At 46.4% G+C, this 143,992-nt stretch overlaps 1 protein-coding gene across 3 annotated transcripts; it reads right to left on the bottom strand.

The window, feature by feature from the left end:
- Window positions 1-60,424: 60,424 nt before the first annotated feature.
- Window positions 60,425-121,508, bottom strand: LOC146810129 (proton channel OTOP2-like). 3 transcript variants are annotated; one of them, XM_085617077.1, is made up of 7 exons: window positions 121,340-121,508; window positions 96,578-96,963; window positions 94,169-94,305; window positions 75,351-75,409; window positions 70,642-70,832; window positions 63,711-64,594; window positions 60,425-62,313 (listed from the first exon to the last, which is right to left on the bottom strand). In XM_085617077.1, exons 2-7 carry the CDS (start codon window positions 96,924-96,926, stop codon window positions 62,143-62,145), a joined length of 1,791 nt encoding a protein of 596 aa, XP_085473203.1. In that variant the 5' UTR covers window positions 96,927-96,963; window positions 121,340-121,508; the 3' UTR covers window positions 60,425-62,142. The 3 variants fall into 3 exon arrangements, with proteins under 3 accessions (XP_085473203.1, XP_085473205.1, XP_085473204.1); XM_085617079.1 differs by lacking the exon at window positions 121,340-121,508 and adding an exon at window positions 113,784-113,920; XM_085617078.1 differs by lacking the exon at window positions 121,340-121,508 and adding an exon at window positions 110,278-110,400.
- Between the last annotated feature and the right edge of the window lie 22,484 nt (window positions 121,509-143,992).

Here is a 143,992-nt window from a genome sequence, read left to right on the forward strand (position 1 = left end):
TGGTATGTTATAAGGCTGTCAACAATTCAATGCAAGATTGGAGTGCCATATAGTATAGTGAAAGAAACGTGCTCAGTGACAAGTTCTAAATTAACAAGCAACTGTGCAAACTTCCAGAGATATTGGTTTCTTCGTTGTTCTGACCATTTTTAACCTACTCTTTCATGAAAATTTGTACATAAGTTTGATTCACCCATGTATATATGACACTCACTACACCATTTTCACTGAGCTCGACATCGATGGTTCCCGGTGTCATGGGGAAGTCGCCTGACTCTGTCTGGGTGGCGCGTCTACGTGCCATGTCAGGCTGTTCAGCCCCTGTTTGCCTTTATGGTACCGCCCCTCTTTTGCACTCAAGACGGCAAATGCAAGGTGGTTTAAAAACTATAAAGAACAGAAATACTTTGTATGGGTCAAGCGACGGTGTGCAATCTGTGCTCAAACTTGCAGGCACTCCCCAAATAGACTGTACATGGGTGCCATCGAATCACACATTTAAGCAAATAATTATGAAAGCCTGAGGGTTGGATTTTATGTGAAAGGCGTTGTGAACTTTCGCACATCATGGTAATCTGTGATGTAAGAACAGATTCATAGTAATTGCTTAGTGCGGGTGTGGAGGAGTATGAGCAGAATGAGGTGGAAAGGTCAAAGGACCTGTAGTGTTCATGATCCTTCACGATTATTAACTATTTTTAAAGGTGCTAATAATGGTTTGGGTAAAGGATGGAAAGGGCGTGGCTATTTCTTTAATATAGTGCTGCCCACACTGGACGCAGACAGGCAGACTATTGTCTGTGCGCCAAGGTCTACAGCAAAATTATTCTCATTGAGGTTGTATTAATTTCCAATCTGGAGCCATGGTATCTCATCATTCAGTCCTGTATCCCATGTACATAGGCGATAGACCCACCGTTGTTCTCTCATGTGAGAATCCTCTGGATATCAGGCCCTGCTCTTTGTATGACCTCAAGTACCACCCACTTCAGATCTGTGTCCTTGTGACTGTGTTCCAAGCAATGCCTTGTCAACTTTGTATCAGTGTTTTTGCATATAATGGTGCTCATGTGTTCGTTGATGTGGACCTTGATTTTTCAGGTTGTCATTCCCACATACATAAGATTGCAGGGGCATGTGAGAAAATAAATAACATTCTCACTGTTACAATCGCTAAAGTTTTTTAATAACCATGGATTGTTTGTTTTTATATCCACCATTTTGGTTGTGCTGATAAATGGGCATGCCACACATCCTCTGCATGGGTAGTGTCCAACTGGTCTTTGGTTGCCTCATAGTGTGGTTTGGTTCAGGTTCTTTGGAGGTGTGCCTTAGCGTGAACAAGTTCATCACAGATTCTCCTGTTACGTCTGAAAGCAAATAGTTGAGGGGGGGCACTGTTTTCTTGCCCCATTATGGATATGCCAATGTTTATATACAATATTTTGTACTTTATTCGAAATTGGGGCGTATGTGGTGACGCAGACTGCTCTTTCATTCACCTTCTTTTCTTGTTGTTCAAGTAGAGCATCTTGGTGATTGTTTTTAGCTCTTTTCCTTCCACTTCAGGACCATCTTTCTAGGGTAGTGTCGTTCAATTAACTTCTTTTTTAGAGTCTCGGCCTGTTCCTCACAGGTTTCCATACTAGAGCAATTCCTCTGGATCCTGAGTAATTGACCTACTGGCAAATTTTGTCTCAGTGATTTGGGGGGAAGCTCTCAAAAAGCAGTAAGCTGTTTTTATCTGTGCCCTTGTTGTGAACTTTAGTCTGGATCCATTCCGCTGTCATGCTTATAGCTAGGTCCAGAAAAATGTCTCCCTCCTTGCTGACTGCATATATGAATTTCAGATGTTCATCTCTAGTAGTGATCCATCTCACAAAATCCTCTGTTTCATATTGGTTGCCGCGCCAAATGACAATATATCGTCTCCATACTTTCATTTGTGCTGCAAACGGGTTGTCTTGATGGAAGATGTGGTCCACTTCGACTTGGTGTTCATAAAGGCAAGCCATGCTCGGAGCAAAAGAGCTTTCCATGGAAGATCCTCTGATCTGATGGTTTATTGTGTCTTCATATTCGAAGAATTTTTCTATGAGAGCCAATTCTGATCACTCCATGATGAAATGTCTGGGTGTCATGTACCCCCAGTCTCTTTTCAGGAGAATGTGTTCTACCACGCTCATATCCGTCTCTGAGATATGCTGGTGTATAATGCCTCGATGTCCATGGTAATGAAAAGATCTTCAGCTGGGTTGATCTCAAGGTCTCTAAGTAGGCACAGGACATCTTTAGTGTCTTAGGCAAGATGTATACGACTGTTCAATAGGTTTCAAAAACAAATCGCAGAATTGTGAAAGAGGTTCAAGAACTGAACCTATTCCCGACACTATAGGTCTTCCTGGTGGGGGCATCCTGTTTTTTGTGGATTTTGGGGAGAGTATAGAATCTGAGGGTGCAGGGATCATCGCCCACCAGAAACCCAGCCTCATGTTTGGTTATCCAATCATTCATCAGGCCCTCATTCACCAAGGTACTGATTCTGTTCACAAGTCTTGCAGTAGGGTCAATCCGGTGGATTTCATAGCTGTTTTCATCTGATAGCAATCTGATGCATTCTTCGTTCATTCTTCAGCTGGTTTAATGACAAGTGTAGTATTCTCTTTTAGGTCCATGAGTGCCTTCCTCTCACCTTTCTTCAAGTTCTGATAGCCTTTGATGTTCTGGGAGTTGACTGTTTGAATTTCCTTCAGTACTGCCTGTTCGAATGCCAGGACATGGCAAGGGATGGACTGTCAGTGTTGTTGCACTTACAGTGTCAGTTATATGTTTTGAAAACAGTTTTGAAAATTATTCATTGTATATATTCTGAAATGTTTTATTTCTCCACTTTCCTCTCCTGCTTTTTCCCATTACCTTTTTTCTATCCCTCACACTTTAATATTCCTCCCATATTGATGTGTTTTACCCTTTTAGGTTTTTTAATCTCTGCTATTGTTTCCCTCAGCTCTGTCAAGTACCACACATCAGATGTTAGACTAGCACATTTCAGTTAGGCCTGGGCGTAAATTCCGTTCCGTTCCGCTCACGGAATTTGCAGAATTTGGGTAATTTTGCGTTCCGTGGAGAAGGCGGAATTGCCAAAAATTAGGCGATCCGCGGCTTCGCAGAATCTTTTGATTCTTTGTGCTTTCAAAATGCATGTTTGCAAGATATTTCCCCCCGAGCACGCAAACAGCGTTCGCGAACAGGAAAAAAGCATCGCGAACGGGCGGAACAAGCAATTCCGCGTGTTCGCGGAACTCTGCGTGCTCGTGGAGATTTTTTACCATTTCGCGGAGCTTTGCGGAGCGCGACTACGCAAATTCCGCCCACCCCTAATTTCAGTGTGGTGGTCCGCATCACCGCACTGAAATGGAAAGTCATGCATTTGTAGCACCTCAGTATCAAGCCAGAGTGCTATTAGTTCACTGATAGAAACTGAAATCCAGGTTGCAACGCGTGGTCCGTGCTGCTTGTGCCGGCTTTGGGCGGCTGGCTCAGCTCGTGACTAGGCTGGCTTAGGCAGGCGAGAGCAGAGGCTACAATGTAACAAAGTTTATACACTTCCCCTCGACTCCGGCAATCCATTCAGGTTAACCGTGTGACTCACTGTGAGACTCGTCACGTGATGGCACCTCACAGTCAGTGTTAAAATTATGGCCAACAGCTTCTATCAAGAGACTTGCTCTCTTTATACATTGGCGGACTGGCTTGGTGCGAGGGGGCTATGCGGCAGTCACTAATTAATGTTACAGGCTTGTGACCCATGGCCTGTCCTGTCCCAGTCTAGACAGCCACGGGTTGGTGGTCTCTTACAGGCAGCACTTAGCTGCAGCCAGGCAGCCTCACCTCAGAAAGCATTCCGTGGCGCAGCAGGCAAGCAGTCGTCAACTCAACTCCTGGAGGAGCACGGCTGCAGCCGACTCTGAAGACAGCAGCACCCAGGAGGGAGAGGCTGAGCCTACACCAGCAGCAGGTAAGGGAACCCGTGCCCCCACCTTGAAACTTAATCTCACACCACGTGGGCCAGTACTAGCTTCCCCGGCCGGTTTGGTCTTGAATTCTCACAGAGCTGGCCAGGAGAACGAGTGCTCATGCACTCAGCAGGTAATGGGAGCCAAAGGGTTGAAAGGGTCTGCACTTAGCACCTAACCCCGCAAATGGCATGATGCCCCGCCGGCGCTTCACAGCAGATAAACGGCAGTGATCAGCAGCGCCCTCGGAAGTAAAGTCCCCTGCATGAGACTTCTTCCTGAAACTGGAATCTTTCCCCCACACCCTCCAAAAACACCAGAGAAACCCATACACTCACCACCCCCTCCACCCAGCGTCCCTGCTTCCATACTTCCCTTCCACAAAAGACTGCCCAGGTACACCCCCTGACACTAGGCTGCCGCAGGTGAGTGTGGCCTACACATAAACAAGCTGGAAGGTGAGCCCTAGGAAGCAGTCACCAGGATGGATGCGGGCTCCCCAGGGCCTCAGTCTGTTGGCGCCTGCCTAGCGAAGTGAGTCCGGCCCCTAGCATTGACAAATTGATACCTGGTTATTGTAATCAAGGGCAGCGGTAATGATGCTGGTCCAACTTTCAGCATGGCCAGCAGCTTTGTCACTTACAAGCCTAATGTTTTTAGTAGCTTTGTGACAGCTGCAGCCTGCTGGTGTGATCTGGTGCTGCGGGGTGGGGCAGGTAGTGGCGTGCCAACCTGGGCTGACACCACACAGCTGAACTCCTCAGTTATCATTATTATTCAGATTGATTAAATCGTACTGTCTTTGAAATAAACAGCTTCTTGGCTGGCTTTAAAGGGTGCGCCTCACTTTCCTGAGCCTTGCCAATGCCCTTGTCTTTCTGGGGCGGTTCGCGAGTTCTAGGTTAGATCCCTTCCATAACTGGTGCTTTGCAATAATTTTAAGATCTTCTTAGAGTTTCTCTTTGGTGAAATGGGTGTAATTTCAGATATTTATATGCTTCCATCATCTTTATTACTTGACTTTGCTTGCCAGAAAGTGTAATTCATAGTTGTTGATTATATCACGCATAATTACGCTGAAATTATATGAATGTCACACATAGTAATCTAAAACCTTGCAAGCTATGTTTCCTTCTCTGTCATTCTCTCTCCCCATGTTTTAATTGACGTCATTCCATCTCTTTGAAAATGAAAATTACATTCTTTCACTCAGACTTCGTGCATATGTTTAATTTTCATTTATTTCACGTTTCCTTCTTTGTACTACTTGCTATTTGCTTAAAAAATAAAAAAAAATCCATTCTTTCACTCCCACTCCGTGCGTGCATTTATTTAATTTTCATTAATTTCACCTTTCCTTCTTTGTACTAGTTGCGATGGTCTTAAAAAATAAAAAAGAACATTCTTTCACTCCGACTCAGTGCGTGCATTTATTTCACCTTTCCTTCTTCGTACTAGTTACCATTTGGTTGGAAAATAACCATTCCATTCTTTCACTCCGTCTCTGCATTTATTTTTCATTTATTTGAGCGTTCGTTCTTTGAACTACTTTAGATTTGCTTCCTGTCGCTTGTGCAGCTATGGCGGCCGTATTAGAGAAACAAAACGTTAAGTCATTTATAGCGTGTGCTCAGTCTGATGGCCCATGATATCGTGTATCCCCGCACTCAGCCCGAGCAGAGATCGACTGCTTCTGTCTGATCCTGCCCGGGCTGAGTTTACTCTCCGAAGACAGCCGAAGACCAGGGAATACCGGATCCCAATGGGATACCAGATATTACACAACAACGTAAACAAGCTAGTGATGAATCTGTTGAAGAGTATGTTGCAGCTTTATGAGTTTTCGCCTCAAATTGTGATTTCGAGAATTCAGTTGATATATATATACATCAGGGGCCAGATCGTTGTGAACTGCTTTCTAAAATAAATGTAGGAAAGACTACTTACTTGTAGAAATCCTGTTCTTTCATAGGTCATTGATATCGACAAATGCTTTGAAATATCGATCATCTCCACTCAAGCAATAACCACTGAAGAAGGATATTCTCCTGTGCCTTTCATTTCTGAGAATACTATAGCCACTATCAGGGCTGGAAAGAACAGTGGGCCCCAGATCAGTTGCTATCAGTGTGGTTCCAGAAACCATTTAGGCAACAACTCATCTTGTCCTGACATTAGTAAAAGATGTGTGAAATGCAGGAACGTGGGACACTTTCAATCTGTCTGTAGATCTCAATATATTGATGCTAATGTTACAACACGTAATCTAGATGCTGAGGGATGTTCGGGGAGTGGTAACATGGTTGACACTGAAGTTCAGGATTACAAAAGCAAATTCCACAATGTTGTTCTCACTGTGAACTGTAACCAGAAGGATGTTACTCTGGAAGGTCCTGTTTGTCAAGCTGTGATTGGTGGTAATCCGCTTCATGGCAGACTCCGGTGCACCTGTCTCTATCTTGTCAGATCATACCTTCTACTCTTTGTGGCCTGTTGTTTTCAAACTAAAAGATCCTGATATTTATCCAAAGTTTTTTGGGGACGAATAAATCGAGTTGCTAGGGTTTTTCCACTCTACTGTGGAGATTTTAGGAAGGATTATTCATACAAAAGTATCGTGGCTATCAATGGTGGGGATTTAGTTGGTTGGATGGATCAAGCCAGGTTGGGGATTCATTTAAAACGTGGACACAAAAGTCCTGTTGTTCTTGAACATTTGCCATATGCTCCATTGTTTCTGATGTGTCTTACAAACATTCCAATATTTGTAGAAATAGCATTATGTACAACCCTCTATTTGATTTTCACAAGGTAAGAACTGTACTCTCACTCACGCTCCTGTGTCTTGTGAGCCTTGGCGCACTATTGCTCTGCATTTTGCCAGCCCATTCGAAGTGCTACCTTTTTGCACCAAGTTTTTGTTGCCATTGATCGATTGCCACTCTAAGTGGATTTATGCTTCTCCTCTTGAATCTATTTCCTATCTATTTGGGTAGAGAGGGCGAACCATTGTCTCAACGAAGGGATTCAGCATGCTCTTTCTGCTGGTGTTGATATTATGATATTTTTGAAATACAGGGTCCCAGCTTATCACTACTCCTGTATTCTAAGTCAGGATTCACTCCTTTTGAGTTGTTAAGAGGAAGGAGAAGTAAATCTAGCGTCTTTCTATAGGGCGCGTGCAGGTGAAACAGAATAAACAACAACTACAATTTGGTGGTTCAAGAAATTCCACAGAAGGACATTTTGCTACAGGAAACTGGGTTCACATTAAGAAGCCTTTTGGTGTTAAGAAATAGGAATCTATTTTCAGAATTGAGCGTGTGAGTAGGAATGCTGTTTTGTTACATGGAAGGGGTTGGTGGAATCATTTCTGATGCACAGATACAACTTAACAATAAAACACAAACTGCACTTGATGGACAACCTAACAGAAATAGGATGCATCTTGTACTCTATGATAACCCTAATGCTCATGAGTCCCACTTTCGCAAAGGCTGTGATGTAGCTAACACTGGTGTGTTCTCTCATGTTTCCAGGGCACAGGAACCTGAATGCACTCCGGAGGTACTATGTTTTTCTAACGATGCTTGGTCCTCTGATGTTTTGTTGGTACAAGATACTGAATGCACTCGTATGGTTTAGCAAACTTCTGAGAGTGAGATTGTCAATTCTAATGCTGATTTTTCCATCAACATTCCCAAAGTACAGAATACTGAATCTTTTCAGGGATTCCAACAGGGTTTTGTTGAAAGCATTACTGATTCTAACTTTCCTGCATGTTCATCTGGTGAATATGTTGTACATGTTACTGAAGTGCTCAAGTAGTGCAGCCTGTTTTGGTTCTTTCTTTTCTCCTTTTTAGAGTAGGTTGAATAGGTTTCTAAAAATATGTATTCACATTTTCTGTTCTGTTTAGATATTATTTTTTAACATGTTTTGTTTTCCTTTATGGGGGAAGATGATGTAGTATGTGGTTCTTTTTTTTATCTCTCTGTGTTTCCTTAAGCAATTATTAGAATCTATATCTGTCTTTGAAAGTTCTGGCTCCCTTGGAACTTTCCTTCGGTTGCCAGGTGAGGGTCAGTTGTAGTGGTCCTTCACCTGAGCGGCCGGTTCCTAGCCGTGGGTCCTAACATCTGGACTATAACTAATAAATTCTACATATTTCTACTCTACCGTTCCATCCTCTGGTCATTTCAGCTACACCACGATACTACACTGCCGCAGTTTCCAGGTGCCACCCATTGCCCTCTGCAGCCTTCCAGCTATCTGCCCCAGTTCGCCGGCTCTGTCTCGACAGGGCACAGCAGGCCCAGTGGCCTGGGGAGAGCCCCACCCCCAGGAAATTCACTCAATTCCGCAGCATCCCCATGCCTCTCAGTAGCTAGGGGGGCTGTCTTCTCCCCGTGGGGGCTAGCTCCAACGGCAGGATTTTGGGAAAGCCCCGCTGGGCGAGGAGCAGCAGGGTGAGGCTGGTTACTCCATGGCGATCAGCTCTGCCCCCGTGAGCCAGCTGTTTTTGTGTAGGGTGGTGTTGAACATAGTATTCCCGGACCAATCTGGGTCCATCCCACTAGGCTCAATGGAGGCTCTACAGATATCTGGCTTATTCATAAAAGTTTTCAGAACCAACATTGTTTTACTCCATAGATACGCCCTAGCCCTTCATCTCAGTTAATTGGCTGTATTTATTCCCCAAGCTGGGAAAAATGGCCTTTAGCCCTCTTTCTTTTTCCTGGGTCAAACTGCTCTATACTACACCCCTGGCCTGTAGCAAGGTAAACAGGCCTCTTTCTGAACCCTTTACATTACAGATGGGTATGAGACAACCATTTCCTTTTTCCCTGATGTGAGATGTCCTGGACCAGCCGCCACTGGTTTCCTGGGCCAGAGGGATGCTTTTATTGGGTAACTTCAATGGGACGCCTCATGGAATCAGAGAATTTTCCTGTGTGTGGGTGATGTCCTTTTATATGTCACTGACCCGAATACTTCCATTGAGAGACTCCTATATTATATGTCCAGGGCATTCCGTAAATATATTAGATTGACCTAAACTGGGGCAATTACGATTAAATATGAGAGTTTTAAATATTTGGATATGTGTGTGATGTGGACTAGAGAATCATCCTTTCACTTTAATTTGTATGCAGTATTACCTAAATTCAAGGGTGATATGTACGATTAGAGAATACTGGTGTTTTGAAATATGGGAAGTGCTACACTAAAACAAAATTGTGCCCTCCCTTCCCCCAAGTTTCTTTATTTATGACAGATTTTTTTCGAAATTATTAGCACAGTACTGCAGTTCTCTAGAATTATTTTAGAAATGTAATGCCGTATTTTATAACACCCAAAAATAAATTAATAGATTTGAACTGACTAAAATATGTAGGGAGCTTTATGATGGGAGTATTGCACAACCCAATCTATCAATTATTAATGAGCACCACACTTCGCAGTGTTCAATGACTTGGCCTTTCTATCTCGAATGAATCCTCTAGCAGGGCATATAGACATGCCTTAGGTATCCCTAACTACCCACATGCATTACATGGCATGGAAAACTCTCTGAACACACCACTATGGTGATAAGAGTTTGCCACACTGCACTACAGAAAAAGGGCTGGAGAGACATCCCAACATGCTTACGCCTTTATGGTCTAGCGATATGCTGAAGGACGTCCTACAACCAAGAAGCTGTTTGGGAACAGAATGGGCTGAAATCCTTTGATCAATTACAATGCGATTATGAACTAGCTTGTGTGAACTCATTTAAATACTTAAAGCTTAAGCATTATTTGGTCACCTGTGTCCCTCAAAATATGCTGATACGTGATGGCTCCCCAGTGGAACGCTGTGTCATGGAAGAAGCATTTATGAGGAGGTGGTCTCCTCATAAAGGGAGGAGTTAGGTGGCCAATGGGAAAAAGCCCTCTTGGCCAATTAGATCGCTCTAGTATTTGACTCTCACAAGTCTCCCAGGAGCCTCTCACGAACCCAGCCATCCAGATATACAAGTATTTGAAACTTAAATTCTCACAAACGACTGCGCAGCTTTACACCAAATCACAAAAATTGACACTTTCTGGACCAATATCTAGTTTTTTGCCAAATTTGGTGTAACTCCATTCAGCCATTTTAACGGTATCGCTGTTCAATTTTCCTATGAAAATTTGCATGGGGAAATTGAGTTTTGGGACCCACCACCCCTTTCTTCTTGGCCACTGCATGACGGGACTGTATGCCTCATCGCCCCTTCAATGGAATTCGGCCCTGGGAAGCAATGTTGCCTGATATATCGGTCCAAAAGAATGTCTTTTAAGAAAAAAAATCTCTTTGACAAAGTGTATAATAGATGGTGATAGAAGTTTTTGGGGACGGTGTGTTGAAGAATGCTCTATTTTGCCACTATCTTCTCAAATAGTTCTTGGTGATGGTGAACCTGTGAACATGTAAGATCAGAATAATACTGGAATTTTATGAGATTGCTGTATAGCTTTTTAGCAAATGTATGTGAAAAATATATTGTAATGCACTATTTGTATTGATTCTCATATTTTTCTCAAGGGGAAGACCACCTCTTATTCCGAAACTTCCCAGAGGAAGTCAGGTTTGATTGTTTCACTCATTGAGAGCTGTTTGGGTGGGTATTTCACTGCACCACTTTTAAAGGTCACCCGCTGTGACTGTCTTCTGACAAGAATACATTAATATGTATTGTATAAATCTGCTTTTGGCCAATGTTAACCTACTTTTGTAATGTGTTGTTGTTACTGTATTGCTGATATGTTATTCTAGAGAGAGTACTTTAAATGTGTGTGTGGAGTTATATGCCAAAATTTAGAATACAAACATATTGACCTGCAACAATACAGACAGCAAGATATCAACTTGCACAACAGCATCGAGATAAGTATACATGAGCAAGCATAGATTAACTATGCGACCTTCACAGCTTCTTACCTTTGGGACATTGTGAAAGTTGACACCTTGCAGCTGATGCTATAGGTCGATATTTACAAGTCAATATTTTAGTGTCACACTATGTGTGTTTATGTCTGTATGTGTGTGCACGCACTTGTGAGTGTGTGTATGTGTGTGAATGAGGAGACATGGAGGACCGTGGGAGTGCTCACCTCCTACATCCTGTGACTAACAGTCTTATTTAGAGCTTGTCGGTTGGGATACTCCATCAGAAATGTGGCAGATGTCCCATCTGCCATATTACAAGTGCATTATAGCCAATGGCACTAGTAATGCATCTGAAATGATGTCCTCCATGTTTTGACAGAGAATCCTGTCCACCAAATTCTAAATAAAGCCTTATGTCTCCCAAGTCTCTCCTCATATCAAGTTATCCTCCATCTCTCTCCAGTTTAACCTGCTCTGGGATGAGGAGGCACACACGCTGCCCTGAAGTAAGTCATGTGATTGATTCTCTTTTATCTATTGATTTTCACCTGCATGTCTTGTCTCCATCTGTCTCTTGCGAGGAACTGTCCGCCTCCTTATTAGTCCCAGAAACCTGACATTGGGATTTGTTTTTGTTCTGCTTTGACTCAAAATCAATGTAGGTGGTTGAGCCAGGATCTGAGGTGGCACGGGACCCGGGGGAAGATTTTCATTTAAAACCATGGTATATGTCCAACACCTTCCCAGAGCGCTATATAAGTGCAATTGAACCTCTTGACAAACGTGAGGTCTCTATTTGATACGGAAGATATAACCGAACTTGGGCAATAGCTTGGAACGGTGTTGGAAGAAATGACTTAATTCTGTACAATATTGTAACCCTGCCACTTGTTCAAAAGTTACTATTTTGGAAGGTCCTGAGGAAGTTGGTCATCATAAGGCTTATTCCACTGAAACACGCGTCGACCCAGTTGTACGCGCCCAGCCCACATCACGGTTATGGAGACCCAGAACATCTTTGTCCTTTTCTGCCCAGGATGGGTATGTGTCTTAGGGTTGGTTGCTAGTATGAATGGTTCTGAGGGAGCACGAATGAGGAGTGGATAGAGTGGACTGAAAATGTGGCATATATAAAGGGGTTTAGTAAAGACTATTATATTTCATGTGCAAAGAAATATGGAAATGCTTGTCTATTAATGAAATGTACAAAAAAGGAAAAATATTGAAACGGGATTTTTTATTGATATGTCGGTTTAAAAAAAGCTGTTTTTGATATTACAAAAGGGAAAAAAAGTTTAAATCTGTATATATAAAAAAGTTTTAATAAAAATGTTGGTGACTAAAAAGATGGTTATATATATACAATATCTCACAATATAGAAAGCCCACTGGAGCAGATGTAGCCCATGTGTTAAAGAAATAGAGGTCAAGCGGGAGATTTGTATAATATAATGTTTGATGTGCTCGTCCCCCTTTTCTCCCGGACCTAGTTGTTATAGAGTGGGCTCCCTTTTCTAGGGGTGGTTGAGCCAAGCTCAGCAAAGCCTGGCTTGGCCACAATGTCTGCCTCTGACGTGGCCCTTTTCACAAGCGACTGGTGAGTTAGTTTAGAACCAGGCCAAAAGCCCAGGCACTCCCTCCTTCACTTCCTAATGTTGCTTTTCAAAGAAAGAAACATAAGCTTCCTGGTAGGGGTGTAGCTAGCAGCAGTGCAGCTGGTGCAGTGACACCAGACCGAGAAGGATAAATGCCTCCCCCATCCCAATTAATGGTTGTTTTCTGCCACAAAACCAGGTCAAATGCGATGCAGCCCGCGCAACGAAATTCGTTTTATTTATTTATATGTTTACTTACCTCTAATCGGCCGTAATCCGTAGTTTACTACCCCCGCCCCACGTCAGCGCCTGGCAGCATTCCCACCACGGGCCACTACTGATATATATATGTGTGTGTTTTCATTGTTTTTTGCTGAATCACAGTTTTACAATGATAACATGCAATTGGACAGCTACTGCCGTGATCTCCTTCTCATGCCTTATGCCTTGACTCTGTATTGCCTTATAATTTCTTAGTTTTTGTACCAATTGCAATAAAAACATTTTCTGTTTTTTTTTACATTTGGATTTTAAGTCATAATTCTGAAAATGCCACTTTTAGAAAGTTGTCATTTTCTTGTCCTAACCAACGCAGCCAGTGTCCTAGGTCAATGACTATGAATAGCTTAGCTGTTGTGCTGCCTTCATCAATCACACAAGGAACCTGACACTAGCCTTTTGTCACCCCAGACTTCTTAGAGCCTTGTCAGGGGAAGTATGGAACTTGCCAGAGTTGGATGTGGGGGTAGGCCAGAGTGTTCTGCCATTGCAAAGGCTTGCACCAAGTATATAAATATTGGATCCTCTGAACACATTTCCAGTACACTCTTGGACCTGTGTGGTAGACTTCAAAAGAACTTCCTTGTATTTTAGAGGACTGCCCTACTGCTTGAGACTTATCTTGTTCCCCAGAGGACTGCCCTGATGGTTTAGGCCTGCCTTGATCCCCAGAGAACTGCCCTGATGCTTGAGGCCTGCCTGACTGCTTGAACCCAGGACTACCAGAGTGACTGTAGAGGCTAGTTCGCTGGCCTCCGGTATGAGCTAGAGAGACATAGCAAGCTCCAAAGACCTTGAGCCCTGCACCTGACCTATGCTGGAATGCGTCCTAACTCTAAAGGTTGGATGCAGAGAAACGTTCCTCAAAAAGTGCCAGAAGAACTGACAGAAGACTAGGACCTACCTGCCAGCCGATCCACCGAAGATGCAATGCTGGTCAGCATGGTAGTTCCAGCTACCTTCCTTCACTGCAGTCGCAAATCCTGTTCAGCGCTCAGCAACGATATCTGGCCTAGTGTGGCCCTCTTTAGCATCAGCCTGCAGCTTCTTCCCGCTGCCGGTTTTCAACTTCCAAAAAGTTGTCTAAGTCCAAAGGTCAAAATCTTCACCAGGCTCGTCTGCGTCCGGCTTCACAATGACGACACCAATTTCCTCAGCTGGGGGTGGGGGTAAGGGGGTGGAGTAGGGGTGGTTCACCGTGCAGCAAGATGGCAGCACACTAAGAGGGCTCTACCAGCTGAGAACAAAATCCTGCATCAATCTGCCGTAAAGAGATTGATTGATTGATTGATTGATTGATTGATGTACTTATAGAGCGCAGCTATCACCCTACGGGCATCTTGGCGCTTGCATTGGGAACCCGTCCTGGTTTTTCCCTGTAAGATAACCCGTACTGGGCATCCCCAAGGTGAAAGCCAGGCATCCCGCCGCGGGGGGCCGTTGTGGAGATTAAGCAGGCTTGTGCCCAGAGCTGCATAGTGTGAACTCGTGCTTAGAGTGGGCACCGAAGCGAGAATTATCGAGTCCGTGGACGATTGGGCTCTGGACCCTGCCGCGTCGGGAATCGAACCCAGGTCCCGGGTCTGATCTCTGCTTCAGGGTATGCCTCCTCTAACCAGTGAGCTACACTAAAGAGGGCACACACACACTGTAGAAAATAACAGTGTACCTGCATTAAGCCTGCGGGTGTTAGCTGGTCCTGATCTGGTGCCTGCAATGCTTACCAGACCCTCGGCATGTGGCGAGGGTGGACCGGGCCTACATCGGCCATGTAAAGGCAGAGAAAGATGCTCTGCTGGGCATCAGGCTGACTGGGCTGGCACTACTGAATTGAGCAGCTGGGCCTAGAGAGACATACCTTGCTCCTGCGGAGGCTTCCGTCTGGGAGGAATAGAGGTGAGGCCTGCATGGGGGCAGCTGAGGGCCGGGTCGACATCCCCCCTGTGGAGCCCCCGCAGGAGGTCTGCACGCTGTGAGCCCGGGTGCGCTCCTGAAGTTGTGGCCCCCTGTTTGAGAGTGAAGGTGATGGGCTGGCTCACCCTCCCACTTGCGTAGCCTCGGGGTGTCTGACGAAGAGGCTAAATTACTGAACCTCGGTGCAGGTGGCTGCAAATCGTTGGTGGTGAACGTTTCACATCTTCTTTATATATGCGAGGATCAGCCCTACACAACAAGGAGAGTAGCTGGAGAGGGGGGGGCTGGCGATGCCTGCAAGGGGGGGGCAGGGCTGACTGCCCAAGATAGACCACCTCAAGAACACACTTGCCTGCTGATGAGGGTACTGGGTGACTGTCGAGTCCTCCATCTGCGCAGACCAGGGGGGAGCAGTTGAAGGCCTGCGCAAGCTACACAGTGGCTTGCACTTGATCCCGCTCTCCGCTACTACACTAACCTCACCCGGAGGTTATCGTACTCCAGCTGGAGTGGGACTCCCTTCTGTCTGACCCAGCTGAGCCTGCCCTTCCCTTCCTATGTGGTGAGGCGCTTGAACCCATACCAGTGGACCACTACTCCGGTCCTAGGCGACACCTCAAACACACAAGAATTGGAAACCACGATGCAAAACAAGCAAAGCTAACCTTTGAAAAAAGTCTCACTCGTAGACTTGATAACAGCTCTGCGGCTGATATTTGCGCAACAGGACATTCGCACCATACTAATAGATGTCAAAGCCAGCCTACTAACTATACACTCTAAACTGGATCTTCTCACCTCCCTCTTGGACCATGTAAAACAACGCGTGGACAAACATGAAACCCGGTTAGACTTACTCGAAAATAGAGTCTCTGACACGGACGACCTCCAAGCAGAATCTAAGGAACAGTTACATCAGATGAACAAAGTACTTAATATTATTAAGACTAAATATGAGGATTTGTAAGCCCGATCACTACGCAAAAATCTCTGGATCACAGGAATACCTGAAACCACTGCCATATCTAAAAAGTAGGACTTTGTCGCAACACTATTACGTGACCTCTTTTGTAAAGATCTATCAGCTGTATTCCTTGTGGAGCACGCTCATCGTTCGCTGGAACCCAAGCCTCCGGTGGGTGCCGCCCTGCGTCTGATCATGGCTCGCCTGCTGAATTACCGAAATCACAATTCGGTTCTAAAACTGTCTCGAGAATGAGGCACAATACAGCACTAAGGGAACAGCATCTCCTTCTACCCGGATTTCACCCCGTAGGTCCAGGTGACACAAAGAGAATTTGTCCCGGCAAAGAGTATACTGCAGCAGTCTGGCGTGTCATATGCTCTCCTATGCCAAACTTTGAGTCTCCCTTGATGGAAAAATGCACAGATCCCCAGTGGCTGCTGGGCACTCCCTTGCCGAGGCCGGTCTGAGTGACAATGACTAACTGTGGTGCCAAGGGGACACGATATAGATGCTGAGGCCAGATGGACTCCTAGATTATAGACCCTTAGATCTCTTGTTGTTGATGTTAAATCTGCTAATTAAGGTAACTGACTATATGGGCGCAAACCTCACTACAATGTTGATCAAATTATGTAGGGCTGAATTGTGTTCTTTCCCTGGAAGCTCCCATACTAGACTTGCTAGTGAATAATGTGCATGTGGAATTTGTTCTTTCTCACGTTTCTGTTTCAGGTGAAGAAATTCATCCTTGTTAGCTAGAATAATCTTACTTTTAGGAGTTACGTTCAGGAAGGAGAGGGTACATTCAATGGTGATACTGGTAACTGGGAATGGCCTTTCTTTCTTACTGTAGAGAGCCTGGGAATCAAGGTCATCTAGCCAAGGCCTGGGAGCATCAGTGCTGCAGGGAAAGTTACCTACAAGGAGGTGGCATGCTTAGATGGGGTGATGTCGTATTGCATTCTGGGACGATACCTGCAAGTTCTTGTGTTGAAGTTAGGGACAGAGTCTGGGCACTTCTGGCTTGCCTTGAGAGAGAGAGCCTCATACAATGATCTCTGTAGCTTTATGCTACTTGACCCATTCAGCGTGAACGTACTTGTTATGAAGCCTTCAAGTGCTGACACCTTTTCAGAACTTGCATTTGGGGAAATGCTAAGTAGGGATGTCACATTAGTGTAGGAACAGCCTAATGCTCTTTACCTACGCCTCTCCAATGAAGGGAAATTTGGGCGTAGGAACAATAATCTTTTGTGTCCTTATCCTTGAACTGGTTATTCTGTGCATGCAGCACCGTCTTACCTTCACTCACAGGTTTGGCTTTGTATTAGTTCTGATGTATTTCTACACCCTCATCTGCAGATGCTTGTATGTCCAATTGTTTCTGGCTCTGTAATAAATGAACTAACTCAATTGGGAGTCTGTGATTGTTTTGGAGTCATATGTCATTGGAACTGAATTGATCAATTGGCTAATAATTTTCCTCTCCTTCACACTTTCATGCAGAGAAAAAGAGACATCGACCGGAGGATTGCAGAGTAAATCTAGAAAGTGGAACCCGGCTCCTTCAGTTGGTAGCAGTGTAGGATGGTTCTCTCGTGAAGTGAGGGGAGAATCTAGAACATTTTAGAAGGGATCTGGATCCCTAGAGCCCAAAACAATAGAGCCAAATTACCGAGAGCGGAGAACGACAGACTTTGGCGGAGACTGACAGAGATTGATGGTGCGGCGAAAACAGCGGTGAACGGAAGAGGGAGTATCAATAGGGATGCGTTGTGTGTTCGATTGCGGTGATGGTTTGGCTAGTGTGATGTCTGGCAGAGTTTGTGTGAAAGCTGAGTGGATGTGGTTTAGGGCCGGACATGGTACAAGAGTTTTGTTATGAGTTTCAGGCTTCGAAGTAGCCTAAGATCCCGGCATATATTTGTGGTGTAGAAAACACCGGTTTATTGTGATTGTCTGACCCTTGGTTTGAAGGGATGTCGTGAGGCACCTTCTGCTACCCACATGAAACAGGGATCTTTGTGTGAGTGGGATGTGTTAGGATCGTTTCGGAAACCTCATGTACAGGGGTTTAGCATATCAATTCAGGTGGCCAGTGCAGGTCGAGGGTCGCTGTGTGTGAATGCACTTGATTGAATTCTAGCGAACTTTTAGAAAGGCAGACAATTACTTGTTTTGATGAATGTGTGAGTGAATGCGTACGTAGAAATTGTGAAGGAGGGTGGACCGCTCTGAGGAGGAAAAGGTGACGTCGGAGTGTGCCTCACTGCGAAAGGTCGGTTGGTGTAATGCCACGCTGGGATTCGTTGATGATCATCAGGAAGTTGATGTGAGGACTTCTTGTCGGTTGAAGAACAAAATGTGATTTAATCATGCGATGCTTTAAGGTATTACGAGATCTCTGCAGGGGAAACAGGGGAGTGGTAACTCGATTGGGTAAGGAAGCACCGCCCAAGGATACACCAGCACATTATATGGCAACGAATGTAGGGCTCCATACTATAGTTTAGGTTCAGAATTGGCACAAAATCACTGAAAAAGAGGGCGATATGGCTTTTCTACGTTATGGTTCATTTTGATTGTTATATCAGTTGAGGGAAGTGATGTCGTCACTACGACCTCCAGCTAGACCAACACAGTTTGAGGCATTAGATGCGTGGATGCGAGCAGCACAGGCAAAGAACAGGAAAAAATGTCAAGGGCAGATGAGGAAGGTGATGAAGGCATATCAGGATGCACAATGGGATGCACAATGAAAGAGATGGAGAGTAGACACCATTGAGGGAGAGAGATTGTATCCATTACTAGTAAAGGGGGGAAGAAACTCAGAATGGGAATGGCAGAGGAGATGGAGATGATGGGAGTGATACTGATGATAGCTTGTTAGATCGACTACTAGCAGAGCGTCCTCTACCACATAATCCACATTCAAAGGAAAGAAGGCAAGAACTGGCAAATGCAGCGAGTATCAAGAGACGGGTAACAGCACAGACAGGCCCTAGTGCAGGTGTAGTGGGGAAGATGTCAATAGGAGTGGAAGGAATAGGATACCAGTATTAGGAGGTGCAGGATTAAGTGGCGTCAATGCTGCTGTAGGGTTACCGGAAGCCCTTACGGTACCAGCCACCATCGGACCTGTAGTCTCTGTGTATGACCCGAGTTTAGTGGCAAATGCGAGTCAACAGCAACCTAGGTCGAGAGCACGGATCAGCACAGTGGGGAATGTGACAATGGATGGAAACAGTCCATATTTGGTGCCTGTAGAAGCTAGTACCTTGTTGCCAGAGAGTATGTGTCGGAACTAGTACCATACGATCTGTGTCATTGACAAATTCAGATTTGAGAATGTGGGAAGCTCCACCTAGGGGACCCATGGGAAGGATACCAGAAGTAGCTAAAGATCAGAGCACTTCTGGAAATCAGCAGAGAAGTAGAATAGTGAAAGAGAAGGACAGAGTAATATGTCGAGTCAGGGCACAATCAAGGCTGCAATAAAGGGGAAGTTGTTAGCTGTAGTGAGATTGAAAGCGGAGGTGGATGAAGTAATCAGTTGGAATTTGCCTTTGGAAAGGATAGAACTCTATAAACAGGATGAATTATTATTTGTGTCGAAGGATATCACCCATAAACCAAGGTGGGCCCATGAGAAATTGACCGAATTGGCAAAAACATATGATGTGGATTTGTCCAAAACAAAAATGTTACAGGGAAATCACAGGTTAAATCACAGTGATCAGGAATTAGAAGAAAAAAAGAGTCACCGGTTTAAAAATTCACATTCATGAGCTGGTCATAGGGATACACGCTTGGAGCATGCCTGACAAATGGGCAGAAAGATGGTCAAGAAAAAGAGTGTTAGGAAGGTGATGCGAAATAGACCTCCTCCAGGAGGGGTGTTATCAGGAGTTGAGGCTTACCCGTTGCGAGAGGTACCAAGCAGAGGGTATGTATATGTGCCTTGGAGCAGGGGTGATTTGTCAGCGTTCACAAATGATTTTCCTCAGCTAAGGGAGTAACCTGATGAATGGTATTAGCAAGTTGATCGCTTTGTAAAGATTTCAAAGGTGTTGTGGATTGATTTGAATACACTATTTGACATTGTGGTTCCCAGTAATTTATGGTCTGCTTGCGAAATTTCTATTGATTGGCCTTCTACTGAACCAGATAGGGACCTTATAACTAATGGGCCTTTACCTTTTGGTTATGAAAATGTTCGAACAGGTAATTACATGGCTACAGTCAAAAATAGCTTCACAGGAAAGCGATTGGGTTAAGATTGATCGAACAACCCAGGAACCCAAGGAATCAGGACATGCTTACTATGAACTGCTGTTACAAGCCTTCAAGCAGTACAGTGGGTTAGACACTTTAGATCCTAAAGTTATGGGACAGTTTATTTCCAAATTTGTGTTAGGATTGAGCCTGGAGATTAGCGTTATGATTCAATAGCTCTTAATCTGCTGGCAAAACAAGTCCGTGGACGAGATCCTACGGCATGCCAGATATTGTATCGATGAGGTGGATTCTAAACACAGGAGAATGAAGTGCAAACTAATGTTTGTCAAGTTGAGGAATGCGAATACAATGGATCAGGTGCAGATGAACAATAGGTCGGAATCAGGGACACAACCAAGGAGGGAATCAGAGTGGTCCGAACAATGCCGGGCACAGAAAAGGGAAGGGTGTAGATCCAAAACCAGGGGTAGACATCCAGAAGCTAAAGAAAACCACTGCATGCCATTATAGTCACAAAATTGGGCATTGGAAGTGCAAGTGTAGGGCTAACCCAGCAAATCAGTTGCAGGAAGAAGAGATGGTACTGGTGCCTGATGCTATAAACATTATGAAGAGACCTAAATCCTTAAATGGAGGGGGTCAAAATCAATTAGTGCAAGTACCCCAACCTCTGAGGGTTCCACAGAGAAATAAAGTGTATCACCTAATGCCCTTTATGGACAACCCAGACGAGTTCGATGTGGTCTTGTCACAATGACGGTGCCTGAGGGGGAAGAAGACTGTACCCCATCCTTAGAGGTAGACCAGAGCGAACCGTATGTGGAGGAAGATGTAGACAGTCATTCCATTACATTCTTGATTGATACTGGTGCTATCTGTTCTACTGTGAGATCTGCAGTAGTCCCAAGCCTACCCCTCTCAGGACAATCGATCCAAGTTGTAGGAGGTGCTAATAGGAGCATGATAAATCCATTAACAGAAGAAATACCCGTGAAAATAGGAACTTTCCAGGTTCGACACCAGTTTGTTGTGTGCAATTCGAGCCCAGTCTGTTAGGACGTGACCTCCTGTGTAAACTGAATTGTACCATCTATTGCAAGCCCAAAGGAGTAGAGGTCCAGACTAATGATGATGACATTGCATTCAAATTGGCGAACCAAAATCACTGTGCAGACATGTTTCCCATACTAACGGTGGATGACATGCCATGGGACCTGAGAGACATTGTCTTGCCTCTGGTGAGGGACTTCACAGGGGAAGGATAGGATTGATTCGAGGAGTTTAACCTGTTCGTATACAAGTCAATCCCAATGCAGAATATCCGAGAACACCCCAATAGAACCTGACCCCAGAAACGGTAACAGGGATTACACCTGTGATTGAGTCCATGATTGAGCAGGGTGTCTTGAAGGAGATAATAGGAAGACCTTGCAATTCACCTATAATGGGATTGCAGAAGCTGAACAGTACGTACCGCAGTGTCCAGGACCTGAGGAAGGTCAATTCTATTGTGATTACATGTTGGCCCGTGGTACCGAATCCTTCTATGATCCTATTTCAAATTCCTTGTGAGACTGTTCTTTTCACTCCCCTTACAGGAGGAAAGCCAATTTGTATTCACTTTACGGCTGGAGAACCGTGTGTTAAAATGGTGTTGTATTCCACAAGGGTATACTGAGAGTCCATCCATCTTTAATCAGATTTTGAAAAAGAACCTTACAAGCTTGTTGCATGTCACAGAGCTCAGTGCTTGTGCAATACATCCGTGACCTCCTGATTGCTTCAGAAACTGTACAGGCTTTTAGGGATGATACCATTGCTCTACTGAATCACTTGGCAGAAAACGGGCACAAGGTGTCCCCGATCAATCTTCAGTACTGTTTGCCTGAAGTTCAGTATTTGGGTCATCGCATTGAGAAAAGCAATAGGAAGGTGTCACCAGACCGAATTGAGGCGATCATGAAAATGAATGCACCTACCACACAAAAGGAAGTCAGGGTGTTTCCTGACATGGTTGGCTACTGCCGACAATGGATCCCAAATTTCTCACTGAAGGCAAAGCCCTTACAGAGATTGATGCACAAGAATGTGAGCGATCCGGTACCCTGGGATAACAATTGCTTTGTTGCCTTCTTGGAGCTGAGACAAAGCCTGTGTCGCGCTCCCGCTCTGGGAATGCCTGATTATAACAAAGCATTTTCGCTATTCTGCTGTGAGAGAAGGTTGTTCACTATCTGTACTCACTCAGACACATGGGGGTGTCCGTAGACCAGTGGCCTATTTCTCAGCTACATTAGATCCTGTAGGGGTCATCCATTTACTGTTTATGTTCCACACTCAGTTGAGCTCCTGATGACAAAAACCAAAACACAGCACTTGACCAACAACAGGCTCCCCAGGTATGAGCAGATTTTGTTGGCCTCTGTGAATGTCACCTTGAAGAGATTTTCTGTGTTAAATCATGCTACATTGTTGCCTGTTCCAAATGTTCAAGGAGAAGATTGTAAAGACCATGACTGTCTGGATGGGACTGAACTCTGTACCAAACCTAGACCCGACATTGTTGATGAGCCTCTACCTGAACCTGATCACGTTCTGTTTGTTGATGGTTCATGCTTAAGAGACAATGAGGGTGACTTGAGAGCAGCTTTTGCTGTGTGTACCCTTTCTGGAGTTGTGGAAGCTGCTTGTATACAGTGAGTACATGCCACGCAAGTTGCTGAAATCATTGCTTTAACCCGTGCATGTCTTGATTCTGATCAAACCCGAGTCACCATCTATACCGATAGCCAGTACAGTTTTGGTGTGGTTCATGACTTCGGACAGCTATGGTCACAGAGGAGGTTCTCAACCTCATCAGGATCTCCATTGACAATTGTTGGCAGCCTTACAGTGACCAAAGGAAGTGGCAGTTGTGAAATGCTCTGCCCATGGGAAGGTGGAGGATTTAGTGACTATTGGGGATAGGTACTCCAATGAAGTTGCTCGCTTTTGTGCAACTCATGCATGTATCTTTAATGGGGACTATTCTATAGGAAGAACCGATCTCAGCATGATGTTAGCCATGGTAGATACCTATAATTAGGTCAGGCGTCTGCAGGAAGAAGTGTCGGATCAAGAACAAGCTGGTTGTATTATAGCAGGTTTTAAAAAGAGAGACAATGGCATTTGGATTTCAATTGATGGTAGAGCAGCATTGCTAGATTGTTTGTGGAATCCTATGGCCAGACATACTTATGGAGCAGTTCACATTGGGAGAGACGCAATGGTGCGAGAGTTCAGACAAACATGGTTTAACCCTATGTTCCGTGTGTTTGCTGATGCAGTGTGTCATCGATGTGTTACATGTCAACAGATGAATGCTGGAAAGAAAACTGTGGTTGCCTTGAGTCACATTGGAAGGTTGGGGGGTCCTTTAAGCCAAATTCAATTGGATTTCATCGAGATGCCTAGGTGCAATTGGCTGAGGTATTTTCTAGTTGTAGTGTGTATTTTTTAACGGCGGGTGGAAGCATATCTGACCAGTGATAGCCTCACAGTAGTCAAGTTATTGCTGAGAGAGTTCATACCATGCTTCGGATTTCCATCCTCATTGAAGTCGGACAGAGGAATTTACTTTCACAGTGAGATCATAAAGCTCTTGTGCACTGCCAAAAGCATTGATCAGAGATTGCACTTTAGATACAGGCCGGAAGCGTCAGGTATTGTGGAGCTGATCGCCAGACCTTAAAGAAGAGAATAGCATAGGTGTGCTCTTTGATGTCTCTGAATTGGCCTGATGCATCGCCCTTGGTGCTGATGAGTTTGCACAGTATTCCCTTTAGGAGAACCGTACTATCTCCGCATGAGATACTCATGGGAAGGGCAAAGCGCTTGCCTGAGGTGCCATCCACAGCATCGATAAACATCACTGATGATATGGGCCTTGATTACTGCAAAGGATTGGCTGATGTAGTTCATTCTGTGTTTCCCCAGATTGAAGCTGCGACTGCACCAACCTCGAAAGACCTGGTTCTGATGGGACTGAGTCCTAGTTCAGAAACATGTGTGGAAGAACTTTCTTGATGCACGTTGGCGAGGTCCTTACCAGGTGATCTTGGTGATGCACCCTGCTGTGAAGTGTGGAGGTTTGCCGAACTGGATTCATGCCTCCCATACCCGCCAAGTTTCAGGACCCTCGAAAGAAACAGCTCCTCTCCCTGAAGTGAATCCAGCCGTGGTTACCATTACAAGGGCACCGGAGAGGGCAAGCAAAGCTGTGGGGTTCCTGAAGAGGCTGGTTACCCCCCGGTCGAGCTGAGGGCCCAGGTACAGACTCTTAAGGAGACTGTAACGTTGCGAGTGCTATAGAGTCAGACTCAGCTGAAGAGACTGTGTGGAAAGTGGTCGGGTGCTGCAGAAGAAAACTGAGATCACAAGACAATCGTGGCCTGTAAAACAGAAAAGCCAGAACCTAAGACTTGCACCAGAAAGAGATCTTGCTTCTATCTCTGAATCATCTTAATTGGATCAAAGTGACACTGAACAAGAGCAAGGGAGTTTAAGGAGATCGAGAAGAGCGAGAGTACCATGCCAGAGATGCGCTACCCCAGAGTGGACTTATCCAGTAACAGATGCCAGGAATTGTGGAAATATGGATTTTTCTGATCAGTTATGTCCCCTATCTTGGACCCCAACGGTTCCATGTATGAATCACAAGTACATGTATGTTCCCTCCAGTTCCAGTTATGAAGACGCAAACACATGTGCGTCCACCGTCAACATGTCCTCTGTCAGATCCGCCATGAATAGGCCGGATATTCCATTCCTAAGTATGAAAGGCCACCGGCTTTATATGGTTCACTTATGCCATTTCTACAGTCCAGGCAAGTAGGCCCTGATTCTGTCATCGAACTCTTCTTGCCTTCTGCCTCTGAAAGCTCCAGTCTGAGCCTGCATCTGTGACCATGAACTTTGTCTCATTCTCTGCGCGGCTCACGAAGCCTGACATCAGCCTGCTGCCTGCCAAAAACTGTATTTCACCTTCGAAGTTATCTGCTCCGTTCCCTGCCCGATGCATTCCTGTCTAGTAGTTTAAGTAAACATTCTTCCAGCTACCGAGCAAAAGCCCGGCTTTTCTGTCTTTATGAAAGTAATTCATAGCCCCATTGCTATGGAAGATTTCCGCCCTCGCATCCAGTGTAGACACTCAGACGCTTGTACACGCACTAGTGGTCAGTATAGTCAGTATAGAATAAGATTCTACTCGAAGAGACCTCTCTTTTGGATAACTTAGTTCTTTAAACATAGGATGTTAGATATGATTTGGGATTAGGTTGACTTGACCCTCCAGACTTATGTCGCCACATGTAGAGCTAAATGTCAAGTCCCCTTCACCCCCTAGTTGCACGTCAATCACACGTCATGCTGCTGCGCGCGCATCTATGCCAAGTATAATCTTATAGATCCACCTATATATGACGTCATAACCAATTATGTTCCTTTTTACTCCTCATTACGCCCATTTCCGGTTACGCATGCAAACTATTATCCTCCTTATCAATTGTTACGCCTCCCGCATTTGTTTCATTATAATGTATGTTCTATAAAAGTAATTGATTGTCAATAATGTATGTACTTCACTTCCTGAACCTTCGTGGTGATGGAACTTGGAGCAACCGATTATAATCGACCATTGGAATAAAGCCCATTCCGAACCTCTAATACCACGGATTCTGCCTCTTATTTACTGAGCTATTTTATTATGTTTCTGTATCAAATTAAGTCCCGGTAATTAAATTATTTACCACATGAATGGCGCCCGAACAGGGACACTTTCTCATCTCACGCGCCGGCGGTGAGTTGCAGGCCCGGTCTCCTGCCACAGCTGGACGGACAATAACGCGTACCAGCAGGATTTCCTGTATCTCCCTCCGGTCAAGCGGGGGCGACTGAGGCTGCGATCAACACCCAGACGAGGCGGTGAGAAGTGCGAAGTATCCCGACCAGAGCCTAGCTGAGAGAGCAAGATCCGAGGTATACAGAGGCCCACCAGTTTCCGAAGTCCCAAGTCGAGTCCAGTCTCCGCAGTGTTCGAGTCGAGTCCAGTCCGGTTCAAGTTCAGTTCAGTTTCCGAGGCCTTCCGTTTCCGAGCTACCCGGTGAGTACCATTACTGGGGAGGCTTTCTGACGTGCACATAGGTTGTGCCGGTCAAGACGGGTTTGGGTACACAAATCCGGTCTGCACTGTTTTAGCAGTGTATCTGTACTGTTTAGCAGTATATCTAGTGTATCAAGTATATAATTCAGAATGATTCAGTTAATGTCGAGTATTATGTTTAGTGATTAAGTTTTCCTTAGACCGTCATCATTATTGATTGTTCAGGTAAATGTTAAATGTTAAATGTTTTAAGTACGTTATGCATATTGTGGTGTGAATGACTGTTCATTATCGTGTTTACTGTATTAAATTTGTTCAGAATCAAGTATCAGATCAGTTCTCAATATGCCGCTCTTTTCGAAATTAAGACAGATCACAACAAGAAAAGGGGTACTCGAAGAAGCCGTTCCTATTCCTCCTAGGGACACTCCAGGGTACTTCATGTATCATAAACATGGCTTAGATGCTATATTATTTCTTGATTTATGGGTAGACTACACCAAGGAATTACCAGAAAGTCAGAGGTGGCCCACAGCGGGGACCTGGGATGCAGAGTGCATCATGAAAGTCGAGGAAGAGTTATGGAAAAGGAAAGTCAGACAGTCACAGAAAGACGCCATTGAGTTATGGCGTAAAGAATCTCATAGACGTACAGAAAAAGCACTCCGACAGGAAGAGAGAAATAGAGAGAATTCAAATAAAGTCCGAGAGAATCTATTAATTGAAGAAGGTACCCGAGTGAAATCAGAACAAGTAGACAGACAAAGAAATGCCCTTATGAATGGTATGTATCCCCTTCTGGCCGAAGGATTACCTAAGGCTACTCCAGAGATACCAAAAGACTTGCCAACCCCATTATTTCCAATAAAGGTACATCCTAAGGGGCATCCTAGAACCGCAGAAGATGTTTTTCTTTCCTCATATTTAGATGACGCAGCTCCCGAGTATGCTAATTCCGCCCCACATAGACCGCCTGCCAGGGAGGTTCAACGCCAAGACCCAGTATCTGTACCTCTACAGCAACAAATCCTGTCACGAGTTCCGGCAAGCACATCTGTTTCTACATCTGTTCCTGCAGATACTTCTATAGCTGTGTCCACACCTATAGTTGCTGTATCGCGTTCAACGAATCCCTTCACGCCCGATACCCCAGACGGGGCCACGGGAGGTGCTACCCATATTTTTTCTACGCCACCCAGAATAAATAAACTTACCTTTCAAGAGTCAGCACATTCACGTACCCCCAAACTCATAAATGCCCGTACGCTTAAAGAACTTCTTGTAGATTGTAGATATGACCCTGTGCCCGGCAAAGAGGACGAAATGATCATGGCATCATTACGTATCAGACGAGCCGCGGTGTATTTAGGGAAGTTACCAGGAATGACTGCGCATCTAGATAATATATACCATTTTGTCCAAACAGGGCGAGATTCTGAATGTATTAACAGAGCTATGGAATACCAGAAAGTGGAGATAAAGGGGGAACTCTTACGTTTCCTCATAAATTGTGTGATCAGAAATCAAGACCGACCGGGGGTAGACCCGGAAGCAATGCAAATTCTTACCAGATGGAGTCAGAATATATCAGAAGGGAGACATGATAAGCAAAATTGTATAGTAGCCATGTGTCGAAAGATCCGAAAAGAAATAGAACGCCTACACGAAGAAAGATTAGCGGTAGACCAGTCCGAGCAAAACGAGGAAGAAGGATCAGGACTGTCCATAGGACAGTCAGACACCATAGCCTATGTAGGTAGAGAAAGATCTTGTAATAGTAATAGATGTCTTATTGACCCGATACGTCCGATGTATCTAGATAAAAACAGGAATTTCCAAACACCTATAATTAATATAAGGTCTAACGAGCATTCATTCCAAGCAGCTGACAAATTACTCCGAGAACGAAGGGGTTATCATTTTCTCGATTCTATGGATGAACAGGAATTAGCCAGGTCAGCTGTCCATTGGGTTGACAGTCCCGGAAAGTATAGTGATGATACAGTAGCACGCACATTTTTGAATCTCACCCCAGATGAACAGCGTTTAGCTGGGATTTATATGATTCAACAACTCCTTATACTATATCAGAGTCAGCATTCGGACCCAGGTCCCTTACCTGACATATTGACTGAATTGCTCATGAATAGATGGAGAGGTTCAGGTACTAAATTAATTAAAGAAATTCTAGAATCAAGGAAGCAGTATATTCTTTTTGTATGTTCAGAACATGTCTCATTGCCCATCAAGGAAAGAACCACGTATTACATGGACAGACAGAATCCCTTACGAGAAGTGCACCCAATAAAAGGCGAGGACAATGAGTTTAAACGCGTATTTGTATATACGCCCATATCGAAAATAGAATTGTTAGAAATGAAGAAAGTGGTACCCAGTCATGACAAAGATCCAGCGGGTTTTCACCGAGAAATTAAAGACATGTTACTCATGGGAGAGTATACCTACCCCGACATTATGACAATATTAAAGGTATTAATGCCTGCTGGCATTTATGAGAAACTCAGAGAAAAGGAGTGGGAGGTAGGAGACCAAAAGATAGAATGGTCAGCATTAGAAGCAGAAGAAAAGGCCCGAACTGCAGGAGCAGGACTTGGGGACAAAACCAAAGCACTACCAGGTTTATTAGTACAGGTACTGCCACGTTTATTAACTACAAAAAAGGAAGATTGGGGTACAATTTCAGCCTGTAAACAGAAGCAAGATGAAGACACTAGCGATTACTATGCCCGATTTGAAAAATGTTTTGGTATAAATAGTGGCATAAAAGCAAGTAGCGAATCATACCCACATCTGTTTGTAACAAAATTAGTAGAAAATGCCCTGCCTCAAGTGAAGAACAGAGTATTAAAATTCGAGAGTACCTGGCAAGGTAACACCCCATCACAAATGTTACAAATGTTACAATACCATCACAATAGAATCAGAGAGGAACAAGAACATGAACATAGACGCATGAAAGACACAAAAATGAAAATGCTAGTTTCCCAGACAGTTCCAGCTGAAGGACATAAAAAGGGTATGACACATTCCGGTGATTCTACAGGACCTGTAAAAGGGACATGCAATTATTGTAAAAAGCCAGGTCATTACGTACACGATTGTCCAGTTTTAAAACATAATATCGCCATAGGTAATACAAAAGAAAGACCACGGCCACCTAGACAGGATCAGAATGAACAAGGAGCCCCGCAGCATGCACAGTCCATGCCAGCTCCAACACAGTCTATACAGTTTGTGCCAGCTGCACCAGCGCTGCCTGTTGCTGCCACACAAACCACGACACGACAACTGTACCAGACCGCACAGTACGACTACCCTGATTATCAACGATACGCATGAACCAGCCTAGAGAGGGAAGTTGACTTACCCCTTATCGAGATCCCTGTAGACCAAGAAGGACCTTATGTACATAGTGAATTATTAGGCCAAGACAGAAAATTTTTACTCGATACAGGGGCAAGTCGAACAACCATAAAACGTGGTGAAGTTCCAGGGGCACCCCTCTCAGGCTCTCAGAATATTTCCCTTGGTTTTTCAGGAAAACCTATTGTTAATGAAGTGTCACAGCCTCTTCCACTTACGATAGGACCTTTGACCCGAACTACAGATTTATTGCTTACTAAATCATGTCCAGAAAACCTGTTAGGAATAAAAACACTGAAAGCTCTAGGAGCTATAATATGTTGCTCTCCGGAAGGAGTAAGATTGTTTTTACGTGATTTTAAAGGTCACTATGTGTCTAGAGACATGGATCCCCGACTGCAGACCTTACCTGCACATCTATGGGCACAAGGCCCTACTGATGTTGGTTGCATGAATATTACACCATATCGAGTCACACTAAAGGCAGGAGTGGTACTACCACGAATGCGACAATACAAGTTACCACCAGATGCTGCAGTGGCTTTACTACAAATCATTGACGAGCTCATTGCCCAAGGAGTGGTTGTGGAAACAGACTCCAATGTATGTAATTCACCGATAATTCCGATTCTTAAACGAACAGATCCAAAGGCCCCGCCAGTATATCGACTGGTCATTGATCTGCGCGAATTAAACAAATGCATTGTGCCACAATTCCCTGTGGTCCCCGATATCTCGTCATTACTGACAGCTATTGATTCCGAAGCAACATTCTTTACTGTAATTGATCTCAAGAATGCCTTTTTCAGCGTCCCAATAGATCCGGAAAGCCAATATTTGTTCGGATTTAGTTTAAATGGACGTAGCTTTAAATTCTCCCGCGCACCTCAAGGATTTACAGAAAGCCCCAGCATCTATAGCCAAGCACTGAAACGAGAACTCGACAGTATCCACATGCCAGTTAACACTGCTCTGCTTCAATATGTCGATGATCTGCTGATCACCGCGAGAAGCGAACCCGAATGTGAGAAAGCATCGCTGACAGTTTTACAATTTCTAGCTGAAAAGGGGCACAAGGTGTCCCCTTCTAAGCTGCAATTCTGTGTCCAGCGAGTTGTTTATCTTGGACACTCGCTGTCCAAGGAGGGAAGGCAGCTTACACCTGACCGCATTCAGTTAATAGCTAACATGCCAATACCCAAGACACAAAAGGAGGTGCGGGCTTTCATAGGCCTCACTTCATATTGTAGGCAGTGGATCCCTCAGTATGCATTTCTAGCAAAACCACTCATTCAGTTGACAACACAGGAGGCAGCCACATCGACTGTTCTCCCTTGGACTCAGGAACATACACAAGCTTTTGAAAGCCTAAAGAAAGCCTTATGCCAAGCACCTGTTTTAGCAACGCCATGTTACAATAAACAGTTTACACTCTTTGTTACAGAACGCGAAGGTACTGCCTTGTCAGTACTCACACAGGAACAAGCAGGAGCACACAAACCATGTGCTTATTTTTCTAGTACATTAGATCCCGTAGCTCAGGCTTTGCCTGCGTGTCTGAAATCAGTGGCAGCGACAGCTTTAGCAATCCGACAAAGCGATGCCATAGTGTTAGGACATCCATTGACAGTTCAAGTACCACATGCAGTAGAGGTTCTTGTGAATAGAACACAAACACAACACTTAACTATTGCGCGACTCACTGGGTACGAACTGACATTGTTTCAGCCACATATAGAAATCAGACGTTGTAACACATTGAATCCTGCCACACTTTTACCTGTAAATGGAACAGACCCACTAGCCCATGACTGTATTGAAGTTATTACAATAACGACGAAACCCAGACAAGACTTAACCGATGTCCCATTGTCAGACCCAGACCTGACGTTGTATGTAGATGGTTCATGTATGAGAACTAGTACAGGAGAGTTAGTGGCCGCCTACGCAGTCACAACAGATACTGAAGTCATTGAAACTAATCGCATAAATACCTTGTCAGCTCAAGCCGCAGAGCTCATCGCTCTGACACAAGCCTGTATTCAAGCCACAAATAAAAAAGTCAACCTATACACTGATTCACGTTATGCATTCGGAGTTGTACATGACTTCGGCGTGCTGTGGCGAGAGAGAGGTTATTTAACTTCCCACGGTACCCACATTCAGCACGGACCCCTCATCCATGCCTTACTAGATGCGATACATCTACCCACTGCAATATCAATTATGAAATGTAAGGCTCATACGAAAGTTACTGATGCCATTTCTCAAGGCAATGATCTAGCCGACAGAACAGCTAAGCAGACCGCTCAAACTCAAAAATCCGACATGACAAAGACAATAGTTCCGACGCTGACACATTGTATGACAGTTAAAGATCCTACTCTTGACGTAATTGACATACAGACACATGCTACACCAGAAGAAATAAAGAAATGGACCGAATTAGGAGGGATCCAAACGGACCAAGGATGGATGATGAAGGAAAAATCTGTGTGGTTCCTTCCTGATTCAATGGTCCAAGTTATAATTAACACTATACATAGTCCAGCACATCTAGGAGAAAAAGCTATGCTAGACAGCATTCAACACATTTGGTTCAATAAACATTTGCGAGCAGCAGCCAAACAAAAAGTTCGTACCTGTATGATCTGTTGCCAGTTCAACCCAGGAAAAAGCGTTCCCGTAGAACAGGGTGGATTTCATCCTCCTGATCACCCTTTTGAAGTCCTCCAGATGGATTATATCCAGATGGAACGATGTCGAGGATTCAAATATGTTCTCGTAGTTGTTTGTGCTCTTTCCCGTTGGACGGAGGCATACCCGGTTTCAGATTACACTGCCCCGACTACTGCCAAACAGTTGGTTCGAGAATTCTTCCCACGATACGGTTTACCACGTGTTGTTCACTCAGATAACGGCCAGCCGTTCTCATCCGAATTAATGAAACATGTTTCACTTTTGTTAGGCTATCAGTGGAAGTTCCACTGTGTCCGACACCCCGAGGCAGCAGGTCTTGTAGAAAGACATAATCAGATACTGAAAATCAGATTGTCCAAAATATGCAGAGAGAAAGGTGTCGACTGGGTAGTAGCGTTACCAGTTGCACTCTTTTACATGAGAATGGTAGCACACTCTCGAACAGGGCTATCCCCGTATGAAGTGATCTTCGGCAGACCACCAAATATGTGGGGGACGCCTATACCACGCAAAATAACTGATGTTGACTGTAATATGCTGACAGATTACTTGGCTTCCTTGATGTCTGCACTACAATCTTGTCGTTCACAGGTAGCTGCAGCTTTTCCTGACAACACTGAGGTGAAACCCCATGACGTAGTTCCGGGAGACTTGGTCCTCGTGAGGAACTTTGATCGAAAGACTCAGCTGGAACCTAGGTGGAGGTCACCTCAACTGGTGTTGCTCACTACAAGGACAGCCGTGAAGATCGAAGGCAGAAAAGGATGGATTCATTCAAGTCATATCAAGAAATTTCATGGACTACCAGCAGATGTGAATACCCCACCTCGTGTGACTTCACCTATTGACTCAAAACTTCCTTTTGTTGAACAAAGTAATTCTGAACACTATAAACTAAAGCTTAGGCCCAACCAGTCAAGCAATTTGATTGTTTAAGTCCTCTCCAAGGTGAAGCGGTTGAATTGTCTCTGACATGTATCCCTTGGACCTGAGTAGAGAAAACACCCGGAAAATGTTGAAACGACAGGCGTACTGTAAATCACTGCGTAGTCACTGCATAGTGACATTATTAATCTTGTTTTTCTTAAGTCTTTTAATAATTACTGCAAGTATATTGCTGCACATATATTATCCTATTTCTAGACATGTTTACAATGTTACTACTGAACATTCTTTTAGTGAATTACCTCCGCTTGAGTTGTCTTATAGATTTGCGCTGCGCAATAACACGTTTATCAGTATGTTACATCATTCCCATCAGGTTAGCAATGCTACAAATTGTTGGATATGTGGCCGACTCCCTCCCTATCAGAATTATAAAGGAATTCTACCTCTCTTTCCATACCCGTTCACACACAACGGCTCCTGTGGAGCATGGTTTAGTTTAATTAATTCTCTAGATTCGAATTCTGCAGTTTATCAAGATAACTGGGTATGGGGAAATTTGAACCTAGTTTTGCTTAAAGTCTGCTACCCCAACAAGGAGGGACTTCCTCAGAGAACAGGAACGGATCTAGAAAATGAAGTGTATGGATTAGGTAATTTTACACTTAATCTTATGATCCTAAATGTCGAATCCGAAGCTACTCCAATTTTGCCCGCTATGTCAATATTTCCAGTAAAAGGTGAATTATGTATAAGAAAGAATGGTTCCATACATATGGGCCATAGTAGATGCACCACTGTAGTAGAATTTAGTGATCAAGGCAAGTCTACATTTAGAGCTTCCCGCCATTCCTATTTCATATGTGGTCAGACGGCATATGTACGTTTACCTCTAGATTGGGATGGTACTTGCTATATTGGATTCCTTTTGCCACCTGTTTTTCTAGCTCCTCCTGATTATCACAGAAACACTCATTTAGTAAATAATAGAGTAAGGAGAGATCTCCCGATAGTCGATTACACTGAAACAGCATGGGAAAAATACACAGATTTCAATAAAGGTCTCTTTCCCTATATAGGTACCGTTACTAATAGTAAACTGATACGTAGATTAACTAGAACCCTTGAAGCAGTAGTGAATGAAACTATTTCCGCCTTAGGCAATTTAACAGAAGAGCAGTCTGCTATGCGAATTGTTGTGCTTCAAAATCGTCTTGTCCTTGACGTCATCCTGGCCGATAGGGGCGGAGCTTGTAGGGTCATCGGATCAAGCTGTTGCATTTTCATACCAGAAAATTCGCCATCTGTATATAAAGCCATAACTCGCCTTCATAAGATTGTAAGCCAGATACACCAGAACCCAGGCACCTGGACTTGGTCCGGTTGGTTTTGGAGTGTATTATCTACCTTTGGATGGAAGGTCCTATCTTTCCTAGGTATTGGCCTTCTCATACTATTCAGTTGCTGTCTATGTCTACAATGTGGACCAGCGATCTGTGGTCTGTGTGCCACATCGTGTATTCCACCACCAAGATTTCATTCGTCACGGAAGAAGAAAGAAGAACAAATGATGTTGTATGAACAGATCAATGGATTGATGAAGATTGATATCTCTTAACGGGCAAGTAGGGGACAAGGAGGGAATGTGGAAATATGGATTTTTCTGATCAGTTATGTCCCCTATCTTGGACCCCAACGGTTCCATGTATGAATCACAAGTACATGTATGTTCCCTGCAGTTCCAGTTATGAAGACGCAAACACATGTGCGTCCACCGTCAACATGTCCTCTGTCAGATCCGCCATGAATAGGCCGGATATTCCATTCCTAAGTATGAAAGGCCACCGGCTTTATATGGTTCACTTATGCCATTTCTACAGTCCAGGCAAGTAGGCCCTGATTCTGTCATCGAACTCTTCTTGCCTTCTGCCTCTGAAAGCTCCAGTCTGAGCCTGCATCTGTGACCATGAACTTTGTCTCATTCTCTGCGCGGCTCACGAAGCCTGACATCAGCCTGCTGCCTGCCAAAAACTGTATTTCACCTTCGAAGTTATCTGCTCCGTTCCCTGCCCGATGCATTCCTGTCTAGTAGTTTAAGTAAACATTCTTCCAGCTACCGAGCAAAAGCCCGGCTTTTCTGTCTTTATGAAAGTAATTCATAGCCCCATTGCTATGGAAGATTTCCGCCCTCGCATCCAGTGTAGACACTCAGACGCTTGTACACGCACTAGTGGTCAGTATAGTCAGTATAGAATAAGATTCTACTCGAAGAGACCTCTCTTTTGGATAACTTAGTTCTTTAAACATAGGATGTTAGATATGATTTGGGATTAGGTTGACTTGACCCTCCAGACTTATGTCGCCACATGTAGAGCTAAATGTCAAGTCCCCTTCACCCCCTAGTTGCACGTCAATCACACGTCATGCTGCTGCGCGCGCATCTATGCCAAGTATAATCTTATAGATCCACCTATATATGACGTCATAACCAATTATGTTCCTTTTTACTCCTCATTACGCCCATTTCCGGTTACGCATGCGAACTATTATCCTCCTTATCAATTGTTACGCCTCCCGCATTTGTTTCATTATAATGTATGTTCTATAAAAGTAATTGATTGTCAATAATGTATGTACTTCACTTCCTGAACCTTCGTGGTGATGGAACTTGGAGCAACCGATTATAATCGACCATTGGAATAAAGCCCATTCCGAACCTCTAATACCACGGATTCTGCCTCTTATTTACTGAGCTATTTTATTATGTTTCTGTATCAAATTAAGTCCCGGTAATTAAATTATTTACCACAGAATGGTGAGGTCCGGGAGAGTGAGAGCCGGACGAGTGAGGAGTGGAACTTCAGTGCTGATAATTGAAATCGAACTGTTGGTCTGGTCCCTGGAGTAGAAGCTAATGGAGCTTTGGCACTAACTGTACCAGATTCTACAAGACTGAGTGGCTTACATAGCTTGATTTTAAGAGATCTCAAGTTTCCAACCTTTGGGTATCAGCCACCAGCTCAGGAGATTGCAGCATTTCGTTTGAACTTTTAGAGTGTGTCATTGAGGAAATTGGCTCTGATCACATAAGGGATATGAATTGAACTGTGAACTGTAAATAAAAATCCAATTGCTCAAAAGAAGATAACCTAGGAACGGGTGGAAGAAGAATAAAATTGGGGACTTTCTGTAGAAGAAGAAAGAGGGCTAGGGAAGTCTTCAGCTGTGTAAATAAGAGTAATGAACTGTGTGAAACTATTTCCACGACTTCAAAAAACTGAGTGTGAACTTTGTTGTGCAACAGTAAGAGGTCGAGAAAGAGACTTGCATTTATCCTCTTACGGTCACAATCCGAACTCAGTTGAAAAATGGAGTCTGGAAGTTTGAACCGTAGGCAGAAATGTATATTAGGTACACCTATAGTAGGAGTAATTGTAGTTATAGCCTTAGTCATTTTCATGTCTGTTATAGGTCCATAAGAAGCTGAAGTTAAGGGAGTGGGAGTGCATGGGAAAATCCACACCTATCACTTCTTGCGCAAAAGAGGGTACATTATGAGCTGACAGTGCTTTGATTAAACAGACAAGTCGCTTTTTGCACGTAGATCTGTCTAAGGGTGATTATATGCTGAATGCTTATGCGAAGTTATTGTATGGATGTAATGGATTGTTATGTGTGTATGAAGTTACCTGAGTCTGTTTCACAAGGAATCAGATACTACCACTTGCCTTTGACGTATGGTATTATTTGTAGCTTATTGCTTAGCACGTTCTATGGTAAGGGTCATTACGAATACTATTTCTCAAATTATGATGTAGTGCTTTCAGAGGTTCCAGCTTACAAGCACTTGAAAAAAGTATGATTATTACAAACAAGAAGAGAGAATGGGAAAGTATTTCATCCCAACTGTTACATTAGACATAGCTTATGCACATAGACATAATTTGACATGCATGCTAACTGACATAGAAAATAAATGTGTAGTTCAAGTAGAAGATAGCAAAACCAAAGGAAATGATGGACGGAGTGTTGAACATTGCAAGCACTCACCCCCAGTCAACTGATCTGGGTTTAATTCATCACCATTCTTTAGCCCACTCTGCCACCCCAGATCTGACATGGCCATATGCAAATCAGTCTGACCCTGTGCCTCATGGGAACAGTCCAGCCCGAACTGCCAAGCCATGTCTTCCCTGGACTGGAAACAAGCTTCCTAGGACCGGTTTCTGGCATTTCAGCCGTCTTCAGCCAGGCTTGCTTGAATCCAGTGGCAAAGTGAGCAAGGGACTCTTGTCTGAGCATACCCTGCCAACTTATGGCGAACAAAGCAAAACCAAAGGAAATGATGGACGGAGTGTTGAACATTGCAAGCACTCACCCCCAGTCAACTGATCTGGGTTTAATCCATCACCATTCTTTAGCCCACTCTGCCACCCCAGATCAGACATGGCCATATGCAAATCAGTCTGACCCTGTGCCTCATGGGAACAGTCCAGCCCGAACTGCCAAGCCATGTCTTCCCTGGACTGGAAACAAGCTTCCTAGGACCGGTTTCTGGCATTTCAGCCGTCTTCAGCCAGGCTTGCTTGAATCCAGTGGCAAAGTGAGCAAGGGACTCTTGTCTGAGCATACCCTGCCAACTTATGGCGAACAAAGCAAAACCAAAGGAAATGATGGACGGAGTGTTGAACATTGCAAGCACTCACCCCCAGTCAACTGATCTGGGTTTAATCCATCACCATTCTTTAGCCCACTCTGCCCCCCCAGATCAGACATGGCCATATGCAAATCAGTCTGACCCTGTGCCTCATGGGAACAGTCCAGCCCGAACTGCCAAGCCATGTCTTCCCTGGACTGGAAACAAGCTTCCTAGGACCGGTTTCTGGCATTTCAGCCGTCTTCAGCCAGGCTTGCTTGAATCCAGTGGCAAAGTGAGCAAGGGACTCTTGTCTGAGCATACCCTGGCAACTTATGGCGAACAAAGCAAAACCAAAGGAAATGATGGACGGAGTGTTGAACATTGCAAGCACTCACCCCCAGTCAACTGATCTGGGTTTAATCCATCACCATTCTTTAGCCCACTCTGCCACCCCAGATCAGACATGGCCATATGCAAATCAGTCTGACCCTGTGCCTCATGGGAACAGTCCAGCCCGAACTGCCAAGCCATGTCTTCCCTGGACTGGAAACAAGCTTCCTAGGACCGGTTTCTGGCATTTCAGCCGTCTTCAGCCAGGCTTGCTTGAATCCAGTGGCAAAATGAGCAAGGGACTCTTGTCTGAGCATACCCTGCCAACTTATGGCGAACAAAGCAAAACCAAAGGAAATGATGGACGGAGTGTTGAACATTGCAAGCACTCGCCCCCAGTCAACTGATCTGGGTTTAATCCATCACCATTCTTTAGCCCACTCTGCCACCCCAGATCAGACATGGCCATATGCAAATCAGTCTGACCCTGTGCCTCATGGGAACAGTCCAGCCCGAACTGCCAAGCCATGTCTTCCCTGGACTGGAAACAAGCTTCCTAGGACCGGTTTCTGGCATTTCAGCCGTCTTCAGCCAGGCTTGCTTGAATCCAGTGGCAAAGTGAGCAAGGGACTCTTGTCTGAGCATACCCTGCCAACTTATGGCGAACAAAGCAAAACCAAAGGAAATGATGGACGGAGTGTTGAACATTGCAAGCACTCACCCCCAGTCAACTGATCTGGGTTTAATCCATCACCATTCTTTAGCCCACTCTGCCACCCCAGATCAGACATGGCCATATGCAAATCAGTCTGACCCTGTGCCTCATGGGAACAGTCCAGCCCGAACTGCCAAGCCATGTCTTCCCTGGACTGGAAACAAGCTTCCTAGGACCGGTTTCTGGCATTTCAGCCGTCTTCAGCCAGGCTTGCTTGAATCCAGTGGCAAAGTGAGCAAGGGACTCTTGTCTGAGCATACCCTGCCAACTTATGGCGAACAAAGCAAAACCAAAGGAAATGATGGACGGAGTGTTGAACATTGCAAGCACTCGCCCCCAGTCAACTGATCTGGGTTTAATCCATCACCATTCTTTAGCCCACTCTGCCACCCCAGATCAGACATGGCCATATGCAAATCAGTCTGACCCTGTGCCTCATGGGAACAGTCCAGCCCGAACTGCCAAGCCATGTCTTCCCTGGACTGGAAACAAGCTTCCTAGGACCGGTTTCTGGCATTTCAGCCGTCTTCAGCCAGGCTTGCTTGAATCCAGTGGCAAAGTGAGCAAGGGACTCTTGTCTGAGCATACCCTGGCAACTTATGGCGAACAAAGCAAAACCAAAGGAAATGATGGACGGAGTGTTGAACATTGCAAGCACTCACCCCCAGTCAACTGATCTGGGTTTAATCCATCACCATTCTTTAGCCCACTCTGCCACCCCAGATCAGACATGGCCATATGCAAATCAGTCTGACCCTGTGCCTCATGGGAACAGTCCAGCCCGAACTGCCAAGCCATGTCTTCCCTGGACTGGAAACAAGCTTCCTAGGACCGGTTTCTGGCATTTCAGCCGTCTTCAGCCAGGCTTGCTTGAATCCAGTGGCAAAGTGAGCAAGGGACTCTTGTCTGAGCATACCCTGCCAACTTATGGCGAACAAAGCAAAACCAAAGGAAATGATGGACGGAGTGTTGAACATTGCAAGCACTCACCCCCAGTCAACTGATCTGGGTTTAATCCATCACCATTCTTTAGCCCACTCTGCCACCCCAGATCAGACATGGCCATATGCAAATCAGTCTGACCCTGTGCCTCATGGGAACAGTCCAGCCCGAACTGCCAAGCCATGTCTTCCCTGGTGTTGGAAGGCGGACCCCGAGGAGTCGGCGAGACCACCAAGGGGGGCCCTCACACTGCACGAAGTAGCCGAGCGCTGCCGAGAAGCCTCCTGAGAGATCCTTCTCCTATCACGTACTAGCACAGTAACACCACCACACAGGACTCAAGGAGGTTGTCTCAAGACGAGCAATTCTTTATCAGTATTTAAAGGTTACGAGATCAATATTTACACGAAAGGGATCGAGGGATCCACCAAAAGTCTCAGTGTCTCTTTGGAAGGGTAGGGGTAGCGGGACAGTCTTTGGCAGGAGCTCGGTACGAGGGTACCTGGGGCCCAGTTCTTATCCTCAAGCTGGAGGACCTCCGGATCTCGGAGGGGTCGAGCCGCGAGGGCGTCAGCAGGGCTCTGGCGTTCAGTTCGTGGGGAGCCGCGATAAGGTCAGCAGGGCTCTCAAGGTGGTTTCTGCTCAGCTCGAGCCGCGACGTCGTCAGCAGGGCTCCGAGGGAGGTTTCAGCGAGGTTGGGCCGCGACAGCGTCAGCAGGGCCCCGATGTTCCGGGGGGGGCTTCAAGTGTTCACAAGAAGGAGCCGCGACGCAGTCTGCAGGGCTCGTGATAGTTCCAACAAGAGTTCTTCTCCGTAGGGTCAGCCGCGATTCAATCAGCAGGGCTCTCGACTCCGGGATACAACTGCCGATCTGTGGCGGGGTCGCCCCAGATATAGGTCTGGAGCCCTTTGATGTCCGGACCCTGGCGCCCGGGGGGGGGGCAGAGAGGCCGGGTGGAGGTGGCCAGACGCCCAGCAGGAGAGGCGCCAGGCCAAAGAGAGTTGCAGGGCGATCACACCTAGGGATGGGAGGACAGTTGGGGGTCTCATCGATACTGTCCTCCGCCGGGGGCGGTGAATGGTTCCTGCGGCACCCCCTGGCCAGTTCTTGGTGCCTCGATGTCGGGGCTTCGCTGGGGCCGAGGCCGGGTTGAGCGGGGTCGCGCCGGCTGGTGCACAGAGTCACGTGGATGCCAACAAGATGGCGGAGCCACGAGGGGTATGCGACCTCGTTTGGCTCGGGATGAGGGGTCTCGGTGCAGTTCGGAAGGGTGGCCCGTGAAGGCCGGGGCGGGGAACGGGCACAATCCACGGGGGTAAGGACCACGCCACGAGGCCGGGTCCAACAGGCATCCCCCCCAGCCGAAGGCATGGAGAGTCACCCATCTCCTTGGGGATTCTCCTCGTCAAGGCGGAAGAAGCGGGACAGGCCGTCGGCGTTGGCGTGGTCATTGCCGGGCCGGTGTTCAACATCAAAGTCCATCCCTTGCAGCGAGATGGACCACCGCAGCAGCTTGGGGTTCTCGCCCCGCATTTGCATTAACCACCGCAGGGGCCGGTGGTCGGTCTGGACCCGGAAGTGGGTACCGAAGAGATAGGGCCGGAGCTTCTTAAGGGCCCACACTACAGCGAAGGCTTCACGCTCGATGGTGCTCCATCGCTGCTCCCGGGGCAGTAGCCGTCGGCTGATGAAGGCCACTGGTCGGTCGAGCCCCTTTTCATCGGCCTGGGACAGGACGGCCCCGATCCCATACTCGGAGGCGTCCGTCTGCACCACAAACTCCTTATTGTAGTCAGGGGCCTGCAGCACAGGGGCAGTACACATCGCTGTCTTGAGGGTTTCGAAGGCTGCTTGGCAGCGGGGTGTCCAGTGCACCTTCTTGGGCTGTTTCTTGGACGTGAGCTCTGTGAGGGGGCCAACAATGCTCCCATAGTCCCGGATGAACCGCCGGTAGTATCCGGTGAGCCCCAGGAAGGCCCGGACAGCTGTCTGGGTAGTGGGGGGTTCCCAGGCCTGGATGGCATCGATTTTTGGCTGGAGAGGGGCCACCTGCCCGCTTCCCACTTGATGGCCCAGGTAGGTCACGGATCCGTGGCCGATCTGGCATTTGCTGGCCTTGATCGTGAGCCCGGCCCGCTGGAGGGCGGCCAGGACGGCTTTGAGGTGAAGGAGGTGCTCCGCCCAGTGGTTGCTGTACACGGCAATGTCATCTAGGTAGGCCGCGCTGAAGGCCTCGAGCCCGGCCAAAACCTTGTTTACAAGTCTTTGGAAAGTGGCCGGGGCGTTCTTCATTCCGAAGGGCATCACCCGAAAGTGGTAATGCCCATCCGGGGTAGAAAAGGCGGATCTTTCTTGGGCGCCGGGGGTGAGCTGGATCTGCCAGTACCCGGCGGTGAGGTCCAGCGTGCTCAGGTAGCGGGCGGCCCCTAAGCGGTCGATGAGTTCGTCGGCCCGGGGTATAGGATGGGCGTCCGTCTTGGTCACCGCATTCAGGGCTCGGTAGTCTACGCAGAATCGTAACTCCGGGGGGTGGCCGGGGGCTGCAGCCTTTGGTACCAGGACGACAGGACTGGCCCACGGGCTGTCGGAGGGTTCGATGACCCCCAGGGCCAGCATCCTTGCTACTTCGGCCTGGATGCATGCCCGCACTCGGTCGGGTACCCTGGAGGCTCTGTGTCGCACGGGGGGGCTCTCCCCGGTGTCGACGTCGTGGACGCACCAGTGGGTCACCCCCGGGGTGAGGGAGAAGAGGGCTGCGTAGTCCTGCAGCAGTTGTTGACAGTCGTCACGCTGTTCCGGGGTCAGGGAAGAGGCGAGTTGGACACCTTTGATGGATCCGTCATGGACGTTGGACTGCAAGAGGTCTGGCAGGGGCTCGGAGTCGTCCTCGCCCCCCTCGTCGGTCGCCAGTAGCAGGCTCAGTTCGGTCCGGGCAAAGTGGGGTTTGAGCCTGTTAGCATGTAGAACCCGGAGGGGGTTCCGGGGGGACTCCAGGTCGACTAGGTAGGTGACAGGGCTTTTCTTCTCCACTACCTTGAAGGGCCCGGTCCACTTGTCCTGGAGGGCGCCGGGTTCAACCGGGGCCATGACCCAGACTCTCTGGCCTGGCTCGAATTCGATGGTAGAGGAGTTCCGATCGTACCACCGCTTCATGTCCTCCTGGCTGGCCTCGAGGTTGGCTTCGGCCATGGCTCGGAACTTGCGGGTCTGGTTTCGGAGGGTCAGGAGGTATCGGTAGACGTCAGGAGGGGCGCCTTGGAGCTTCGTCTCCCAGCCCTCCTTGACCAGGCTGAGCGGTCCGCGGACCGGATGTCCATACAATAGTTCAAACGGGCTGAACCCCAGGGACTTCTGCGGGACCTCCCGATAGGCAAACAGGAGGCACGGCAGCAGGACATCCCATCTCCGCCTGAGGGGCTCTTCCAGGCCCTGGATCATTCCCTTTAAGGTTCTGTTGAACCGCTCAACCAGTCCGTTCCCCTGAGGGTGATAGGGGGTTGTGAATTTGTACGTGACCCCGCACTGCTGCCACAGGGACCGCATGTATTTGGAAATAAAGTTCGTGCCCCTGTCGCTCACCACTTCTCGGGGAAATCCCACTCGGGAGAAGATCCCCATCAAGGCCCGGCCTACCACGGGGGCCGTTATAGTTCTTAGTGGGACCGCCTCCGGGTACCTGGTGGCGTGGTCCACGAGGACCAGGATGAAGCGGTGGCCCAGGGTGGTCTGGGGGTCCAGGGGCCCCACGATATCGATTCCGACCCGTTCGAACGGGGTGCTGACGGCTGGAAAAGGCTGGAGGGGGGCCTTGACCCGACCCCCCGTCTTCCCGCTGGCTTGGCAGGTCTGGCAGGACCGGCAGTGGTTGTCCACGTCTCTCCGCATCCGGGGCCAGTAGAAGTGGGTCACCAGACGGCTGTAAGTTTTGTCTTGCCCCAAGTGTCCGGCGAGGGGCACGTCATGTGCCAGGTTGAGCAGGAACTCCCGGAAGCGGAGGGGGACCACCAACACTCGGCTGGCCCCGAGTTCTGCCACTTTTTGCTCACTGTATAACAGGCCCTCGGCCCAGTAGACCCAGTGGGTGCCGGTCTGGTCCCCGTTGGTTTGTGCGGACGCTTGTTGTCGGACCCCTTCGAGAGTGGGACAGGACTGCTGCTCTTGCTGGAACTGCTCCCGGGTGGGGCCCCCTTCGTGTCGCCATTGTGCCAGTTCTGGTAGGGCGCACGGGGAAGCAATCTCCTCGGGGGAGGATTCACTAGGTCCAGTGTCGGTGTCCGCCTCCCCCTCGCCGCCGGCGGGGGGTGGTGCGAGCCCCTCGGGCTGGGCGGCACCGGGGGCCGAGGACGAGCGGGGGGCCCGGGCGGTCATGGACCGGGTGATGGCGCAGGCCCAGTTGGATAGTCCCAGCATTCGGAGGTGCTCTCGTCGCTCTACTTGAGCCCAGGGGGAACTCTCCAAGTCGTTCCCCAGGAGGCCGTCTACGGGGGCGTCATCGCGGACCGTCACCTTTAGCAGGCCGGTCACCCCTCCCCACTCGAAGGGGACCAGGGCCATCTGGCACAGGCTTTCGCTGTTGTCGGCCGTCCGGACGGGGCACAGCATATTGGGTAGGATCTGTTCGGGGGTCACCAGGTGGCAGCGGACAGCGGTGACACTGGCGCCGGTGTCACGAAGGGCTTCGGCCCGTTGTCCATTGACGGTGACCTGCTGCCTGTACTTCTGGGTGTTGCTTGGGATGGGGGTGCAGGGCACCATTTCTCGGCTACCCAGGCAGACCAGGGACATGGCTGCCGGCTCCCATTCGGTGGTCCCTCGGTCGAGGGTTTCTTCTTCCTCTTCTCCCTCTCCCAGGGCGGCGGCCGCCAGCTGTCGGGGCGGGGGCCCGCCGGCCCCGCTTCTTCGGTTCAGGGGGCAGACCGGGTCGCTGGCATAGTGTCCGGTTTGTTGGCAGCCGTAGCATGTTACTGGTGGCCGTGGTCCGGGTCTGGCCGGGGTCGCCCCCCTTCGGGCTAGGCTCGGGGAGAGTTGTTGCTGCGGTGGCCCTCGAGGGGGGCTCCTGGGGGCCCCGGCGGGGGGGTCCCGGTTCCTGTTCAGCCCTCCCCCTCCACCGCGTTGGCGGGGGGGGTCCGGTGGGGTTCCTCTGGTACTCCCCCATTGAGTTCCGGGGGACCCCGGAGTTGACCCATCGATCGGCCTCGACGGCGAGTTTTCGTGGGTCGGTCATCTTGCTGTCGAGGAGGTGTTGTCTCAGTTCCACGAAGCAATTGTTGGAGAGATGTTCCCACACGATGAGGTCGGCCAGCTGCCCGTAGGTGGTGACTTTGCTACCCTTGATCCACCCTTCTAGGGCCCGGCTGAAAAAGTCCACATATTCCACCCAGGTGGTACCCGGGATTTTTTTGCAGTCTCTGAACCGCTGGCGGTACATTTCCACGGTTAGCCCGTAGCGGGTGAGCAGGGCCTCCTTCATGTGATCGTAGGAGGTCATCACCTCCTCCGGCAGCTGGAGCAGTGTGTCTCGACCCTCACTCAGGAACCGCCCCCACAGGCCGGCGCCCCAGTCCTTTCGGGGCACCCGATGAGAGGTCATGGCCACCTCGTAGGCCTTGAACCATTGTTGGATGTCGTCATTCTTATAGTACTCCTTGACGACCTCTTTCGGGATATGTACCTTGGCCTCGGCAGGCGGTAGGGTGTCTCTAGTACTGGGGGTGTTGGTCCCCCCGTTCTTGGCCTTGATTTCGAGCTCTTTGAGACTGCGCTCGTGCTCAAGTGTCAGTTTCTTTTCCTCCAACTCTCGGTGCCGTCTCTTCTCTTCTATCTCCTCTTGAAGCCGTAGCTGCTCTAGGACCAGTTTCTTTTCCGCCAGCTGGAGTTCGCTGTCCAGCCGCAGTCGTGCGAGCTCTAGTTCGTGGTTCCGGACCTTCTCCCGCTCTCGTATTTCTTCTTCGGAGAGGCCGGTTTCTAGGCTCTTTCTTCCTCCGGTTGCCGGAGTCAGTGCGGTTGATGTGGCCTCAGTCAGGGGCAAGGGACCTTCTTCTTGGGAGTGGCCTGCCTCGGCCTCCAGCCAGGTCCTCAGAGCTTTCTGCATCTCCTCTTTGGTACCTAGGCCGGTGGTTGCAATGCCTTTGTCCTTGCAGAACTGTTTTAATTCTTTGTGCGTATATTCCTCCAACCGTTCGGGCTGGAACTCCATGGTCGCGTTGTTTTCCTGGCTGCTCATGATTACTGTTCGCCTGGATGGGTAGCTAGTGGGTACTGGCTGGTACGTACTGCGTTCGGCTCGGATCCCGTCGCTGGCCACCAAATGTTGGAAGGCGGACCCCGAGGAGTCGGCGAGACCACCAAGGGGGGCCCTCACACTGCACGAAGTAGCCGAGCGCTGCCGAGAAGCCTCCTGAGAGATCCTTCTCCTATCACGTACTAGCACAGTAACACCACCACACAGGACTCAAGGAGGTTGTCTCAAGACGAGCAATTCTTTATCAGTATTTAAAGGTTACGAGATCAATATTTACACGAAAGGGATCGAGGGATCCACCAAAAGTCTCAGTGTCTCTTTGGAAGGGTAGGGGTAGCGGGACAGTCTTTGGCAGGAGCTCGGTACGAGGGTACCTGGGGCCCAGTTCTTATCCTCAAGCTGGAGGACCTCCGGATCTCGGAGGGGTCGAGCCGCGACGGCGTCAGCAGGGCTCTGGCGTTCAGTTCGTGGGGAGCCGCGATCAGGTCAGCAGGGCTCTCAAGGTGGTTTCTGCTCAGCTCGAGCCGCGACGTCGTCAGCAGGGCTCCGAGGGAGGTTTCAGCGAGGTTGGGCCGCGACAGCGTCAGCAGGGCCCCGATGTTCCGGGGGGGGCTTCAAGTGTTCACAAGAAGGAGCCGCGACGCAGTCTGCAGGGCTCGTGATAGTTCCAACAAGAGTTCTTCTCCGTAGGGTCAGCCGCGATTCAATCAGCAGGGCTCTCGACTCCGGGATACAACTGCCGATCTGTGGCGGGGTCGCCCCAGATATAGGTCTGGAGCCCTTTGATGTCCGGACCCTGGCGCCCGGGGGGGGCGGAGAAGCCGGGTGGAGGTGGCCAGACGCCCAGCAGGAGAGGCGCCAGGCCATAGAGAGTTGCAGGGCGATCACACCTAGGGATGGGAGGACAGTTGGGGGTCTCATCGATACTGTCCTCCGCCGGGGGCGGTGAATGGTTCCTGCGGCACCCCCTGGCCAGTTCTTGGTGCCTCGATGTCGGGGCTTCGCTGGGGCCGAGGCCGAGTTGAGCGGGGTCGCGCCGGCTGGTGCACAGAGTCACGTGGATGCCAACAAGATGGCGGAGCCACGAGGGGTATGCGACCACGTGCGGCTCGGGATGAGGGGTCTCGGTGCAGTTCGGAAGGGTGGCCCGTGAAGGCCGGGGCGGGGAACGGGCACAATCCACGGGGGTAAGGACCACGCCACGAGGCCGGGTCCAACACCTGGACTGGAAACAAGCTTCCTAGGACCGGTTTCTGGCATTTCAGCCGTCTTCAGCCAGGCTTGCTTGAATCCAGTGGCAAAGTGAGCAAGGGACTCTTGTCTGAGCATACCCTGCCAACTTAGGGCGAACAAAGCAAAACCAAAGGAAATGATGGACGGAGTGTTGAACATTGCAAGCACTCACCCCCAGTCAACTGATCTGGGTTTAATCCATCACCATTCTTTAGCCCACTCTGCCACCCCAGATCAGACATGGCCATATGCAAATCAGTCTGACCCTGTGCCTCATGGGAACAGTCCAGCCCGAACTGCCAAGCCATGTCTTCCCTGGACTGGAAACAAGCTTCCTAGGACCGGTTTCTGGCATTTCAGCCGTCTTCAGCCAGGCTTGCTTGAATCCAGTGGCAAAGTGAGCAAGGGACTCTTGTCTGAGCATACCCTGCCAACTTATGGCGAACAAAGCAAAACCAAAGGAAATGATGGACGGAGTGTTGAACATTGCAAGCACTCACCCCCAGTCAACTGATCTGGGTTTAATCCATCACCATTCTTTAGCCCACTCTGCCACCCCAGATCAGACATGGCCATATGTAGAAGATAGACATAGGTCATTAGTAGTTAAGCTCAACAATAGAAAACGAAATTTCGAATGGACCAAGAAAGAGTTGGCACATGGCTAAGGGAAGGTATAGTGCAGTAGCTTTAGATTGGGAACAGTGAGTGTGGGAGCCGGCCTCGTGGCGTGGTCCTGTTTCCCCGCGCTAAGCCGCACGAGGTCCCATGCACCTCGGGGCTCCTCCATTTTGGACTATACGTCACTCCACGTGACCACCTGCGTGACCTCGCTTCACCCGGCCTCTGTCCCAGCGAGGCCCGACATCGAGGCGCCAACCCCTGGCCCGGGGGATACCACGTGAACCCTTCCCACTCCCGGCGGAGGGCAGTATCGATGGGACCCCCAACCGTCCTTTCACACCTAGGTGCCATCGCCCCACAGCTCTCTGGGGCCTGGCGCCTCTCCTGCTGGGCGTCTGGCTGCTCCCTACCCGGCCACTCCGCCCCTCCGGGCGCAAGGGTCCGGACATCAAAGGGCTCCAGTCCTATATCTGGGGCGACCCGACAACAGGACAGTAGTTGTATCCCGGAGTCAAGAGCCCTGCTGATCGGATCGCGGCTGACCCTACGGAAGAAGACTCATCCTGAACCCACACACTGAGCCCTGCTGACAACGTCGCGGCTCCACCGTGCTTAAAGACCTTCACGAACCTTTGGTGCCCTGCTGACGCTGTCGCGGCTCGACCTTGTGGAAACCTTACCATCAGAGCCCAGCTGACCTCGTCGCGGCTCGACCGAAGCGGACCTACCACCGGAGCCCTGCTGACTGTGTCGCGGCTCGACCCAAGCGGAACTAACACCCGAGCCCTGCAGACGCCGTCGCGGCTCCCCACGTCTGAGCCGCTCTGAGACCCGCACTCAAGGTCTGGCGCAGTGCCCTCCCGTACCTGGTTGGTACTAAGACTGTCCCGCTACCCTACCCCTCTAACAGACTTTGAGACTGTTACTGGATCCCTCGATCCCACTGTAAATATTGAACGTACTACTTTTTTTGATAAAGAACCAAGTCAAGCAACTGATATTGAGTCCTGTGTGGTGGTGTTACTGGGCCTAGTACGATCATAGGAGAAGGACCTCCCTGCAGGGGCTTCTCAGCGGCGCTCGGCTATACTTGTGCGGTAGGAAGGTGCCCCGGAATAGTCTCCCCGACTCCCCGGTGGTCCTCCCTCCAACATTTGGTGGCCAGCGACGGGATCCGAGCCAGACGCAATCGTACAGGCAAGTAACGCACCCACTACCTGACCAGACAGAAAAAGAAAAAGGGAACCATGGACGGCCAAGAAGCAACCGTGGCCGCAATCTTCCAGCAGGAAAAACTGGAAAAATACACCCACAAAGAACTCAAACAATTCTGCAAAGACAAAGGGATCGCAACCACAGGATTGGGCACCAAGGAAGAGATGCAGAAAGCCCTGAAAGCCTGGACAGAACACGAGACCACTCCACCCCGAGCCGAAGGGACCTCGGCCCGGGACGGAAACCTGCCGACCCCGACAGATGGGGAGCGAGCCGACCCAGAAACCAGCCTTTCCCCCGAAGAAATCCGAGAACGGGAGAGGGTCCAGACACACGAAATGGACCTCGCCCGACTCCGGCTGGACAGTGAGCTCCTACTGGCGGAGAAGAAGATAGCCTTGGAGCAACTACGGCTGCAAGAAGAAATCGAGGAAAAGAAACGGCGTCGGGAACTAGAGGAGAGACGGCTAACCCTCGAGCACGAGAGGAGCCTTAAGGAACTTGAACTCAAAGCTAAAACGGGGGAGACCAGCAACCCCGGAACCCGGGACGCTCTGCCCCTGTCCGAGCCAAAGGTTCACATCCCCAAGGATGTCGTCAAAGAGTACTATAAAAATGACGACATCCAGCAATGGATCCGAGCGTACGAAGTAGCCATGACCTCCCATCGGGTACCCCGGAAGGACTGGGGTGCCGGCCTATGGGGGAGGTTCCTCAGCGAAGGCCGGGATACCCTGCTGCAACTCCCCGACGCGGTGATGACCTCATACGACCACATGAAGGAAGCCCTACTCACACGCTACGGACTATCAGCCGAGATGTACCGGCAGCGCTTCCGGGACTGCAAGAAGCTCCCCGGTACCACATGGGTCGAATACGTGGACTTCTTCAGCCGAGCGTTGGAAGGTTGGATAAAAGGAAGCAAGGTCACCTCATACAATGAACTGTTCGACCTCATTGTCTGGGAGCACCTCGCCAACAACTGCTTTGTTGAACTAAGGCAACACCTGCTGGACAGTAAACTGACCGAGCCCCGGAAGCTCGCCGCCGAAGCAGACCGATGGGTCAACACCCGGGTCCCCCGGAACCCAGTGGGGGACTATCCACGGAGTACCACGGGACCTCCCCGCCAGCGAGGCGGAGGAGGGGGGTCCCACCGCAGTCGAGAATTCCCGGCCGGGCCGCCCAGAAGCCCGCCACGAGGTCAAGCCACCAACCACACTTCCCCGACCCAGGGCCGAAGGGGGACCCCTATCGCATGGCCTGGACCACGACCGACAGTGACCTGCTTCGGCTGTCAGCAGACCGGCCACTATGCGAGCGGCCCGGCCTGCCCCGTGAACCGACGGAACGGGACCACTGGGCCCCCTCCCCGACAAATAGCCGCCGCAGCCCTGGGGGAGGGAGAAGACGAGGAGGAAAACCACGACGACGGGTCCCCCGAGTGGGAACCAGCTGCCATGTCGCTTGTATGCCTGGGCTCCCGAGAAATGGTGCCCCGAGCCGCCATCCCAAGCAACACCCAGAAGTACCAACAGTGGGTCACCATCAATGGACGACGGGCCGAGGCCCTCCGGGACACTGGGGCCAGTGTGACCGCTGTCCGCTGCCACCTGGTGACCCCCGAACAAATCCTGCCGCATGTCCTCTGCCCTGTCCGGACCGCGGACAACACCAAGAGCATGTGCTGGATGGCCAGGATCCCCTTCGAGTGGGGAGGAGTGTCCGGCACCCTAAAAGTAACTGTCTGCGACGACGCCCCAGTGGACTGCCTCCTGGGGAATGACCTAGAGAGGTCACCCTGGGCCCAGGTAGAATGCCGAGAGCATCTGGGGATGCTAGGACTGCCCGAGTGGGCCTGCGCCACCACCCGGTCCATGACCGCCCAACCAGCCGCTGCCACGGCCCCCGACAAGCCGACGGGCCCCGAACTATCACCCTCCTCTGGCACGGAGGAACCTGACGAGGAGGCCGGGCCATCCGAACTTTCTCCCGACGAGGCCGCCTCCCTCAGCGAGATCCCCGAGCTGGCCCAGTGGCGCCACGACGGGGGCCCCACCCGCGAACAATTCCAGCAAGAGCAGAAGGCCTGCCCGTCCCTCGAGGGGGCCCGACAGCAAGCGGCCGCCCAGGCTGCGGGGGACCCCACGGGGACACACTGGGTCTATTGGGACAATGACTTATTGTATAGCGAGCAGAAAGTCGCCGAACTAGGGGCCGGCCGGGTGCTGGTGGTCCCCCTCCGATTTCGAGAGTTCCTCCTGAACCTGGCACATGACGTGCCTCTCGCCGGACACCTCGGGCGGGACAAGACTTACAGCCGCTTAGTGACCCATTTCTATTGGCCCCGAATGAGAAGGGACGTGGACCATCACTGCCGGTCCTGCCCGACCTGCCAAGCTAGCGGGAAGACCGGGGGGCGAGTGAAAGCCCCCCTCCAACCATTTCCAGCCGTCCACACCCCGTTCGAACGAGTGGGAATCGACATCGTGGGGCCCCTCGACCCCCGAACCGCCCTGGGGCACCGCTTCATCCTGGTACTGGTCGACCACGCCACCCGATACCCCGAGGCCATCCCACTCCGCACCGTGACAGCTCCAGTGGTGGGCCGGGCCCTGATGGGCATCTTCTCCAGGGTGGGGTTCCCCCGAGAAGTTGTGAGCGACAGGGGTACGAACTTTATCTCGAAGTACATGAGATCCCTCTGGCAACCAAGTGGGGTCACCTATAAATTCACTACCCCTTACCACCCCCAGGGGAACGGACTGGTCGAGCGGTTCAACAGAACCCTGAAGGGGATGATCAAGGGCCTGGAAGAGCCCCTGAGGAGGAGATGGGATGTCCTGCTGCCCTGCCTCTTGTTCGCCTATCGGGAGGTACCACAGAAATCCCTGGGCTTCAGCCCCTTCGAACTGTTGTATGGGCACCCCGTCCGAGGGCCCCTCAGCCTGGTCAAGGAGGGCTGGGAGGCGGCCGTCCAAGATGCCCCCCCGACGTCTACCGGTACCTCCTGACCCTGCGGAACCAGACTCGGAAGTTCCGGGCCCTGGCAGAAGCCAACCTCGAAGCCAGCCAAGAAGACATGAAACGCTGGTATGACGAAAATGCCTCAGCCATCGAGTTCGAGCCGGGCCAGCAAGTCTGGGTCATGTCACCCGTGGACCCCTGCGCCCTGCAGGACAAGTGGACCGGGCCCTTCAAGGTAGTTGAGAGGAAGAGCCCCGTCACATACCTGGTCGACATGGAGTCCCCGAGGAACCCCCTCCGGGTCCTGCACGCCAACCGGCTCAAGCCCCACTTTGCCCGAACTGAACTAAGCCTACTGCTGGCTACCGACGATGGGGGCGAAAGTGACTCCGAGCCCCTACCAGACCTCCTGGGGTCCTCGGGCCAAGACGGCTCCGTGGAGGGCGTCCGCCTCTCCGCCACCCTGACACCAGAACAGCGCCATGACTGCCAGAAGCTGCTGCAACCCTTCGCTGCCCTCTTCTCTCTCACGCCCGGGGTGACCCCCTGGTGCGTCCACGATGTGGACACAGGGGACAGCCCCCCTGTACGACACCGCGCTTACAGAGTACCTGACCGAGTCCGAACCTGCATACAGACCGAGGTCGCCAAGATGCTCGCCCTCGGAGTCATCGAGCCTTCCGACAGCCCATGGGCCAGCCCGGTAGTCTTGGTGCCGAAGGCCGCCGCCCCCGGCATGGCCCCCGAACTCAGATTTTGTGTCGACTACCGGGGCCTGAACGCAGTCACCAAGACCGATTCCCACCCCTTGCCACCAGCCGACGAGCTGATCAATCGCCTAGGGGCCGCCCGCTACCTAAGCACCTTTGATCTCACCGCTGGGTACTGGCAGATCAAGCTCACTCCCGGCGCCCAGGAACGATCCGCCTTTTCCACCCCCGATGGGCACTACCACTTTCGGGTAATGCCCTTCGGTATGAAGAACGCCCCAGCGACCTTTCAGAGGCTAGTAAACAAGGTCCTGGCCAGACTAGAAGCCTTCAGCGCGGCCTACCTCGACGACATTGCCGTCTTCAGCGACCACTGGGCCGCGCACTTAGGACACCTTGGGGAAGTCCTGGCCGCTCTCCAAAGAGCCGGGCTCACCATTAAGGCCAGTAAATGCCAGATCGGTCAAGGATCTGTGACCTATCTGGGCCACCAAGTGGGGAGTGGCCAGGTGGCGCCCCTCCAGTTAAAAGTCGACGCCATGCAGGCGTGGGAGCCCCCCGCAACCCAAACCGCTGTCCGGGCCTTCCTAGGCCTCACAGGCTACTACCGACGATTCATCAAGGATTATGGCAGCATTGTGGGCCCCCTTACGGAGCTCACTTCAAAGAAACAGCCCAAGGCGGTGCACTGGACGCCCCGCTGTCAGACCGCTTTTGATGCTCTCAAAGCGGCCATGTGCGCTGCCCCTGTGCTACAGGCCCCTGACTACAGCAAGGAATTTGTAGTCCAGACCGATGCCTCGGAGTACGGAATCGGGGCGGTCCTCTCCCAGGTGGACACCAAGGGCCTCGACCGACCTGTGGCCTTTATCAGCCGCCGACTGCTGCCGCGAGAACAGAGGTGGAGCACCATCGAGCGGGAGGCCTTCGCCGTGGTATGGGCTCTCAAGAAGCTCCGGCCCTACCTGTTCGGCACCCACTTCAAGGTCCATACTGACCACCGGCCCTTGCGGTGGCTCATGCAAATGCGGGGCGAGAACCCCAAGCTGTTGCGCTGGTCCATCTCGCTGCAAGGGATGGACTTCACTGTGGAACACCGGCCCGGCAACGACCACGCCAATGCTGACGGCCTGTCCCGATTCTTCCGCCTCGGCGAGGAGAACCCCCAAGGAGATGGGTGACTCTCCCTGCCTTCAGCTGGGGGGGACACATGTGGGAGCCGGCCTCGTGGCGTGGTCCTGTTTCCCCGCGCTAAGCCGCACGAGGTCCCATGCACCTCGGGGCTCCTCCATTTTGGACTATACGTCACTCCACGTGACCACCTGCGTGACCCCGCATCACCCGGCCTCTGTCCCAGCGAGGCCCGACATCGAGGCGCCAACCCCTGGCCCGGGGGATACCACGTGAACCCTTCCCACTCCCGGCGGAGGGCAGTATCGATGGGACCCCCAACCGTCCTTCCACACCTAGGTGCCATCGCCCCACAGCTCTCTGGGGCCTGGCGCCTCTCCTGCTGGGCGTCTGGCCGCTCCCTACCCGGCCTCTCCGCCCCTCCGGGCGCAAGGGTCCGGACATCAAAGGGCTCCAGTCCTATATCTGGGGCGACCCGACAACAGGACAGTAGTTGTATCCCGGAGTCAAGAGCCCTGCTGATCGGATCGCGGCTGACCCTACGGAAGAAGACTCATCCTGAACCCACACACTGAGCCCTGCTGACGACGTTGCGGCTCCACCGTGCTTAAAGACCTTCACGAACCTTTGGTGCCCTGCTGACGCTGTCGCGGCCCGACCTTGTGGAAACCTTACCATCAGAGCCCAGCTGACTTCGTCGCGGCTCGACCGAAGCGGACCTACCACCGGAGCCCTGCTGACTGTGTCGCGGCTCGACCCAAGCAGAACTAACACCCGAGCCCTGCAGACGCCGTCGCGGCTCCCCACGTCCGAGCCGCTCTGAGACCCGCACTCAAGGTCTGGCGCAGAGCCCTCCCGTACCTGGTTGGTACTAAGACTGTCCCGCTACCCTACCCCTCTAACAGACTTTGAGACTCTTACTGGATCCCTCGATCCCACTGTAAATATTGAACGTACTACTTTTTTTGATAAAGAACCAAGTCAAGCAACTGATATTGAGTCCTGTGTGGTGGTGTTACTGGGCCTAGTACGATCATAGGAGGAGGACCTCCCTGCAGGGGCTTCTCTGCGGCGCTCGGCTATACTTGTGCGGTAGGAAGGTGCCCTGAAATAGTCTCCCCGACTCCCCGGTGGTCCTCCCTCCAACAGCGAGGGAAACTTTGCATCAGACAATTACAGACATATTATGGTAAGATATTTGTGGGACAGAGTGTGTGCGATCATATCTTCATATCTTCACAATTGAATCCTCTGCAAAAATGTTCTTACAAGAAGCAGTACAAGTGGTACCAAATGCGTATTTCGTGTGTGCATTCGATTGCCACAGAATTGGTATGGCACATATTATGTGGCTGTTGTATTTCCTAACATATGTCATGTGGAGGATTTGAAGAGTTTGAAAGAGAAATCACAACATGGAGAGAGACTTGGTACCAGTGCAGGAGAGATTGTATGAGATGTGTTTAGAGCGATGATACCAAGTTTGAGATTGGTCTTAACTTATGAAAAGATTAGAAGGTTGTCAACTATAGTGGATATAGTGTATATGTTAATACAGCCCACTCAACGTTGCCCGTAGATGGGGAGATGGTTTCGATAAGACTTCTGGTAATGCAGAACGGTCTTGCTTTAGATGTGCTTTTAGCAAAAGAGGGTGGAGTCTGTAAAAGTATGAGGGTTCAACAGTGCTGTACGTATATGCCAGACCATATTAAAGATCTGAGGAAATATATAAGTGATATCACTGAGATTCATCATGAGATACATGACTTGGCAACTGAGGGAGTTTGGAGCAAAGCTGGTAAAGGATTTGGAAAGGTTGGGAGTTGGTTTGCAAGACTTGGGAAAGGAATTCCTGGTTATATCTTGAAACCAATAGTGATAGTTGTGGTTTGTGTCATCCTTTTGATAGGAACTGTGAGAGCTTACAAGTGGTATAGGTTCAGACAAGCTGAGAATTCTCTTAGACAGCAAGAGAGGAGATTGGAGAGACTGCAGCACAGTCACTATGAGAATCTCAAGAACCTGGAGAGGTTTCGACAAGGAAGACTGTCTACGACTTATGTTTAGGTTGGTTCTTTCAACAGGGAGTTGTTTAGTGGATGTGATGACACTAGTCATCAGAGGCGGGAACTGATAGAGCGCAGATTTGCTGTCGGTTGTAGGGGTGCATTAAAATTGTGACTAGTTCGCACCCGCATATAATCTTTAACTGTGTTAACATTGCGTCAGTAGAACATGCATTATAATAACATGAAAAGTGAAGTGTTAGGAACATTTCAATGTAAATGTGAAGAAGTTAATGTTGCACTCCATATGATTAGTCGAAAATACTAACATATAGAAGTAGTACATGTAGTTATCGAGCATTTATACTATGAATGCTTATGTAAGGTGCTCAATAATAATGTCCATTTTTTTAATGTGATTTCATGAGGCTAAGTGCCATTTCCTATGTCGACCAAATTCTGTAGGCCTGAATTGTGTTCTTTCCATGGAAACTCTCGTATTATACTTGCAAGTGAATAATGTGCATGTGGAATTTGGTCTTTCTCACGTTTCTGTTTCAGGTGGAGAAATTCATCCTTGTTAGCTAGAATAATCATTGTTTTAAGAGTTAGGCTTAGGGAGGAGCTTTGTTCGCCATAAGTTGGCAGGGTATGCTCAGACGTGAGTCCCTTGCTCACTTTGCCAGAAACCGGTCCTAGGAAGCTTGTTTCCGGTCCAGGCTTGGCTTGGCAGTTCGGGCTGGACTGTTCCCATGAGGCACGGGGTCAGACTGATTTGCATATGGCCATGTCTGAACTGGGGTGGCAGAGTGGGCTAAAGAACGGTGATGGATTAAACCCTGATCAGTTGGGGGTGAGTGCTTGCAATGTTCAACACTCCGTCCATCATTTCCTTTGGTTTTTGCTTTGTTCGCCATAAGTTGGCAGGGTATGCTCAGACGTGAGTCCCTTGCTCACTTTGCCACTGGATTCAAGCAAGCCTGGCTGGAGACGGATGAAATGCCAGAAACCGGTCCTAGGAAGCTTGTTTCCGGTCCAGGGAAGACATGGCTTGGCAGTTCGGGCTGGACTGTTCCCATGAGGCACGGGGTCAGACTGATTTGCACATGGCCATGTCTGAACTGGGGTGGCAGAGTGGGCTAAAGAACGGTGATGGATTAAACCCAGATCAGTTGACTGGGGGTGAGTGCCTCCAATGTTCAACACTCCGTCCATCATTTCCTTTGGTTTTTGCTTTGTTCGCCATAAGTTGGCAGGGTATGCTCAGACGTGAGTCCCTTGCTCACTTTGCCACTGGATTCAAGCAAGCCTGGCTGAAGACGGCTGAAATGCCAGAAACCGGTCCTAGGAAGCTTGTTTCCGGTCCAGGGAAGACATGGCTTGGCAGTTCGGGCTGGACTGTTTCCATGAGGCACGGGGTCAGACTGATTTGCATATGGCCATGTCTGAACTGGGGTGGCAGAGTGGGCTAAAGAACGGTGATGGATTAAACCCATATCAGTTGACTGGGGGTGAGTGCTTGCAATGTTCAACACTCCGTCCATCATTTCCTTTGGTTTTAGGGAGGAGAGGATACATTGAATGGTGATACTGATAATTGGGAACAGCTGTACTTTCTCACCGGGGAGAGCCTGAAAATAAAGGCCTAGGAGCATCGCTGCTGCATGGAAAGTTATCTACAAGGAGGTGGCTTGCTTGGATGAGGTGATGTTGTTTTGCATTCTGGGACGATACTTGCAAGTTCTTGTGTTGAAGTTAGGGGCAAAGTCGGGGGACTTCTGCCTTGCCTTGTGAGAGAGAGCATCTTAGAACGAGCTCTGTAGCTTTATGCTACTTGAACCATCCAACGTGAATGGACTTCTTATGAAGTCTTTGCGTGCTGACACCTTTTCAGAACTTGCCTTTGGGGAAATGCTAAGAAGGGATGTCACGTTAGTGTAGTGTAGGGATAGCCTAAAGCTCTTTCCCAACGAAACGCCAATGAAGGGAAATGTGGTCGTAGGAGCAATAATCGTTTGTGTCCTTATCCTGGATCTGGTTATTCAGTGCATTCTGCACCGTCTTAACTTGAGGTGCTTGTATGTCCAATTGTTTCAGGTTTTGTAATAAACTAACTAACTTAATTGGGAGTCTGTGATTAGTCTGAGTCATATTTCATTGGAACTGAATTGATTGATTGGCTAATAATTTTCCTCCCCTCCACAGTTTCATGCAGAGAAAGAGACATCGACCTGAGGGTTCCAGAGTAAATCTAGAATGTGGAACCCGGCTCCTTCAAGAGCTACTGAGAGAAAGCACTCGGTTTGCACCCTTTACCCAGGACTGAGGACCCCTTCAGTGAAGGATCTGAACAGCCTCTGAGCCTCTTCAAAAAGAACAGAATATTCAGTCTTTTTCTCGGTTTAAAAATGTAAAGAGAAAACACTCCTTCCATCCCAAGTTGCCTGTTGATTTAGATCCCTCAGAGTTGTAGGGGTAACCTTAGACTGTAGCTGTGTGAAGTAAATTCTTATCATGAGGCATTTGTTTTAAGACTGGGAAAAGGCGTAATGGGTTAACCTTGAATCATCACTGCATGATAAATCAACTTTAACATGTGCATTCTGTGGTTAGGGGGTCTTCTCATAGACGCCAAATGTGGTGGAGGTAGCAATGGCAGAGGGGTCTTCCATGCCACTCATTTATTGAATAATGTCAATGGTAAATCTAATGGGGCTGTCACTCGCAACTCGAGACCTATACTTCAAGTGTCACCAGTGAGCCAATCAGTGAGATAGATTTAGAAACTGTAACTAGCCTAAACTAGCTTTTAAACTCCCTTTCAAACCCATGAGGCCATCTTCAAAAGGATAAGAGATTCCCTTAGATGTTACCTGTGTAAATCGGTGACTAAATCTGGCTTCCCTGTGCCAGTAAATTCCACTGACAGATTCTGTATGAATGATTTCCTCAGACCAGATTCCCACTGCTTTCCTTTGACAATGACTGGAACACTCTCCTTAGTGTCAATGCATAGTCCCCCTTTCTTGAGTTGATAAATGCCCAGTCATGGTACTCTTCTTTGCACTGACTACCAAATGCAACGTGTTCCATGCTCTCCTTCGCCAATGGCCATCTGAAAAGCCAAAGGTATGTTATGTTCCATGTCACTGCTGCCCGCAAACCAACTGTTCCTACACTCTCTGGCGCTCACTTTGACTTCGAATGAATTAGGTAGACGGCCTTAAATATGCTTAGTAAGCATATGCAGTTGTACTTAGAATGATGTTATAGAGAAGTGGGAGTAACAAGATTTCCCTCAGCATCCTCCTCTTCCTGTGGTACCTATTTTTGGATGGCAACGAGGAGCACATTTCATCTTTCACTTATGGTGGAGCACACAAGCTCAGATATTAGGAGCCCCGGAGCAAATTCGGAAGAGGGAACTGAGCGAGTGTGGCTCCCAATCACTTCCAATCACCAGCAAAGAACACCCGAATTGCTCAACCTGTAATGTGCATCACCAGTGTCCACAGTAATGACAGTCTATCACTGCAGACAGGAGTGCCCGTGGCATGCCCATATGTGCAGGGCTCGCAGCATGTGTAAGGGAAGAGGCTCATCTCAATTGTGCGGCCACCTCTGACAGGGTCCTACACTTGCCGCCTACCTATGAATAGGCAACATCAGAGCTAGCGTACCTCTGAGGTTCACCTACCTTTCAATGAGGCAACTTCAGAGCATGGCGTATGTCAGAATAGGCATCTTCAGAGTGGGGAACACATGTAGCCATCCATATTGATTCACACCCAATCCCATGCCAGAGTGCATGGCTGTAGGGGGTTCACAAACCCAGAAGCCTTCTCGTCCAAGGATCTCTTCTGACCTTGTACACAGGAGCCAGGTGAAGCCGTCAAATGAACCCTGCGCTAAAGTTGAGAGAGAGCCTCCTCTCACCCCACACTGCCTCAGTAATCTGCACAGTATTCACCAGAGGAGAGGCCTGCCCTGGGAGAGCACCTCTAAGCCAATCCAAACACTGCTCCTGCTGTTACAACAGTGCCTGAATTGGCAAGGGCAGGGGACCTCCATGCTCACACTGAGACCGGGGGATGCAACTTTGAGACACTCCCGGCTCATTGAAGCACAGGTGGAGCGGCCTCTAGTGTGCATGTTGGGCTGGCAGGAGAAAGGCTGGCGTCCAACCCGACATGCGCAATTGGGGCGAGGTGCCTGCAGGCTGCAGCGTCGCGCCACTAGTGTACTAAGTAAATACTATCTGTCAATATAAACCCCACCCTCTCAGCCCCGCCTGCACTGGCTTCACCAGGACCTGCCTCAGGTGCCATTCTGCACTTAAAAACTTAATGTTAGTTACATATTATATAATTTGTTTGTAATACTCACCTTTATTTAGGAGGCCAGGGGGCCCAAATATGAGTAGGGCAACGCCCCTGTGCGCTAAGGGACACACTGCCCCTGGTGTGTGTGTGTTTGAGAGGCAAGGACATCTGCAGATATTTTTATGACGGTTAATAAGGCCTCTAGCCTGGATGCGAAATTTCAGCTCCTGAAACACTGCTTTAAGGGGTATAGATGGAAAATATGTGGGGGCGGGAAGGAAAAAACACGAAAGAGTTTACTGCCATGTAGTGTTTTCATCTTTATGTTTATTATATTATTATAAAGTGCAAACTGCTTTTCCCCTCACATGTTCATGGCTTATTAACATGCAAAATAGTTTCTGCTTACAAAGATAACATCATTCAGATCCTAATCGCTTATCTCCTTCCCAGGATAGTGCTTTCTCTAAAATCTTCCTTTGTTCTCTTACGTTCTTCTGTAAGATTCTGGATTAGTCTCTGTTCAGAAAAAGGCCATTCTTCAACCAAAACTTGCTGCATTATGGTCAATGAGCGAATGAGTCTAGTTGGTTGAATACACAGTGACTTGGAGGTGGAAAGTGCAGTCTTCTGTTGTGGATAGTAACCAATCCTCAATTTGCCCCAATTCGCTACTAATCTGATTGACAACCTAAAATTACACAACTTAAACGCCATCACCCTGTATGCTCTAGTTTTATTTCAATGACTCTATTGTATCAGTTTCCTCAAAAAACATCACCGTCCATCTGCCTTCCTCAAACTCCCTAACTATTAAAGGTCTCCAGGTAAATGTAAATTTGATACTTGTATAGCGCACTACTCACCCGCAAGGGTCTCAAGGCGCTTGTACGAATACCGCTGTGGAACCCATCCTGGCTTGCCCTGTGAGACATCCACTCCTGGGCACCCCCAAGGTGGAGGCCAGGCATCCTTAGCGTTGTGGGGGCCATTGTGGAGATTAAGCAAGCTATTGCCCAGAGTTGCAGAGTGGGACTCCATGATTGGAATAGGCACTGAGGCGAGAATTATCAGGTCCGTGGAATTTTTGAGCCCAAGACCCGCCGAGGCAGGGAATTGAACCCTGGTCCCAGGCTAGACCTCTGCATTAGGGTCTGCCACTCTAATCATTGAGCCACACTTCTCCACGAGGTACAGTACGTTTTCATTTATCTGAACTGAGACTCAACAGAGAGTGTCTACAAATGTATCCCAGTATAAAAATAAGACCATTTGCAAAACTGTTGGGTTGCTTTACTAGCCATACTTTGTAAATCAAAGAGTTGTGATGCCTTTCCAGACGCAATTTAGTAACAGTGAATTGGGGTGTCATACTAGTAACACTCTGAGAGAAAGCTATGTGTGGTGCCTTACTAGCTGCAACTTGAGATATGAGTTGGGGTGCAGATTAGTCACACTTTTGAAACAGTAAGATCTCTACCGAACCAGAGGGTCCTTCTACGGGTAATCATTGATCAGGAAATTATACTATTTCACCTTCTTGCTGGTGTGCAAAGATAAATGACACCTGTGGTCACTGATGGCCTGGACTAAAGGATAATCAATACATTTTCAAACATGTCGGTGAGTTTTAGCCCAGCTCTATATGCCTTACAGGAGACCAGCTTGATAGGTGCCTCCTAGTTTCCTTTTAGGATCGCCTTAAGAGGTTGAGAACTGCCAGAGTTGGTCAATTCTGTAGAGACACCTGAATTCAGACAATAACTGCAAGTCACATATAGAAAATCCTCAATCACATTCCGAGTAGTGATTCACACTTAGAAAGGTCCAGTGGCACTGGAACATAGTGTGAAACTGGCTCAATGTGCTGTGGTTCATGTGAGCAGCTGCAGATTGTAGTAATGTGTACCACAACCTCATAGTGAAATGAATGTTCCTGTCTCTCTGGGGTCACCTTGGCATTCAGTACTACCCCTGGCAAGTCCACGAATGTTCATAGATTGTCGTTTGCCATCTTTCAAAATCCTTATGTGTTGATGTACACTTCTAGCAGGCTGGCCACCGAGTGCAGGCGGTAGAAGATCCCAAAGGGTAGGCAGACGTTGACAATGATGTCCCACATATACCTGCCATAGAACATTTCTTCTAAATTATTTTTCAGTTGTGGTCGGGCACCAAATGCTGGAAGGATCCAGAACTGTCAGAAAAATAAAAATTAGTTAGTATCTGACAGAGACTAATCAAATGCAAAAAAATTATACTTTAACCAATTGCACCCACCCCGTTAATCCAAACAGAAGTATAATTGGGGACATCAAAGGCTAAAAATCTATTTCACCATTTGTAAAACTACTCAGTATTGAGAGTCGGCCCTGATGCTGATCGAGTGAGAGCAAATTTACATTTGAGACCTGGGAAGAATGCTGTTAGGTATCAGGACTCAGAAACCAACAATTATGCTTGAAAACATTAAGAACCAAATTACGATGGCTCCTAACCGACCCTCATTGTTTCGGAGGAGAAATGATCCAACAATGAGTTGATGGTTCTGCACTTCCTTTTAGGATACGACCGCCGTGCAGGCAGCCGTAAAATGCATTTTTCTAGTGTGGGATGTCCTGGGGCCCAGGTAAAAGGTTCAAGCACAAGCTGCACTGAAAAAATGCATTTTGAGCACATCTATGCAACGTGTGCCAGGCCCCATGTGGTGCCTGGCATAAGGTGCATGGATGTGTGGGGGGGCACTACATGTGCCCCCCGGTCCCATAGTGGAGGCCCATGAGGGACAGAGACCCTGCTTGGATCACCCAAAGTCCCTTTCCGTCTGCCTTCACATGGCAGTTGGACCGCCATATATAGGCAGCGGAAAAAGGGACATCGTAATCCCTACCGGGTGCCTCCACAGGCACCGCCCCCATTGTAGAGATTAGGCTCCGATGGGCTACTTGAGCCTGTCAGAGTCGTCAGTCAGTTCCTCCACCCACTGTGCTCTAATCAACCACATCATTATGCGGTGGTCGGACCGTCGATTTGTAAATCTAATGGGGCTGTCATTCGCAACTCAAGATCTATACTTAAAGTGTCACCAGTGAGGCAATCAGTGAGCTAGATTTGGAAACTAGTAGCCTAAACTAACTTTTAAACTCCCTTTCAAACCCATGAGGCCATCTTCAAAAGGATAAGAGATTTCCTAGCTGGGAACTGTGTAAATCGGTGACTAAATCTGACTTCCCTGTGCCAGTAAATGCTACTGACAGATTCTGTATGAATGATTTTCTCGGACCAGATTCCCGCTGCTTTCCTTTGACAATGGCTGGAACACTCTCCTAAGTGGCAATGCGTATTCCCCCTTTCTTGAGTGAATAAATGATCAGTCATGGTGCTTTTCTTTGCACTGACTACCAAACCCAACTTGGTCCATGCTATCCTTTGCCAATGACCATCTAAAAAGCCAAAGGTATGTTATGTTCCATGTCACTACTGCCCGCAAACCAACTGTTTCCACTCTCTCTGGTACTCAATTTGAGTTTATAATGAATTAAGTAGACTGTGCGGCCCCAAATATGCTTAATAAGTATATGCAGTTGTACTTACTATGATGTTACAGAGAAGCAGGAATAACAAGATTTCCCTCAGGATCCGCCTCTGCCAGTGGTACCTATTTTTGTATGGCACCGAGGAGCACATTTCATTGGTTGGTGTTTGTGGATCCGAAGTTTCTGATGACTCTTTTCCCTGTGCAGTGTTCTCAGGTAAGGAAGGACTATCCCCCTCTGGAAAACGGGAGATGATGTGGCTGTTGGCATAGAAGAGACCTGGAGGATTCTCGTCATGTTGCAGCTCAGGGTCATCGTATGGTTGCCGATGTAGACCTTCTATAATGAAGACGTTCTGAAATGTGTGCTGGAAAATGACTGTCAGGGAATGGACGAGGTTGAGAACAACCAGAAGGTCCTTTCCATTGTCGGCTATGATAGCCAAAATGGAATAATAGGAAATACAATACTGCCCAAGGGCTGCACCCAGCAGGAGGGTCACATCCAATGTCCTGCTTGGGTTCTTATGGTTCACCATGTCTCTTGTATCAAACCTGTAGATGACTGAACCCACGAGGGCCATAAGTGACATTACGCCCAGGCTGCATATACTGAAGATGTACAGTAAAATGAGTAACTTAGGATCATCAGAGTCTTTGTTCACCTTAAAGAATATCAAGGTCACCAGTCCCAAAAGAAGCACAGCCAACCCAAAGATGAGTCCGACAAAGTAGGTAGGCATGCAAAAACAAAGCCGGAAAGGTCGTTTGTGCTGGATGTTGTCATCTACAAGACGCCCAACGTTCCTCCACATAATGTAGGTTAGAGTGGAGGCAAAGAGACTGTACTCGATGTTGAAGGGGTACATGTAATAATATCCATTTTCAAAGACGCGGCACAGGCTACTGTTACAATGACAGAGCTTGCTGTGGAGTAAGACACCTAGAGTTGAAAAATAAAAGTAAGAAATTTAGCAGTCTTCACAAGCAAGTGGCTACGCTAGCAGAAATGCATGTGTTTAGTACAGAGGACTGACAGATACATAAGCTAATGAGGTGAGTGGTGACCAACAGCCACATAAGGTACGAGAGAGCAAGACATCTAAGGTGGGGATGGACTATCAAAATCTTGAGATTTAAATGCTATAGTCAGCATATTGTCTACAGATAACTATATATCAATAAGTATAGATGTAACATTCTTACCTCTACATCTACTTACCTTTATGACATACATGTAGATGTGAAGTGAAGAATAGTAAATCTATACTTACCTATATATACTTACCTTCATTATGTTTTGATAGTTGATATTTTGGATAGTATTTTTTTTAATTTTCTGACATATACTGATGTGTGCAGGGAACCACAGAAGCAGGAGTGTCACTTCTAGTTACTGGAGGTTGCCAAACGACAGAAGATCAATCAAGAAGAATGTAGTGTGTGATGATGAGAAGGCTACTCAGGACCAAAAATAGCTCAGGTTTTGCTTTGTGATGGGCAGGGACGGGCTTTAAGAGAGGATCGTTGACAAGTGGGCAGATCTAAAGTGTCGTAAGATTGAGGGTTGAAAAACAATTTGGGATTTCGAGTTATAGTTAAACAACTGCTAAAGACAAGACATTTAGCTTGATCTGTTGTACCATCCTGCGTCTCTGGTCTTAGCACTATAGGCCGATTTACTGTTTGGCATTGCCCTTGCTTGAATTACTGCTGAGTTGCATGTCAGACTATCTCTGACAAAAATATTGTCTGCCACAAATGCCATATCTTAAATATTCCTGACATACATTTAATGTTTTAAACATTATCCCAGTGGGTGTATATTCCCTAATGTTAACTTCAAGATACAATATTTCTCAAACAATATTTTGTCTATGATATTCTGGTACAATACCCCTACTCCACAATGTCTGACCCAAACCTTTGGTAAATCTGTTTATTAATCTTGCCATGGATTACCTCTGGTTATTGCATAAATCTGGCAATCAGAAGAAAGTTGGAATTGATTGATTTGGTGTTCTGATGGTTAGTTAAGCCTTTTGGGATTTTTACAAACAGAAAAAGTCAACAAGCTTTTAGAAGTGGGAACCTGGAATTCAAATTCTTACGTTGACTGCGGAGTGCTTAAAATTTCTCTTCCAACTAAGATGCCTCAGAATCTGTTCAAGCTGGCTGCCTGGCAGTTTTTGCACATTGAACATCTTAATGAGTCATTGGATCCTCTTCCTATACCCAGAAACTCTCTGTGCACAGCTTGGCAATCTTATACATTGGGCTGATTCATTTTTCATCATGAAAGTCACTTACGCCCTAATGTAAAGGATTGTACGTACTTTTATTTCCAAAAATAGTAACCACTTTAAAATTTTAAGCTCAAAAAGATACAACTTAATCTTCCACAAAGTGCTATTCAATCAATATTTTATTTCCAAGACATATTCTTTTAGAGATATAAAACAATAAATATAGCAAAAATAAGATAAAAAGATATTTTTCCATATTTGAGTATTAAAACTCCATATCGACAATCATAACACTAACCCCAGCACAAATGACCACTAACTTCATATAATCATAAGAGAGCTCTTTTATAAATTTGTTTTGTAAAAAAGCAGATACAAGTAAAAAGCATTTTTTTTTTACAAAATCAACCATTAATCAATAAAAGCTCTTTTCTGAATTGACTTACTAAAACTGAATAATGCAATGCCAACATCTTCTTTATTTTAAATAAAGTGACTAATGCTTCCGAGCAATCTGTAGATCCATATTTCCAAAAAATAGGAAATAAGATTTGTTCTTCTTTTCTAAGAAAAGCTTACAGTTTAACAAGAGTCGTGTAATTTGGGATTTAGCCCTCAGATCACAAATACTGTGAAACGCATGTGTCGGTGTATAGAATATGTTTTCTTTAAGACCTCTTATTCTCCGAATCAGGTAACTCCCAATTCTGATTCATAAAATTTGATCCAGAGTATGATTTATGAGGAATTTATGTCAAATAATGAAAAATATCTTGATCTCCAATCACTGGCAAAGAAGGCATCATTGACTTCTTAGAGGATAGGTCATTTATATCTTTATTTTTGCTCATCTACATAATCGTTTCATTCAGTAATAATTTTACTTGAGACATAGAATATGAGCTTTCTAATTTTAAAATCTTGACCACCAGGGCCAAATTTGAAGAAATATTTAGTATTTCTTGTGATAAGATATCTGACCAGTTCAATATAGCCTTTCAAGAATAAACTGATAATTATTTTCCATACTTCTGATAAGTTGGCAGGTATATAGTAAAGAACATGACTGAGACAGTAAGTTGCAGGAGGGAAGACCCACTTATAATCTTATTGCTTGAATAACGGACCATGGTGGCCAAGAGTCTTTTTAACTACAGGCTTTCTAACATTTCCCAATTTATTCTGGCATCAAGCTCAGCTTCCACAAAGTGAATTGAAGCCGTGAGGTGTCCTACGCAAATAGGTAATTATGTCAATCCGAACGGGTTCATAATTCAGCCTCATCTTGTGAATCAATTATTGAAGACTCCCAAATGTTCTTATTCCTATTGTCTGTTTTGACATTGGGTTCTTATTCCTTGTAACAATTGTTAACTTGTTCGGTTGAGCCTACTCCTTAAACCCAGGCACCTCTGATATTTAAAACTCAAATGGAGAGAATAAACAGGACCACCCTCTCCCTAAAAGTCCTTGATTTGTCCTACTCAGGGGATATACACTGGGTTCTTTGTTGTTGGGTAAGTTCTTCTTCATCATTCTTGTATTTTATTTTTCTTCTATTACATTTGGTACATTGCCCATATTTGGGAGTCCTTGCCTGCTTTTGGAGCGAAGTTTTTAAGTTCCATGAAAGTGGAATTGCCCTGTACGGCCACTCTTTAGCAACCTCTAAAGGCACATTTATCTCACCACTCATGGACAGAAAGAGGGAACTGTCTATGAATACATTGTGTACATCTTTAATCTTCCCCTTAAGTGCAGGTACTTGTGAAGCTACTTCCACACAATTGCTTAGGCTGCATTTTTGTTCAATCTGAGGGACAGTAAAGGGTGACTCTGCAGAGCTAAACGCATGCCTGGTTCCTACAAGATATTCTGTTTGATTGTTTGTAGTCCTCTGTCCAAGCTGAGGGCAAAATGTGTTGTTCCTTTTTGATATGGGAAGGGCCGTCTGTGTTTAGCTGGCAATGACTACATTCTGATACCCGCTTTGTGACACCACAATATCAAGGCCCAAACTATTGAACGGTAGATGCATATAGGGAAGTGTTGATTTACTATTCTTAACTAACCCTGGGCGTAGTTTGCAAATTAGCGCTATGCGTAGCTACGCGAAGTGCACGTCGCACTACGCGAGCTACGCGAACTGCGTAGTGCACTGTGCAAAATGCTGTTCGTACTGATTGCACAGTGCCAGATGGTTGTCCGCACTGTGCAATCAGTGCAAACTGCATCTTGCAGAGTGCAAGCGGTCGTTTTCTGCCGCTCAAGTAGATTTCTACTCGAGTGGCAGCTTTCTCAACACGGACTGGTAGTTTCTCATCGCGAGCGGTCGCGAGCATACGCGAGCAGTCGCGAGCATACGCGACCACTCGCAATGAGAAACCTGACCTCCCCGCGTCGAAAAGCTCGCCGGGAGGTTTATTTTCCACGCTCGCGATCGGCAACTTGATGTTGCTGATCGCGAACGAGGAAAAAGTCTCGCCGGGATTTCATTTTGCTTGCTCGCGGTCGCCAACTTGACGTCGAGGACCGCGAGTAAGCAAAAAATTACCGCTGCACTACGCTACGCTATGCTACACGTGTTTGCACTGTGCTACGTGCAATTTGCGTAGTGCGAAGTAGCACAAACTTCGCAAACTACGCGAGCATAGCGTAGTGCTTTGCCCAGGCTTATTCTTAACTCCACATGTATGTACCTTGATGATATACACATTGTCAAGGTAAAGAGATGTGGAGTTAGGGTTAGAAAATTTATACATGCGTACCAGTGGATATTTTTGTCCTTGCTTTTTTGGCTATGATATTAATGTATAACGATATTACCTGTCCGATGTACCACCATTTGTTGTTATGATTCAAAGTCTGGATTTCTCTGCACTACTGTTTATTATTACAGGTTGATCCTTCCGTGGCCCTCTTAGAATGTGGTGAGACATTGACATCAGGCGATACTTAGTCGAAATATGTCCCAGTTTGGGGAGTATTACAATTTGTGGTTGTGCTATAGCCATAAGAACTGCTTCTTGTCAGTGGAGGGATCCTCTTGCTATTTAAGGATTGCCAAGGATTGCCAAGGAACAGCAGAACTCAGTGTAATAAAGATGATCAGTAAGCGGTCCTCAGTGCTTTTCTAGTAAGCCAAGTTTTGCTTATTTCACATCTCTTAGTATGCTTGAAGACCCCGACATCAGATTTTGTGAATATTTCAATATCCTCTAGGTAATATTCACGTTGGGATAATAGCTAGAAGCCACCAGGACATGGATTGAATGTCTCCATTTCTTCACCAAACCAGAGCCCGAACTCTCACTTCGAGTCACTTTTAGCCCTGGGGTAGGGTTCATTGCTTTCATTCTCTGACAAACAAAAGTGGATTGTGGTGCGAATACATGAAGTTCAACTGATTTTGGTAACGAAACTTGAGGGGGCCTCCCTGCAAGGTGCGTGGAGGGGCCCCCTCTGGGCTCAATCAGGAGCTCTCCGGCCGGCTCCCCGTGCCTAACAAAAAAGATGAATGTGTGTCCTCATGTAACCTAACTGGTGCTATGTAAAGCGCTCTGATACCCGATTGGATTTGAGTCAAGTTCGCGCTATATAAAACTCTGCAAAAAAAAAAAGAGTGCTGTGCCAGGGGGCCCTCTGGAGCTTGGGGGCCCCGCGCCCCGCAGGGGCTGCGGGGGCCTGTGTTACGCCCCCTGTCACAGATATGAAAACAAGGCAGGTGGCAGTGGGAAATCGCACAAACTACAAAGCTCCTGGTTCAGTGACAATTCATGCAGTGTGCACAGTTTTACCTCAACCACGTTTTACTTGCTAGGGAGCACCCCACAAACTGTACGGGCTGCATGAAACACCCTAAATCTGCCACGTTCACTGCTGTAGTGGATTTGGGCTGTTTTTATAGCCCAGTTTTGCGTGCTAAAGGGTTGGGAAAAAATATTTAATTTTGTTCATTTTAAATTTCAGAAATGTGTTTTTGCTGTTCCCTATTTGGTGCCGTCAAATAGCAATGAGTATTTGTGTCAACCAAGATGCAGTATTTTTCGAGTCTAGTGGGGAGGTCCTCCATGATGAACACCCTGGCACTTAGGGGCATATTTACAAGAACTGGTGCATCTCTGCATATTAGCAGGGATGCGCCAGTTAATTTGTGTGACGGAAAAACTGCCTTGCGCCACCATGGATGCACCACATTTAGAACGAGATGCACCGTGGCACAAGGATACACAGATGCGTGACGCATCTTGTCGGTGTAAGGGCAGCACATTGCTGGAGTCGTGTCGCAAGTATGACGCATCTCCAGCAATGGTTAGGAATGCCTATTCCTAACATACTATGTCACTCCTTATGCCTGCTTCAATGAGCCGCAAGGTTTTGACACAGTGGTGTCGTAACATCACTTTTATGAGGCTTACTTGTGACGGAACGCCCACCCTGCATTCATTATACCTGATGCAGGTATAATGTAGCGCAGGGTATTACAACGTGACGCATCTCCCTAGATGCGTCACATAGTAAATATGTCGCATCGTGGCAAATTGTTTACGATGCCGCTTCGTCACATAAGTGATGCAATAGCGGTGTAAAGTCGGCGCAAGGGGTTTGTAAATCTGCCTCTCAATGTTTTACAAATTAAGCACTGGCAAAGCTAGTGCATTGAAACAGGCATGCAGTTCTGTCACACATCATAACCTGTCCCCCTTCCCTAGTAGACGTTTATGATGTGTGCGGCTTGCCGTACCTCTCTGAGGCAGGGCACCCCTGTGGTGGTCAGATGTGTGGTTGTCCTCTGTACTCTGGTTCTGTAGTTTGTGAAGAAACGCCTGGTGAAGCCGGTGCTCCTCCTCCTCCTCGCTGTGATGGTTTGACTCGTCTGTTACCGCCGCCATCCATACGACCAGGTTAGTGACAAAGACCAGCATTAGGCTGTACCTGGAAAGGAAGATAAAAGGAGAGCCCCGCACAACAGATTAAGGTTTATTAGAGTTTTACACTCTGGTGTGGTCTTCTAGTAGCTTAAAATGCTAGCAGTTACTAGCACCTAATAACAAGCAAATACCCATGGATGTCAATTCACCAAAATGCCTGGGGTAGCGGAAGTGACATTACATGACCTTTGACCCGGTCATGTGACATCATAGGAAGTGGCATCATATAACTTTTAACCTTAATGAAATCAGAGAAAGTGACATCATATGCAGCTTTGTACTTCACAGGATGTGACAATAACCCAGACATATACAACAAAAATTTCAAAATTCAGACAGGTAACGGATGGAGCACAAATTGATCCAAAAAGTACATTTTTTTTGGGGGGGGGGGTTTGAAGATTTATTTAGTGCGAACTCGACCAGAAGGTATTAGAGTGCTTTACATGAGCATCAGTTACGTTAAACAAGGACACGTTGTTTTCTCTTCTTTCAGGAAGGTCCGCCTTCTCTTTGTGACTAAAATCACATATATCATTCTATTCAAGACCCATGTTGATAGACAAAACAATGTGCATTGTTTCCATGGCATGTAACTTTGATCTGCCTTCCTACTCAACACAGATGTATTTACTTTGGGTTCTTGTAAAGTCTTCAGGACACTATAGTAGCCTCCGAGAGCTCTTGATTTATGAACAAAGAATAGAGGTATATGCATGTATGTGGTATTTTGCAAACCCTAGCCAAGAGGCAGTTGAGTGCCACACAGGCTCTACAAATGAGTAAGGTGACAGTAATCCAATCCCTTGTGATCTTATAACAAACGGTTAAGGGAAGGGTAAAGCACTATAAGGGGAAAAGTGAGAAGGTGGCCCTATATGGTGGCAATGCTGATATCAGATGTATAATCAATCTGTATCAGGCACAAGTGGAGGCATCAAAGGAGGTTAAATTGGTGAACCTGACAGTGGTCTACAAGCACAGGGACAAGCCTGCAGCACTAGCAATGGGCACGCCTCTGGCCCCCACGTACAACAATCAACTCTTCCATTCCAGCCAGACTATGGATACATACTCCACTAGCGGTGTACTGAGCATTGCAAGGAACAAAATGGGCTCTTCGGCCTACTCTAGTTGCATGAAAGGACTTTAGAAATACTCATTACAATATAATACAACATAATACTGTGTGACTACATGTATAAAAGGTGTTTTCCAATAAGAGCGAGCGATTTGTATAAATAGGTTTTTTCCTATAACAATGAGGTATATAACCTTGAGATCTCACTTCCTTGTGTAACCATTACCAGGGATGCCAACATTTCTGCTGTCACTGCACATTACCTATACTAGTCGGTGCCACTTAATTAACTTTTTGCGTGCGTCCTGAGTAACAGGCAACTTTTTAAGTAGTGGAATGGGGCAGCGCTAACCATGCTGCACCACTTTGAAAGTTGGTTGCATTTAATATCCACAGGACGGCTAAAGACACCCCATAGAGTTTTCCCCTAAGGTAAATGTTTCTGTTTGTAATCCAATTTTGGTAATGGAGTAATGGGGCAGTTGTTAGGCTAAGTAGAGCTTAACACATGAGTGGTAATCAAGTTACTACTGCACATTCATTACCAAGGGAATCTTTAGGAGAGATGGGTTATTTGCTGCAGTCTGGAGGTGCAGACTGTCTCCTTATTTTGGAGTGTGAAGGGAGATATTTGTTTGACCACCAGTGAGCACCGATCCCTTGGTTTTTGTACACCGTCGGGACCTGCAGTCACGGTGAAGAAACTCAGAGTCAAATACTAGAGCCTCAGTTGCAAAACCAAGACTTTCAGTCTACCCAATGCTCTCACGTGGGGAGGCCAACTCTCTCCAAGTGGCCCTTCCCAGGGATCAGGGGATGTTTCTCCACAGTAAACAGGTCTTTCACCAGTTTACTATAATACTCAACTTCCTTTGAAGGTCTCTTGTACTCCAGGTTTAAGGGTTCAAATGTTGAGACAGAATCAAGCTGTCAATAAAGGGAGAGGGAAACCCACTAAAACAGAAGTCCATGTATGTCTGATGGCTATTAGGGCACAGTCCGTGAATGAATGTCCTTGTGCCAGGAATGGAAATTAAATGGGGTCACTTTTCTAGATTAATAAATAAAACGTATACGGGTTAATAACAGAGAGAGAGAGAGAGAGTAGGATTCCCAGCCCGCGCCACTGCCTTAGCTACCGATATATAGCAGATCTCAGCACTCGAATAGATCCCACATAAAGTGGGATGACAAGTAGGGGTGGGCGGAATTTGCGAAATTAACTTTCGCAAATTATCACGAAAATGTTTAAAATTATCGCAAACAAGCGGAAATATCGCGAAGATGCGGAAGTTTTTTTCCGGCATGTTCGCGAGATTTTCTGCATGGTTGCGGGTCGCCAACTTACCCATGTGGTTGCTTGCGGGCGCGGCCATCTTGTTTTGAGTTTTCTCACGGTGCATGATCGCGAGAAGAAAGACGTGATCGCGCGACACATGACGTCACTGCGGGCGCGAACTGTCGCGAGACAGCGCAAATGGCTAAAAACGATACAACATCTCATGGAGAACGCGACCGGATCAAGAAAACTTGTCGGCGAACGCAGGGATTCAGGTAAGGCGATCGCGCGCGAGAATGTATTATTTTATAGCGCGACAAAAGAAACAAATTATCGCCAAGCTGCGGAAACCGGAATTTTTGACATTTTCGCGCTCTCCGCGGAACGCAAAAATGTCAAATTATCGCAATTTCCGCGAACGGAACGAAATTTTCGCCCAGGCCTAATGACAAGGCATTCTCAATAAGGGTTTGCCTTACTACTGTCTTGGTACTCAATGCTCTGCTTCATTGAAGTTGTTCTGTTGTGATGGGTCAGCTTTGAACAAACATAATTGGATCCTTCCATCCTGACATAGAATAAAAACTGTTCTAGATTTCGCATCAATTTTTTTTATTCTATTAGGGACACAGCGACAAAGACTATCCCACCCTCGGTAATTCTAGCACTGTTCTGTCATAATGCTTCACATATTACTTTATAAATGTTCTATTTGCTTTGCGGCCCTAATTTAAGCGTGAGTCATGTAGGTGACAGTGGTTAGAATGCCGTTTCTGTTTCTTTCAGGGCCAGAACAGAAGCAAGAGTGACCCTGTAGGTGAGAGGATTCCTTTAGATCGCTGGCAGCGCCTCTTGGGTTGGACACGTTGTTTAGTTGGATATTAAAGGATCCTTGAGTTGCAGCTGTTATTTGACTCGGATTCGTTGAGATCGCATTTGTCACACTTCACTGCAAAGGGAGAGGAAGGGACGTGGCGTCCGGTGTATTTATGGGGGCTGGAGGTCTCTGATGGGTGGTTGGGCTATGGGGATCTGGATGATGATCATGGGAAAAGTAGATTTCTTAATATTTCAAATGTTCGGTTTGGCTGCCGTTTAATTTGCAGTAAAATACGAGAAGCAGAATCCTCGCCTCTGTCCGAAACAGAAATGAAAATTCTTGATGCGATAGCTAGTGTTTGTTTTGATTGTACCCCGCCCTTCTCCACGAGAGGTCATAGGACACCAGCCAGCCCTGCTTTATTCAGCTGGTTTGCCTGTGGGCAGTGGTTTTCACTTAGAAGGCCTTGCATTGCCAGGCTAACTATATTTATTTTACAAAAGAGACAGCATTTAAGAAAGTAAAAATGGGTGCATCAGCATTCTCCCTGCCTTCTGTTCTTAGTTTTATCCAGTTGCGAGCAGTCACAAGAGTAGTGCCAGGGTCCATAAGGGGCAAGCAATGGGTCGAAGCCGCGAACTCTTGCGACCCCCATATGATGTCGATACAAATATTATGTCATTTTTATTAGTAGTTGTTACCCGTTGTAATAGTATTTTTTTAATCATTTGTGTTAAACATGATATTGTAGAATTTTATCATTAATAAGTATTGCTGGTAATTCTAACATTGTATAATGATATATACTATTACTTGTATGTTTGGGGAATTCAACTAATACAGTGTATATCTTGTTCGGTGTCTCTTGTGGCCAGGATCACTTCTACCACTCAAACTACTCTTCTGAATTCCAAAGTTTCTCTGTGCATCTTAGGAGGAACAAGGGGTGGATTCCAAAGTGTAGGTGTCAGTAAAAAGCACTGCCTCCTTTACTTGACCTCTAATTAGCCACCCACATGCTGCATTACACGTAAGCCAATCAGGGAGCTGAATGTCGGTACAACCATGATTGAGTGAGAGGGCTTCCTAGTTAAAGAACTGACGTGCGCAGCGACAAAGGCCGCCCTATACTTAAAGCATGTCTTCGAACCTCATTCACCTCAACCATCATCTTCCTTGTGGGACTTACTACATCCAACAGCATTGAAACACACACTCCCAAAGGTGCCGAGGATACCTATGCAAATCTGAAGCACTTTGGTGCCTATGGGTATAAAGCCCTGTACACATTCTACATTACAATCCAATAGAAACAAACTGCTGAAATGATTTGGTAGCTCACCTGACTAAGTTGGTATGAAACTGTATGCACTTCTTGCAGGACATCCAGAGAAAGTATGTCTGTAAACAAAAGAGGGCAGTGTAAACATTCTCAATGAGTGATTATTGCTTGTTCACTGCATGTTGTACAAACTCAATAACTTTTAGGCATTCAGTCACCATTTTGTATGTGGCTTTATAGTTCATGAGAGCTGGCAGATAACTAAGTCAATCAATCGATCAATCAATCAATTAGTCTTTATTCGATAATTTACAACCATAAAAGACACAATACAAACATAAAAGTGTCATAAAATATCATAAAAGCCATAGCACCCTAAAAAGGTACATTCCTTAGAAAATTTAATATCAATTATATCGAACTTCCTAACCTCATTGACTAGTTTAAATATATAAATACATGTAAATATATACTAAGTCGTGTAGCTCTATGCAGCAGTTCAAGCTGTTTGCACCGCTTGCTGTGAGCTCATACACATTGATTCAAACAGTGCCGGGCAATATAAGAAGATACCAGGCTTTTGGTGAAAAGAAACCCCTCGGTGATCAAGTGGAAAAGGCCTACTGTTGCCCTTTTTAGGTCTGGCTTAGTAGCACAGCTGTCACCAAACTTAATGTGACCACCCTACACAAGCATTTACAATGCAATAGGTCTCGCAATTGTGAGATTTTGAGCTATTGGCATTGTAAACGGCAATGCGTTTTATAATATTAAAAGGCATTGTCACTTACAATACCAGTAGATCAAACTTAGGCAAAAGCAAGATCTATTGTATTGCAGAGCGCAGTGTCCGTGAAGCGGGCGCCGCACTCACCATTAAAGTAAAAAAAAAAAATGAAACAGAGCACGGTGTCTCTGAAGTGGGCGCTGCACTCAACATTAAAGTTTACAAAAACATAATTAAACTGAGCGTGTGTCCCTGATGCGGCCACTGCGCTCAGCATTCAAGTTTATTAAAAAAAGAAACAAAAGATGAAAGAAAGCGCAGTCTCCTTGAAGCGGACACCGTGTTCATAATAAAAGTAATTTTAAAAAAAAATTCAACCTTGCCATTGTACCATGAGTGCTGTGGGGGTAGAGGGAAGCCACTTTTAAAAGATAGAGCGGCATAGCGCTCCATACGAAAAGTAGACGCCATTGTCCTGTGTGGGCACGCTGCAAATACAAGAAGCAGCCGCCACAGTCCCAATTAGTCAATTAAAAAAGTAGTGGTCACTGACTTATGTTATGTTATGTTATTGTAACTTATAGAGCGCATGATTACCTTACGGTGTCCTGGCGCTAAGCACTGCCAACCTAACGATAACAAGAAACTAGAACTGGGAAAAAAAACATGTTTTAAGGTTTTTCCTAAAAAAACTGAAATCCGAGGAGTTTCTTAGCATAAAAGGGAGTTCATTCCAGATTTTAGACGCACTGTTTATGAAACTTCTGCCTCCCCAGTTAACTTTTATAACATAGACTGTGTAACAAGTCAAGTAAAAGGTCCAGTCGTTATGGGACGTAACAAATGCAGACAAGGCAGTATCAAGGAGGAACTAACAAGCCTGTTCATGAATCAGAAGCCAGTCTTTATGAAGGACAGTGACACAAGCCAATGACAAATATGGGCGAAGAGTGGGAAGGGCTTCAAGGGCATACTCCAATACAGCATTGCCTCACAGAGCAGCACATGCGTGCTGCCTCTAGGTTCGACCTAAATAGAGCTTTTCGAAGTACTACAGAGAGGGACTTTGACTCTGTCCACATGCTGGTAGCCAGGAGTGCTTGTTTGAATTTGGCAGAAGTTGTGTTTTCCACAGAAGAAAGTGTTTCCCCTCCACAAAGCTGGGATTAGTTTGTTTATCCAGCTGACGGAGCCAGCAGCAGTATGGCTGCTAGAGCTTGACCTTTCAAGGCACACACATCACATTGTAATGCTGTCCATGTGTCTTAGATAACTAGATAATGTGCAGTGTTTGCTTTCCTCTGTCAGCAGCACTGATTCCCCACCAGGGGTGCCATGAAGAATGTATCACAAGCCAAGCATTCTCCCCTCGCATCACTAACTTCAGATTGTAGTGTTGTGTATGAGAGCAGTATGGCATGCCAGCGGCTACACTATTCTACATGGATTTTTAGGTCTAGTTTGATAGTGCCTTACCTTACGTGATCAACAAAAAAAAAATTCAGGCTACTACTGAGAGAGGAGCATGTTGGTTACCCTGAGTGCAGGATCTAATGGGCTGAATTTGTGGGCTTCCACTAAAAAGGCTGCTTGTATTGCACTTTTTAGCTTGTGCTTATACTCATTACAGCGGGACTGAGCTGGTTTGGTGTCAAGACAATGATCATGGCTATAGGTCTGATCTATTTATTATGAAATGTTTTGATAAAGGCACTAGGCCTGACACCCTGAATATCAGTCATTCAAAAACACCTTTATTTAGCTTAAAATAGCCATAAAAGTCAATATACGCAAATTGACAGATTAATACAATATTAAAAACGCTAGATTTGATTCATTTTATTCACACTTATTACTTAAAATATTTGGATATATAGGCCTATAATTTCATCGAATAAATACATTCAAAAAGCCTATATACAACATTAAAGGACACAAGCAGTGTGACAGATACTCCATAACCCTTTCTCATGCTCAATGCACATCTTATCTTGTTGTGCACTGCATCACATACCCGTGGACAATCTAACTGATGCAAAAAGACAAGTGCTTGTTTGTATGGCCTAATGTCTGCTTCGCGGAGAAGTGGGACTAAAAGTTTCCAATAACGAGTGTGAACAGAAATAAACAAATTAAAGTGAACAGTACTTTTCATCGACACCTTGTCACAGGGACGTTTGGAGGGTTTTGAAAAAAACAGGGGGCATATTATCAAGAAACAACGTTAAAATTATCGCTGCTTTAGCAGCAGAAAACTGCTGCTAAAGTGGCGATAATGGGCTTGATAATATGCCCTTGAGAATTCCCATAGAAGCCCATGTTCTGGTGTCAACATGGGCTTCTATTGGAATTCTCTGCGGCATATTATCAAGCCCATTATCGCCGCTTTAGCAGCAGTTTTCTGCCGCTAAAGTGGCGATAATTTTAACGCCGTGCTTGATAATATGCCCCTAGTTCCCCTGTAATGGAAATGCCAACAAGAAGTGGGTAGTGTTAAAGCGTAATCGAGTAAGAAGAAATGTGTGCTAAATATGAGTGAAACGGTAAGATATAGTGTGGAGACTGAAGACAAATTTAACGTGGACCGAGGCTGCTAGGCTGAAGCCTTTGTGCCTCTTCCATGCGCATATTGTGGCGGAACTTAAGATGCAAACGTCTGGCCAGGTCATTTGAGTTGTTTCCAGCATAATGCAGAGAGCCCAAATTTTGTGAATATTTGTTACATGTAAGTTAACCATAGAATCACATTATCAAAGGCTAAGCAGTCACAATTGATTGGTCTTGCAAACTCTGATTCAGGATTCCTCCGTAAGCTCAACCATACAAATAAGGGACCTAATTTAATACTATACTGCAACCTCAAAGTGATATTTAAGGGGAGGAGGATCGTGGAACAGACAATAGCCTTCCTCGCAAACTATTTTCCACCTTTTTCAATCATTCTACATTTATGTACCTCCAACCCCTAGTTCCATTGGTCCCTATTGCAACACATTAAATCCTAAAAACATGCACTATCTTCCTCACTAGTTTGAGGCCCAATCTACGTGCAAAGCAAAATATACGATCATTAGACCTTTGAAATCGGTGAGCCCTTCAATTTAGTAGGACATTCCAAATAATAGCTGCATCAAAAGGAACACCCAGGTAGATAATGTTTTATACTTTAGTCACCTCAACCCTGACAATGTGGAATTGCTTAGTTTTGGGGTTCACATTTCATAACAAAATATTTAGTTGAGTTAGCCTTTAAACCAAAGTTGTTCATAAAAGTACCAAAGCATATAAACGAGTTTGAATTCTGTTCGCCATTCTCTTACTTAAGATCTCGTTCATACGTATAAAAGTACTGGGATCGGGCAGTTACTCAATTGGGGCATATGTTTTCCTGCCTCTCACAGGAAATAGCTAAAATATTTATGTAAATGAGAAATAGAAAAGGAGCCATAACACATCCCTGGTGAATCCCTAGAGTAGAGTTAATTTTAGAGGAGACATAGCCATTTACACCGTAATGTATCTTAGCTGAAGTATGCCAATGCAACTGTCTGAGTTTGTCAATCATTGCATTATCAATGCCCAATCCCTCCATATTATCCCACAGTTTTGAGGGATGCATGAGTCAAATGCACAGGAGAAGTTCATGAAGGCCACATGAACAGCTCCTCTCCCTCCATATTTCTTAATAGAAAGGTGAAAATTGAGGCATTGCTCCACCATGCTCAACCCTGGATGAAAATTGGGACAACAGTTGCCTGTCTTCAGAAAGGTGGTAATGGGCCTACAATTGCTGCCCTTAACACGTTTGTGATTATGGTGGCCCAAAATGCAGTGTAAATAAGTTGATAGGAACTCCATCCAGGCCAGGTTATTTTCTAGAGGGGCTCCCATTGTTTGCATAAATGACGGCCGGGCCGGTCAGACAAAGGGCAGCATCTATATCATAAACTACTGATTCAGCCTGGGATCTGTACAAAGTGGATCAAAAATCTTTCTAAAGTGCTCTACTTAGGTTTTTACTGAGCGAAGGGCCTTGACCTGCGGCCTTTCATAAAATGTAAAAATAAGGGAGAATTAACCCCTTCCAAAATGCTGAGCAGTCTTATAAGTGCCCCACTGCTTCAAGGTCTTCTCAGTCTTTAGTTCTAATTTCAGCTTTCCTGGTAGCCATTATTTCCTTGTAGGCCTATCTGGCGGTAACTACTTCTACCTTAGATCGTGGGTATTTCATTAGGGCTAATTTAAGGTAATTGTGGGCAGAAGTGCAGTCATGAATAAACCACCGTGCAGCACTTTATTCCTTGAGAATCTGTACACAACATAGAGGAGATAGATTGACACCACATTGGACCTAAAGGTACATTTTAGCAAATCATTTGTTATGGTATGCGGTCCCAATCAACCAAAAACAAGAACATTTATAGTAGAAGAAAAAACTATTGAAAAGGTGCCAAATTTTACCAACCTGGGAAATGTTTTAAATAATAAATTAAATTGGGACCATCTAATTGTGGGTAGAATTCAACATACCAGCAGAATAATAGAGAGGCTGTTTCGCTTTTGCTTGCAAGCTTGGACATGAGCCGGTAGCAGAAATTATAACTTTATATATATCAAAATGTCTGTCAGTAGCTACTTTTGGGGCAGGAGTATGGGGCTCCCATAAAAGTTCCCAGATTCTGATTTTAGAGAACACATTTTTAAAAAGATTATTAGTGATTCCTAGCAGTTCTTCAACACTTTTTTGTCACTCTGAAGTGGGTCTGGTTTATGTAAAAGATAGGATAAATATTGCCCCATTGATTTTATGGGAGAAAATCTGGACTTCAGAGGACTTATTATTCTCAAGGAGTATCCTTAGAGATTGTATGAATCTTGATAACGCAATGTCACTCCCCTGGCTTCGTTATGTCAAAGATACTTTTTATAAAATAGGCTTGGAAAATTATTATGACAATCCCGATGGTATCCAATCAAACATGAAACAGGTTATAAAAAATGCATATCGCACTGAATTATGTATGTCTAACCAGGATTATGGAATACCAGATTGTGCGTTTCTAAGTCAACAGCAATTTTATTTGTCTTTTACCTTGCATGTTCAATCGCTTTTCATTTTGACTAGATTTCGCCTTTGCACATTGCACTTTCTTGTGGCTTTCCCCAAAAAGGTAGGTTGGTGTGAGAGACTAACCCCATGTCCCTGTAATAATTTAGCCCATCAGAGCACAATACACTTTATGCTGTTTTGCACACTTTATAAAGACCCAAGGACACGTTTCATCAAGCCCATTTTGAAGGAAATCCGTTCCTGTACGTATCAGGAAGGTTTTAATCTTTATCACTTGTAGTCACTGTCCACTGCTGCCATCTGCAGCGCTGTGCTTAACTTTATTAGAATCGCATTTCTAATCAGGAAACGCTATGAATCTTAAAATGAATTCAAGTTTTTAATGATTTTAGGGTTTTTAATATTTAGTATAAATGTGTTGTAGAACGGTGGGAGGTTTTTAAATTCTTAGAATCTGTGCTGGGGTAATATGACTTAGGAAAATACAATATGTGTACTGTATTTTTTAATCTTTTTTTAAGTATATTCTTTTTGTCTTATATTTAATGTAGGTGTGCAAACTTCTATGATTCAATTGAATCAAATAAAGTTATTTGAACTGAACTGAATAGTCACCGTTTAGGCAACAATTGTCTGTGATCCATGTCTCCTAGCAACAAATGACATCATAATCATTAAGAGAATTTAATCTGCCAAAATTGGACAAATTATATTGATAGCCCGCCACATTCCACCAGATGACTCTAGTACTGCTGCATGGAACAGGGCAAGGATAAGATGATGTAGCCAAGGGCATAATAACCATAGCTTGTGAGTTAGAGTCTTCACTCGGGTCCACTTGTGATCCCTCTTGACGCTCAGGGATCATGCCAACATTGTTTCTCATCAGCACATATGGTTCATTGAGGCAAGGGCCTCAAACTTTTTCCTTATTACCAAACTCTAAATAGGGGTGGGAACAATATCATTAGGTGTATTGATAGAGTGAGATCCAGTACACTCACAACTGGGACTATAAAACTACCCTAATGGCTGGGCGTTGATGGCACCTGGTTCAAAAATCAGTGGGTGAAGATGCTGCTGTAAGGCTTCAGTAATTGATGGGCGCTTAAAATGAATTATTACACAATCATCACACAATCCCCAGCTGAGCCCTTTGCTTGCTTGCCAACCCAGGGTACCCTTCTAACAATGAGAATTTCTGCATGAAGATCATATGACCACCCTGAGTTCTTTTTGAACCAACGTGCTACTTTATTTTTGACTCAAATGGTCCCGATTCTGTGAGAGCGCTAGCTGGGAAACGCTCTCCAGAACAATAGCAAATGGAGAACATTCATGCGGAATATCAGGAAATGCACCAGGTGTGTAACAGGCAATTCTATTGCCCTGTCTGTTGCTCTGTCCTGGGGTGCTGTGTTTTGAGTGTTACCCTTCAAGGCTTCATGGAGGTTCCTACATTCAGCTGGACAGTTCAGGCTGACAGCACCTTGACCTGTATCAGAAACAGATTGGGCAGCGAATGCTCCATTTTCAGGGCTGGGGAGCTGGACCTGGGGTCTCTTTCATGCCTTGCTGACATCCTGCTGGAGTTCATTGTAATTTGAAATAATATTGTCACGCATTTCTATGATTTTACCTCAAACCTCTGTAAAGAAACTTAGAGAAGTGCTTCCAGCTTCCTAAAACATTTAGTGCAGTGCTCCTAGAGCCTGACCTCGAGATCTAACCGGCCCATGGAGGCACTCTTCCTAGATGAGCTGCCTTGCTTTTTACAGCAGCTCTTTGTACCAGCCTTTGGACCTTCTGAGTGGCTACTCCTCACTCCCTCAGCACCCTCATGTACAATGGGATCATTACTGTCCCTGTCAGTTGTGGATGGGGTAGAAGTAGTAACCTGCAACAATATTAATTGGAGGGTCAAACTTTACGCAGGAATTTGCTGTGTTATAATAAATTGGCGAGTCCTTAATATCCTTTTTTCTTCTTCCTGCAGATTGTAGTCGAAAAAGAGCCTGCTTCCTCTGATATCACCCGGCACGACTTATGTCAGTATCCAACTGTTCATCCATGGGGCAGGTGCTTTCAGCAGAGTAGCGACTATGCAGAAATTGCAGTAATGTGAATGACTTCAGAATATAGGCAGAAATACTGAGTCAGGAAGTACCCCAAAACATCATAAAGAAAACTGTGAAGAGCCCTCGTAATTATAATACAGAAGTTCTCCTAGAACCCACCAGTGAAAGAACTGAAACTGATCTTTTGGTATGTGCAACTACATATGTGACATCAAATAAAATCAAGAAAATAATAAATAAAAACTGTAAGATTCTGAACATTGGAAAATTAAAAGATTGGAAACCACTCTTTGCTCACAGAAGGGAGAAGAACCTGACGGACGCTTTAGTTTATACAAAACCTAAGAAAAAGCAGGAAACCCCTATGTCCTCTTTATGGAACCTACCAAAGGTCACTTCCCGTATGGGAACTGTACTGTATGCCATCTGACGAGACCAACAAAAAACCTGTATTTGGGATTGGAAAGAGAATGGAACAGTCATACCAACTGTAATTAAAGCCATCTGCTGTATCCAATAACGTGTCCATGTGGCCTCGGATATGTTGGGATGACCAGCATAAAAGTGAAACTCAGAATAGGGGACCAGAAAAGTAACTTGAGATGCCGAAAAGTAACGGGAATGCCGAGCCATTATACAGAACTGGGCCACACTAGGGATGATTTCAAAGCGAACATCATGGAACACCTTTCAAGGAAGAGCCAAAAAATTAACATGACGAGAGTCCTCTTTGAAAAGGAACCGAGAGGGGCATGTAAATTGTTCACCAATGTCTGTGGTTTGAATGATGAGATACCGTGGACAATAGTGATTGAACAGAGGGGTAACTTTCATTAGGACCTCTGGCTAGACATATATGGGGCCAGCAGAGTAATACAAAGACATGACATAAAATAAGTAGGAAAGACACCCAGACCCTCTTTCCCCATCTATGTTACATTGATAATGGGTGGGGATAAAAGTCTGTGTAGAAATAGAGAACTACATTTCCCATGATCACCCAGGTTGACGAAGGTGACCGCAGGCGTGGCAGATATGACGCCCACTTTGGACCAAGGCCCCTCTTTAAATAGTCCAATCTCGAATAGGAATATATTTGTTTGGGAGAAGGCAGGACTTGACTAGGCGCAGATGCCGGGGGAACCTGTGAAGTAGTGAGTAGAACTCTGGTCTTTTTCTTTCTGACACGCAAATTGGGGGAAGCATTTATTTAAACTATCTGACTTACTGATTTTCCTCTTTTGACTCCAAGAGTGTGAAAAAAGGTTCTACCCGCCTGTTCTCTCTCCTATGAGGTACTTACCTCGCACTACAAAAGTATGTGCCCAGCTTACTGGATGATATTAAACGGAGGCCTGATGCATGATTGTAAACACTCATCCCACGGAAACACCTGATGATATGAATGTGACGTATGAATATGAGGGGCAGAGTTAGGGTGACCAGATTTTAAGAACTAAAAAAACGGCACACGCCAGAAATAAAAGTAGGACAAAAGCCTTTAGTCTTCAATATCTGGCCTGTCCGGTTTTTGCAAAGCCTTCAAAAAAAATATGTATATATATTACTATCAAAAATGAATTACTCCCACTCCGGGAGATTGATGTCAAGACCTTTTTACTTCAATATGATGCAGCCAAACACCATCAAGTCTCTCAAACAAACCAACGCGTTTCGACCACTCTGGTCTTGCTCACGATTGATATATAATATATGGTAGGCTTTTAAACATATCTACACACACACTTACAAGGCTACATTTACTAAACAGTATCTATGGCAGGCCCTCCACCCTATGCTCCCTGTCCTTCTCCCCACCCTGTCGCCCCTCTGCTGAAAGAATAGGGCTGGAATTCCTCCTGTGCTGCTGATGGAAACAGAAAAAATTGCATTTTTTCACTCTTCTAAAGCGGCCGTGTAAGGAGAGTATACCTTCAAATTTTCATTTCAATTACCAGGCCTTTGTCTGGAAAAGGGGGACATATATTCAATATAAAGAAATTTGTTGGTACATCAGGATAGTCCACCGAAAACCGAGACTGTCCGAGGAAAGCCGGGACTTCTGGTCACCCTAGACTGAGTAGGCACATTTGAGCTGGAAGTATAATCTTATGTGCTATTCACATGATTGTACCGAGGTATATTATCGAAAACAGACAACCATCACTTTGGAGTTGGCAATAATTGCAGATGTAATGGTCTAGCATGATTATGATACATCAAGTTGATATAGCATGTAAAATGCATGCCATGCATGATATCTAGTTTACTTGAAATTGTACCAACAACAGTTGACAAGAGGGCTACAAATCTTTATTAGGTCTCGCCTAGCGGTGCAGCGCATGCACTGCTCGCTTTGCGAGGCATTCAGTATACACTATAGGTGAGAGAAGCCCCACCCACTTTTTCATTGGCTTGTGGTTTTTTCCTTTTTAAATGCTGACTTCTGATTGGTTTAGAGGCTGCTAGTCCTGCCTTATGACGGCCATGTCTCCTTCCACAGCTATTGGCCACTTTACTGCGTTTTTCCTGAGCACTACTTCGCAGTCGATCATCATTTTGGCTTCTTTTTAGTAGGATGGTAGTTAGTTTTGGTCTTTGTTTTAAGAAGGATTGGGCTTGTTCCTCTTGCGAAAACTGCTGCTGCTACAGCGCGCTCTGTGTACAGGCAGCATGCTTAAAAGGCACACACACTGGGCACCTGGTGATTTGTAACTTTTAATTACTCCTCACAGCGCCCGCTTTCACTTTTAAATATTCAGCGTAAGGGCAGCCTTTACTTTAAAATACTAAGTCTGAGCCCGCCTTCACTTCTACATCTAAGCACGACAGCCACCTTCACTTATCCCACATTCACTTTTATTTCTAAGCGTCACAGCCACATTCACTTTTAATTATTAAGCGTGACGCACTCCTTCACTTTTAATTTGTTAAAGCTTCCGAGGCATTACGCGTTTTAACTCACATTCCATTCAAACATGGCGTGAGCTTTGCTGCCTCTAAATCATGCCCCCGTTTGCAGCTCCCCGTCCGTATGTGCTCCCCCCTTGTTTGTGCGCATGCTTAATATCAAAAGCATGCGCACAAGGTTTGGTCGTTCCGAGCCTCAAGATGCAAACAAGACACTCCTCCCACAGAAGAGCAGTGTTAGTGCTTTGAATTGCTTCTCGAGCTTTTTTTGTGTTCATTTTTCAGTGCTTCACGCGATGACCCTTCCCAACCTGACAATAACCTTAGCTCTAGGACTGTCCATTGGACAGCTGTGCGTCCTCTGCCCTAGGCTAGGTTTCCAACGAGGCCCTGCGGCACCATTAATTTTTCCAGACCCGCAGGCAGCGCTCAAACCCGGGGTCTGCACTGTGCAAGGGAGGCATGCATTGCTTCTCAGCTATCGGCTTATGCGATCTCCAGGGAGGTGATTAAATGCATAACAGATGTCCGTAATCACACCCCTGCCTTCAGCGCTCTTTACAGGAGGAGTTCAGTCCCGAAGCATTCGGGGACTCGCGTACTTCAGTCATTCCACTTGTTTGTTGTTTTGCTGCAGGTTGGTGGGCAGCACATTCTGTCCTTGCCATGACAACAGCTATTGTGTTTCCATTAGTGATCTGTTGGTGGTGTGATCTGGCCTTAGCAGTTTGGGCATGGAGATATGAGGCAGCGAGGTTTGAGTGATTTACAACCTGTGTTTGAAGTGGTGAGAACAAGTGTGTCTTTACCGAGTACACTTCCTAAAGAGAAGTGTATGTAGAGTGCTTGTATCAGTAAGTATAGCAGCTCATCTGTGTTTGAGGAGCAATGGCACTGAGGCTTAGAATTGCCACATAGCGTGCCATTGCATATATAGAGGCACCACCGAGGAATGCTTCTGTACACTTGCCCATACATCACTGCTGACAAGTGGCAGTACTGTGCTATTCTTAGTAAGGCAGAACTGCGCAGAAGAGGTGCATGAATTGTGAAATTATATGTATAACCGCACTATTGAGAATTCCATGTACTGTCTGCAATATAGGTAGAGCAGCACCGCTGAGAAGTGCAGGTACTGTGCCATTATAATATTGCAGCTATATTAAGACGTGTCTAATGTGTGACATAAGCCATTAGCATCTTTGGTTCAAAGTCCTAGGAACGGGAGCTCAGCTGGGGGATGTCAGTACTGTGATATAATTACAGCAGCACTGCTTTGAAGTTATGGTACTTTGCATTATAAATATAGCAGGATCACGTTCTAGGGGTTTGCCCACGTTATCCCACCACAAGATGGGCAGAAAACACAATCAAAACACGTGTAATTGTGGGAAAAAATACACTGGAAATATTAGTGAGAGAAAATATTAAATAATCTCTCTCCTGGCATGACATTATACCCACCAAAATGTCTTTCTTCATTCTAAAATACAAGCAGGCACCACTTCGAAACATTGTAGATAGTTTTATCTGGCAATCATTCACAAGACAGACATAACATATATTCTACATAAAATGAACTTCTCAAGTAACATCAAATAATATTACATTTATCTTCTGACATGAGATTTGTCAATTTGGCTGCAAAAATTCCTAAAGCAAAGCAGTCCACAAAGGGGATAGTCCCATACAATAATACACAAAGGCCAAAACAATAATAGGCCCCTTAATATATCATAAAGTGTAATCTCAATCTATGTATCATTCTGATGATGATATTGTCACATTAAATATATGCTAGATAATTAAAAACATACGGAAACATTGAGGCTTGAAAGATAAATGTAGAAATCAGGTATGAAGATACACTAGAACAAGCATTTGCAATGCAATAGGTCTCGCATTTACGCAAGTTTAAGCTATTAACATTGTAAATAACTGTGCCTTTTATTTATGTTTTAAAAACGAAAACAAAAATAAAAGGCTTTGTCATTTGCAATGCCAATAGCTCAAACTCGCTTAAATGCGAGACCTATTGCATTGCAAATGTTTGTTTTTTTAGGTGGACACTGGGTAATTTCCAAGCGATCAGCAAAGGGGAAAGCAACAACCAAAAAAGTTGGTTTTGTAAGTATGAGTGTGCTGTGTGAAAAATTAACATGGATTAGGAAAATAGGGGCACACTAATACGGTTCGATGGAGTAAGGGATTCACTGGGTCTTGAGGAAAGCCTGGTGACCCAAAGGGCAGAGAAAGAACTGGCTGAAACATGTTGACCTAAACAGACATGCGGGGTAATAAGTATCTCCAAACATGCAATTTGTTGTTTTTAAGTTATTCCTGAGATCCTAAGGAATGTAGGAACCTAGAGGGGATTAGAGGCTAATTTAAATTCCTTCATAGCATCCCTAAAACAAATAGTAAGAGCTCCCCTCCCTATTAGCTAAAGGTTGGGGTGAGGCCATTCGGGAACATTAGGCATAACGGTAGTGGACCCAATGATGAAGCATGATACACAAATTTTGTGTGGGTGGGGGCCATTTTAAACATTAAGCAGTTGCCTTGTGATCAGGTTAGTATGGTTAAGAAATAGATCAGGTTATGTAGTTGTCCTCCTTTCTTGTGGTTTAACTAGTGCAGAACAGCATCTAGTCTTGTCTCTGTAAATCCAGTTTCCTTTTCAATAGCCCCCATCATTGAAGTGAGGTAATTTTTTATTGATTTAAATGTAAGGCCCTTTTTGTTTTTTGATTCCTCTAGCAGTGAATTACACTCTCTTTTCCCCATGTTCGATTAAGGGGTATATTGCTAATGATCAAAGAAGTGTTACCTTACTTCTTCTTGAGGTTGTAGTCTGAGGGCGAAGAGAGGTGGGTCAGCCCAGCCTCATACAGATGTGGACAAGCCTAGACGGGCCTCGCTCTTGAAACATACTTTTTTTTGCGCACATCCTGCACAGCGTGACTAGAAGGTGCCTTCAGAGAGTCACAATCACTGGACCCCAACTCTTCTGGAGACAGCAAACGACGGCAGTACAGTCCTTGGAGTTTTTCCAACCCTCCAGTCACCAGTGAGATCCTGGTACGTCCCACACAGTGGGTCTAGAAGGTGCCATTAGAGCACCGCAATCACTGGACCCTGCCTCCTCCTGGAGACAGCACAAGAGAGCAGTATGATCCTTGGAGTTTTTTCACCCCTCCAACCAAAAGCAAGATCCTTGCACGTCCCACGCAGCAGGAGTAGAAGGCACATTTAGAGCGCTGCAGACACTGGGCCCCACCTCCTCCTGGAGACAGCAAATGAGGTCAGTATGGTCCTTGGATTTTTTTTTTACCCCTCCAGCCACCAGCGAGATCCTGTCATGTCCCGTGCAACGATTGGTTATGGCGACAAATCAATTATAGCAAAAGATATATCCGATGCTGTAGGCCTGTTCTGTTTATTATGAAAAGTTATGATAAATGTGGTAGGCCTGACATATTGATTGTGAATATATTAAAGTCAATTGGCATTTATGGATGGATTGTTACTTCTCTGTATTAAAGCCTACAGATAGGTATTCTATTATGTAAAATGCCACAGATTAACTTTGTAGGGAAGGATTTTGGTGCTGGTTACCACCTATAATAAACCGTAGAGGGAGAAGATTTGCACTGTAATAATTCTTGCTACAATCTCTCCTTAGCTGTCTGCCATGCTTTTGCAATAAAAAGTCATTAAATTATTAATACATCCATGTATTTCAATTGATGAGAATATATATATATATAATAGAATAGAATGTTGCGGATTTCCTATGGAAAATAGGTCCTAACTATATCTACCTACTGGCGACCGCCAGTAGGTAATATATATATATATATATTCTCATCAATTGAAAAAATATGTGGCACTCTCCTTAAATATTTCAGTAATTTATTCAAATCATCTCTCTCCTCTTTTCCAACGCGTTTCGACCATCTTGGTCTTGATCATGGCAGTAAACCGAGTCCTATGTTTATTTTCACAATTTATACTCAGTCTCCACGTTGCCCATTAGGAGGCATTGTGAGACTCGTAGTTTTCAAATGCAATTTCAATTATACAATCATTAAAAATCATACAAGTGATGGATTCGGGTGATCCCCAGTAGTTATAGAAGCAATGTTGTAGCTTATGATGACTGATAAGTATGCTTTTTCGCAATTTTGTAATTTGTACACATTTAGTCTATTCGCCTCATACTCGTGCTGTCTGTTTTTGCGTGGGTGTCCGCATTTAGTATGTTGACACCTGCCATTTAATATTCACATTATTAAGACAAACTGATCATCTATGTCTTATACTGTGTTAGAGTATGCGCAGAAAACATTTTCTATGTTTTAAGATTGCAACAAGTCTCGACTTTGTGTCCTGTATTCACTGTGACGGGCTGAGTGCTGAGGACTGTTTTGTTGGTATATATATATATATATATATATATATATATATATATATATATATATATATATATATATATATATATATATATATATTACCTACTGGCGGTCGCCAGTAGGTAGTTATAGTTAGGACCACGTTTCCATAGGAAATCCGCAACATTCTATTTTGAATAACTTTGGCACCGGTCGACGAATCCTCGCGAATTTTTTAAAATAGGTGGGGCGCTACGCTCCGCTCCTACCCTGAAAGTCTCGGGGGGATTCGTCAAGCAGGGGCTGAGATAAAAGGGGGGTCCCAAAACGCGTTTTTCCCATGCATTTTTCCATAGGACCTTTAGACAGGGCTACAGCCCGAACGGCTGAACAGAATTACTAGAAATTTGGCAGGGAGGTAGTCCTCAGGTCAAGGAAGTGCCTTTTGTAGGTTTGGTGTAAATCTGTTCAGTAGATTCTGAGAAAATAGCCTTTAAATCAATATATATATCTGAGCCAGCTTACGGTGCGCTTACGGTATGCTTACCGTACGCGTACGGTGGCGTGCGCGAGCGCGATTCTGATTGGCTCTTAGATCTAAGTAAACATTCGAATCGGCCGAAACCAGGAAGCGGCGGCCGCCATTTTCTCTCTCGCACTGAGAGTGATTTTTAAAATATAAAGCCCAAAAACATGTAAAGGGGCTGTTTAGACAGCTCCCACACACATAGCCATGTTGAGGGAGTCCCCAAAGATCCCCCAAGGCCAAAAACTGAATTTTTATTTTTTCGGTAACTTCGCCGATTACGCTTACCGTACGCGTACGGTAAAAAATTAAAAAAAAAAAAAAATTATCCACACTCTCTCCACCCCGTGTGTCACCAATTGGGCATGGCTTATAACACATGAGATAAACTAAAATATAAAAAAAAATAATAATAAAAAAAAAAAATTATCCACACTCTCTCCACCCCGTGTGCAAATGGTGCCCGAAGGGCACCATTTGTGCATGGCTTATAAAATATACAAAAAATTAAAATATTACCTTTCAAAACGAAGTGCATCATATGTGCTCCATGTGCGCACGGTGCGCGAAGCGCATCGTGCGTACATGGCCCATCTAGCGTAACGTGGGCACGCGGTGCGCGTAGCGCACCGCGTGCCCACCGTGCGTGCACGGCACTAACTGCGTAAAGTGGGCGCGCGGTGCGCGAAGCGCACCGTGCGCGCACGGAACGAACTGCGTTAAGTGGGCGCGCACGCCACGAATGGCGTAAAGTAACTTAGCATTTAAAAAACCGTACAAATTCACTGAAAAAACCATAGGTTTCACACACGTTATAGTTAGGAATTAGCATTTAAAAAACCTTGCAAATTCATTGAAAAAACCATAGGTTTCACACATGTTATAGTTAGCGGAAATTTTACTGATAAAAAACCAATGAAATTCCCCCGTTATAGTTAGTGCAGGCAACTATAACTCACGCGACCGCAATCTTCTGCTGATGACATATGTGTCTTTATGAAAAAAATATATTTGTAATATATGTATAGCTAAAAATGTATGGAAGAAGACATGGGCAAATAAGTGTCTAAATACAGTATTAGCATCAGCAGAGGATTGCGGTCGCGTGAGTTATAGTTGCCTGCACTAACTATAACGGGGGAATTTCATTGGTTTTTTATCAGTAAAATTTCCGCTAACTATAACATGTGTGAAACCTATGGTTTTTTCAATGAATTTGCAAGGTTTTTTAAATACTAATTCCTAACTATAACGTGTGTGAAACCTATGGTTTTTTCAGTGAATACATATATGTGTATATATATGTGTGTGTATATATATATATATATATATATATATATATATATATATATATATATCCTACATATAGATACATAGAGGGCCGCTGGGTCAGCTTTGTTCTGCCTTTAATCAGTATGCGTGTCATTTACACTCTGCTTCATACCATAACAGCATACTGCATGGGGTAATGGTTCAGTCCACATCAGTCATTGCTTCTCTTGCCCTGTGAATGACAGCATTTTCTGATCACAGGTATACATCCTCCTGATATGAGTACACGTCATGTCAGAGCAGATATGCCAGTTCTTTTCTTTCTTTTTTCATTTATTTGTTTCTCCTCTTTTTATTTTATTGTTTCTTAAGAGGATACTACAGCTCTCCAGGCAGTGCAACAGTTGGCTTTCTGTCCCTGACTTTATCTGCAACATGCTCCACATCCCACTTGGCCACTTCCTCTAGACCAGGAGAACATAATGGAATGCTGTTGTCTAAAGTGTATCATTGCTTTACCATTCCAAGATGGACAACACATTGGTTCAAGATGTGGTGGTCATGCTATAACTTTAAAACAATGACAGACTATTTAAAATACCTCTGCAAGAGGGACACCTGCCGTTCTGTTTAGTTTAGTTATTATTTATCTTGTTTAGTTTGTGATATTTTGTAGTTGTGTTAGACACAGCATACAGGAATCATTCAGTGGATGGATGAATGAGCTCAAAGATTAGTGACACGGTGCACGTATGAAGAATTATTGATCACTTAAACCCATCAATGACACAAAAAAGTTTCATTCATAAGTCAGACCTATTTGCATTGTAAGTGCTTGTTGTGAAAATGCGAGCCCACAAATGGCCATATGTAGTGTGGAAGGTCCTCTACGATGTTGTGAACCCTGTACTCTAGCAACTAAAGCAGAGGTTGGTACGGGGCCCGAATGGCAGAAATGCTTAGCCACACTAAAACGCTCCTTAGTTCTTTATAGAGCTCTTCTGTCAGCAAGTGTGGTAGATTAGATGCATGCTATTTTAAAGGATAGTGGTGGGAAGCAGGGTGTAACCTGAGGTCTGGTGTGAGAATTGGAAAGATAAGGAAATTCCACAAAGTTTTAGGTTTGCATACATTCCTTCCTAATTAACCCTGGGCATAGTTTGCGTAGTAGCGCTACGTGTAGCTATGCGAAGTGCACTTCACACTACGCACGCTATGCGTAGCTACGCGCACTGCGTAGTGCGGTAGGGAAATGCTGTTCGCACTGATTGCACAGTGCTGGATGCTTGTCCGCACTGTGCAATCATTGCAAACAGCATCTTGCACAGTGCAAGCGGTCATTTTCTGCCGCTCAAGTAGATTTGAACTCAAGCGGCAGCTTTCTCAATGCGAACTGGTAGTTTCTCATCACGAGCGGTCGTGAGCATACGCGACCCCTCGCAATGAAAAAAATGACTTCCCCGCGTTGAGAATCTCGCCGGGAGGTTTATTTTCCACGCTTGCGATCGGCAACTTGATGTTGCCGATCGCGAACGAGGAAAATGTCTCGCCGGGATGTTGATTTTGGTGGCTCGCGGTCGCCAACTTGACGTTGAGGACCGCAAGCAAGCAAAAAATGCCCGCTACGCATTTTTGCACTGTGCTACGTGCAATTCGCATAGTGCGCAGTTGCTCAAACTACGTACGCTCCGCGAACGTAGCGTAGTACTACGCCCAGAGTTATTCCTAATATGTTGCCACCCCACCTGTGCAGGTACATTTTCTGCAAAAATGATGTTTGCAATGATAGTTGTTCGGATGAGGGGAGCCACCTTGGGGAATGGCAGGCCACCTGGGAGGAGCACTGAACCCGCTCACACTTGAAGACAACCAAAAGCAACTGTAATGGTATTGCACTCACCTGGACGATCACAAAGATGGCCTGCATCACTGGGTAGATGATTTTGATTGGCGATTCACAGAGATGGAGAGGCAAAGAATATCCAATTTTGAACACATCCTGCAACAAAATGAACACCCCGAAGAATACTAGGCCACCTGTACACAAAACACAAAGAAATATGGACATGAGCACCAGAGGTACATGCAGTGAGTCACAGACAATGGCAGGTGGGGTTATAGAGACCTGCAGTGAGGGTCAATCAGAACTGCAGCGAGGGTCAGAGAGGCGTGAAAGGAGGTCGCAGAGACCTGTAGAAAGAGGTAGAAACCTGATAGAATGGCCATAGAGTCCTGCAAAGAGGAGCATACAGACCTAATTGGAGGATCACGGAGACGTGCTGCAGTGCCCATAGAATCCTGCTGGGCAGGGCAGAGACCAACAGAAAGGGCCCAAGTATATTTGGTAGGGTACAGCGACATGCAGAAAGAGCCATAGAGACCTCCATGGAAAGCCGATGAGAGATGCAGAGACGGACCTAGAGACCGCCGGAAGAGTACAAAGAGTCGCGGAAAGCTCAAAGATACCTGAACCAAGGGTCGTAAACGTACAGAAACGCATAGACATATAGAGGGACACAATAACGTGCAGCATGTGTCAGTCAGATAGACGCTTGGCAGAGCTGGTCACAGAGATGGACTCTTAATTTACAGGCTAGTAGTAACGCATCAGTGGCAATCTTGTAATGAAACAGAATCACGTCAGCAGCAGTTAAACCATATGCCGCGTGCTTATTGTGCGGAGTTGTGTTGCTTAAAACTAAGCCTAAAAGTCTCCCAGTCGCGCCCGCTGCACCGGCTCTCTTACCCCACGGTGCTTTCACTCTAGGCCTAGGGGTTTACTACAGTGGAAATACATGCAGATTTGAATTGGGTATGAATGGTGGAGTAATTAAAGTCGGTATGTAGAATATTAGAAGAGAGCGTCGATTAATGTTTTTGCTCATTCTATTGAAACTGGAGCCTGTTCTTGCGGCGTGCCTTGTGACAGGTGCTGGCTTTACATGCGGCCTGTGAGGAGAGAGAGGGCTGTGCAGGTGCAGGTGTGTGAAAGAGCGATGTCGGTGTTAAGAGAGAGGCTGCGCACTTTTCAGAAGTCCGAGCAAGTATGGCCACCGGAAGAACACCGATATCATGGAGTAAACCGGCCTACGGGCCACGTCACTACATCGACGAGCCAGGAGCCACTTGCTTCCAATTGAGAGAAATTGTCCTGGTCCCCTGTGTCCAGGCCTCCTTCTTTGGGAGCTTCGTCACACATGTTTAAGAGTTTTTGAGATTTGCACAGGCTATGGCGCAGGATCCCAGTGCAGAATAAGAAACAGAGAAGTCTACTGACGCCAGATTCAGAAACTGGCAAATGCACGCAATGATCGCTCCCTGATTGCATACTTGTAGAAGATGTCATGAGAAGCCTTCTTGCTACCAACTTACATGCCAATACCATCAGCGTGTGTGTGTGTGTTACACTGTGTTGCCAACTCAAAGGACTGGCACCTCTCATACACCATAGAATCGATCTGCGATTACCCTTTTCCAAGGCATGCGTTTGCTTACTACATTGACAGTGTAAGCTTGAAAGGGGTTCCCCGAGGTTATTACATTTTCAGGGTGGAGGCACTACGTGAAGGGGACAGAGTATTTTGTGTGTGTGAGTGTGTGTGAAGTTGTGCGTTAATCCCATTCAAAAATGTCAACCTGCAACAATATACTGGCCATACCCAGGGGAGCGCGGCTTTACTATTATATCTCGACATCTACCAAATGTGTTGATACTGTAGAAGTCTATGTTGCTGCAGGTCGATATTTAACTCACAACTCTGCACATGTGTGTGCTACACAGCACAATGTTGCCAACTCAAAGGACGTTATCAGGTGATAGTGTCCTACAAAAGGGTTATGGATCTGATATGCCTATTTCTCCCTGCAAATGCTCACTTGAGCCCCAGATGCCAAGTAATAGAAGGCATGTATAACCACCAGCTCTCTACACGCCTTCAAATGCAAATATACTGGAGCAAAACACACAAAGTGATAAATTAGCCACAACACGTTGATTCTTACACAGAAATGTGGGTAGTTGGACTGATCAGCTTTAGTAAAGAGACTACTACCTGTGGAATCATCCCCTGCTTGCACTACACCTTGCAACGCTGAGACAATAGTACACCAAAAATGACGAGCAATGGCTTAGATTCAGAATGGAAGTCCACATGTGACTAAGTGGCCACTAGGTTTGGTGGTGCTTGTTAACTTTAAACGATGAATGTTGTTAATTCTGAATTGAAAGCCGTCAACACCGGTAATAAATACGTGACTGATGCTCAGTGTTGGGATATGAGTAATGTGAAGACAGAGTAGCACCACCTACCTCTGAGCCAGATTGGGCCGGCATGGGAATCCTTGTATAAGACGTCTTCAGGGTTCTTGAAGGTGTAGTACAGGACGATGAGCATACAGACGATGGCCAGTGCCATGAGAACGGTCAAGAGAAATAAGACTTCATTTTCCCGGATGGCCACGTGTGACAAGCCCCCGCTGCTGACCAAAGCGCATCCAATCAACAGCATGTTGACGGCCACCAAGACCGACAGTAGACGTCCTCCCTTTTTCTGCATGATGGAAAGGCTCGATCGGGTAGGATGGGCCCCTGCCTGCCTTTCCACACAGACAGACTCCTTGCGGGGCACATGCTGCGCGACATCTGCTTCTGGCTCCATTGGATGTCCAGCGAGAGTTCAGCTGCTGGCTTGGCTCCTATGAGGAAATCAGGAAGAAAACTCAGATATTGTGGAACATTCTGGAAACTTGAACTTTAAAGACTAAAGCTACTGTCCAACATTCCTTGAAGCATCATTAAGGATTTCTTTAGCAGTAAAACATGGTAGAGGCAGTGTTCTTTGGCTGATGGCAAAAAAAACAAATAGCATCAAGAGATGCTGCCGGATGTGAACTGAAATATTATCTAGATACTTTCACATAGAAGTAAGTTGAACCTGCTGTCTCCTGCAAGCAGACAAAAGTAGGCCCTGCTACGGATATCATTTATTTGAACCAGCAGTGATCAACCCGCTCACATGTGAGGGACTTGACCCATACATGATCAATGAGCTACAGAGCCAACCAACCATAATTCTAATTGATTACAACCACTGCAGGACTTCAGGACAAACATAACTGGTCCTCATCCAAGTCATCATCAATTTTCATACGACAATTGCTTCACCCCAGGTATCATCTAGAAACACCAGAGTGGCGCTTCCATGTCGATACTTCAAAACTTGGCCAGAGGTTTCGCAGAATAACACAAGGGCAAAGGCTTTCTTCCCAACATTTAGGGGCCCAGTCCAGATATATCTAGTGAGGGCCTGGGTAGTACTCCCCTGCAGATGCTTGTGGGCCCCACTTTTAAGTGTTACAAGAGTCCCATGGCAGGGCTGGGTCATGCAGGCATGTGAAGCACTGCCCTTGGTGTTATCAAAGAGCACCGGGTGGGCCTCCCTGCAGATTCCTCTGGCTCTATGCTCCTGGTTCGTCAATGGGCACTAGAGGGAGTTTTCTTGAGCATGACCATAGCCCCAGTCTCGGCAGCAGTCACGAAGTATCAGATGGGGCTTCCCATTAGGGACATTATGAACTCTTTCTGAAGAAGTGGTTCTGCAGTAAATGTCTTAAATGTGATTTTTTTTCTTGTTTCATAAAAGAACCAGTTGATGGTGATGCACTCTTGTTTATTTTGACCCTAATGAAATTATTTCCATCATCTATAAGAAGATATTACCCGCAAAGGTGATGACCTTAATATCTCCTGCGTTGGCTTTCTGGGTAGGTGAGGAAGATGGAATCCACCAATTATGTAAATGTATGGATACTTGTATAGCGCACGACTACCCGGAGGCCTCTCGGCGCTTGTACGAATACCGCTGTGGAACCCATCCTGGCTTTTCCCTGTGAGGCGTCCACTCCTGGGCACCCCCAAGGTGAAGGCCAGGCATCCTTAGCGTTGTGGGGGCCGTTGTGGAGATTAAGCAAGCTATTGCCCAGAGTTGCAGAGTGGGACTCCATGATTGGAATGGCACCGAGGTGAGAATTATCAGGTCCGTGGAATTTTTGAGCCCAAGACCCGCCGAGCCGGGGAATTGAACCCTGGTCCCGGGCTAGACCTCTGCATCAGGGTCTGCCGCTCTAACCATTGAGCCACACTTTTACACAATGTGGTATGTGATAGAACCTGTAACGCAGTATTTTGAGAGCAAAGCAGAATGTTGTGGTGTTACGAGAGCCACACAATTGGCCAGCATGAGACTCGATGCGCCCAGCTGTCATCATTAGCCATCACCATCCCTAAGGCACTTTCTCTAGACTATGCCCTTGGTTGAACAACTGTTCTCAATATCCATCATTGAAAACAAACCCGATTGTCTGTCCTCTATTTATAAAATTGCTTACTATCATGACACTAAAACAAAAAACCCTTCACCTTTAAATAACCAAGAATTTCTTCTGCTCCAGCCAGACAATGGCACCCCTTTCTCACTACTCTTCCATCACATTACAATCAATCAATCAGGCGTTTGTTTGACTGCTCACCGGTAAGGGTCTAAAGGCGCTGGGGGCAGGGAGGGGGTGCAGGTTCCAGTCCATCAAGGAGAGGGTCTGTTGAATAGCCAGGTTTTGAGGTTTCTTGCGAAGTTGGGAAGCGATGTCTGTTGGAGGTGGCGCGTAAGGGCGTTCCAGGCTCTGGCAGCGAGAAAGAAGGAGCGGCCTCCCAATCTGGTCTTTCTGGTGCGGGGGACCACGGCGTAGGAGAGCTGGGCTGATCGTAGGGTCTTTTGGAGTGCGTGGAGATTGAGTCGGCTGTTCAGGTATGCTGGTCCGTTGTCGTGAAGGGCCTTGTTTGCGTGGGTGAGCAGCTTGAAGGTGACTCTGGTCTCGATGGGGAGCCAGTGGAGTGTGCGCAGGTGCTGGGAGATGTGGCAGTGTCTTGGCAGGTTGAGGACCAGTCTTGCGGCAGTGTTCTAGATGTTCTGCAGCTTGCGAGTGAGGTTTTTGTTTATTCCTGCGTAGAGTGCTTTGCCGTAGTCGAGTCTGCTGGTGACCAGGGCGTGAGTGACAGTCTTTCTGTGTTTGAGGGGGATACATTTGAAGGTCTTACGTAGGAGGCCGAGGTTGTGGAAGCAGGAGGATGAGACGGTGTTGACCTGGCGGTCCATTTTGAGCTCGGAGTCCAGGATGATTCCCAGGTTGCGTGCGTGGTCCGTGGGGGTGGGCGGGTTTCAGAGGGCGGGGGGCTACCAGGTGTCGTTCCAGGCGTCGGGGTTTGGGCCCATGATGAGTACTTCTGTCTTGTTGGTGTTTAGTTGATAGGCAGCTGTTTTTCATCCATTTGGCGACGGCTTCCATGCCTTCTCGAAAGTTGTGTCTGGCGGTGTTGGGTTTGTTGGATAGGGAGAGGATGAGTTGGGTGTCGCATGCGTATGTCACAATGTTGAGTCCGTGGGTTCTGACGATGGGGGCGAGTGGAGCAGTGTAAACGTTGAAGAGCGTAGGGCTGAGGGAGGACCCCTGAGGGACTCCGCAGGTGGTTGGTGTAGGGTCAGAAAGGAAAGGGGGGAGTCTGACCCGCTGCGTTCTGCCGGAGAGGAAGGAGTGGATCATTTTGAGGGCCTTGTCCTGGATCCCTGTTTCGAGGAGTCTGTGTATTATGGTGCAGTGAGAGACTGTGTCGAACGCCGCTGAGAAGTCGAGGAGGATGAGGGCTACTGTTTCTCCTTTGTCCAGTAGGGTGCGGATGTCGTCTGTTGCGGCGAGGAGGGCGGTTTGCGCACTGTGGTTTTTTCTGAAGCCGGATTGGGAGGAGTCGAGGATGTTGTGCTCTTCGATGAATGAGGCGAGTTGGCTGTTGAATGCTTTCTCAATGACTTTCGCTGGGAAAGAGAGCAGGGAGATGGGTCTGTAGTTTTTGAGGTCGGTGGAGTCCACCGAGGGTTTCTTCAGGAGGGGGTTGACCTTGGCTTGTTTCCAGTTGTCTGAGACAGGGCCGGACTGGGAACCAAAACCCTGCAATAAAAACGGGCCCCAGGGGCCCAAAACTGGCCCCCACCCCTGCGGCGCACCGGGGGATTGCCCGGTGCCCGCTACGGCCAGTCCGGCCCTGGTCTGAGAACGAGGTGCTCGCCAGGGAGCGGTTGATGGTGTTGCGGAGTATGGGTGCGATTGTGTTGGCGGCTCTGTTGAAGATGTGGTGGGGGCAGGGGTCTGTTGGGGCCCTGGAGTGGATTGACTTCATTGTCTTCAGTGTGTCTTCGGTGGTGAGGGCTGTCTAGTTGTCAATCGCTGGCTTCAGGGTGTCGGGGTGGTTGGCGGGGGTTCAGTGTAAGCCTGGGCAAAGCACTACGCTACGCTCGCGTAGTTTGCGAAGTTCACGCTACTTCGCAATTGCACGTAGCACAGTGCGAACACGCGTAGCGTAGTGTTGCATAGTGCTGCGGTCATTTTTTGCTTGCTCGCGGTCCTCAAAGTCAAGTTGGCGACCGCGAGCAAGCAAAATGACATCCCGGCGAGACTTTTTCCTTGTTCGCGATCAGCAACATCAAGTTGGCGATCGCGAGCATGGAAAATAAACCTCCCGGCGAGATTCCCAACGCGAGGAGGTCAGGTTTCTCATTGCGAGTGGTCGCATATGCTCGCGACCGCTCGCGATGAGAAACTACCAGTTTGCGTTGAGAAAGCTGCCGCTCGAGTACAAATCTACTCGAGCAGCAGAAAACTACAGCTCGCACTGTGCAAGATGCCATTTTCAATGATTGCACAGTGCCGGTTGCTTGTCCGCACTGTGCAATCATTAAAATCGACATCTGGCACAGTGCAAACAAGGTACTACGCAGTTCGCGAAGTGCTACGCGTAGCTCGCGTAGTGCGAAGTGCACTTTGCGTAGCTTTGCGAAGTGCTACTTCGCGAACTACGCCCAGGGTTAGTACAGTGTGTTGGTTGTCTTCGTCAAAGTTGTCGTAGTTGCTCTTGATTTTGTGGTGAAATAAGGTGCTGAGTTTGTCGCAGAGGTCTTGTGAGGGAGGGATGTCGGTCGACTTACTGGTGAGTTGGGCGAACTCCGTGATTATGTTTAGGAGTTCTTTGTTGTGTGTGTGTGGAGATTCTGTCTTCAATCGCTTTTTTTCTTGTTTTTCTGATGATTTGGTGGTGGGCGTTGGTAGCGGCTCTGAAGTTGTTGTGTGCTTCTGTGGATTTGGTGTTCTTCCAGGCCTTTTCGAGGTGACGGCAAGTGCGTCTGGACCCTCGAAGTTCAGTGGGAAACCATCTGGATTTCTTGGCGTTGGTGTTGTTGTTTTTCTTGGGGGGGGCTATAGTGTTGGCGATGTCGGCGCTGTTGGAGATCCATCTGTGCAGGGTTCGGGCTGAAGTGTTGGGGTCATCGTTTCCCGCGATGGTTGGGGTGGAATTGCTGAGTGATGAGGTGAGCTGGTCGTCTGTGATTCTGGTCCAGTTTCTTCTTGGGAGCAGGTGCTAGTCTGTGGATGGTGGGTGTTCTGAAAGTGAAGTGGATGCATCGGTGGACAGTCCACGGGAGTTTGGTGGTGTGGCTGAAGGTGATGGAGTTTTCTGTTGTGAAGAGGGGGTTCGAGGGTGTGTCCTGCTGAGGGCATTGGTTCGGTCACGATTTGGCAGAGTCCAATGTTGTGGAGGTTGTCCAGGAGGGATGTGGTGTTGGGGTCCAGTTGGTTGTCGAGGTGGAAGTTGAGGTCTCCTAGCAGGGTGTAGTTGGTGGATGCGATGGCATGCGGGTAGATGATGTCCGTGATGGAGTTACTAGTTTCAGTGTTTATTGTTTAAATGTAAAGTATTCTTTTTCAGTGACTCAGCGCTATTTAAAACTATTAAGTACATACACTGGCCTGTTGAGCTGTCTTAACCGTGTACTTCATAGATGTAAACAGGAATGCATTAAGGTTCTTTGTTTCATCTTTAATTTTAAAGCCAGTGGAATAAAGCACCCTGCAGAGGGGAGAATTTCCCTTCCAAATCTCTGTTTTTATTATTGGGCCATGCAGTTGTTGATGATAAATGACAGGGCCTTCTCGGTTCAACAGGAAACCTCGCTCTTGGCAGATAGGAAGGCAATGGAACCGGAGTGCAACATCCAGAGATTATATGGAGTGAGGGGGCAGCCCTGCTACCCTGACAGTGGTGGTAGTGAGGGCCTGGAAACGGGCAACTAGGACAGTGGGATGGCAGGGTAAACTGACACTGGAGACTCCTCTGTGGGACTCAGACCTTTTGGATGACTTGCAGAAGACAGAGGGCTGCAGGAAGTGGGATCTACTTGGAATTTCCAAATTTGGAAGGATGGAGGGCTGATCTTGTTTTCTGACTTACAGGCGGAATATGAATTAACAGGTAGCTGTTGTGTACTTTCCACCAATCACTAGAAACTGCTTGTTTGCGGATGAAATAAACATAAGGATGGTGCCAGACTGATTCCATGCACCCCTTTAGAAGGCGAACACCCATCGCAACGAAGGGATCACTGCGCGGGGACATCACAACGCACTTAGAACATCGCAATAACGTTTACATCGTAAGGCACAGCAACGCTTAAACGTTTACATTGTAAGGCATACCAACGTAAGCCAGAACAACGCAACTTTACGATGTAAACGTTAATGCGATGTTAAAAGTAAGCATTGTTATAATAAAATTGTAAGCATTGCTGCGATGTTATAATAGCATCGCTTGGTATTCGGCACGCACAGATGGGAAAACTGGAAAACCGGCACAACAGTCAATGAATACATTGGCACGCACAGACGGGAAAACTAATTACATTGACGAGATGTTATTGTTGTAAACTGGAAAAATGGCAGAATGCGATGCAGAATTGCAAGCATTGCTTGGTATTCGGCACACGTGTACATTAAAAGTAAATTAATACAGTCACGCGATCTTATTAAAACTTGATGTTATAATTGCACAGACGGACTGACAGATGAAAATGCCCATCAACTAGCCACTGTTCCTCTTGTACAATTCGCACTTTGGCATTTATCACGTATCTCAGAATACATGAGTGATTAATGGGTGGATGAATGATGGGTGGATGGATGGATGAATGAAAGGGTGGATGGATGAAGGATGGACGGATGGACGGATGAAAGGGTGGGTGGATGAATGATGGGTGGATGGATTGATGAAAGGGTGGGTGGATGAATGATGGATGGGTGGATGGATGGATGGATGTGTGAAAAGGTGGGTGGATGAATGATGGGTGGATGGATGGAGGGATGAAAGGGTGGATGGATGAAGAATGTACAGATGGACGGATGAAAGGGTGGGTGGGTGAATGATGGATGGATGGATGAAAGGGTGGGTGGATGAATGATGGGTGTGTGGATGGATGGATGGATGTGTGAAAAGGTGGGTGGATGAATGATGGGTGGATGGATGAAAGGGTGGGTATATATTGATGAAAGGGTGGATGGATGAAGGATGTATGGATGTACGGATGAAAGGGTGGGTGGATGAATGATGGGTGGATGGATGGATGAAAGGGTGGGTGGATGAATGATGGGTGGATGGATGGATGTGTGAAAAGGTGGGTGGATGAATGATGGTTGGATGGATGGATGAAAGGGTGGGTGGGTGGGTGGGTGGATGAATGATGGGTGGATGGATGGATGAAAGGGTGGGTGGATGAATGATGGGTGGATGGATGGATGTGTGAAAAGGTGGGTGGATGAATGATGGATGAAAGGGTGGGTGGATGAATGATGGGTGGATGTGTGAAAAGGTGGGTGGATGAATGATGGTTAGATGGATGGATGAAAGGGTGGGTGGATGAATGATGGGTGGATGGATGGATGAAAGGGTGGGTGGATGAATGATGGGTGGATGGATGGATGGATGTGTGAAAAGGTGGGTGGATGGATGGATGAAAGGGTGGGTGGGTGGGTGGATGAATGATGGGTGGATGGTTGGATGTAATTGCAATGGTCGAGATTAATTCAAGCATTTTCATCAACAAATGTGTTCTGCCTGAATCCACCGAAGAGGCATAAGTTTGCGCAAATACTAGACCCTCTACGCTTGAGGCCCCATTATAGCTCACCACAAGTGGGACTGCTTGTGTTTGCATAGAAATGATGTGCCCTAGAAGTTTTACAAACACTACTCAAGTTGGAGTAGGACAGGTGGAGTCTGCTTTACCTTATCCACCATATTGTAAATGATCCTGAATCGTACCTCAGCGCTCTTGCCCCCTGTCCATTACTGTTACCACCCCAATAGTTTTGCCCTATACAAATACAACAACATACTTACAGTCATACATGCATACATAGATACATTGGTACTCTTCTGTTTGTCCAACTATAACAGCAGTACCCTCCTTATATTTCAGAATGGTGCCTTACGCAACGAGACCAAGGCTTCGAGGCAGGCGGGTCAGACTTTTTGACGGGGTTCTGGCACGACAAGCTGAAGCGGGTCCCTCCACAGCATGAGCATCTGTCTCAAGGTTTAATGAAATGTTGTGCAGGAAAAGGGAAGGCCCAGCAGACCCAGCCTCTGGTGCCATTCAGTGCCAGACTGCCCTCCAGGGTGATAGTGCACTGTGCAAATCTGAATAAGATAACATGACATCTAGTGGGAATAACTGTGCTACCTTCCTCATCGTTAATAATTTCTCATAACACCAAAGCGATTGGGGAATGGGTCCATATCTACCATGCATTGCATCACAGGAGCACCTGCACTTGGGCATCTTATAGACACACAGCATTGCTGTAAAGGATGCCACTCTTCCTTGTGATCAAGTCAGGGGAGAGGCAGATCTGTTCTGGAAACACTCTGCACCCTTCAAGGGCTCCGGCAAGCCAGACTCCCCTAACAGTGTGGGAGGCCTGGGGTCCCAAAGTTGTTCGAGGTAGCATTCCACATATTATCATTTTATGAAGAAATCGAGTGGCAGGGAAACACAGGGTTCTGTTCTTACTTCATCAAAGCGTGCTTTGGAAAAGAGTTTATAAAAATCCCAGTTCAGCTTTACAAGCTCCAGCAATAGTTAAAGTTATGCTCTGACATTCACACGTGTACAGTCCACCACAAGGGAAATATAGCACTGCCAGTTAATATCTTTGGATAAATAGTTTTAGCATGGCCTGTAGGTGTCGCGCTGAATCACTTTTGAGCTGAATTGCAGCGCTGTAGAAACGCCACTGTGCTAATGTGCACTTTTAAAAGTTACACGGTGGCCTGGCAGAATCTGGGTACCGCCTCTGCATCATTTTATAAATATAAAACGCTTCAAAAGATCTGGTTGAAAACAGCCTGCTCTCAGATGGTGTCGGTAAGGCCTTACTGATGTTATCGGCAGGGCTGCCCTCTAACAGGGTGCTGCACTCAGAAAATGAAACACACGAGGATCTCAGGAAATCAGAAATCTACCAGTCCTCAGCTGTGGTAAAAAATGTGGGAGAACATACGAGAAGAAAATCTGCCCAACAGTTAAGAGTCACCAGGGGTCGCAATTCCGGTATCTGACAAACCCCTTCCCATCTCTTTCACTCCTGCTATCTCTGGCAGGAGGTATCAGATAATGTAGGAATTTCAATTCTACTATTTGACACAAACTAAACAAAAAAAAAAGGGAAAAATAGAAAGGAAAGAATTAGCGTCGTGGGGACGGCGGGGGGGGGGGGGGGGGGGGCAGTGGGGGCCAAGGGTTAGAGGCGGGATCACACATTGGGCTAAAAAAATTCAAAAACTGTGGTAGGACACAAAGAACGCGTTGTAATGACGTGCGATTTGGCAGTCTGCGATGTTATGTACTTGCCAATAGAAGACAACGCATTGGCGTTGCAACAACGTGCGATGTGAAAATTGCCGATGTTGTGGTCTTTGCGATGTATTATACGCGTAGTCAAAGCACGCGATGGAATGGTGCGCGATGTATGAACACACATCCCTTTAGAATTGTTGTCCCTTGGACCAGCTAGCTTGCAGTGCCACGGTTACCCCCCCTAAACTGCAACAGGGAGCAAACAGTTCTGGCAACTACCGAACGTGACATCTCTGTTCCCTCAGGAACTATTGTGACAGACTTCAAACTTTTTCTCAGTTACTCATACTTTCTTTCGCTCAGAGAAGAATACAAAGAAAACACAGAGGTTTTTTTTTTCAACATTGAACCGAAGTGATTCTAGTATAAAATATGTGCGGACTGCGATGATTAATAGACAGAAGCAGATAAAAGTTATGAGTGTCAACAAAGAAAATAAAACAAAGAGCGCCACCATCTTGTTCAGGTTACATATGCATACATATAAAAGATTATAACAATCGAGTAAACCCCTACGATGCTAACCCTAACCTAGGTGTCTGTTGTGTGAATACATGGTTTGCCAAGAAAACCCAGTCTGGATGATCTAATCCCTTTAAGTGATGGGTAAGAGTGTATGACCCCATCTTGGTCACAAACTGGTCAGTCATCTGCAAGGCGAAAGCTTCAGTATGCAGGGACTCCTCGACATCAGCAGAAGTGTCTCCCCTGATTATGTTAGGAAACAAAAGGCTATATATAGAAAATGGCATCCTTGCCACAGGTCGAGATTGTAATTGGGTAGCCATTGTTTGTGGTCTATAGATAGCTGTGTCTCCATATGGATGTGATAATAAAGCACATTTGTATTACGCATGTGAGATGCCTTGCAACAAATGCCAAGGCGTGTGATAGGATTCTCACAAAGTGTTCTGTGTCAGCAAGGTCTGTGTTTCTGCAAAACCAATGAAAGGGTCACCAATGGAAAATGTGTGTCACACGTTAATGTGACAAAGAGAAGGCAACTTTAGGTAAAAGGAATGGTGTATATGCAAGAATGAGACTAATTCTTACTGGGCCGAACTCGGGCACACAACATAGCCAGTTTCTGAGGTATCAGCAACTGAGATATCTCCTAGGGACGCGTAGGATCCTCAGGGAGAGTGGTGGAGGAATCTCCACTGGAGTGCAGGGTTCTGGGCGCCCCCTGCCGAGCCGTTCGATGTCCCAAATTTATACTACTCTGCTTCATAATAGCCACTCGCCACTTGACACACTCTGAGAGAAAGAAAGGGCAATCTGAGTAGGCTTTAAGATGATGCCCGGAGGATGTTGTGAGGATACCCGGGGGAGGTTGCGATCTGGGTAGGTTTTAGGTTAATCCAATTGAACCTCTTTCACAGGGTGTACTATACAAAGACCGACTCTTCCGCATAGGGAGCATAGTGGACGACCGATGTATGCAGGCTGCTTCACATGATTTGGAAGTGCCGGGGGGGGGGGGGGGGGGGCGAGCATACAGGAAAAGTATAGGCAAAACGCTATCGGACATAGTGGGGGTGCCAAGTGAGAATACAATCCTCACCTCGACCCCTTCTTCACTAGAGCCCTGTTTAGAGATCATAACCATGTGGAAACATCAATAGGGCATGGGAGGATAATACAAATCTCCGTATGCCTTTGTTCTGTAAAATCGATTTTAACCTAGGAGAAATGATTATTCAAGCATCGTTTCAAACGGATTTCAATTATATGTACAGCAACCAGAAATCTGAATTTTAATATGTGTGCTGCAAGCCGTTCCTACCGTGTTTGGTGTTTGCAACGAGGATACACATGTAATACACAGAAGAGGTATTAAATAAAAGCAAATCAGATGTTTTAAACGTAATCATCAAATCATTACCAAAACAGTTATAAGCAAATATATTAGATTCCCCAATAATATGTTATGGGCAGTGCGCTGATTGATAAATCTGCCAGCGTCCAGCTCGCTGGACAAGTGGTTCCGATTGGATCGCCTGTGTTCTGGAAGGGAGTTCAGGTGGTTCCAATTGGATCGCCTGTGTTCTGGAAGGGTGTTCAGGTGGTTCCAATTGGATCGCCTATGTTCTGGGAGGGCAGTTCAGGTTGTTCCAATTGGATTGCCTGTGTTCTGGAAGGGCAGTTCGGGTGGTTCCAATTGGATTGCCTGTGTTCTGGAAGGGCAGTTCAGGTGGTTCCAATTGGATTGCCTGTGTTCTGGAAGGGAGTTCAGGTGGTTCCAATTGGATCACCTGTGTTCTGGAAGGGTGTTCAGGTGGTTCCAATTGGATCGCCTATGTTCTGGAAGGGCAGTTCAGGTGGTTCCAATTGGATTGCCTGTGTTCTGGAAGGGCAGTTCAGGTGGTTCCAATTGGATCGCCTGTGTTCTGGAAGGGCAGTTCGGGTGGTTCCAATTGGATTGCCTGTGTTCTGGAAGGGCAGTTCGGGTGGTTCCAATTGGATTGCCTGTGTTCTGGAAGGCAGTTCAGGTGGTTCCAATTGGATCACCTGTGTTCTGGAAGGGTGTTCAGGTGGTTCCAATTGGATCATCTGTGTTCTGGAAGGGCAGTTCAGGTGGTTCCAATTGGATTGCCTGTGTTCTGGAAGGGCAGTTCAGGTGGTTCCAATTGGATCGCCTATGTTCTGGAAGGGCAGTTCAGGTGGTTCCAATTGGATTGCCTGTGTTCTGGAAGGGCAGTTCAGGTGGTTCCAGTTGGATCGCCTGTGTCTGGAAGGGCAGTTCAGGTGGTTCCAATTGGATCACCTGTGTTCTGGAAGGGCAGTTCAGGTGGAACCAATTGGATTGCCTGTTTTCTGGAAGGGCAGTTCAGGTGGTTCCAATTGGATTGCCTGTGTTCTGGAAGGGCAGTTCAGGTGGTTCCAATTGGATCGCCTATGTTCTGGAAGGGCAGTTCAGGTGGTTCCAATTGTATTGCCTGTGTTCTGGAAGGGCAGTTCAGTTGGTTCCAGTTGTATCGCCTGTGTCTGGAAGGGCAGTTCAGGTGGTTCCAATTGGATTGCCTGTGTTCTGGAAGGGCAGTTCAGGTGGTTCCAATTGGATTGGTTATGTTCTGGAAGGGTGGTTCCAATTGGATCCCCTGTTTCTGGAAGGGCAGTTCAGGTTCTTCCAATTGGATTGCCGGTGTTCTGGAAGGGCAGTTCAGGTGCTTCCAGTTGGATCGCATGTGTCTGGAAGGGCAGTTCAGGTGGTTCCAATTGGATTACCTGTGTTCTGGAAGGGCAGTTCAGGTGGTTCCAATTGGATTGCCTGTGTTCTGGAAGGGCAGTTCAGGTGCTTCCAGTTGTATCGCCTGTGTCTGGAAGGGCAGTTCAGGTGGTTCCAATTGGATTGCCTGTGTTCTGGAAGGGCAGTTCAGGTGGTTCCAATTGGATCGCCTGTGTCTGGAAGGGCAGTTCCGGTGGTTCCAATTGGATCGCCTGTGTCTGCAAGGGCAGTTCAGGTGGTTCCAATTGGATTGCCTGTGTTCTGGAAGGGCAGTTCAGGTGGTTCCAATTGGATCGCCTGTGTCTGGAAGGGCAGTTTCAGGCTACTGCACACCTAGTGATACGACGACACAAGCATGGCTCATCCACCGTCCTCCCTGCGAGGTCCAGTCCCACGACAGACAGGTGAACCGAGGTAGAACCAGGAGACATTGGAAACGACCATCCGCCACTTAGGTGGGCTCTGTTTAAGACTCACGATATATAGATCCATGATTTAATTAACTGTGCCTACCCTACATGCACACGAGCGCCCTACTGAAGAAGTATTCAGTGGTGCCTGTGAGCAGCACACAATTGGAGCACTGATAAGGATCGTAAAATAACCCACGTTGGTATTAAGCTATGCTATGTATTTTGGAAAGAGTGATCAACAAAACAGATAGGAATCACAACTTTTAGCCCATCCAGTAGAAGCCGTAGAAAGACTACACTAGTGAGTTTTCGCATATACGTCAAAGCCTGCCCGTTCTCAATAACTAACAGTAACGGGAAGGCATTCCGCAACTCTGTCACCCTTTCTCGAAGGTCCACCTGGTGACAAAGAGAGGTTCTGCCATTGGCCTGGTGCTAGCAGGCCGATACCAGGGAGCGTTTGTGGTGATGGTGTACACCTCTCCCTGAGGTAACTGGCGTGAGTCCATCTCTCCGAACACTGGGAGAGGGTTGAGTGAAGATGCCAATAGTATCAATTAGGCAATGGCGTTACCTGTGTACAGACACCATCGAAAAGAGTTCTGGAGGCGTCGCCCTGCTTCAATTGTCTGCAAAATGAAACCGGCTTCCTGACTCAGCTGCTGAGTATAAATCGTGGACAAGTAAGAGTGTCTGCAACCAGCGCTCCCAGATGTCAACACTGGAAGGGCGGGTTGCGGTCTTTCCTCTAATCCTCTAGTGCTGCGCTCTTGTATTTCAACATTGACTGGCATGCACCCAATAGGACGCAGCACCAACATCCGGCTCACGAGTCGCACAATTGTATGTCACAGAGAGTAAGGCAATGTACAATTAACTCACAAGCTGGTAAACCACAATACTGCCTTGATGTGAAATTCGGATTGGGGTTCAAACGCAGGATTTCTTTGGAAAGAGCAAAAACACATTTCACGCGATCTTTGATATTTTTGTCAAGTAAAAGTTTGCCTTTGACTAGTGTTTCAATGGCTCTCATCAATACACGCGCAGTATGAAACCGTGTCCCTCCACCCTGTCAGCCACACCCACGGACTGGCGACCCACGCCTCCCCCCTCCACCCCCAATATATTCGCATGCCCTGCCCCTCCAGGGTGAGACCTCGAACACTGGAGGATTTGTGTGCAAGGTAACCGGGAGAATTCTTCGCAGCCTGCTGTCACTGAAAGGCTAGTATGCGCCTGATAGGTGACTGACTCCCACCCAGCCCACCTTGCCTGTTAGAGGCACCCTCCTGTAGGGGAGTCTTCTGGAGTAACCAGCCTGCACAGCTCTTTGTGCCAGGCCAGCCAAGCTTTCATTGATTACTTGTAATGGCACCTGCATTACATGTATGCGGCAGACAAACTAAGCCAGTTTGTTGCTTTCATTTTAATGTGTGTATTTTTCTTGTATGGTTCTCAGCACACAGCAGTAATCCGGATGCTGCTGGTTGGGTGTCATGCCTGTGCAGGTCATGACCTTGTTACACACCCTGCAGAAGGAGCGGCAGTGGTAGAGATGGGCGCCCGCTCACTGCCCAGCAGCTGCTGGCGCTGGGCAGTGTTTCAGGTGTGCTGCAGTTCATTTAACGTCTCATGACCGCCACTTTTCAGTGCCACGTTTGCCAAAGTGACATGGCGTCGCCCTGAAATAAACCTCATTGGTGCCATCTGTGTATGGCTGTGGATCCCAGTCTGTAGGAAAATACGCGGTTTTAGCCAACAAGCATCCCATCAGCACTCTGATGGCAGGACCTCCCCTATTCTGGGTCCCGGAATCTTTCTGGCCACCCCACCCGGCTTTTGCGTCTGCCCCTATACCCTTAGCTCTTTCGGGGGTACTGCTATACCTGTGCTGATAGCCGCTGCCCCTGCCCGCCATCTTTTGTTGACCTTTCCGTCATGTCGCCTCTTCATGCCTCTTTTTCATGTCGCTCATGACCAGGGTCAGAGAGATTGGGGGGGTATAAGCTTCAGATTTCCCAACAATTACGCTGGCATATCTTGTAAAATATGTTATGAGATGCAGAACCCGAGGGGGCTTGAGGGGCAGTGGAAAGAGAAAGAAGTGAGGATTGTTAGGGGGACTTCAAACACAACCGTTTCCAAACTAACCAAGTTTTAAGGCAGACATGAGAGAGGATGTGTGTTTTTGTCAGTGTGGGCATGTAAAAATCCAGAGTGAAATACTACAGACACCTCACCATTCCCGACTAAAACCCCCTACAGAATACCTTTTTAGGAGGGTGTTACACCCTAATCCCTGTACCCCCCTCCCCAATCTACGCCCCTGTTCGTGACCCCATGTCTCTTCACTGATCCTGTCTTCACTCTAGACACTGCATTACCTCTCATACACCCCCTGACCTGTGCAGCCACACCCCTGTCTCGCTGCCAGATTATTAATTATGCGCCCCCCCATTAAACCCAACTCCGCCTCCTCCCAATTGACATTCATAAGGGGTCCCTCCTGATGATATGAAATCGACCTGCTGTTAATAGATCGAAGACTAATGAAGTCACAGCGAAGTTTCACTGCTCTGTGGCATTATTGGAAGGTGTAATCAGAACTCAGAGGTAGGATTCATTAATGATGAGGAATTAGAAACTGTAAAGGAATTTACAGTATTTTGGAACTCATGTCTCTTGAATTGCAAATTCAATATGGAATGGCCCTTGCAACATCACAGGGCAACATTGTGTATTAAAAAAACTGCCTGTCCAGAGTAGGTCAATACATATAGTTTGCGGTGTACAGAAATACGACCACATCTTCAGGCGGCACATGGACTTAGGCAGGATGCCTGTGGGATCTTAAGGTCAGGTAAGTGTTCTTTGCACGGTTTAGACATCTTCCTACACGCTGACGTCCACCTACCCTCCAGGGTTGCTACAGTTGAATGGGTCAAGTGGGTTTAGTGCTCAAACCCAGGCCCAGATTTAGTAACATTTTGCGTCATGGGTGCACCACATTTTTGGCGCTAAGGCTCAGATTCCTGGGCAAGTTGCTGCACTGCGTTATGTTCATGGGAGAGCGGTGAACTGCTCCATATTTGCCAAGATGTTGCACTGTTCAACTCTGTCCCTGAGCGGATGCACTTGAGGCTGTCTGGCGCCAGTGCAAGTGCCCTTATGCCATGAGGCAAGGTGCTTTCATTGTGGGCAGAGAGCAGAACAGTGCCATATCTTTGTAAATACGGCACAGTTCAGCTGTTTTGTATTCACGCACTGTAGCACAGCAACTTGCCTTGCTGCGCGGCGTGAACTGTTAGTAAGTCTGTGCCCCAGTACTTACTAAATTTCCCTTAAGCAGGTGAAAAAATCTTTGAAAAGCAATTACAATCCACCTCTGACGTTCTCCTGTTTTACAGATAAATTAAAGGGCCACTTAATTGAATTTTTGAAGTTATAGAGTTAACAGTCCGGTTGTTAGTAGGTTGCTGATTGGATGCATTTGTGAGCAGCTTAGGGTAAGTGACAATTTTGATGCTTCTGTTATTTACGGTCATTGATATTTGTAATTTTTCAGTTTTTTAATTACTTTTAATCATGCAATTTTATCATTTAATGCTGCCTTTTTTTCTTTGCTTTCCATATGTTGCGTTTGTGCTGGGATATAGAAGCCTGAAGCTTGGTTTTCGGAGCCATTGTAGGAGTATATGATTAAAAGCACTCTTAATTTGTAAACTCATGAGTGATGAATGTCGGGATTGCAGAGTACCAATGCTGTGTAGTCTTGATTCCACCTCCTCCATCTTTCTTCCACCACTAGACACTCCCTTCCCCTTTATTTCAGCCTTGCAGGTTCTTTTCCATCCTTATTCCCCCCTTACTCACTGTTTTTCCATCTTTCTCTTCATCTTTCTTTTGTTTGTTTTCTCTTGCTCTAGGTCAAAATCTGATGAGGAAAAGAAAGTGTTGGTCTCCTAAATGAGTGTTGGTGGGACCCACCTTCAACAATGCCTGAAATTAACCACTGAAGAAAAGAAACATACAACTAAAATAAACATGTTGCCCGGAGCTCTTGGTGTTAACTCCTACCTGGGAAAGGTTATGGCCTCTGTGGTCCCCACGTATCCTGTTTTGATGCCTCAGGCGCCACTCTTGCCTTTTTTCCTCCGCCTTATTTTTAGCAGTAGCGCTTGTAGTCCTGGAATCTCTGAGTTAGTAAACAGCGGCAGAGCCTTCCATTGTTTAGGCATTTAGGCTGTACATGGTGATAACATGTTTTATTATGCCATGTTGATTTGCATCTGTAACCATGCTCAATCCTGAGGACACCAGCTTTTGTTCTGCAGGCCTCACCTACACAGTAGTTAAATGGCCTCTTCAAACCAAGACATCCCCCCAGAAGAGGAAGCAGAAAGGTAATGAGTCAAACCAGGAACTTCTCTAAAACGACACTATCTTGAATTCCCTGTTTGAAGAAATACATTGTTCTTGCTGATGTAATGAAATATAAATACGTCAAAGCATTTCCTCATTTGCTTGTCACCGATTAGAATTAAATGAAAGATAAGGCCTATATTCCTGCTCCCTGTGACTCATGACCGCAAGAAAGCTAAGTGTTTGTATTCGTGCATTCCTATTTGAGCAAGAAAAAGTCTTGGCACTTGGGGTTACTAATCTACCAGTAAAGTGTCTCCTAGGAATGCAAAGCCAGGCCTTAGGACAAACTTCCCTAGATAGTGTCATGCCAGCGCTAAACTCTCCTCTATATATTGGCCTCTGTCAATGATTGGATCACTGTTTAAGCGCCACGTCCGGACAACTGTGCGCTTCATGGTCATGGTACCTCGCCTGCTTTTGTCAAGAAAAGTCTTCAACTTTATATCCCTCCACGCTCCCACAGGTCCTCTGAAATCTTTGCTTCTCTCAACTCAAGACGCCACACGTCAGCAGTCGATGTGCAATTAATCGGTTAATGCATATTGTTAGCCTGTGTGTCTTTAATGAAATCTTGATTCTCTACTCATAACATTTGGAGAATCGTCATTCTCTCACCACAGTAGGGAACTCTCTCCCTCTAGTGCTTAGACCCATCTCTTCCTTCCTACTTTTGAATGAGTTGTTTAGACCCATTGTTTCATTGGCGCCACCTAATTTAAAAGGGCAGGACCTTGATTATCTAGGTTTTCACCCCTGGAGCCCTGAAACCTTTGGGTGTTTCAGTTCTCTATAACAGTTACATAACATTAATATTAACATACAGATTGAAAAGGTAGGCGATACCCTGATCCCATGCCAAGACGAGAAACAGCTACAGCACGTGAATCACATGTAAAAGCAAATGGGAAAATAATGTACAGCGGAATCGCATGCCAAAACAAATGGAAACAAAATGTACACTTTGAAAAAATGTGCAAAAGGAAGGGTTAATCTCCCTGAACAAGATTTGGTTGTGTCAGCTACAATTTACCATATAATAGATCTACCCATCATGACAGCTCTCTTCTAGTACTTGGCACAGTATGGCAGTAAATGTTAATGGCAACCCCTGGTTAGGTCAGGCGCCTTGAAGAACTCACCAGAAGAGGTCACAGCCAGGTCGGGGAGGTTTGACGGCAGGAGTGGGACAGGAAGGGGGGGGGGGGGCACTATACCTTGTATTTGAAGACCCCTCCCTTAGAGTGTTGAGCTGTCATGCAGCATGCAAGACTCATTTTTCACCTATGACTTCCCTAAATGTTTTGGTATATTTTATTCACAACTGGTGTATTGTAGTAGCAGAGCGAGGTAATCCCACGAGAAAGGGTGCACCTGTACTTGAAAAATGATTAAAGACAGGAAGTGTAAACTGCCCAATGAGAGCTAGACTCGACTTCTGGAACCCCACAGTAGTTCCTAAGTCAACATCCACACCTCAAGACGCGCAGCACCAGCCCATAGCGGCTTCCGTAGAACCCCTGTTCCAAGAGGCACACTGGCTGCTCTCTCAGGCAATAATAGCTTTTGGGCGTCTGTGAGTTCTCCCATGAAGCACTTCGCCGGGGGCATTAATGCCACGATTCCGAATGCATACGTAAATCCAAAGCAATACTTTCAAGACTGGATTTACCAACACCATAGGCACGGGACTGTAAAATGACTCCGCAGTTTCAGTTATCCCTAAGGAATGAGGAATAACAAAGGACATTGGTGTTTCAGCACCTGTTTCTGCATGACATTTCCGAATTCCAGGCTTTTTGCGTGGACCTATTTTTTTACAGGTTTGGCCCGGCAAATATTTCCTCAATGTTGCCCACTGTAATATCACATGTATAGTTATGTTGTATGCTTCTTAATGCCCGTTTAGGTGGGAAAGTATTGTTTCCATCTAAACTGGTTTAAAGTTCATGCTTGTACCATCTTCTGATCGTATTTCTTGCTTGAAAACGCAATAAAGATTTTTTAAAAAAAATACCTAACATCATATTGCTATCAAAAGGTGAGTCGGGCTGAGCGTCGGAGTCCATCCTGTTGACATACTGAAAAGGTCTGACCCATGATACCAATGGACACAACCGGCTCCAGAGTAGATACAAGGCAAAAACAAACAAAACGGCAGACTTTATTCAGAAATGATGATAGAAAATGACACACTCTTGTAGTCTCCTGGACCCTGCGCTGTCAGACCCCCTGCTGGCAGAGCTCTAGGCAGGACGACGAACCTGCGACATCCAGCTACAACCACTGACACGCCAGGCATCAGCACCCCTGCAGGCCGCCCTGGTGAAGGTGCCTACCCCCACTGGTGCCATGACCCATGCCATTCACCTGAGACGGCCCCCACCACCCTCCTGTTCGCCAGGAAAAATACAAAATCCCTCCGGTTCCCCCGAAAGCTACTCAAACCCTTTACCTTTCCCGTTCCCTTTCCAGCCACTTCTTTCGTCCCCCTCCCAGTCCCCTGTTCCACAAGTACATTTTCACGCATCTTCTCCCTGCATTACTTTCTTACTCCATGGCCTCTGGCCAAGGCACATCTGTGCTTCTTCTGCAGCCCACACATACATACCACGGGCAATGCCAGTGCCACACAAAGACCTTCGCTTCCCCTGCGGGAGAGGGCCAGGTCACACAAACACTACCCTGCCTCTAAAATAATCAATCACAGTGAAATAACACGACTGACGAACTGACACTCAGTTTACCTGAACTGAATTCAGGACATGTACCCGGCACACTCGATGCACTGGATTGGCTCTCGTGGCTTTGTTATAGGTGCTAGTATTACACAGCACGACATTATTCGCGTTATCAGCCACTAATGGATGAAATACAGTTAGTATCGGTGGCCTTTGAACCACTCTTCCGAAACATTTGCTCTGTAAACCCTGTTAATTCTCCTACTGCAATCAACACTGTGAGCTCCATTTCCACCTGCACTCAGCAGGTCATGGTATGTTCTGCAGATCTGTAGAGCGCACCATCGCCCGGAAGGTGTCCTTCTCCTGGTGGTAAATGTGCACAAGGGACGCCGGAGCGAAGGGGGTTGAGAGATTGAGGGAGGGACAAAGAGGTTGAGGCATGACAGGTGGGGAGCATTGCACACACCCCTGGCCAGAGAAAGAGGACGACCAGCACCAGCCTTCAAGGCTCAGTTGCTGTAGTAGCCAAAGCCCGCTGTGATGTAGCAGGGCAGATTTTCTAGTCGGTAACATCGAGTCCATTATTCTTGCGCCCAGAAAACCAGGTGCAGGAACACCGAGCCATTTGTGATCATGTGGAGCGATAGCCCACCCAAGGATACCACTGCACCTGACTCATACTCAGGCCCTTTTGGTTAAACGTCCGCACTGTGGCATGCTGTAACCCATTATGATACCCTAAATAACAGAAATCTTTGGTACCCCAATGTTTGGTAGGTTTCACTCTAAAATAAACACCTCGACTTTAAAGAATGTTCTAAATTGGGGAGGTCTATTGCAAAATGATCACAAGTCACATGCTGGACCACTAAGATAAAGACTGTATTTTAGGTGGAATTCAGGACTGTGTTAGTTTAAGACAAATGTGTACACCCTCTAAGCAAGGCAGAAATCAAATCCATCCACACACGAAACAAGGAGTAAGCAAGGTCAGGGAATGAAGGACCACAAAAACAGACCCTTGGGGGCCATATGTATGAAAAACGCGCTTTGCGATTCTCAAATTGAGATTTTTAGGGACTCGCAATTAAAGAATCGCAAAATGCAATGTATGTTGGATTTGCTAAATATTTTGCGAATCCTACATATTCCTTGTTTGCAAATCGCAAATTGAGATTCACAAATAAGGAATACCTCCCCATTCATTCCTATAGGCTAGAAGGCCCATAGGAATGAATGGGAAGACATTCTCAATTTGCGATTCTCAATTAGAGAATCGCAAATTGAGAATGCAATTTCAAGGTTGCAAGGGTGTCAATAGGACACCATGTTGCACCCCTGAAATAAGCATGTGTGCACTTATGGTGCACATACATGCCCTAAGGGCATGTTTCTGCGCCACATGGCACTTGGAAAAAGGCAAAAAAGTGCATTTTTCAAAGAAATCGCAAATTATCACCAACCTCAAGTTGGTGGTAATTTGCGATTTCTTAAGCCAAAATTGTACAACTTGGGTGCTTCCTACATTGCATTTAAGGAATCGAAATTTGGGATTCCTTAAATGCATTCGCAAAATAGGGAATCACAAATTTTGCGATTCCTTATTTTGCGAGTGGGTTTTTGTGTGCTACATTGCACACTACCTAAATTGCGATCGCAATTTGGCTTCATACATATGGCCCTGGGTGAGAATTTGACATGAAAAATAGGTATATGAAAAAACACAAATCAAATTGGTAATCAGGAGGAATGAGAAACACACATCAGATTGGTTTACCAATGCACAAGGATTGTCATAGCCATGCCAGGTTCAAGGGGGAGCAAAGGGTACAGAGAACCTCCAAATGTATAGCCTCCATAAGTAAGTATGTACATTAGTGTGATTGTGTCGCCAGGCATGTTCTAATATTAGCTGTGTCTTCCATGCAGCATCTGGTACATTTGGTTGCACCTGTGTGTCATTGTATCAAGACAGATTTGAAAATGCATCAACATGAGGTTTCTCCTGTGTTCGCCTCCAACTACGTTCAGTATACTTCGACTGGAACTATAAAAGTCATCACTGTGATCCTGGGAGCAGTCGATCTTCAGGTTCAACTAGTTCTGAGTTGATGAAGCTCTACATGTACTTCACCCATCGGTTGTGGGGCCAACTACAACAGCAGACTGTCCAGAGTGTTGCATTGGGACATCAATCTGTCCTCTTCAAGAAGGATCCAAGCGCCCTAAAAAAGGCTCCTTTCTTTACGCATAATAAAGGGCTTCTTATTTGAAGATCTATTTTTTCATGCAAGTGCGTAGCTTGCATCAAAAAAGCGAGAATCAAAGTATCAGGAAGTGCACGGTTAACTGAGGATGAATTTTCACAAGAGACAAACAGGAGCTACACAAAATGAATAGGAGAAATGAAGAGATCATTTGAGAAAAATGATCCACCTACGAAAAAAGGAACAGGGTACAGTCACCCCAATCGTGTGCCAAATCCACTGATAACTGGTGAACCCCCTTTGTCAAAATCCACAGAGCTACCTCACCAATTCCACTATTCAAACATTAATATATTAAGTAGCTCATGCGATACTCACTTTTACCGCCAGTTAAACATGCCTATGTCATAAACTCAGTCTGCCCATACCTACCACATTGTTCTCTAAATCTTTGAGATGGGGATGACCATCATCAATACACCAAGCCGCACCTGTTATTTGCCGTTCTGAATAAGCTTTGGCCTCTAAAATAAATGGAGGGTGGTACACAGGTGTTGTAAATCACAAAGAAGGCTTAGGAAACGAGTGTATGTAGGTTAGCATCCAAAGCACATGCGCAATCTGGAAAGAATCATTTCAATGTAGGTCTTCCACGGGGGAGAAGAATGAAGAATGTCAGCCCCATAAACAGTGATGAAGATTTGTAGTCACTGTCAACCCCCTACTGTCATCACTTCTGACAGCATGCCATTTGCTTCCGATGGATAGTGACAGCATGCCATTTGCTTCCGATGGATAGTGACAGCATGCCATTTGCTGCAGTGGTTGCTGATAGCATGCCATTTGCTGCCAATGGATGGCGACAGCATGCCATTTGCTGCAGTGGTTGCTGATAGCATGCCATTTGCTGCAGTGGTTGCTGATTGCATGCCATTTGCTGCCGTTGGATGGCAACAGCATGCCATTTGCTGCTGATGGTTGGTGACAGCATGCCATTTGCTGCTGATGTTTGGTGACAGCATGCCATTTGCTGCTGATGGTTGGTAACAGCATGCCATTTATTTGCTGACAGCATGCTATTTGCTGCAGATGTTTGGTGACAGCATGCCATTTGCTGCAGATGGTTGGTGACAGCATGCTATTTGCTGAGGTGGTTGCTGATAGCATGCCATTTGCTGCCGATGTTTGGTGACAGCATGCCATTTGCTGCCGATGGTTGGTGACAGCATGCCAGTTGCTGACGATGGATGGTGACAGCATGCAATTTGCTGCAGATAGATGGTGGCAGCATGCCATTTGCTGCGATGGTTGCTGACAGCATACCACTTGCTTCGATGGTTACTGAGCAAGCCATTTGCTGCCGATGGATGGTGACAGCATGCCATTTGCTGAAGATAGCTGGTGACAGTGTGCCCCCCTGCTTGAGTATCACTAGTGACATTTGACCTCTGTTATATCTTACTAATGATGACAGCAGACGTGTTACTCAAGAGTTCTGATGACAGCACTTCACCTGCTGAAGATGGCTGAGGGCTGCTTGGCTGAAGATGAAGTTTGCTGGTAAAAGGGGCCCATTGCTGGTGCCAGCTGCCCGCTGCTGAGGTTCAGTATTAACAGTCCGCCGTGCCCCCATGGATGATCAGACGTGGCTGTAGTCTCTCTGCTGGTGAATGCTGTGCCTCTATTGAAGAGAGCACCGTTGCTATTTGTAGCTGGTATACTAAGGGTACGAGCCAATGCCAGACCCCACATCTACAGGGCATCCTCTGTCTGAAGATGGCACCCTGAGTACCACAGGTATAGCTACAACATTCTTAATTGGGGATCAATACTGCATCCATTGTATAGTGAGTTAGCTCTAAATGCGTTTACTCATTCCTTTATTCAGGGAAATATTCTCTCTCCATGATCGATTCACCATAGCAATGACACCTTGTCCCCATAGGGAGGACCACTTTAGATGCAGTGCTTACATAAGTGATTCTTTGTATTCTTGAGTGCATAAAGGTATACATAAATATGACAAAAACACAATGTTTAACCCGTATATACTTTACTGTCCTTGTAGATTGTGATAGTAGTAGCACTTCATAGAAAGCGTATAAAAGGCGATAATTTAAAATAAAGACAAACACATGCTCAATTGAGCGCCCCGTGCACTTCGGAACAACCCCGGCTTTAACTGCATGTTTGACGCTATTAATGTCAAGGTCACAGCCCACCTCTTGCACCTGTAGAACAGTGTGGAACGACTAAAGAAGCAAGTAAAAGGCGATCCCAATCCAGCACGAACCGGAATAGCAGGCGCCGAGAACCTTACCTGACTGGAGGACACGAGTGCCTCTTCTCGAGTGCCCTGCAGCTGCCCTTCGCCCTTATATGCGGCGCTCCGCTCCTGCAGAGGATGGCATGTGGGGTGTACGGTGTCCGGCAGGCGCTGGGTCTTTCCCAGCTTTTGCTAAAAGACACAGAACTCCGACTACCCGACAATGTAGGGAATGCACATCTGGAGGCGGATCTAGTGACAAGCCCCGATGACAGGATGGCTCATCCGACTGGTTCTGGCCAGGCGGCGCGGCACACCCGGGCTGCGAAGGTAATAATGCACCGGCAGCGCTGCCGGAAACAGGACTTCTATGTGGGTGCATGGTGGGGTGGTCTGCAGCCGGCCCCAGCAATGCGAGGGGGTGCAAATGGGTCAGGGCACAGGGGTTATGAGAGGTGTCATAGTTGGTGCCAGCAAGGGGGCATTGAGGGAGGGTCCTCAATGCCCCCATGCTCAAGGCTGGAGCGAGATATTGGGCTTTTGGGGAATAGATTGAATGGGTCCTACCAAAGGGGTCGAGGCAGTGGCTCTTCAGCTGAAGCAGGCCACTGGGGTTTATGGGAAGTGGTACCGATGGAGGCAATGTGGGAGGGTCCGAGGCTGGGTCAAGACACAGGCCCCCGCCAGGGGCAACACAGAGGGCACTGCCAGGACTTGGCATTAAGGATTCTTTTATGTTCCAATTTAAGAACGTCATGGCACCAGAAAAGGCAGTGCCTCGTCTTTACTGTACATCAAGAAGGGGCTCAACAGCAGTGTTAGAAATGTCTTTTTGTCACTGACAAAGTTCTCGATTTTTCAAGTTTCCAGGTTAATTGCAACAGACCAAGCTGGAAAAAAGTACGTTATTTTTTGCAGACTCGCTACAGGCAGCTCGAGCTCTCTTTTGCACACATCAAATACTACATCGGGTGGGCTTGGGCTCTTCCCCTTGCTCCTGATTGGATGGGTTGCTGGTCCATTCCAATCCTCTGATTCAATGGCTGTCATCCCATTTCTTATGTTTGTCCCACCTCTGGGCATTTAGGTTTCACCCTGCTCTTTGATTGGTTGACTGTATCCTTTTACTGCTGACATTAAAGTTACTATTTTTCCCTATTTTCTTTCAGTTCTGAATTAACACTAGATGCAAGGGCATTTCCTGTCTCTGGCACCTTACGTGCACTTTCTCCCAATTCTATCTCTCTTGCCCCACTTCACAAATCCTTTCATCTCCCAGGCCATCCTTGGCTATTCTGCTTGCTGACCCCACAACTGACTCATTACCCTCTGTTCCTTGCCTTGACACCATTTTGCTACGGCTCGATGCTTCTATGTCTCTTTTCCTTGCTTTCCCACTGGCCTGCCACTCTACTCTGTTGGCTTTATCAGTGCTTGTTAAAATTCACTAGTATTGACAAAGCCAGTACCAATGACCCGCCGTTTTAGAAGGTTCTTTGTTTGTACTTCTATCATGTCCTTCAAATGGTGTGTATTGGCAAAGTGCCAGCCATCTTGGAAGTATTAAAATTAGCATTCCAAGATAGCCTGATAAAGCTGCAAGTTTTGCCACTGATTTTGATGCAGTTTTGCAACCAATAGCAAATACAATAGCTGTGACTGAACCTGTGGAAGTTTATTTCCTAAGCTTAAAAATTGGCTGCCACGTTTTATCAAGAAACAATGTGGCAGCCATCTTGGAAGCAGAGAAAATAATGTTCAAAATGGCCGAATTACATTTTCAGTACCTCCAAAATGGCGGTAAATCATCACTAGCCTATTTCTTCCTCTCGTTCCTAGTACATTCCTACCTTACCCAGCATCCAAGTCTTTTGTAGGATCAATGTTTCCCACCTAACACTTTTTATGTCTGTCTCCCTTTGGAGAAAACTCTCAGGTTGTGGGGGTCATTAGGTTTTTGCACTTCAGCAACAAATTATGGGAGTGTTTCTGAAAAACAAAAAAATATTGTGCATGACCATCAGAGGTATGGAGGATGTGCACCAAATGTTTAGTGCCTTCACTATCACAGAGATCACTGAGGGGCTGGCGGTGATCTCTAGCTATGGCAAGTGGTAGGTAATTACCTCCTCCACCTTGACAGATGGCGGTCCTCCCACCATGCCTTAAATCAGACCCAGAGTCTTTAAACAATTTTTTTTGTCCTAAATCTTCTCTAAGGGTTTAGCTGGAGGAGTCTGAAGAGCTCAAATGACTAGACGAAGATCTTTAGGAGGCACCGAAGTCCTCACTTTTGGTTGCGAAAAATAAAACAAGACAACAAAGGTAACACAAGATCTTCTACCTGCGATGTGAAAGGATTGAATGGAAGACCATTGTAAACTTAAGATGGAGACCAAGAGGCCCAATTGAAAATGTTGCTGAAACAACTGAAGAAGTAGTTCTAGGGAACACTCAGATTGGGACACGTTAGTGAGATAACACCTTGTTAAAAGGACAGCCAGCGATTGTCATAGGCCTGAAGAGTAGAAAGCCTACGTAAAGTCTGAATCAAGAGGGGTACTGGAAGAGTGAGACCTAGCTGTTGAAGCCCTGCCCTTTCAACTTCCACACTTAGAGCTTCAGAAGCTCACACAGGTGGTTGCTAGAGGTAGATGGCTCATTGGACATAAAGTCAGAGGAAGAACATATTCTGGTTCCACTGATATTTGACAGAGAAAGGAAAAATACAACTTCCTGGCCCAAAATTAAAGGATCACAATCATGACCCTTCCTGCCGGACTAGGAGATGAGCAATCAATGGACACAAAATGTACTGTATGCCAAAGGGGGTTAACCCATTTAACTCCTTTATGATTCTTGTATGTACCTTATATAACTTGACCTCCATAGACTGAGGCAATCATTAATTCCCAAGGTTGTTTGGCCAAGGAATCTGGTGAAGAACCAAGAAAGTATGGCGTCTACATGGTTTGTTAATAAATCGATACTGAAGTTTCAAATTATCTACAGACTGCTTGGACGATAGTGTGAGAACTAGTAAACTCCTGGAACAAGGGAAAGTCATACTGCTTTAGAATTGCCCACTCCCTGAATGTAAATTGCCTTTATGGGGGGGCACCACGGCTTCTGCCCAGGTCAGGCGTTGAAAAGTTAGCTGATTATGATCCTGAACCATGTCCAAAACTGCTGATAGAGGTATGATTTTGTTATTGTGTGTCATTGCAAACTACAATTGTTCCGCCTTGGATCTTTTCTGCAAAAGTCTGTAAAGCTCTCTGTACTGATGTTAGTTTCCTCTAATTGGAAGTATGTTTCTGCTAGTGCGTTGCCCTATGTCCTTGAGCTTAGGTCGACCCGAGGGGCATATTTACAAGGGGATTGTGCCACCGGAACATCACTTTTTCCGATGTTCGGGTGGCGCAGTGCCCTGCTTTATATGTACAAACAGCATTAAGCCACTTTGTATGGCTTAATGCAGCTTTGTACATGTTGTCCCCTTTCATGCAGATATCTGCATGAAAGGGGCTTGCAATGGGTGTTCCACCGCAACAATCACAACACCCAATGCTTTAAGAAGCCGCGCCAGATTTACGAGGATCTGTGGGTCTTATTTAGAAGCCCTTTGTGCCGCCGGTGCATCACTTTTTGTCACGCAACAGCAGTGCATTTTGCTGCACCATATTTACAAGGACAGGAAAAGGATAGAGTAGCTTGATCTCCATAGACTGAGGCGATCAATTATTCCCAAGGTTGTTTGGTCAAGAAATCTGGTGAAGAACCAGGAAAGTATGGCGTCTACATGGTTGGTTAATAAATCGATACTGAAGTTTCAAATTGCATTCTGCAGCACACATAGATAGAGGAAATCACCTCTTGTGAGGAACACCTACCTGCACATTAACAATCATTTAAAAAAATAAAAAAAAAGACTTTTTGCAAGATCTATGTGTGCTAACGCAGCACACAAAGAAATTGAAAAACGTTGTTTCGGATTGTTTACGTGCATGAAAGTGCACTTAAACCATCATCCCCATGACGCAGGCATCCTCTCACCACGGTGCAAGGGTGCCTGCATCAGCGCATGGCAGCCAATTGTGCGCCAGTGCAGGGGAAAGCACAGGGATGAGACATATTATTATAAATATGTTGCATCCCTGTGCTTTGTAAGTGCTGCAGCGTGGCACAGCCAAAGGGCTTGAAGTGCAGCAATGTGGCATTTTCTTGTAAATGAGGCACTGTGAATCTGAGGTAGTGCCAAAAATGAACTCCACTGAATAGCAGGCGTTAGATTGGTGCAACAAAGAGAAATACTTTTATTTCTCCTTGTTTTTGCTCTTTCTATGTGTGCTGCATTCCACAGCACACTTTGAAGGAGGAAATCGCCTTTAAATATCGTTTATGTGCAGGAAGGTGTCCCTTCCTGCAATCAAACAATCATTCCCTGCAACACAGACACCCTTGCACCATAGTGTAAAGGTGGCTGCATTGCAGGGAATCATCCCTGCAATTAAGGCACCCTTGCACTATGGAGCAAGGGTGTCTGTGTTGGCGCTAGGCAGCTTTTTTTAGCACCAGCACAAGGAAAAAAACAGGGGTTGCGCCAGATTCTTGTAAATAAGGTGCCTCCCTGCATTTTTTAAATGGCGCAACGCTGCTAAATTACCTACAGTGCCCTACTGCACCATTTCCCTTTAAATATCCCGCCCACTGTCAACACCACCACTGGCCTGCAGGTGTTTATTGTGAGAATCAGAGGTGTGTGACAAAAAGGGAAAAGCCCTCAGCAACTCTGCGCTGGTAGGCTTGATAGTGGGAGGAAACATGATTTAGAAGTTCATAAGAATATGTTGAACCCATACCTCCTCCTTGTGAAAAAACTCAAATCAGGGGAGCTAACAGTTTGGAAAACACTTGAGGGAAAGGTGTCACTCGGAAAGGCTGGTCATGGACTTCCCATTGTTGATTCCTCATACAGAATCTCAGGAATTGTTGATGACAGAATTGAATGGGGTCATGTAGAAGTGTATGCTGAAGATCTGTGGGCATCAATATCTACCTTTTGGATAGCAGTGGGAGAACATGTTGTTGCATCTTCAATTTGAAATGTGAGATCTTTACAAAGAAGTTGACTTTCTTTCAATCGCTCACCAGTCTGTAATATTCTGACAACGAGTACCTACCCTTATCCTCATCCTCATCCCTGACTGGGGCTGGAGAGATTGCTGTCTTGAGAACAAAAGTCCTGATGCTACTTGCTCATGCCTGTGCGTCTGCTAATCTTAAGGCCAAGGAATAGAAATTACACTAGAATCGGGGGGTATGAGAGGTTGATGACATATCGCGATGTCACTGCCTCCAGAACCCATTCAGAATCTGACGTATGCCATTGCGGAGGAAAGTGACACAGCTGACCTCCCACTGGACTTCTCTCTACACACTGGATATCAGCTTGTTCAGGGCCATTGTTGAATCTTCCCTGAGGAGTGCTGTTGGTGTCATAACGTAGGACCATGCAGACCTGTAGTTGAAACTGAGAGCAATTAGAAGCTTAATCAATCATTTTCTGATGGGTTACTCATATATATTTTTATCCATATCAAAATATTTGGATCATGACTTGAAAGGTTGTGCAAGTTTCTGGCTCTTGAAAGATATATGAAGAACCGATCCAAGCTCACACCAAATAAGAGAGAGGACCATTGCTTGGATGACTTTTTTGTAGGGCATGCTCAGCTAGGGAAGTTATTTTTTCGCCAACTAAGTTTCAGTTGGAAGTTTGTGTTTCTTGGCCTTCATACTGATATGGGCATCAAAAACAATGTGGTGGATGGAATGCTTGAATTAATCTCAGCAATCACTCAGGTCATTGTTCGGTCACCATGCAATCTCATTTTGGACCCAGCCATCTGAAAATCAGTCTTGACCCTGCTGCAAAAGGAACATTCTAGCCTGAACTGCCAGACCAGGTCCTCCCTGAGCTGAAACACAAACCGTTCAGGCCCAGTTCCACCCTTGTTAAGGCTCATCAGCCAGGTATAGCTTGGTTCCAGTGGCACAGTGAGTGCAGGACCCACATCTGGGCATACATGTCACTAAGGGCATTAAAAAAAAGGTGATGGATGGAATGCTTTAATTATTCTCAGTCAATCACTTGGGCCGCATCCCCATCCATCATTTGTTCTCTCAATATGCGGCTTCAGTTTGGACCCAGTCATATGCAAATCAGTCTTCACCCTGTTCCTAAAGGAAAGTCCAGCTGGACTGCCAGGCCAGGTCCTCCCTGAACCTGAACACAAGCAGCCCAGGATCATTTTTAGACTTATTAGGGCTGATCAGCTAGGTATAGCTTGGTTCCAGTGGCGCCGTGAGCACGGGACCCACGTCTGGGCATACCTGTTACCGAATTTCTTTTGCACCAAGAGCATTCAGTCAGTCTGAATTTTCAGTTTTTTTCTTTTGCATGCCAAGAATATGATCTTCTTTTTGGACCTTTTTACTCTGAGATTTTAGTTATGGAATTGTGGAAGAGGTTAGTTGATGTATTTGTGTTTTGGTATTCTGAAGGATGAGTAAAACAGTTCGAGACAGCGCTCATAAACATTTCTGTTTTCCCCTGGTGGAAGAAAGATGATGCTCATCTTCAAATAATGGATATTGTGTGTATTAATGCAACTACGCCGCCAGTTTTGCTTTCCCTGTCAGGGCATACACTATCATAACCAGGTAGAATCAAGAAGTCCATGTTGGGTTGTAATGTTTCATTGACCAACATCTCTGTCAGGACTGTGATGTTGAGTTAGCGATTTTGATCCTGTGTTCGACAGCAGATCTGCTCTTATTGAATAATCATCCTATGTTAAATGCGGTGGAGTATTCACTAGGGAAAGATATTAATAGAGTTTCTTAAAGGTTTATGTGCTCTTTTCAATTGAAGGAACATTTGTTTCTGGATAATCCGCTCAAAACAGGGCTAGATTGTGCCTCTGGGGCTATGTTTCTTTCATCGGCTTTGGTAGGTGACATTAGGGCCTTTGTTTGCCACAGTATTTGATATCTTATCTTAAGCAGATAGTTATCCTCCCAGTTGGGATTTTATTTCTTGAGGACAAAATGGCAGGGTCATTTTATACAGGAGAGGTAGATAGTGGGATCTGGGAACAGAGTGTGAAATTTCCGGCTGTATTGGTTTGATGTATGTGAATTAATGAAAAAAAGAAAACTGAGAAACCATATTTGATGGGAAAACAATTTTAAGGAAATGCAAATACATTGAAAATATAAAGAAGAATTTTAAAGGAAAGATCATTTTAAGTAAGAGTCCAAAATTACATTAAACTAGGCTGGAGTTTAGGGATGGTGAGGGGGTTTAAGTTCAGGAATGTGTGATGGTTAGGGATGGTGACATATTTTAGGGAACAGATTTGGGAAGAGTTTAGGGGTGGGGAGTGTTTTTTAGGGTTCATGGATGAGTTGAGTTTAGGGATGTTGAGGGGTTTTTAGGGTTCAGGAATGGATGGAACTTGGGGTGGTGAGGTGTTTTACATGTTTGGGGATGGGTGGAGTTTAGATGTAGAAAGGGTTTTCAGGGTTCAGGAATGGGTGATGGTTATGGTTGATGAGGGTTTTTAGAGGTCATGAATGGGAGGTGTTTAGGGGTGATGAGGGTTTTTTAGGGTTCAGGTATGGGTGGAGTTTAGGAGTAGTGAGAGATCTTTAGGGTTAAGGGATAGGTGGGGTTTAGGTATATAAAAGGACTGCTAGTATTCAGAAATAGTGGATTTAAGTGGTAGTGAGGCGCTTTAAGGTTCAGGGAGGGATAGAGTTCAGGGGTAGAAAGGGCTTTTAGGATTCTCAAATTGGTAGAGTTTAGTGGTCAGGGATGGGTGTTGTTTAGGTGTGGTGAGGGATTTTTATGGGTTAGGGATGGATGGTGTTTAGCGGTTGTGAGGGGATCAGAAATGGATGGTGTTTGGGCGGTGGGGGTCAGTGGATTAAAGGCATCCAAAGTAATTGTTTGACAATTTAAAAGATTTACATCCAAAATAATGCCACTTGAAGTAAATCAATAATATAGTAATCTCTGACAAAAAGGTTTCTGAAAGTAAGATCTACAGCTGTTGCATTTCCCCCTTAAAAATAAATATGCAAAGCCAATTAAAAAAGTCTTTCCATAAATTAGTTTCTATAAAATTGCAAATGCCATTCATCCTGAAAATTTCCATTAAACAGTTTAGGTAAAATGGCTTCTCAGTAATGGCATTCCTTGAAATATTTTTTCTATGAAATCGCATACAGCCCTTTTGGAGACTTGATAATTTTAGTTACCTTAAGGCTGGGCTTCAATGAAGAGTTTTTCATTTCTTTTGGGTTTGTTAGGGAAATTCAATACCATCTCACAATAGATACTGCTGTTCTGACTGGCTGATAAAGGGGTGGGTGGCACTACCCTGCAATGGAGCTGGGCCCAAAATGTATCAAATTTTGACTCAGCACAATGCAGCAAGACAACTTGCTGCGGCAAATGGAGAGGAATGGTGCACATGGTGGCTTCCTAGACCTAACGCAGACACTCTTGCGCCATGGTGCAATGCTGCCTGTCGCAGGCAGGATTGTTTTTGTGCACAAAACAATCCTTGAAGTCTTTTCCTTTTTCTAAGTGTGCTGCAAAATGCAGTACACTTAGAAAGAGGAAATAACAAGGAGAAATAAGGATATTTCTCCTTGTTGCACCTCCATCGGTAAGACCTACAATGGTGATGCATTCCCAGGTTTACCAGTCGTGGTAAATCTGGGAATGCACCCAAAATATATGGGTGCATGCGTGGGAACACCAGTGCTCCACCCATGTAATGCCTTCCTGGTGCAGGGTACCGCAAGTCTGCGACTTGCACTGCCTTGCGTTACTCCAGGTTTATCAAGCAACACTTAGGCATGCAGGTGGCCTTGCGTGACACAGGAGCAATGCAATCCTTTCATAAATCTGCCTACCAGACTTTTATTGACACACAGGGGACAATCAGTCATGCTGGAGCCATTTTCGTCCCTTTCATAATCACTTAAAAATGAAGGGCCATATTAGCAACAAACTGCGATAAATATTGCAAGGCGTGAAATATTTAATCGCCAGCTATCGCTGGAATATATCACCATGCTAACGCTGTATTAGCAACAATTAGCGCTATGGCGATTAATATTCCAGCGATAGCGGGAGGGAAGGGCCAACATCGCAACAAAACCAGCGATGTTGCATGGGGAAGGGGGAAATCCTTGCTGAGACGACCCTGTGGTCGTATCAGCATAATCCACCCCCCATGTTAGGTATGGTTAAGTCAGGAAAATAGCAGGTGTTAAAAAACCGGCGATGACCCTGGTTAGCGCGACTTTTCACATCGCTAGCCAGGGCCAGGGCCTCCTTGCTAATAGACGATAGGCCTGTTAGCGGCTGTTTACCAGGTCTGTTGGTCAGGAATGCCTACTTTGCATGTCATTAGCGATAAATATCGCTGACATGCAAAGCGGCACCCAAACTGGTCGCTTTCATCAGAAAGCTGTCGCTAACTGCTGTTGGCGACAGCTTGCTGATAGGGCGATAGAATTATCGCCGCTTTAGCAGGAAAAGGTCCCTCTAAAGCGGCGATATTACCCTTGCTAATATGCCCGAAGTTCCTCAGGCATCCTCCCTGAGACCTACTCTATTAAATGTGAATAAGTCACCTTTGGCCTCCTTTGTTGAATCCTTCGGCATTCGGGCGATCTCCTATCTGGATGATACCCAACTCATTCTTTCGCTTTTTATTTATTTTATTTTATTTTACGGAGTTTTATATTGCGCGAACTTGACCCGAAGGTATTGGGTATAAGAGTGCTTTACATAGCACCAGTTGCGTTACATGAGGACATTCATTTTTGTTAGGCACGGGGAGATTAAGTGGTTTGCCCAGAATCACAGGATGTTCAGCGTCATTGCCGAGACTCGAACCCAGTTACCCAAAGTCGAGGTCAACCGCCCTAGCCGTTAGGCCAAATCCTCTCCCCTGGGCAATAACTCCATAGTCTGACAGCAAGGCTTTAAGAACTATTTACTAGAGGTGGTGGAATGGATAAACACGAACTATTTGCAATGTAACTCAACACTGAGAGTCTCCTTTTTGACATTCATGCAGCCTGCTGGTCTAATGACCGGTAGCAAGCTAAATTAGCCCAACTACAGCCCCTACACTGGAAGCTAGAAATCTTGGGGTTAAGTTTGATGACAGGCTTTCCTGTCGACCTGAAGGGAGTGGCCCTCAAGGGTCACTCGGGTTTTCTAACAACCCCCTGCTATGCCTTCCCAAGAATGAAGAATCGGTCAGACAGTAGAGAATACAAGCTTACATGTTTATTAGAAATACTCTGCAGAGGAGACCATCATAACGTGCACCCTAAGATGTCTGCCGAGGGACTGACCCCCCCAACCCTTTACAGTGAATAATAATTCCTCCCGAGAAACCTCCAACCACGCCCACAATGGAATACTACCGGCCTGGGCCGAACATGAACAAAGAGGCACAGTAAGATGAGCTAACACCTGCCAGACGGGTACATTTTATAAGGAATCTAAGGCCACGGTGTTGGGTCTCAGCTTCTCCTAACGTGCGAGCAGAAACTACACATTCAGATAGGTATGCAAAGGCAAAATGGCCTCTTCATTAATAAGTCGACAAATAGCCTTGGACAGGAAAAAAAATAATAATGGAATACAGTGTTCTGCTGAGGCAAACAATATGAGTGATAACGCCTTCCTCTGGCACAGTCTAAACAGCCTAATAAGAATTACGAAAGGCAAAATGGAGTCACACTCGCTAACTGAAGCCTGCGCATTACGGGGATAACTCAGTGGGTTGCATAACGTGAATACAAATGGCTACTATTTAGCCACACATTGCTAACCTAATATAGCATAAAAAGAGTGTGTTGCAGGGGTGGGAATTTGAAACCTAACAGACCCCATATTAAATTGGTGGCAAGGATGTGTTGTTATCTGATTCCTACATGGAAGAAGATTGTAGAGCTCCTTTCACCTGAACTCCGGAAATTCATAGTACATTTGTTGATTACTTCCAGGCTTGACTATACAAATGCCCTGTTTTGGGCTTGCCAGGCTGTCTGATTAATCACTTGCAAGTTGTCCAAAATGCTACTGCCAGCCTGATGTCACTCAGTATAATCTCGTCTGAAAGAACTTCAAAGGCTCCCTATTATGAAACGCATTACTTTTAAAGCTGTTGTGATTGCGTTTCACTTTTTCAGTTAGGTTGCTCGCAACTATTTATGTAAGAGGCTTTGTCTCTATTTGCCATCCCACCCTCTTAGATCAGCAGAAGCCTTATTTCTGAAAGCTCCTAGGTTTCACTTCCAAGACTAGGGGAGGATGCTCTTTCATGTATTTGTCCAGCATGGCCTGAAATGTCTTGCCTCTCTTTCTTCACCAAATTTCTAATGAAAATCAGCTCAGGAAAAAATCTAAAGACCTGGTTATTTAGCTATTGATAGTCATTTTTGTAGGGTCACTCACTGTCAGTGCTGGGACGCCTGTTTGGCAGCTGTGCTCTTTATAAATCGGATTATTTCATATTGTATTGATGATTGATTCAGGAGAATCTTGTCTAGAGATGTTTGTGTTGGGTCATCACCTCTCCAATGCGACTTTATATCTTCTGCTATGGTGTTAATGGCATTGGACATTATTGAGATGTATGCATTGTGTCAACCTGAACATATGCTGTTCTTTTATGGACCAAAGTGGAGTAGGTCAGGAGTGAGAGTTCAGTCCTTTCATTTCTCAGGGAAATAAAGGCCTTGTCTTCAGTTTGTGGGAAGGGCCCTGGGAGAGTCGCCGAAAGGGGGCATTGGAGGCTAAGGGGACTTAGTAAAGGGCAACCAGGTCAAATGATTCAAAATAAGTCATGTTAGTCGTGGAGGGGAAGTGAATAGTCAGGGCGCATTGTAGAACAGTTACAAAGTGTTGTAGAGGGTGGTAGGTGTTGATAGAGAGCCGGGCATTTAGGGTGGTTAAGGTCAGATGAATTATCAGAGATCAAAACCTGTGTTATGTTATGTTATGTTATTTTTAATTTATTGAGCGCACAGCTACTCGGAAGTGTCCCGGCGCTAACAACAAACAAGGCGGCCAAGCAGCAGATGTCCATTAAAATAGCAATGTCTTCAGGGATTTTCGAAACAGGTACGGATCACAGATAGCCCTCAAAGCCAAGGGAAGAGAGTTCCACGCAAGGCAGGCTCTGCGGGCAAACAAATTGCCCCCCATACGTACAAGCTTAAATTTGGCGGTCTCCATAAGCAGTAAAGCAGATGACCTCAACTTTCTCCTAGGAATGTAGAAGGAGAATCTGTCCTGCAGATACTTAGGGCCCAAACCATAAAGGGCCATGTTGAATAATGGAGAGCATTTTGAATTTAAGACGAGATTCCAGGGGGAGCCAGTGAAGTGTCCGAAGATGGGCCCGAGCACTTTGCCAGGGGGACAGACCGCCCAGGAGTCTGGCTGCCGAGTTTTGGACCACCTGCAGTTTCGAAAGCAGGTAGCCCGGGCAACCTACCAGGAGGGCATTAGCATAATCAAGGCGGGAGAGAAGCAGGGCACGTACCACCGTCTCTCTGTCCCTAGCTGGAAGCAAGGGTAGAAACTTCCTAAGGCTCTTCAGAAGCCCAAAGCAGGTGCCGGCAAGTTTTTTTATGTGCGAGGCAAAGTTCAGATTTTCATCGAACCATACGCCAAGATTTTTGACAGCTCCATTGATTGCCGGAGGACAAGGAAAGCCGGAAGGCCAGAGTCTCGCTCTGAACTCAGAAGGAAAAGAGCCAAAAAGCAGGACCTCCGACTTTGCCTCGTTAATTTCAACTGTGCATTGGCCAGCCACTGAAAGACGGAAGATAGACATTGATGAGGTTTAACCACAGAATCGTCCACCTTATTCCATGTGAACAGTAACTGGGTATCATCCGCGTAGGCCATCACTTTAGCCCCCAGAGACTCCGCCAGAAAAACAAGCGGAGTCAAATAGATGTTAAAAAGCAGAGGGCTAAGTGATGACCCCTGCGGTACCCCCGTGGTAACCCTCAAAGGGACCGAAGCACAAGGAGGAATCCAAACCTGCTGCATCCTACCCTCCAAAAAAGAGCTGATCCAAAGCAGAGCTTTCCCAGAGACTCCGACGTCAGAGAGGCGGTCGAGGAGCATAGCATGAGGCACCGTGTCGAACGCCGCCGAGAGATCAAGCAGTATCAATGCTGCTCTCCCACCGGCGTCCAAGCACTCTCGAATGGATTCCGAAACCTCCAGCAACGCGGATTCGGTACTGTAGGAGGCACGGAAGCCAGACTGCGCCGGATGAAGGACGCCTGCCACCTCGACAAAATTGGTCAGTTGGAACGTGAGCGCCTTCTCGCAGACTTTAGCCAGACTAGGCAAAAGCGAGATAGGTCGGTAATTTTCGGGGAGCAGCGGATCAAGGGATGGCTTTTTAAGCAGTGGCAAAATTAAAGCATGTTTCCATGCCCTGGGAACATGTGCTTTCCTAAGTGATTGGTTGACCAAGAAATTAACCTCAGAGTTTACGGTATCTGCCACGTCCGAGAGTAATCTGGCCGCGCATGGATCATTTGGCGAGCCAGACTTGAGGGCTCTGAGAATTTTGAGGGAGTTGGACAAGTCAATCGGACAGAACTCAGAGAAGACCCTGGTCGAAGAAGCCCTGGGCAGGAAGGGAATTTGTTCAGGACTAGTCGACTTCATTGAAGGTCGAAATGTCTCCTGAATGCTAATAATTTTGTCCTTGAAAAAAGATGCCAGAGTGTTACACCAGGCCTCCGAAACAGAGGCCACAGCTACATGGGCATTAGGAGCCAAGAAGCTCTGCACTATAGAAAAGATCTCTTTAGTGTTGTTATTTGCACGTTCAATACGTGCAGCATAGTACAGGCCCTTGTCCTCCCTAATCGCTCTGTAATAGAGTTTTTGTTTGGATCTAAGAAGCATTTTGTCATGGTGAAGATATCCGCCGATACGCCAAGACCTCTCTGCTACTTTGCAGGTATGCTTAAGGCTCCTCAACAAAGGAGTGAACCATGGCTTAGAAGGAGCCTCTCTTCTCAGCTTAACCGGCCCCGCTATCGACCCCGACGCCACAGCACCTGAAATCCACTCATCGAATTGAGTGACGTTGACTTCTATATCAGTGCCAAAGGTGGGCCGAGAAGCATCAAGTGCGAGACTGAGCTGAGAAGAAACCACCTTCTTTGAAAGGGGCGGGCGTTTACTGAAGGCTGATTTACAAGAATCTTGTAATGCCCAGGAAAAAAAAATAGGGAAATGATCCGACCAAGCCACAGGACGCGGCTTCATGACCGAGGTAGGGAAATTAGTGGCAATCATATCAAGAGTGTGCCCAGCCTGATGAGTTGGGAACAGGACCATTTGAGAAAGGTTAACAAGATGAAGTGCGTCAGAAAAAGCAACAGAATCTGCCTCTTCGCTACAGTCAAGGTGGATATTAACGTCCCCAAGGAGAACAAACTTTGAAAACCTCAAAGCGCGCTCAGCCAAAGCCTCGCCAAAGGATGCCAAAAATTTCACAGCAGAGCCAGGGGGCGGTATATCAGAGAACCACCAAGAGTGAATTGGGCCGATAGTTGGAGATTGAAGTGCAAGACCTCACAATTGCCCCAAAGAGTAGAAGATTCACTCCGAAAAGTCCAATTGTCTCTGTACCAAATGGCCAGGCCACCCCCTCTGCCAGAACAGCGATCCACCCGGTGGACTTTGAAACCCAGGGGAGTAGCCATATCGACTAAGGGATTAGAAGAGGGATCAAGCCAAGTCTCGGTCACAAACAAGATGTCAAGTTTGTTATCAGTGAGTAAGTCAAAAACCTCCAAATGATGTTTGTTCACGGATCTGGCATTAATGAGGCAGGCGCAGATGGAAACTGCACATAAAGTACTGTCCACTGAGCCAGATGGAGTGAGCTCAGGCGAAAAATGAAAAGCACATCTATCACAGACATAGTCTGAATAGGGGAGGACGAAACAGACCTTGTCAGTAGGGCACCGGGGTGGCTGTAAGGATTTGAGCCACTCAGACGACAGGATGACTGGCTCGATGGTGGGACGGGCAGAGTGGCATGCCCTATGCCCTGACAGTGCGCTGACGGGCGCAGATGGGCTTGCCTTAAGCGCGCCTTTGGCGCGCTGTCGGCGCGCCCGCTGCGCTCGTCCGCTGCGCTTCCTGGGCGTCATCTTACATAACCAGTGTGGCTGGACCCGGGGGAACAGCGTGTAACAACTATAGTGCTAACCGCGCACAACGCGCGACGCACTCAAGATGGCCACTGAAATGCCCACGAAGATTCCCCTATCGATCGCTGAAGGCGGTTTGTTTCCCCACAGTTCCGTCAGTGCAAATTCCCACTAATAAAAAATTCTGCCCTCCTTGAATACCCTCGATAGTAAAACAAATTCCCACAAATAATATTTTTCCCCTCCTTGAATTCCCTCGATAATACAACAGTCAGAGCACAAAATCACAACAATACAACAGTACAATCTTAAAAAGAACATCGGAGAAGAGCAGCCTTACTGAAGCACCGCGCCGCCCGAATGGACCGTTTAAAAAGGTTTGCCTGGGCCCGGGGGAACAGCGTGTAACAACTAGAGTGCTGGTGGTTGCAGGTATATTATGTGAATTTAATTTATATTGCTCACGAATCACCCCTGGATGGGTATCTGTACTTACAGGAAGTGTCCTATGTCTGTCCATGGTATGAGGGGTGAGAGTTGTTGAGAGGTATGGGAGAGCTGATGAGAAGTGCTAGTGAGTAAGAATTAAGAAGAAGCAGGGGAGACAAGGTGAAGGGATGCAAATGTATCATTCAAATTTGCATCATAAGGTGAGGCAGCATGACTGGGTGGAACCAGATCACCCAGTATTGTGTCCAGGCCCCAGGGAATGGAGTCCCCGGGAACAAACTTGGCCTAGGAGGGGGCTGCACAGCCCTCCTCCCCTGTTTAAAAAAAAAAAAAAGGCAGGCCTCGGGGGATGGTGTTCCAGGGGCCAAAATTGGCCCAGGGAAGGGGGCACTCGCACCCCCTCCTTTATCAAAAAACTTCTATTCCAAAAAGAAAAAGTCATTCTATAAATACATGGCCTGGGGGATAGGGTCCCCAGGGTGAAAATTGGCCCTTGGAAGGGGGGCCACACAGCTCCCCCTTCCCTCATAATTTAAGAAAAAAGAAAAAGATACTGGCACGATGTTGGAGCCCCCACCCTTTTCTGCACCTCCTGTGTGCTGGTGGTTGGGTATGAAGTCCCCTTGGCTACTGAGGGTCCTTGACCAGCTGGAACTACGGGACATCAGAACAGGTTTAAAGACAGGCTACTTGCCGAGACCAAATTGGGACATCGGATGAGACCCCTCCGAGCCTCGATCAACTGCCCAAAACCTTTACATAGTGTTTTTACAAGTGTCCTTAAGTACGTTGACACTTAAGACCACACACCTTAGCGCGTGTGTTGGGATTTTACTTTTTTTCACGTGGCACTTTTCACTTTGCCACTCACTAGCCTCACTAACCGGTCCTGAAGAAAGCCCCTACCATAATCTTTTTCACGGGCTGAAACATGTAGACCACTCACATAGTCAACTAAGGACAACAATTTCCTACTAGTTGCACTACACATTTTTTAACTATATCCTGAGCCGCCACCTTTAAAGTTTACAGGCAAGGATTCTCAGAGATATTTTCAAGTATAATTCACGTCACATCACACATTCACACCACACCAGCTCCGCTGTAATCAGGCGTCGTAGCACAACTGGGGGGCATTCGGCCAGGCGGTTCGGACCCCAAGGATGAAGCATGACACCAACCAGGTTGGTGTGTGAGGGGTCTTTTAAACAAACCTAGTGGGTCCATGTACTAACCACAATAGTGATTGTATAATACCAACATAGTGGGTTCGTCCACATTGGTTTAGTTGGTGAACAACCCCTTCCATTACCCCCAGTAAGTCCCACACAGTGGGATTACTGAGAGATGTTCAGAAGCCACGCCACCTTTCTCCACCACTCTGCAAAAACTCCTCTTGGCGCACTGCTGGTGGGGGGATGTAGTCCCCTTGGCTGCTGATGGTCCTTGGGGCCAACAAGACCTCATATTACATTCAGTAAGTCGCACACAGTTGGATGGCTGAAAGGTGTTTGGAGGCCACACCCCCTTTCTCCACCACTCTGCAAACACACCTTATGGCGCACTGCTGGTGAGGGGATGACGTGCCCTTGGCTGCTGAGGGTCCTTGGTGGCAAATAAGCCCTCTTGTCACCTCCAGTAAGTCCTACAGAGTGTGATTTCTGAGAGGACTTTGTAGGCCACTCCCCCTTTCTCCACCATTCTACAAATGCACCTCCTGGTGCACTGCTGGTTAGGAGATAAATGCAAAAAGAACAATTGATGGACAGAATGCAGAACAATGTCATACATTCACCCCAGTACAGAGATCTGGGCCTAAATCCATTGTTTATGTTTTTGCTTCCCATGCCATTTCAGTTTGAACCCAGCCATTTGCAAATCAGTCTTGACCCTGCGCCCAATGGGAACAGTCCAGCCCGAAGTGCCAGGCCAAGGCCTCCCTGGCCTGAAACCAAGCATCTAATAAAGTCATTTTGGATGCTGAGGTTTCTTGGGGGCCCAGAAGCCCTCCTCTTACCTCTAGTAAGTCCGACCCAGCAGGATTCCTGAGAGCTGGTCAGAGGCCCGACCCCTTTGTCCCAAAGGTTACAGGGACTTTATAGTTAGGAAACAGATTTTGAAAAACCTTAGAAATTCACTTTAAATAACGAATGGTTACTATGTCGTTATAGTTAGCAAATAGAATTAACTTAAAAAAACAAAAGTTACAGAGACATTATAGTTAGGTTCAGATTTTACTCATACAAAATCAGTGAAGTTTGGCAGTTATAGTTACCTGAGCTAACTATAACATATACCCCCCGCAATGCACTGCTTTTGATCTCACATATTATATCACTCATGATGGTCTATTTGCTGACTAAGGTTTAGGGTGGGTAAGAGTATTAGGGTGGCAAGGATATTTTTAGGGTTTGGATGGGTAAGGGTTTTTGGGTGGTAAAGGTATATCTAGGTCTAGTACAGGTACTTGGGTGGCAAGGGTATATTTAGGGTTTAGGGGGTGCTTGAGTTTAGGGGGTGGAGTGATAAGGTAATCTATATATATATATATATATATGTGTGTGTGTGTGTGTATATATATATTATCTACTGGCGGTTGCCAGTAGATAGTTATAGTTAGGACCGTGTTTCCATAGGAAATCTCAAAATTCTATTTTGAATAACTTTGGCGCCGGTTGACGAATCCTCGCGAAATTTTCAAAACTAATGGGGCGCTCCGTTCAGCTCCCACCCTGAAAGTCTCGGGGTTATTCGCCAAGCGGGGGCCGAGAAAAAAGGGGGGTCCCAAAACGTGTTTTCCCCATGCATTTTTCCATAGGACCTTTAGACGCAGCTACAGCCCGAACGGCTGAACAGAATTACTTGAAATTTGGCAGAGAGGTAGCCATAAGGTCAAGGAAGTGCCTTTTGCAGGTCTGGTGTAAATCTGTTCAGTAGTTCCTGAGAAAATAGCATTTAAAAGCATATCAATATCTATACGCGCGCAGGGTGCGCGCACCATGCACGCACCGTGCGAGCACCCTAACGTGCGCGAGCGTAATTCTGATTGGTGGTTACATGTTAGTCAACGTTCGAATCGGTCGAAATCAGGAAGTGTCGGCCGCCATTTTGTTTGTTTTCAGTGCGAGAGTGAAAAAGGAAGGTGGCAAACGTGAAAAGGGGGCAGGGTAGAGAGTTCCTGACCCCCTAGCCTTTGTCAGGGGGTCCCTGAAGGACCCCGAAGGCAAAAAAAAAATATTATTATTATTTTTTTTTTTTTAAATCGCGGGGTGCGCGCACCGTGCGCGCACCGTGAAAACCAAAAAAAACCCGTACAAATTCACTGAAAAAACCATAGGTTTCACACACGTTATAGTTAGGAATTAGCATTTAAAAAACCTTGCAAATTCACTTAAAAAACCATAGGTTTCACTCATGTTATAGTTAGCTGGATATTTCACTCGTAAAAAACCAATGAAATTCCCCCGTTATAGTTAGTTCAGATAACTATAACTTGCGCGACCGCCACTCTATCACAAGGATGATGTCATCAGTGATGTCATGAGTGATGCCACTGACCATGTCATGAGTGATGTAATATGTGACGTCATGAGCAGTGGATTGCGGGCACGCGAGTTATAGTTATCTGAACTAACTATAACGGGGGAATTTCATTGGTTTTTTACGAGTGAAATATCCACCTAACTATAACATGTGTGAAACCTATGGTTTTTTAAGTGAATATATATATATATATATATATATATATATATATATATATATATATATATATATATATATATATATATTATCTACTGGCGGTCGCCAGTAGATAGTTATAGTTAGGACCGTGTTTCCATAGGAAATCTGAAAATTCTATTTTGAATAACTTTGGCGCCAGTTGACGAATCCTCGCGAAATTTTCAAAACTAATGGGGCGCTCCGCTCAGTTCCTACCCTGAAAGTCTCGGGGTGATTCGTTAAGCGGGGGCTGAGAAAAAAGGGGGGTCCCAAAACGCATTTTCCCCATGCATTTTCCCATAGGACCTTTAGTCGAAGGTACAGCCCGAACGGCTGAATAGAATTACTTGAAATTTGGCAAAGAGGTAGTCCTCAGGTCAGGCATGTGCCTTTTGCATATATGGAGTCTATCTGTTCAGTATTTCCTGAGAAAATTGCAGTTAAAAGTACATAAATATCTATAGCCGCGCACCCTAACGTGCGCGAGCGTAATTCTGATTGGTGGTTACATGTCAGTCAACGTTCGAATCGGTTGAAATCAGGAAGTGTTGTCCGCCATTTTGTTTGTTTTGGGTGCGACAGTGAAAAAGGGAGGTGGCGAACGTGAAAAGGGGGCAGGGTAGAGAGTTCCTGACCCCCTAGCCTTTGTCAGGGGGTCCCTAAAGGACCCCGAAGGGTGAAAAAAACATTTTTTTTATTTTTTTTAAATCACTATAACTATAACTCGCGCGACCGCCACTCTATCACAAGGATGATGTCATCAGTGATGTCATGAGTGATGCCACTGACCATGTCATGAGTGATGTAATATGTGACGTCATGAGCAGAGGATTGCGGGTGCGCGAGTTATAGTTATCTCAACTAACTATAACGGGGGAATTTCAATGGTTTTTTACAAGTGAAATATCCACCTAACTATAACATGTGTGAAACCTATGGTTTTTTAAGTGAATTTGCAAGGTTTTTTTAAATGCTAATTCCTAACTATAACGTGTGTGAAACCTATGGTTTTTTAAGTGAATATATATATATAGATATATAAATATATATATGTGTTTAGATATCTTTATATCTCTCTCTCTCTCTGTTCATTTCAACCTTACCAGGTCATCATCACAGCCTTGATTCTTTTGATTCTTTCTTGTGGGCTATACTAAAGGGATGCTTTGGATTTGAAACGGGAACTTTACCTGTTATCTGCAGTAGCCCTGGGAGGTGGATGTGGCTGGTAGGGTTGCGGAAATCAGCTGTTATATATATATTTTATTACAAAAAGCTTTATACTTACCTGGGTAATACTTACATTTTTGTTGTAATGATATGCTTGGTTAAGGAATATGCATTGTACAGACATGCGTGATAAAGGCATTTGCGTTGTATCACCTCAGCTATCTCAGAAAAATGAAGCCATTCATCGAGAACCCAGACCTCAAAACTGCAGTTCAATCCTTATTCATATCGAGGCTGGAATACGGATGTTCTACCCTCTCAGGGCTTCCAAAAATCTCAACCGCCCCTCTAAAAGCCTGTCTCAACGCCGCAGCAAGACTTATAACAGGATCTAGGAAATTTGACCACATATGACCACACCTTAAGGCACTCAACTGGCTACCCTATGAAGCTCGTATTCACTCAAAGATGGCTTGCATCACTCACAAGGTGTTACACCACAACACCCCCAGTACCTAGCCCAAAAACGTACCTTATCTGGAAGAAACAGACTTTCTAGGAGCGCAGATAATCTACTCCTGAAACCCTCGCAGTTCAACAAGTCTAAAACCTCCAACAGAGCATTTTCTGGAGCGGCGCCAAGAATATGGAACTCGCTTCTGCCATTCATCAGAAAAATCGCCTCGATACCTCTCTTCAAAAAGGAAGCAAAATTATTCTTGATGAGCAAATTCCTCCCTTAAATCCGCACAAACACCACACCAGCTTACTACCTCAAACTTGCCTATGCTCTCCGTCCACTGATATTTCGAAGCTAAGACTTGCACAATCTCTAATTGATTCTTATTGCTCAGAATAATTCTCTATTTTGCTTTTATCCCCCGAACTCTGTTATTCTATGTTGTTACTTGGTATACTATGTTTTTGTATGCCATGTTTTTACTAAATGTGCTATTCACACCTTGCTCACATTGTAAAGCGCTCTGATACCCTACCCTGGGTCTGGTTCGCGCTATAGAAAACTCTAAAAATAAATAAATAAATAAATGGTCGCTTTGTAAAGGCATGCATGGTAATGACATGCGTCGCTCCATCCCACATCCGATAGAGAGCCTTACACTATATAGGAACTTGTTCAAAGGTATGGATCCAGGAGGAGACGTTATGGGAGAAAACCAGGAGGTCGGCTTTAAGCTTAGTGTTTCAGGATATTCATGCATAACTGGTGCTTGAAAGTTTTGGCATCATTTTTAATAAATTCTGAGGGTATGCGATTGGGTAAGGTTCAGGGCTGGATTTGAACAAAAAGGTGTCAGTTTTGACCATAATTATGGGATGGTGCAGATCAAAGCACATGGAAGGAAGCTTAATGCTTAACTGCTTAAACAGAGTGCAGGTTTGAGTCCAGAGGTGGGATTGAGTATCAATTAAGGTAAGTAAATATGTAGAACTTGTGCTCCTTGTTTTAGTGTTTTAGCTAAAAGAGCTAGAGCTAAGATGAGGGGTGAGAAGGCACTTCAATTTAAATTACAACCTTACCCCTCTAAGTAATCTTGCTTTATCATCAACAACTACATGGAATTTTGCCACCGCCCTGCCACATCGGTTGGGAGGAGGAATCAGCTCAGTGTGTCCTTTGGTATACCGTTTGGTAGTTGAACTACTGTATGCAACGCCAAGGAAGTACATTTTCACTGGAAAGGTCGAGTAAAAGATGGAAGAAATAGCTGGAGCTAGACAAAGGCGCTGAGGAAAAGAAAACCCCTGCACTCTGTAACTAGCCCGCACAGCTGGTAACAATGCATTGGGCACATGGGGGTGTGTAGAAGAAAGTGTTAAGAAGCAGGTCACTTGAGGACAGGCATCTTGCAAGGCTCACCTGTCCTGAGGCTGACTTGTTCCTCTTATTGTGATGGTATAATGGATGAAGAAAGACATCTCAGGAGCCAGACGGCAGGATTAGGAAGGATGGCCTGAGTGTGTTCCACCTCTCTCAGGCACCATGTTTGTTTATGGCTAACAGTCTTAACCAGTCACTGATCTCAGCACTCCCAGGTACAGAAAGAA

Source organism: Triturus cristatus, chromosome 7 (genome assembly GCF_964204655.1).
Source record: "Triturus cristatus chromosome 7, aTriCri1.1, whole genome shotgun sequence".
Taxonomy (NCBI): Eukaryota; Metazoa; Chordata; class Amphibia; order Caudata; family Salamandridae; genus Triturus; species Triturus cristatus.

What these genes read in the sequence shown, in the direction of transcription:
- LOC146810129 (XM_085617077.1), bottom strand. Translation starts at nt 96,926, where the DNA reads ATGGAGCCAGAAGCAGATGTCGCGCAGCATGTGCCCCGCAAGGAGTCT. An exon ending in CGGCCCAATCTGGCTCAGAG is followed by an intron (nt 94,306 to 96,577) that starts GTAGGTGGTGCT and finishes TTTTGTGTACAG; the next exon opens with GTGGCCTAGTATTCTTCGGG. An exon ending in GGGTGCCCTGCCTCAGAGAG is followed by an intron (nt 64,595 to 70,641) that starts GTACGGCAAGCC and finishes TTTCAACTCTAG; the next exon opens with GTGTCTTACTCCACAGCAAG.